The sequence below is a fragment of the Gymnodraco acuticeps genome, unplaced genomic scaffold (genome assembly GCF_902827175.1).
Source record: "Gymnodraco acuticeps unplaced genomic scaffold, fGymAcu1.1, whole genome shotgun sequence".
Taxonomy (NCBI): domain Eukaryota; kingdom Metazoa; phylum Chordata; class Actinopteri; order Perciformes; family Bathydraconidae; genus Gymnodraco; species Gymnodraco acuticeps.
Genome location: NW_022989985.1, coordinates 2034091 through 2159757, shown reverse-complemented (window position 1 = coordinate 2159757; position 125667 = coordinate 2034091). Strand labels below are relative to the sequence as shown.

Here is a 125667-nt window from a genome sequence, read left to right as displayed (position 1 = left end):
GGACTGAGAGACAGACCGAAGGGGAGTACTCCGTATTCATAACAGATCCCCTGAAATGCGAATCTCAGATATTTCCTGTGTGGGTAATATACTGGGATGTGAAAATACGCATCTTTCAGGTCGACTGATGTGAACCAGTCGTCTTGTCGCACGAGCCGCAGCAGAGATGTGTGAGTGAGCATTCTGAACTTATATCTTCTTAGATATTTGTTCAGAGCCCTCAAATCAAGTATTGGCCAAATTCCGTTCCCTCCCCGTTTGGGAACGAGGAAGTACTTGGAATAGAAGCCGCCCTGACTCTGCTCGGCGGGTACAATAGATATAGCCCTCTTTTCTAGGAGAGAGAGAATCTCTTTCTCCAGAATATGGGCTGACTCTCCTCGGGCCTGCGAATGCAGAATGCCCGAGAAGCGAGGGGGGGTGACAGCGAATTGGAGTCTGTAGCCCCGTGTTACTGTCTTGAAAACCCAAGCAGATGATGTGAGCATCTTCCACTGCATGCTCCTTAGAGCCAGTGGAGATGTCACATCTCTTCCCCTCTGAGTCTCTATTTGTTGTGTTATGGGGCCCTCTAGTGTCTGAACACAGTGGTGCCCCCTTTCGACAATCCCCACCGACACTGCGCATGCGCATGACGGTGGTGCCTTCACAACCCCAGCCGGCACTGCGCATGCGCGTGGCGGTGGTGCTTTTAAAAACCCCAGCCGGCACTGCGCATGCGCGTGACGGTGGTGCCTTCACAGACCCGCCTGTAATCCGCCTTTTGAGAGATGCCGTAGCTGCTCTCAGAAGGGGAACAGTTGACGGGCTGTTTATTGTTTTTCTTTTCATTTTTCCGAGCTGCGCCCTTGGCTCGAAGCCTGGATGCGTCAGCGGAAAATGATTTGTGACAGAAAAATCAATAAGTGTGTGACATGTATTTATACGGACTTGAGGATGGTGTTGAGGCATCTCTCGAGGCGGCGGGAACACATTTAGAGCTGGGGAACCGTAGACTTCCAGCTCTGTCACAGAGGGGAGAAGGAGGGGCTGTCACGCCGCTCGCTTCTTCTTCCTCGACTGCTGCCCGAAATTCTGGGTTGGCTGTGCCTGAGCTGCAGCCGGAACCGGAGATTTTCTAGGCCAGCTCGCCCTCGTCTCCAGCCTGGGCTGGGGACTCGGGGCGGGCTTTTCTTCACGACCCCAGCCGGCACTGCGCATGCGCGTGACGGTGGTGCCTTTACAGCCCCAGCCGGCACTGCGCATGCGCGTGACGGTGGTGCCTTCATAGACCCGTCAATTGTCCGCCCTTTGAGAGAGGCCGTAGCTGCTCTCAGAAGGGGAACAGTTGATGGACTGTTTATTGTTTTTATTGTTTTTCTTTTCATTTTCGAGCTGCGCCCTTGGCTCGAAGCCTGGATGCGTCAGCGGAAAATGTTTTATGACAGAAAAATCAATAAGTGTGTGACATGTGTTTACGCGGACTTGAGGATGGTGTTGAGGCATCTCTCGAGGCGGCGGGAACACATTTAGAGCTGGGGAACCGTAGACTTCCAGCTCTGTCACAGAGGGGAGAAGGAGGGGCTGTCACGCCGCTCGCTTCTTCCTCGACTGCTGGCCGAAATTCTGGGTTGGCTGCGCCTGGGCTGCAGCCGGAACCGGAGATTTTCTAGGCCAGCTCGCCCTCGTCCCCTGCCTGGGCTGGGGACTCGGGGCGGACTGCGACCTCTGCGTTTTCGGTATTTTGAACCGAGCAGGGTTCGGAGTAGCTTGGACGAAGGGCTGCCGCTGCGAAGGCAGCGGCTGGGCCCTTCGAGGGAGGCAGAGGTGGAGGGCCTCGTCCTCCTTCTTTTTCAACTCGCATCTCCTCTGCATGGAGGCAAGAGCGGAGCCGAAAATCCCCTCGGGAACGATGGGCATGTCAAGCACATCCTGAACAACGTTCAGAGCCCTGGCGGACAACGCTGCGGCTCTGTAGGACCGTTCAGTCATGGTCGACTGGAAACGGTCCACCTTCGCTGGCAGCGTGGGGTTCCTGCTTGGTGACCCATCCTCGGTGGGAGGTGGGCTGCCACCAGCAGTTCCATCGGCGGTATGCGGAGCAGGCCGAGCCTCTGCGGGCGAGACCATGGTGAGGTCTCGCCGGGAGCTCCCGCCTGGTGAGGCGTGGGGCTCCGTTCCCGCGTCTCTTGCCGCCACCGGGTCCCGGCCTGAACGGCGTGGGATCCCGGTTCCGCAGCTGCGGCTGTTAGTGAGCCCCAGACCGACACAGTGAGGGGCTCAGTCTCTGCGGCGGACGCCCCCGTGTCTTGATTGCCAAACGGCGAATCAGTGGACATGAGGGAGTCCTGTGGTCCTCGGTGGAGGCTCTTTCGGCTGAAAAGGGCACAATGCCCGCACGAGCCGGGGTTGTCGATAGCCTCCTGGGCGTGTTCCAGCCCGAGGCAGGACGAGCAGACCTGGTGTGAGTCTGTGCCTGCTATCTTCAACCCGCAGCCGCATGACCGAGCCTCCGAGTCCCTGACTCCTCTGGTGTGAGGGGGAGAGGCGTCCATCTTGTTCGCCTCGTGGCATGGAGAGGACCCGCTCGTAACAGGTACGTCGTTGAGAGAAAAAGTGTTACCAACCCGTCCTTAATCCGGAGAAAAAGGGACGGTGTGGGTCCTTTGTTCTCAAAGAATATTGACTGGTGTGTCAATATACTTCTAATCCTTTTCTCCTCCGTGAGAGAGAAAAAAAAAAGCGTCCTCGCTACCGTGGTGTCGGTAGTAAGAGGAAGCTAGCTAGCAACAGGTGCGTAGCTAGCTTGAGAAAAATCAAAACCTTACCTTACTTTCCGGGGAAAGAAACGGCGAGGTCGATTTTAATACTAACTGGCGTTAGTATTACCGTCTTCTTGCGAAGCAGAAGGAGTAGCCGGCGAGCGCCCGTCGACCGAAATGGTTATATTTGGGTTCAGTCTGTGGACCGTTAAGCTTGTCCGGCTACTATAGAGATGTGCTCTGAAGCGAGAAGAGGTGTTTGAATGACGCATGCGTCGTGGCGCAAGCTACTTATAGGGGGTGATTTCCCTGACGCTGACGTCAAGATCTCCAGCCAATCAGGATTGGCGTAATGAGATTGATGCTTCTGTTTGCTCCGCGATGAGGCGCATCCCATAGTGAGACATCGAATGGAGTGTTATGAATGAGAACTAAAAAGCTGGCGGCAATGTTTGATGAATTACATTTCTCTTCAAATTGATGGTCATATTACCTTGAAAACGTATTTAAGGTTATGAGGTATGTAATCAGTTGTTTCTGTTGCAGACCAGGAGGGCTGAGGTGAAGGTTGCTGTTGCAATGGTGCAGCACAATGTTCCATTTGCCGTTGCTGACCATTTCAGCCCCTTGTACAAAGAATGTTTTAGAGACTCCCCTACAGCTCAGGGCTTTAAGAGGGCAAGCACAAAAACAACGTGCCTCATAAATGAAGCAGTGGCACCTCATTTTAAGAAGGAACTGGTGATGAAGATGAGAGAGAATCCCTTCACACTTGTCACAGATGGCTGGAATGATACTGGTATGTGCTTAACAACTTCTATCAGTAATTAGTACTTATTTTTTATCCATTTCTACATGCACTCATACAATTTGAACAACATATTGTTTTAGTTATGGTCCTTATTGTTACAGGTCTAGAGAAGATGAATCCTCTCACTGTCAGAATTTTTGACACCAACAAAGTTGTGCACAGGTTCCTTGATATGTGCACCACCAGTGGGAGGAGCTGTGGCACCGCTGAAGTGATCTACACAAAAATCAATGACACCTTGCAGGAAAATGACATCCCTTGGAGAAATTGTGTAGGTCTCTCTATTGACAATGCCCCTGTAAATACAGGTGCCAGAAATTCAATCTCAGCCAGAATGTTGAAGGAAAATGGCAGTATTTACATCCATGGATGCCCCTGTCATATCATCCACAACACTGCCAAACATGCGGGGCAGAAGTTTATGGAAGTAAGTTCAAACATGTACACTCTATATTACCAATCTGTTAAGCCCAATGCCATGTAAAACAGTTTGCTGATAGTGTTGCAATAGATACTTGAATTCATGTATTGCAGATATCCGGATTTGATCCAGAGGATCTGACCGTGGATGTTGGGTACTGGTTTAAAGGAAGCACCAACCGTAAAGGTTACCTGGCAGGTTTGTGATTCAACCAGCTCTACTGTTATAGAACAAAATGCAGACATTTTTAATTTGTTTACTGTTGATGTTATGTTTTATATTTTCCAGAATTTTATGAATTCCATGAGAGCGAGTACATGGAAATGCTGCTGCACATTTCAGTGCGATGGTTAAGCCTGGAGAGGTGCATCACACGAATTCTGCGACAGTATGGGCCACTTACCAGCTATTTTAAGTCTTTAAGTATGTTGTTTGTTTCATTGACAGTAATACAGGTGCATTACACCAGACTAAATGTGTACTTTTAAGCACTGACTGTGTTTATTTACAGATGAGAAACAACCAAGATTTAGAAGGCTGGTGGATGCATTTTCCAACGCCCTGACTGAAGTCTACCTACTCTTCTATCAAGCGACGCTGCCAGTGTTCACTCTACTGAACCTCCTCTTCCAGAGAGAAAGGTCTTCCATCTTTCAGCTCCACGGAGAGGTAAAATGCAAGGGTTAGGCCATCCTGCTGCCAAATACAGTATGTCTGCTTGAATTGGCTGATATGTCCTTTTTCAAGTAATACATGGAAATGTTTTATGAACTACAAATTTGCAGATGACAAAGTTCATCAAGAAACTGTGTGCGAGGTTCATGAAGCCGTCAGCACTACAGGGCCGACGAGTCCATGACATCCTCTACAAGGACCCACTAAACCAACTGCCAGGTAAAAGTTTCATATAAGGAGATACACCTGTATTCTCATTGACCTCAAATATACTTTTTGGGAAGATTGTTGTTATTGGGCAAGTTGGGTGATATCTCTGTTATGGCTGTTAAAAAGCATGTGTGTAGGCATACCATGCTTGTGTAGTTTATGGGTAAAATTGTATGCTTACATAGAGGAATACCTTCAACCACTTGCACTTATTGTGCACATAGTGCTCAAAACTAGACAGACTGAATCTATACACTGACTGTTTGTCTAGTTTTGAGTTAAATTGCCAAGTGAAATCCCTGTCTCTACCTGATGCATATTGTTGAAACTACCTGGACTTAATTTGCTTCTCTATCTCTTTCTGTTCTCTGTCTGGTAGGAGAAAATCTAAATGTTGGCTTCACCACCAGAGCTACCCTCAATAGGCTCCTTGAGGCTGGAGACATCACACCTCAGGAGGTGAAGCTAAAGTATGGAAGTCTGCTTATGTCTTGCCTTTACTGAAAGGAGGGGAGGCAACTATTTTAAATAACTATAGGCCAATCTCGAAATTGTCAGTTCTGGCTAAAGTGCTTGAACGACTAGTGAGTGAGCAAGTAAAGGACTTTTTATGTATAAATGATATCCTGTCGAAACATCAGTCGGGCTTCAGGAAAAAACATAGCACCATCACTGCCACAATGAAAGTTGTAAATGACATCACTAGTTTTTTAGATAATAAGCAGAGTTGTGCAGCTCTGTTTATTGATCTCTCTAAAGCGTTTGACACCGTTGATCATCGCATTTTAAAACAGAGGCTACTCAGCATTGGCTTGTCCAGCCTTGCAGTGGGGTGGTTTGTGAACTACCTCTCTGAAAGGTCCCAATGTGTACACTTTGATGGGCTCACTTCTGAGTGGTTGAGCATTTCTAATGGTGTACCTCAGGGTTCTGTTCTAGGTCCACTTTTATTCTCCATTTATATTAATAGCTTGGGTGATAATGTGGAGGAAGCTACCTTACATTTTTATGCGGATGATACTGTGATGTATTGTGCAGGTACCTCAGTTAAGGAGGCTGTTGTTAAATTACAGACTGTTTTTAACACTGTTCAGACTCAGCTCTCAGCGCTTAAGCTTCTTTTAAATGTGGATAAAACCAAGTTAATGCTCTTTTCAAAAGCTAAAAAGTCACCAGAGCCTGTTTTAGATATTGTAACCATGCAAGGAAAAAAACTTGAAGTGGTAACCTCTTACAAATACCTTGGTATCTGGCTTGATGACTGTCTTTCTTTTAAACTGCATGTAAATAACCTGCTTAAAAAACTGAGGGTTAGGCTAGGTTTTTTTTATAGAAACAAGTCCTGTTTCTCTCTTGAGGCCAGGAAAAGGCTAGTCACTGTGACCTTTTTACCTGTGCTGGACTATGGTGATCTATTTTATATGAATGCGCCGGCCAATTACCTCACCAAGATAGATGCCGCCTATCATAGTGCACTAAGGTTTGTGACAGACTGTAAGACTTTGACTCATCATTGTACCCTGTATACAAGGGCAGGGTTGCTTTCACTTACTGTACGGCGGCTAAATCACTGGTATCTTTTTATTTATAAAGCAATGTTAGGGAAACTTCCGTCTTACATCTGTTCCCTGATCTCACAGCGTATTGTAAATGGCTACTGCCTGAGATCTAAAGCTGTGGTTGTATTACATGTGCCAACTGCTAGGACTGTATTAGGAAATACAGCTTTTAGATGCGCAGCGCCGCTAGCATGGAACAGTCTACAAAAGGAATGGAAGCTAAGCAGTTTGATTCCATTTCATGTTTTTAAAGCTAGGATAGACGCTATACAATCAGAAAATATTGGTGTCTGTAAATGCTACTAGTATACAAACTGTAGTATCATATAATGTCCTTTGTTTTCTGTCATGTTTGTATTAATGTTTGGAACTAATTGAAGCAGGTCACCATTGTAAAAGAGGTCTATGATCTCAATGGGTTTTATCTGTATAAATAAAGGTTTTGAATTGAATTGAATTGAAGCTATTCCAACAGGCAGCACTGGCATTTCTGGTCAGGGCTGTGGAGTATGGCATCAATAAACTCCCTCTGAAGGAGGCTCTTCTGAGGCATACAAGATTTGTGGATGTGCAGCAGAGTGAGTGTGGGGTGGAAGATGCCCTATACTTTATAGACAGGTAAGGGTTTCCACATTTTCCAGGATTTCAATACTTTGATTGAATACATTAATCAGTTCTTTACACATGGTGCTCTTCTTAGATTTCAGGAACTACTACCTTTCCATGGGCCGGAGGAACAGGACAAGGTGTGTGAGCAGTTCCTGGAATATCAGCTGATGGATATCCCCATGCCCCAAGATCCCACCACCTTTAATGTTGAGGAGTTTTGGGGGAGTATGTCCTCAATCAAGTGCAAGGTAAGAAATATGTGGCACCACATGACATACACATAATCAATTGAAATCAAAAGCAAAGCATTTGAGTAATAGAGTCTCTTGGTTCCTTTTTTTTTTAAAGGTGACCGGTTTGAGCCAGTTTGGGAGGCTCACTAAAATAGCTCAACTTGTTCTAGTGCTCCCTCACTCTAATGCCGACGCGGAGAGGGTTTTCTCGATGGTTGGACTGAACAAGACAAAAACTAGGAACAGCTTGGCCCTAGATGGAACACTGTCCTCCATCATGACAGTGAAGATGGCAGGCCTGGAACCAAACTGTTTCAGATGGGAGCCACCAACCCCAGTGCTGAAGGCCTCAAAAACTGCCACCAACACCTACAACAAAAAACACTGACACACACACACACACACACACACACACACACACACACACACACACACACACACACACACACACACACACACACACACACACACACACACACACACACACACACACACACACACACACACACACACACACACACACACACACACACACACACACACACACACACACACACACACACACACATCCCTTCACTAAGAATGAAATAAATATGTTTTTATTTGTATGAATTTATGTGTCATTTATCAGATAAGACCACCGTCCCCACCCAAAGCCCCGCCGCTGCCAAAATCTCACTCTGAACTCTGTTCAAAACTTGAGAGCCCTGCTTTTGTGATTACAACCTGGTACAAAGCACACAGGCATCTGTGAACCAACCACTTGGAGCATTATCGCCTGTGACATCACTTACGCGACCCAGAATGGGATTTGGGATTTGTAGTCTTTGGTTAGAGCGTTGGTCATCAAATCAAGGGGCGTTTGTGAACTCCAGTTCGAATCCCGCCTCGGCCGCCACTGAATCCATAAACAGGCCGTTGTGTCCTTGGGCAAGACACTTTACCCGCATTTGCTCCTGTGGGTAATGTCCGCAGACTCTTACATGTCTAATATGTGTAATGTGTACTTGTAAAGCACTTTGAGCACCTGTAACAGCGCTCTAATAAAAAATGTAATGCATTATTATTATTATTATTATTATTAGTATTAAAGGAAATTAAAACAAATGCTAGGTAAAACATCAACCCTTAAAAACTGAAGTGTTTTGACTTTTTATTAAAATCATTTTTTTGCATTTGAATGTTGTTTGTGAAGTCGGAATTATGGGCTCTCCACTTAAATCAGCAACGCAATAAAATAAAATGCATTTAGGCGATTCTTCATCAAGTCCACGTGGAAGTTTGTGAAAATTGAAGAAATTCCCTTTTTTCCTATTTCTGTGATAACGAGTTATATACAGCTCAATAAGTTTAAATCAAAGTTTTCACAACAAATAAAATAAGGTACAAGACAAAATAAGAAAAAGAAAATGAACACTTAAAATGAAACAACATGTAAAATTAAATCAAAAGGAAACTTATCCTCCTCAATCTGAGGTTCGACAATCTGACCCTCCTTTCAGGCCGATTGTCGAACCTCAGATTGAGGAGGAACAATGCGGATTCCGTACTGGTCGTGGAACGACGGATCAGCTTTTTACTCTCGCAAGGATCCTGGAGGGGGCCTGGGAGTACGCTTATCCGGTCTACATGTGTTTTGTAGACTTGGAGAAGGCGTATGACCGAGTTCCCAGGGAGTTACTGTGGGAGGTGCTGCGGGAGTATGGGGTGAGGGGGTCTCTACTCAGGGCCATCCAATCTCTGTACTCCCAAAGCGAGAGCTGTGTCCGGGTCCTCGGCAGTAAGTCGGACCCATTTCCGGTGAGGGTTGGCCTCCGCCAGGGCTGCGCTTTGTCACCAATCCTGTTTGTAATATACATGGATCGGATTTCGAGGCGTAGTCATGGGGGAGGGGGTCTGCAGTTCGGTGGACTAAGGATTGCACCACTGCTTTTTGCAGATGATGTGGTTCTAATGGCTTCATCGGTCTGTGACCTTCAGCACTCACTGGATCGCAACCGAGTGTGAAGCGGCTGGGATGAGGATCAGCACCTCCAAATCTGAGGCCATGGTTCTCAGCAGGAAACCGATGGACTGTCCACTCCAAGTAGGGAATGAGTCCTTACCCCAAGTGAAGGAGTTCAAGTATCTCAGGGTCTTGTTCTCGAGTGAGGGAACAATGGAGCGTGAGATGGGCCGGAGAATTGGAGCAGCGGGAGCGGTACTGCAGTCGCTTTACCGCACCGTTGTGACGAAAAGGGAGCTGAGCCAGAAGGCAAAGCTCTCTGTCTTCCGGGCTATTTTCGTTCCTACCCTCACCTATGGTCATGAAGGATGGGTCATGACCGAAAGAACGAGATCGCGGATACAAGCGGCCGAGATGGGTTTTCTCCGCAGGGTGGCTGGTGTCTCCCTTAGGGATAAGGTGAAAAGTTCGGTCATCAGGGAGGGACTCGGAGTTGAGCCGCTCCTCCTTCGCGTCGAAAGGAGCCAGTTGAGGTGGTTCGGGCACCTAGTTAGGATGCCACCTGGGCGCCTCCCTAGGGAGGTGTTCCAGGCACGTCCAGCTGGGAAGAGACCAAGGGGTAGACCTAGGACCAGGTGGAGGGATTATATATCTTCGCTGGCCTGGGAGCGCCTTGGGATCCCCCAGTCAGAGCTGGTTGATGTCGCCAGGGAAAAGAAAGTTTGGGGCTCTCTGCTGGAACTGCTACCCCCGCGACCTGACCACGGATAAGCGGGAGAAGATGGATGGAAACTTATCAAAATTCAAGATACAAATCCTATCAAATGTTCACCTTCTGTAGCCCTGCCCCTTTTCCCACTTCTAGTTCGAACACTTATGTATTAGTTCTTCTGGTTTAGCACCAGCAGCAGGTCGGACTGAATACTAAAGCTCATGAGGACAGTTTATAGTAACTCTTATTGCCAGAAGGGAAGATAAAAGATCCAGTGATAACATTCATAAAAACAAGTTAACCTAGGGAACAAACTCAATTAACCTGTCTGTGTGCTATTTAAATGGCGCACGTTAACCATTTAGATAGCGAACATCAGCTATTTATCAAGCAAACCTATCCATCTATCTATCTATAGATATATCTATCTATATATCTGTAAATCAAGCTAACTATTTATCCCTATCTATCTAACTAGTTAGCTAGCTTTCCTAAGCTTAACATCTACCAAGCTATCAAGCGAATGATAGCTATGTTAGAATGATAGCTATCTAGCTAGCTATCTCCAAATTGAAGGCTCTCGTAATTTAAATATGAATAATTATTTATTGCCCTATGGTTAGACTTGCAGTGCGGACCTGTGTTTACTGTACTCGCAGTAAAAGTCATTATAAGAACTTTAAGCAGTCTAGAACTAGCAATTAAGCTCTAACCTGAAGTGCCAATACATCATACAAAAATGTGGAAGCGCCCTAAAGGCGGCGGAGCATAAGGTTGAATTATATACACTACCTGTGACAAAATGTTATAAATACAGTACCAGAAAATGCATGAAGTCAGTTCATCCACGAGTCCAAATAAAAGTTTGTGCCAAATTTGAAGAAATACTGCTACGTGTTCCTGGGAAAAATGCGATATATAAAGCTTGACAAATTCAATCAAATGGTGCACAACACCCGCAACGCAAGGAAATAAATCAGATTAAATGCATTTAGTCGGTTCGTCCTCAAGTCCAAGAAGAAGTTTGTGAAAATTGAAGAAATTCCCGTTTTACGTTTCTCTGATAACGCGTTAAATACAGCTCAATAAATTAAAATCAAAGTTTTCACAATAAATAAAATAAGGTAAGAAAAACAAGAAAATTAAAATAAACACTTAAAATTAAAACAAAATTGAAAATGTAAAATTAAATCCAAAGGAAACTTCTCAAAAGTATTCAACAGTGTACTTCAAGATACAAATCCTATAAAATGTTCACCTTCTGTAGCCCTGCCCCTTTTCCCACTTCTAGTTCGAACACTTATGTATTAGTTCTTCTGGTTTAGCACCAGCAGCAGGTCGGACTGAATACTAAAGCTCATGAGGACAGTTTATAGTAACTCTTATTGCCAGAAGGGAAGATAAAAGATCCAGTGATAACATTCATAAAAACAAGTTAACCTAGGGAACAAACTCAATTAACCTGTCTGTGTGCTATTTAAATGGCGCACGTTAACCATTTAGATAGCGAACATCAGCTATTTATCAAGCAAACCTATCCATCTATCTATCTATAGATATATCTATCTATATATCTGTAAATCAAGCTAACTATTTATCCCTATCTATCTAACTAGTTAGCTAGCTTTCCTAAGCTTAACATCTACCAAGCTATCAAGCGAATGATAGCTATGTTAGAATGATAGCTATCTAGCTAGCTATCTCCAAATTGAAGGCTCTCGTAATTTAAATATGAATAATTATTTATTGCCCTATGGTTAGACTTGCAGTGCGGACCTGTGTTTACTGTACTCGCAGTAAAAGTCATTATAAGAACTTTAAGCAGTCTAGAACTAGCAATTAAGCTCTAACCTGAAGTGCCAATACATCATACAAAAATGTGGAAGCGCCCTAAAGGCGGCGGAGCATAAGGTTGAATTAAATAATATACACTACCTGTGACAAAATGTTATAAATACAGTACCAGAAAATGCATGAAGTCAGTTCATCCACGAGTCCAAATAAAAGTTTGTGCCAAATTTGAAGAAATACTGCTACGTGTTCCTGGGAAAAATGCGATATATAAAGCTTGACAAATTCAATCAAATGGTGCACAACACCCGCAACGCAAGGAAATAAATCAGATTAAATGCATTTAGTCGGTTCGTCCTCAAGTCCAAGAAGAAGTTTGTGAAAATTGAAGAAATTCCCGTTTTACATGTTTCTCTGATAACGCGTTAAATACAGCTCAATAAATTAAAATCAAAGTTTTCACAATAAATAAAATAAGGTAAGAAAAACAAGAAAATTAAAATAAACACTTAAAATTAAAACAAAATTGAAAATGTAAAATTAAATCCAAAGGAAACTTCTCAAAAGTATTCAACAGTGTACTTCAAGATACAAATCCTATAAAATGTTCACCTTCTGTAGCCCTGCCCCTTTTCCCACTTCTAGTACGAACACTTATGTATTAGTTCTTCTGGTTTAGCACCAGCAGCAGGTCGGACTGAATACTAAAGCTCATGAGGACAGTTTATAGTAACTCTTATTGCCAGAAGGGAAGATAAAAGATCCAGTGATAACATTCATAAAAACAAGTTAACCTCGGGAACAAACTCAATTAACCTGTCTGTGTGCTATTTAAATGGCGCACGTTAACCATTTAGATAGCGAACATCAGCTATTTATCAAGCAAACCTATCCATCTATCTATCTATAGATATATCTATCTATATATCTGTAAATCAAGCTAACTATTTATCCCTATCTATCTAACTAGTTAGCTAGCTTTCCTAAGCTTAACATCTACCAAGCTATCAAGCGAATGATAGCTATGTTAGAATGATAGCTATCTAGCTAGCTATCTCCAAATTGAAGGCTCTCGTAATTTAAATATGAATAATTATTTATTGCCCTATGGTTAGACTTGCAGTGCGGACCTGTGTTTACTGTACTCGCAGTAAAAGTCATTATAAGAACTTTAAGCAGTCTAGAACTAGCAATTAAGCTCTAACCTGAAGTGCCAATACATCATACAAAAATGTGGAAGCGCCCTAAAGGCGGCGGAGCATAAGGTTGAATTAAATAATATACACTACCTGTGACAAAATGTTATAAATACAGTACCAGAAAATGCATGAAGTCAGTTCATCCACGAGTCCAAATAAAAGTTTGTGCCAAATTTGAAGAAATACTGCTACGTGTTCCTGGGAAAAATGCGATATATAAAGCTTGACAAATTCAATCAAATGGTGCACAACACCCGCAACGCAAGAAAAATAAATCAGATTAAATGCATTTAGTCGGTTCGTCCTCAAGTCCAAGAAGAAGTTTGTGAAAATTGAAGAAATTCCCGTTTTACGTTTCTCTGATAACGCGTTAAATACAGCTCAATAAATTAAAATCAAAGTTTTCACAATAAATAAAATAAGGTAAGAAAAACAAGAAAATTAAAATAAACACTTAAAATTAAAACAAAATTGAAAATGTAAAATTAAATCCAAAGGAAACTTCTCAAAAGTATTCAACAGTGTACTTCAAGATACAAATCCTATAAAATGTTCACCTTCTGTAGCCCTGCCCCTTTCTAAATGTAAAATTAAATCCAAAGGAAACTTCTCAAAAGTATTCAACAGTGTACTTCAAGATACAAATCCTATAAAATGTTCACCTTCTGTAGCCCTGCCCCTTTTCCCACTTCTAGTTCGAACACTTATGTATTAGTTCTTCTGGTTTAGCACCAGCAGCAGGTCGGACTGAATACTAAAGCTCATGAGGACAGTTTATAGTAACTCTTATTGCCAGAAGGGAAGATAAAAGATCCAGTGATAACATTCATAAAAACAAGTTAACCTAGGGAACAAACTCAATTAACCTGTCTGTGTGCTATTTAAATGGCGCACGTTAACCATTTAGATAGCGAACATCAGCTATTTATCAAGCAAACCTATCCATCTATCTATCTATAGATATATCTATCTATATATCTGTAAATCAAGCTAACTATTTATCCCTATCTATCTAACTAGTTAGCTAGCTTTCCTAAGCTTAACATCTATCAAGCTATCAAGCGAATGATAGCTATGTTAGAATGATAGCTATCTAGCTAGCTATCTCCAAATTGAAGGCTCTCGTAATTTAAATATGAATAATTATGTATTGCCCTATGGTTAGACTTGCAGTGCGGACCTGTGTTTACCGTACTCGCAGTAAAAGTCATTATAAGAACTTTAAGCAGTCTAGAACTAGCAGTTACGCTCTAATCTGAAGTGCCAATACATCATACAAAAATGTGGAAGCGCCCTAGAGGCGGCAGAGCATAAGGTGAATGGAATAAAACACCCGTGACGCAATCAAATAAACAAAATGACAGGAAGTGCTTGAAGAAATACCCCCACGTGTTCCTGGGAAAATGCGGTATAGCTCGAAAAAATAAATAAAATGCATCAAGTCAAGTAAAAGATTGAGAAATGTCCTCTACCTGTTCCTGGGATACCTCGTTAAATACAGCGCAATAAATTCAATTTAAAGTTTTCACAATAAATAAATTACAATCAAAATGAAGACATAAAGTAACAAATTAAAATGAATTTCTAAACGAAACTCAACAAAAATTATAAAACAGTGTACTTCAAAAATCGATATATTGATATTGTCCACTATGGACAAAATAAAATTAGTACATAAAATGCATGAAGTCAGTTCTTCCTGAAGTCCAAGTAGAATTCTGTGCCAAATGTTGACGAGGCACGTAAGGTCTCAGTAAGCTTGACCTTTGACCTCCAAAAATCCAATCACTTCATCTCTGAGTCCTGGTGGAAGTTTGTGAACATTTCAAGAAATTCCTGCAACGTGTTTCTGTGACAATACGTTAATTAAAGTGCAATAAATTCAATTAAAAGTGTTCACAATAAGTACAATAAGGTACAAACAAAACAACACAAAAATGAAATAAACGATTGAAATTAAAACAAAAATAAAATGTAAAATTCATTGGGGATGAATATTATCAAGAATGTTTAAAAAGTGTACTTAAATACAATGAAATAATATATATATATAATATGAATATAATAGCATACATGACCATTTATGTTATTACTCATATAAAAGAACACAAAAGGCATTTAGTCAGCACTTCCTCAAGTCCAAATTGAAGTTAGTGCCACATTTTGAAGATATTTCACTACATGTTCCTTGGAAAATGTGTTAGATACAGCTTGAGAAATTCAATTAAATGGCAAATAACAAGGAAATAAATACAATTAATTAAAATCCTTGATGTAAGTTAATCCTAATGTATATCAAAATGTGACATGAAAAACAAAACAGTTCAAACATTTTGAAAATCAAACAAAAATAAATATCAAATTGAAAACAAAGTTAAGTCAAATCAATTTAAAGTTTAAAGAATTTGAATAACATATATATAGATTTACTCAAGTAATGTACTCAAGCACAATTATGAGATACTTGTACTTTACTTGAGCATTTCAATGTGTTGCTATTTTGTACTTCTACTCCACTACAATTCAGAGGTAAATGGTGTACTTTTACTCAGCTACATTTATTTCATATCTTTAGTAACTTTGCAGAATTGGATTAATGAGTTGAAATATAATCAATACTTAAATAGTTACACCTGGAGTAAATTCAAAAGCTACCGTGCAGCATACAAATTAATTCAAACTAGCTGCACCTTTACCAGCTTTGATAAACACATTCATGCATCAATAATTGTAAGAAAAACATATAATTGATATCAATCTAAAATGTGCCAATCTCCATGAGTAGTTTTACTTTTGGTATTTTAGTTTATTTTGCTAGTTTGATTTTTGTACTTTTACTTGAGTAACAATTTGATTGCAGGAATTTTACTTACAGAGTATACCTACACTCTGCATAAACAATATTGACATGTTATATTGAAACCTTAACTGCCTTACACTTTGTTCCCCAACCTTTATCTGAGAGCTTCAAATACTAGTAACATTCAGATTAAGATTGCTTTATGATCCGTTATTTTTACAGCAGGCATCTGCCATACATTTTAAAACCTACTTGACTTAACTTTGATTAACTGCTTGATGTCTTTCTTATATGTAATATAAAGGAGATGCATGCAAAGAGCAGTGTAGGAGCCATTTTGTGGGTGATGTTGGTGTGTCAGTTTATTTAAGTTATATGTATAGTGCAATATTATTTATGAACACTGGGTGGCGGGGTTTAGCTGCACCGGGTGTATATAAGGAGGTCATAGGTGACAGGAGAGGAGGGGACACAGTAGGAGAAGATCATACCGATTCCACCAGCCCGGCAGATGCTCATAGAATCACTAGAACGCTAAATTAACCCTGGTATGTAAAGACGAATAAACATCATCATAAACCACAACTAAGGACCGGAAAATCATCTGTTTGTGTCTGCGTCTGGATCACTTTTCAACCCTTCTGTGAAAGTAACGGCAAAAATATATAGGACATAGGAAAAGGAAATTGCCATTACATTAAGTGGAATCGTACTTTTGAGTGAAACTGGACAATTGGATTCACTTCAAATTGGATTAAGGATCGTTTTCGGGGAAAACAAATAATTGGATTATTGCACCATCGACTTCTCATCACGGATCAGCTGCACACGCCACACTCAGCTGGAGATTGTTCCCACCTGCGAGAACCGAAGAGGCTGAGAGAGGACTGGGAAAGCGGCCGGGTATGTGCACCGTGCAGCATGATAAGTAGATTGTAAAAGAGATATTAAGCTGTATTGGACAATGGCTTAGTAAATGGATGTGGTGCTGCAACATTGTCAGCTGTTTGAAACAGCGCGCTGTCAGCTAACGGACAATTCCTGAGAACGAAACTTAAAGGGACAGTGAACATTAATCATGTCTGTGACATCTGACGTCACGTCACAAGATGGCGCTGTTGGACTGCAATCTGTGAGAGAAAAAAGGATTATCACTCACACTGCCAAAGGATTGGAATTGTTTATTGCAAACTGCCAAAAAGCAAGAAACTTCAGTTACAAACAAGTAAAGAAGTTAATGGAAGTACTGAAAGAGCTTATGAGCTCAGAAGACAATGCAAAGGAAATACAGTTGAAACTGGTTGAATTTAAGAAGTTGTGTGATGAACTAAAAGAAAATCACAAATCATTAACTGACCTTCAACTGCCTGAAGAAGAAATGGGAAAGCAAAGGCAGTGGCTGCAAGAAAAGATGCATATATTTGATGGATTTATACAAGATGCAAATGTGTGGTTATCTGAGAGTGGACAGGCAATTAGACACTCTATTGTGGGAAGTGCAATAGAACAAAGTGTCAGCTCAGATGACATCGGACCTGATGACAGCATTTCAAATGCATCACACCCTCAGTCAAAATACAAACCTGGTTCATCACACGCATCATCTACCTCTTCTGCTCGAATTAAAGCCCAGGCAGAAAGGGCGGCTTTAATCGAAAGGGCGGCAGCACTGAACAAACAACATGAGCTTGATGTAGAAGGGGAACAATTAAAACACCAGAAACAACAGTTGGAACACCAGAAACAACAACAGAAACAACAGTTGGAACAACAGAAACAACAACAGAAACAACAGTTGGAACAACAGGAAGAACAGGTGAAACGGAAAAAGGAACAACTGGATATACAAACTAAGCTGGCAGAAGCCAATGCCAGGCTAAACGTGCTCAGCATGGGATCAAGACACACCTCTAGAGCAGGGGTGCCCAACCTTTTTTGAACCGAGAGCTACTTTTAAAGTTGCCAGTCTGCCGAGATCTACCAGTCCAAATAGAGAGGCGTAGCCATTACTGACAACCTACTACCCTACTACACACTTCTACTTGTATAAAACTGACCTTTGTACGATTAATACTTCATAAAATACTGCAGATCCTTTATCTTACCTCTTTCTAATCTACACACATACAAGTATTTAACTGAAGTTACACAACAGTGTTGTTGATACAGAGTTGGAGTTTATTTACACGTCACTACAGTGGGTAATGTTTTCAAGAAACATTGAACAGTGCTGCCACATATGACACAGGAAGAAAATAAAAGACTCTGAATCCTTTCTTTGCCATTATATAAAAATAGTGTTGTTACAAAAGTATAAATTCGGTTTACTAATAAGACAACTCAGATCTGAAGCTACACAGGAATCTGCTGCAACAGTGCAATAACAAAGACACAATTAATAGAATCAAACTATTTTTTTGTTGCATTTTAGTAGAATATAAAAATAAATGCCTTTAAAATAGGATGCAAGCAACACTAGTTTCTTAACCTGAATTGATAATAGACTATAATCAATTTAAGTTTGCATTCTTATACCATTTTGTACAATAATTATAATGAATAAGTTCAAACAAACTCAAACTTACAGCTGATTAATAACGGTATCTAACTTGAGTTTTTATTATATCAAAAACCTGTTGAAATGCTTCTGTTATTTGTACTGTCCCCAAAAAGCGCGTCGGCAGCCTCCAGGAATGTTTCTTTCACAACTTCGCCGTCTTTGAAAGACTTCATGTGTTTCTCAAGAACGTGACTGACACGATAAGATGCTATGGTAGCAGCCTTGCTCTTGTTGCTGGGCCTGGTGAAAATGGACTGCTGTGCATTTAGCTGTCCTTTCAGGCCCCTCCCCTTTTGGGAGCGTAGGGCAGAATTAGTAGGGGATTCCGTCTCGTAGCGTTTGTGCACTGTTTTGAAATGCCGCTCCTAAATTACCCTTCTTCGATAAAGCCACGCTCGCATTGCAGATGAGACAGATGGACTTTGAATTGGAATAGATACAAAAATAATCATCCTCCCACTCGGGAGCTTTTTTGCTTCTGCCATAATTGCTGTCTTGTGTGTGTGCGGACTGTCACTCCTGTTGAAACGGTCGGACAACAACGTCAGTGAAATAGTGCCCACTGCCCACCAGCCACGCCCCGACACATGGGTTCACGCCGGCCAATCACAAAGCTTTGATGCGTTCAAGTGCATTATTCTGGCACATTATGTTACAGGACATTAACGATAACACAGAATGTTGTTGTTCTATTTTTAGACACATCTCGCGATCGACTGGGAATCTCCTCGCGATCGACCGGTCGATCGCGATCGACTAGTTGGGCACCCCTGCTCTAGAGCATCAGATGGGATGAGCTCTTACTACAGAAACCCTACAGCAAGATTTAACGTACAGGCCACTGAATTCTTGCCTCATCAAGCCCAAACCTCTATTCCCAGACAAAGTATACAGACACATGTGCAGGGACATGTTGACATCACACCACCTGTAATCAACAATGGTAATCAAGGTGACATCTATAACCTAATCCAGAGGCAAAATGACAACACTGCTATGCTGGCTCAACAACATCTCACTTCTACTTTACCTCCAAGAGACATTCCTGTTTATGACGGTGACCCATTGCAGTTTGAAGCTTTCATCCGTGCATTTGAAAGAGGAGTAGAGCGGAAAACTAATGATGAAAGTGACTGCCTGCATTACCTAGAGCAATACACTAGAGGGCAACCACAGGACCTAGTGCGCAGCTGCCAACATCTGCCTCCAGCTCAAGGTTATCAAAGGGCAAAACAGCTGCTTAAAGAGTACTTTGGTAATGAACATAAGATCGCCACTGCATACATGAACAAAGCATTTACCTGGACAATGATCAAAGCCGAAGATGTGAAAGCACTGCAAGCCTTCTCTTTGTTCCCAAGAGGTTGTTGCAATGCAATGGAACATCTCACCTATATGGATGAAATGAATGTTGTTTCAAACATGAAACACATACTTCAGAAACTACCCTACAAATTCAGAGACAAGTGGAGGAATAGAGCATGTCAGCTACAGGAAGAGCGTGGGCATCGAGCTACATTTCCTGACCTTGTTAGCTTCATAGAGAGGCAAGTGAAGATACTGTCAGATCCTCTGTTTGGAAGCATCCAGGATGATAAACCAACTGCAGCTATCAAAACTGTTATCTCTACCTTTTCAAAGGGAAAACCAAGCCTAAGAGCAAGTAGTTTTGCAACAATTATTACCTGCCCAAGAACACCAGTGCTAGAACATGTAACAACGAATGGAATGAAAATACCTCCATCAAGCCACAACTCCCTACATTTGTGTTTGTTCTGCAGAAGAAGTGGTCACTCATTGGAGCAGTGTCCACACATCCTGAAGAAAACACACAGAGAAAGAATGGACTTCTTGAGAGGAAAAGGGGTGTGTTTTGGATGCCTAAAAATAGGACACATGAGCAAACACTGCCACAGTCGTTTGACATGTTATGTGTGCAATCAAAGTCATCCTGAAATACTCCACATTGAACAAAAAGGCAAAAGAGAGGAAGCAGAACACACAAAACAGAATGGGAAGCCAATGGAAAGTAATAGTGTCATCTCACCTCATACATGTGGTCACATTGGGGCCGGTGATGAAAACTCCATCTTCTCCATTGTACCAGTACAAGTAAAGAGGCCACAAAGGGGACAAAGTGTTACAAACTTATGCATTTCTGGACCATGGAAGTTCATCCACCTTTTGCACAGAAAGTTTAATGAGGAGGCTAAACCTTACAGGACAAAGGACTAACATTCTCCTAAAGACAATGAATCAGAGAAAGATTGTGTCTAGTCATCATATCTCAGGTTTGGAAATATCGAGTCTGGACGAAAACAATTTCCTTCAACTATCCGATGTGTTTACACATAAAACCATGCCTGTTTCCAAGCACAATATTCCTCTACAAGAAGATCTGGAAAAATGGCCTTACTTAAAGGACATCAAAATTAATGAAATTGCTTCTGGCATTGACCTACTCATTGGGACAAATTCTCCTAAGGTATTGGAACCTTGGGAGCTGATCAATAGCCAAGGAGAAGGACCGTACGCTGCAAAGACCCTACTGGGGTGGGTCTTCTATGGTCCCCTAAAAGGAAGCAACGACAGCAGAGATGCTAATGGCCACCCTGCTGCTGCTGTTAATCGGATAGCCATGGTACACCTAGAGGAGCTATTGGTCAAACAATACAAGCATGATTTCAAGGAAAATACAAGCAAGGAAACAGAGGAAATGTCCAGAGAAGACAAACAATTCCTGAACATTATGAATCACTCTGCAAACATGTCAGACGCCAAAGAGGATGGCGATGTTGTAGCGGACGCCAAAGAGGATGGAGATGTTGTAGCAGACGCCAAAGAGGATGGCGATGTTGTAGCAGATGCCAAAGGAGACAGTGATAGGGATGTTGAAGGCAAAACTGAGGCCCCCCAAGAAGAAGAAGATGAGGGTCGGGATTCAGGTGATTACTATGAAGAGGCAGAAGACGAGCCTTTTGAAAGCCAGCCGACTTCAGACTCCTGTCACAGCATGCCTGACTTCACAGCAGATGTCGAGTTACACCAATCTGACGCAGTGCCTGAGGAAGAAGCCAAGCCTGTGGCCGAGAAAGTGAAAATGTCAGATGGACAATACTGCCTAGACTTGCCATTCAGACAAGAAAATCCCAGCTTGCCTAACAACAAACACGTTACCGAGCAGCTCATCTGCGATTTTGCTGCTATGGTAGCAGGGCACCGGCTGAACCCAAGTGACAGACCTGAAGAAGTGACTAACTCATCAATGCAGGAGCCCTATAAGGAGAGGCTTGGAATTGGATGAAAATATAACCCACAGGTTCTCTCGGCGCTGGACGGGATGGCAACACTACTGCTTCAACCTAAGAACAGCAAAGACTGATGACCCTTAAAATAAGGGAGAAGAAAATAAACTAAAAATTATTTAAGAATTACATGCTAACACATACACACCATTTGTATAGCTCCTTTATTATTTATTGGTAATTGTTTTTGTTTTCATACTAAAGCCAATTAGGGGCCGGTGTGTAGGAGCCATTTTGTGGGTGATGTTGGTGTGTCAGTTTATTTAAGTTATATGTATAGTGCAATATTATTTATGAACACTGGGTGGCGGGGTTTAGCTGCACCGGGTGTATATAAGGAGGTCATAGGTGACAGGAGAGGAGGGGACACAGTAGGAGAAGAGCATACCGATTCCACCAGCCCGGCAGATGCTCATAGAATCACTAGAACGCTAAATTAACCCTGGTATGTAAAGACGAATAAACATCATCATAAACCACAACTAAGGACCGGAAAATCATCTGTTTGTGTCTGCGTCTGGATCACTTTTCAACCCTTCTGTGAAAGTAACAGCAAAAATATATAGGACATAGGAAAAGGAAATTGCCATTACAAGCAGCATGGTCAAATACCAAAGCCTTAAAATATAAATAAAACGTATTAAATTCGATACAATTATAACAAAACATAATTGTATTTAAGTTATTTCTGTAAAAGTGCACCGTGTGCTTGTTTATCTGTCTGTTCATCTTTGTAATTAGTGTCCAGTTCACTTTAGTTTTTGTTTAATACTTGCCAGCTGTGTTTACTCGCATCATTCAATAAAGACGCGCTCGGGAGCTACAACTAAAACAAAATTCATAATTGGTTAATTGGTTAATTTTGACTTTTTTGGCTATCCCTCATGAGAGTAAGTTAGGTTTTGAAAAAATCATGGGTAGGCCTACTTACCAGTCCAATATGGATTTAAAAAGCAGTTATACTCACTCCCTCCGTCATGGTCGCACCTGGCCTCTGTCAGTGGGTCGTCTGTGGATGTCTTGATGAAAAAGGGCATGGGTGGGGGTCTCTGTCTCAGAGGTGTGGTCGTCTGAAGAGCTGCAAAGTGTTGATCTGATAGGTGTTTCAAAGCCAGTAACCCGCGACGTTCTGTTCTGGATCGACGGAATTTTGAAGACAGAGAAAAAAGATGTTCTCAATTCCATGAGCTCTGCGTTCCATCGCATGACGCAATATATCTATATTTCGATGTACATTTGACCATACATAGACTGTCATTGTTTATAAGATAATAAAGCTTATATTCAGTGGCAGAGAACAACAAAAAAAGTCACAAGATTGGCACTTACCAAATCAAAACTTTCCCCTCATATCTGCTGCAGTTTCGCTCTAAAATAAAATGTCTAATGCTTTTTGGTGGGTTTGCTTCTTTAAGATCTTTCTGTTATTTACTCAGGTAAATAAACAATTAGTCAGTTTGGCTTTTTTTAGTTTCTGGAGTTTACAGAGGTAGGCTAAAGTTTAGCTTAGTTTGACATAGCATAATAATCGACCTAACCTACTCTGCTATGCAGAATGGACGATTTCAGGTTAATAACCAGGGGTGCACATAACTTTCTCAGTGAGGTACTCAGATGAATAGCCTACCTGGAGTCAGTGTACTCCAACTTCTGGCTCCACTCAAAGTTATTTGATGAAGCCCTCTGTATCGCGAACGTCAAAGGGGGGGATGCTAGTGGAGTACTTCACGACCCCAGAGCGTGAACGTTGTGATCAGCTGTTTTAGCACAGTTCTCCAGTGAAGGTGGCGTACGTAGTTTTGGCACAATTCCGTTGTACAGACCGACGTTAACAGCAGCCCTGTCTGTGCACACGGAGACCGACTCTGTCGTCCGGTGAGCTAACCGCCTTCTGGAAAAGCTTCACAAGTACGTCGGTACGCAAATGCGCTTTGTGACACAAGTGAAGGTACGCATTTCAGATTGTTGCCGCCCATGCGTACCTGCGTACCAGTTATGTGCACCCCTGTTAATAACTATATTATTACAATATAATTATTAAAAAATTAGAATAAGGCCTGTAATGTAAAACGACTTTTTTTACTGGCCGATAGCTTAATAATCAATTATAATAAATCATTAGTTGATGGTTGTTGAATAAAGTCATATTTTTGAGATAATATGAATCTGTAAAAAGTGAACAGCACCTAATAGCTGTCAAATAAATGTTGTAGTAAATAAATTATAATGTTGAAACGTGGAGAGAAAACGATTTCCTGTAGAAGATGTAATGATTACAAAACGCCACACGATGGTGCCCTACTTCAAATAAATAATGATGTTTGCAATGTTTGAAGAAGATTTGTCTTGTTCCTCTATTTTCTTTCAGATGAGCTTCAAGAGTATGCCTATATGTCTTTGACCAACCTACATGGCAGATTTAGCCTCTGTCGTGTGAATAGTTGAAGAAACGATATTATTTTTGAAAGAAAATCAATCACACAAAACAAACAAAATGCATAAAGCATATTTTAGATGTTCTGCAGGGATGTGATAATTGCTTAATCAAAATACCTCAATAATCCCAGGGGGAAATTAGGCTTCATGACAGTTGCACCGTATTATAATTAAAATAGGCTAAATAAATATTTACATAAACATAAAATGAATACAAAATGTGCATTAAAAGGAAATAGCGTTTTAGGTACAGAAACAAGGCAGGTCCTCCACCGCACAGGATCCTCAGAATACTCAGGTTCATGGTTATAAGTCATACATTGTTGATGTAGTTTTCTTTCAAACCTCAATATCACAATGCTTTCATTGAAGTCCCTATTGTAGTATGGTCACAATTTCACAAATCATAGTAATGCTTCTGAAGTAAGTTATTTCATCTAAGCTATCCCCATCATCCATAGGTTTTAGTGTTATTTTGCAACAGGTTAATTTGCACTGATTTCAAGTAGTAGAGTCTATGCCTCAGAAGGCCCAGAGATGAGTCAATACTACCAATGAATGCTTTGGGTTTTCATACAATGTACTATTGGGAAAGATACATCAAAACCAACAAGACATTTGAGTTTATAAACATAATAGACAAAAATGTATATGCAGAGTAGCAGATGTCTACCTGATTGATTTCATAGGATGCATATTCCAAAAATAATAAATAAATAAAAGCGTTTCAAATCGCAAATACCTTTTACGTGAGTAGGTTTTGTAATTGCACTTAGGCTACTAAGTATATGTTGCATGCAGCATTCATACATTTGGGGTATATTTCTTCTTCTGCTCTTAATATTGCCCTTTACACTTACCTTATTGCCCAGTCATCTGTTGTACAAAGGATTGTGGGTCAGAAAATACAGAAAATCAAGCTGTTTTACAAATCAAAGTTTTTCTATTACTTTTATGTATAGCCTACTGCATCTAGTCTTGCAACGTAAACACTGTTGCATGCAGGCATATGGCATACTAAATATGGTATGGTACAGTATGTTTATTTATTTTCTTCTTGTTTATGTTAGCAGTGTAGCGTAACCAGTAAGTTATTATCATAGAGGTTATTATCTAGTAAACAGGGGTTTTATTTTGAAACCAGATACCGGAAGTTGTATAATTTTGTTTTGATGTTATGACACTTTGAATGATTTTCAACGGATATCCATACAGGTGCGCCAGGATATTTTTTGCGTAATTTGCGGGCGGCATAAAATGCGTGTTTACTATTTGCACGCATGCTGTCTCTAGTTAGTGGCAGTCATGCGCGTCCAAGGCGAAATGGCTCTGCACCTCACACACTGAAAACCGTGCAACTGGGGCATGCATTCACTTTGACAGAGCGGACCAACAAGCTGCTGTAGTCTGTAGCAGATCCACGGGAATAAAACGACGTCTTGGCTTTCTGCAATAACAGTGGATTACTGGAGCTGTAGGAGGTGGGTTTGAAGGAAGATTTCAGTTTAAATGATACGGGGAAACGTACAAATCACAGATGTGAAAAAGCAGGTGCGTTTCGAGATTTTGCACCTCGGTTTTTTTTATTTTGCAATCTGAATTTCCGCCGGAGTCTGTGAAATGCAGCCTCTACCTGAGAGATGTGTGGCACCACAACTGCAGCCTACAGGTCTGTATCGCCAGAATCAAATCCTGAAACAATTTGCATGCCATGAAAACATTCAGTATGATGAGTTATAGTAGTGAGAAGCAACAGACCAGGCTTTGCATTTACTGCACATGAAAAGCTTGTGTTGAAAACGTCTGAGTGAGATTCTGTCTGCTACGATCATGACAGCCTCTTGCTATTTTTGCACACTGCTTTGTCCCCTCTACACAAATCTGATGACAGTCACTATTATTTTGCTGCTGAAAAAGCTCGTATACATTTTTTTGTTACCGCACTGTATGTAAACAGTGTTGCCTAGAGGCGACTAATGGGACTATGTTACAGAACTGTTTCAGTTTTGTGTTATCTCCTATAAAGCAGTGACTGACTGTTAAGACATAACTCATGGGATTGATCACAGCATTTGTTTACCAGTGTGTTTCTGCTCCTTGTCTCTTGTTTAGAGAACTTCTCCTGTCTACCTGCTGCTGATCTGCTGTGGTCGGCTGTGGAGGACTAAGACTGTCACCAATGCAAATCTCATAATCATAACCATCATCATCACCATCATCCACGTCTGCCACTTCAAACACCAAGACACAAGAGGCCAGAGGCTGCTTTTGGCTGATCAAAGAGCCAGCAGTCACAAAGCACCTGTAGACCATGACTCCTGCAGAGCTGCCTGCGTGAGAGCAGCATGAGATAATCGAGGAGTACCATACTAATAGCTGATTCAAGCCTTATCTGTTTGGCGTGATGAAAATGTTCCAGTGTGTCAGTTGACTGACAGTTGCAGTGCTGTTCTAGCGTGGGACATAGCCAGTAGCTGAAGCGCAGACACCACAAAGGAGATGGCTCGTCCAGGATCAGGGCTGCTGGTACCTGTCAATGGTCTGGGATACCCTCCTCAGAACCTTGCCAGGGTGGTGGTCTGGGAGTGGATGAACGAACATGGCCGCTGGAGGCCCTACAGTGCCGTGGTTTGCCACCATATTGAGAATGTACTGAAGGGGGATGCTCGGGGAACTGTAGTCCTGGGGCAGGTGGATGCCCAGCTCACTGCCTACATCATCGACCTGCAGTCCATGCACCAGTTTCGACAGGACACGGGTAAGAGATGTGGCATTTACAAGTCAATGTACATGGATGTCGCTAAAAGGGCTTTCAAACAAAGTACAGATAATAAACACAATAGTCATCAATACATTTTTGGCCCGTTCACCCAGCAGATCAAATATAAAATAGGTAAATACATTTATTTTATTTCTGTGTGCTCACCACAAGTGATATAATATACTGTTAACATTGGAACTGATTGAAACAGAGCAACCCTTGTTTTGGTTGCTACACAGATCTTATGTAACTTTCAGGGGAATTAATGAGTCCTGAATGTCCCGTCTGATTTGGTGCTCTCGTGGATAAAGCCACTGGTTGTGATTTAGATGCGTTTCAACAAACTGGACACAAAAATGACAAATGTAGCAGTGATTTACTCATCCAGGAGTGTCTTTATGCGGCTGCTCTAATGACCTTCCCAAAGGTCACAATGTTGAAGGAGCTGTGCATCATTCATCAGGCAAATGAGCGCTGTTGCTCGGTGCGACACTCCTCACTCTTTCTGCTGATTGTATTCATGAAACGTGTTGTCATTCAGATCTAAGTGTGGCAATCACAATAGTGGTTAGTGATAAAGGGACTGTGCTCTTCAATCATCGATTCACCTCAATTTATTTCCCTCCACATAATGGAAAGAATATGCAGTTTATGGAAAAATCTAGATATATATTAGATAGTGAACCCCTTCCACTACGCTATACTGAGTGGCGATTCAAAAGGGTTTTATGCCGAATATGGGTTCTGTAGTAGAGCATGGGACCAACATTATCTTGAGTGAGGGAACAATTACTTCTGGTAACGGTAGTATATTAAAAGTTATAATACCATGTCACTTTGGAATAAAATTCTCCCAGCACAGCCTTTATTTGGTGGACTATAATTCTCTGTGATGACTGCTACCTTTTTAAAACTAGACCAGATGTTTTTTTTGCCGTGCTCCACTAAAGCTAAACACACTCTCTGTTCGTCTTTGTGTCTGTATTAACCTCCCTGCTGTCTCAGTGTTTGAAGCAGAAGTATGGAGGGGGTTTAGACATCTGGAGGAAGCAGCATTGGACAAATCTCAGCTGCCTGAATTATTCTTCTATGTCTGATTCAGTATACATCACTGTGTAAGAGTCAGTTATAAATCAAGCTAATGATTATTATTTCTGTTAGAGGCTTGATGAACAGGTGGGGTCTTCAACTAAAAAAACAATGTCTTTTCACCTCATTGATTAAATCCACAATAATTGAGTCAAACTCTCTCTGTAAGTCAGATACAAGTCTATGTTTTTGAAGGCGTTCTGTAACATTAGAGCGTTACAAGAGGCACAGGGTCATACACATAGGATATACAAAAGGTGACCTCACTATGCATTAATCTGCATTATCATCGTCACATTTGATTATTTTGTATTGCATCATTTACATTTGCATTTGTGATTTGTGAAATAACGGTCAAAATGTAATACATTGTTAAAATCAGCAAAAATCCCTACAAATGTAATAAGTTGTAGTCATCTATTTGCCTAGTTGTTACACTGCGTGTGTTTTTTATATTAGCCCAGCTACAGATGGGCGTTGCAAACTAGCTCACGCTATACATTCTGTGGTATGTGGCTTTGGGCGAAGCCATATACTTGCTCCTTTTTTAAATAAATATGAACAAAAATTAATGGTCAGACTGTTTTATTAAAAAAAAAAAACATGACATTATTCAGTTCTCATGTAAGTTGGATTGCATTGCTGTTGAATTCATGCTGTAGAAAGAGAAAAACAGACTGAATAAATGGGACATCTTAATTATACATTATCAGAACAATCCCAACATGTAGAAAGTATTTTGTGTTATCCGATGCCTACAATATTTATATATAACAGAAATGCTACATTAAAAAAATCGTAACGTGTGAAGGCAAATAAAGGCATTGGAAAGGCTTTGAACCCATATGTCAAGTACATTGATTGAGCACTTAATGAATGGGCTACAGACAGCATACAGTATAGCAATAGATATATTAGCGTTTTCAAGACATTTTTTTCCTTTAATGTTTGAAATGCATGACTGTCAGGAGAGCTATAGGTGTTTTCCCGTCTGATAGAACAAAATACAAAGCTTCAGTATGTCTGTGTTTGACTGGCTGTGAGATGAGCCACTGAGCCGTTTGTCAGTCATTACCACGGCGCTGAGGCTAGGCCTGACGTTTATCGGTCCTCATTGTGCCGTTCGGTGTGTAACATTCCCCCTCGGCTGGGATAAACCTGTCACAGCATTGCCTGACGGACAACAGCCCGGACACCTGCTGCCACCTCTTCATCCTTTTTCCTGTCCCCCAAATATGGGCTGACCTCTACCAGGCCATACCATAGACCATACCATAGGCCTTACCATAGGCCATACCTCTACCAGGCCTCTACCAGCCATCAATCCAAACTAGCCTAGCTTTTAGGCTCTAGGGATGTTTACCGCCTGTTTACACAAAGGGCATCAGTGAGGTTGTTTAAACATGGATTGTGATGCATCTGTTTCACTTTGGATGTTTGTCGCTCACCATGTCACACTCTCTGTTGAAGGCCCATGGAGTGTCCCTGCAGGGAAACCCCATTTTGTTTCTGTGCCACTTATATTGTCCTCTGAGGCTGTTTATTGCTGGAAAGAGGGTTGAGTGTGCTTGCTGTCCCCTGAGTGTGGGTATCTGTCCTTTTTTGTGTACATCTGTGAGTTTGCTGATGACGGTGCTGTGGCAGCTGTGGTGTTTGTGTCCTGTCCCTGCAGGCTGTGTTGAGGTGCCCTGTTCCTCGTGTGGGTTTGGGAGGAGCTCCTGTGGGTGGGAAGCTCGCAGACTAATGAGAACGGAGCAGTTACAGTTTATCTCCATTGCTCCCTCTAATCAAAGTATCATGACGACAACGCATGCACCACAAGGCGATGCGGCAGGGTTCTCTGTGAAAAGCCACCTAAACAAATCTTTATTTAGTTGGCTCATAAACACAGGGCATGGGTTTCATAATACAGCTACTGGTGAAACACAAAAGTATATGGCGAAATCCTGTACCCCAGTGCTTTATATATACAGTATGACTGAAGGCTTAGAGGCTTATATATAGTGTGGATGAATTTCTGGCTGAAGGCAGGGAGAGGATTGGCTCAGAGCCATGCAGGATCGATCCGTTCTCCTCCCCAGAGGGGCGTTTGAACCTCTAAACACTGCTGTGGACTGATCCCCTTTCACTACACCCACTCCCATAGCTAAACACATGGGCTTATCTGCCATCTCCATCATATACGGGCGGTGGTGGCGAAGTCGATAGGGTCTTGGCTTGGCAACTGGAAGGTCAGCAGTTCAAGTCCCGGCAAGACCAAGTGCTACCGAGGTGTCCCTGAGCAAGGCACCGTTCCCCACACTGCTCCCCGGGCGCCATTCAAAATGGCAGCACACTGCTCCTAACACTAGGATGGGTCAAATGCAGAGAAATATATCTTATATACCAACACTTGTGGCCTGTCTGATGGATTCCACACTGCAGCTATTGCTTTTGGTGCTTTGCTTTTAAGCATTTACCTCTTGCGTATTGTCTCTCATGATGGAGAGGTGGCACAAAGCAGGGGGACCAGCAAGTAAGCATTCATGACGGATACCGAACAGCTGCATCATTCAAAACACGAGTATTATTCTTAAATGAAGACAGGTTCTGTTTGCTACTAATGTAGTTCTATAGTTATGTTATTGCTAGAAGGATATACTTTATAGCAGGCTTGTTATTAAAGCACAGTAAAGACAGTCAAAAGAGACAATCGAATAGAAGTGACATTAACTTACAGCGTAATGTGAACATACATGTGTAATTTGTGAATTGATTGACAGGTGAAAGAGACCAAATTTAGTTTTTTAATTGACCCTTTAATCGTTGCAAATGTGTGCATTGATGTTATATTAACTTAAAACTTAAACCTTTAATGTTTGACTGAAATGAAGATGTATCTTTGTTAAGAAATCTGGGTAAGTCCTTGTCTGTTGTTACTCATAAACGGATTTGGCTAATAATTTTGATAGCAAAAAAGGAGTGTTTTTGGTACCAACAAACAATATTGGTTCTGTAATTTGATTGGTTCAATACTTGCGTGGGCGGGTACTAACAACATCAATTAAGTTTCAAACGCCAACATTATTATCTATTTTCAAAGTCCTACCTTATATATGTGTTTTGCTTTTAATTACATGCGATGAATGTGAGTTTTAAAAAAAATAAATCAGGAGGAGTTTCAGTTTTGACAGACGGGTTTTTGCCTTTACCACAACTGGAGCCATCATGGAGAGAAAGCAGGTCATCGGCAGCTTCTACACCAAATGTAATGTTGTTGCAAGTTAGGCTAAATGGCTTCCATTCGGCATAGCTTGTAAGCTTCTAATCGGGAATAGACTACACATTTAAGATAATTGGTCCTCTTAAATGTTTATTGTTGTAAACAGACTGTGAGATTACTTCATTAAAAAAGTCCTGACTGCACGCTACATGCTCGGCGCCATACAGCAGACACAGCGTCATGAAGTATCAGTTATTGCAGGATTCAATTATTTGTGGTTAAGAGTAAATGCAAGGTGGGCTTTATTTCCAGAGAACAACACCTCTTTGATCAATGTTAGTTAACTACAGAAGGTTTACTTAATGTTTTTGAGTAACGTTTGTTAGTAGATCTCAGTTTACTGCTGCCAAGGGAAACAACATCCCGAAATGTATGGATGATTTGATTTCAGAAAACTATTTCATCCTTATTTGAAAAATGGAAAAGATATAGTAGCAGTCTCATAACATTTTCTTACAGGAGACAATGGTACAGTTTAACTTAAAATCACAGAAACAGCATGTACTGTAGTGTGTCTTATACTTTCTTGTGTTTGTGTTCCTAAAGTTGCAGGGGCCATTACAGTTGCTCGGTGCTCAGTGTTGTGAAATGGCCCATGAGTGACTGCACAGATAACCCCTATCAGCGGCTGTTTGCTGCTGTGTTACCGGAGCAGGGCTTTGTTTGTTTTGGTTCCACAGTGTGTGAGCGTGAGAACCTCCTCTCCTCTGGCCCATTTCCCTCGGCTAACAGCCTTCCCTGACTAATTACATTGAAAAACCCCAGAAAGCATAGAGGAGATGGTCATGTTCTCACGTCTGTTTTGTGTTAAGCTGAAAAACAACAGTCGCTGTGGTTGTGGTTTGCATACTGCCTGGAAACTTGCAGAGCATAGAGACTGAAATGCTGCACATTGTTGAAGAGGGGGGTGCTTTAGGTGTACTTGTTTAATGTAGTTGAGTATGTAGTAAATGCGTGTGGGAACTGTTTTGGTGGTCTGTGGGAGGAAGCTGTAACAAGGATTCCCGCTATGTACGTGCTAGAGGTCAGGTGCTGTATGCATCAGCCCTCAATGTGAAATCCCACTTGCGTCAGAAGAAAGCAGAATGAGCAAAGAGTGTAGCCCGAAGGCTCTAAAGTGTAGATTTAGAATAGAAACGAGAAGGAATTCAAACGAGACGGAACCAGCCGTTTGATATATGTCTACAAGTGAAGCACATGTGCTCACATCAGCAGCACTGTGATGTTTGCTGACACACTGAGCAGTTATATGTTCTTTATTACTGGCTTAGATATTGTAGGACTGCTGTTTGTGATCAATATTTATATAGATTCAGAGGGGTAACTTTTTCTGTATACTGTATATAGACATTTAGAAGTACAAAGGATGTTATGAGATCCAATTGGTTGGTACCTAGTAAGTGGCAAATTCTAAAAATATGACTGTACTGGACCTACAAGTGTTTTAGACTGCTGTTAAAGGCCAGAGGAGGAAGAAGAAGAACAGCTGCCAGCACAGAAAAACATCAACACTTTAAATGGGTGCACATTTTGTTGTCATAATTGTATTTTGTGCCTCTACTAAGACATGTTTACACCTCTTTTCGCCCTCTGTCTGAAACCAGCCTCTTCCAATTGGTTAGCTGGTCAGCTCTGTTGTGATTTGTCAACCGCTTAGAGATATCCCGCCCCTTAGCCTATCACATACAATGTGTTGGAGCTCTTGGAGTGGATTATGAGAGGTTAATAATACATTCACATGAATCCAGATTGCAGTTTAAATTGAAGTACATATTATTTGCTGTTTTTTGTCTTTTACAATGGTTTGTATTGAGTATTGAGAATCATGGAATTTCCCCCTATTTGTTACATCGTAAATGTATTGTCTTTCCTAAGTTCACATCCAGACCTTATCCTCAGTCACATGTTACAATGATAAACAGACATGACGTATAATGACCAAGTCATTTTTCTCTTCTCTAGTCATTAGCATAATTAGTTAGTGAAGGACAAACAGAATGACAGTGGTGCTGAACCGAGGCGGTGCTAAGGTGTCACTGTTCACAGGGGTCCATTATAGCCACAAGCAGCTGGCTGGATTCCACTTGTCGGCAGGAAAGGGATTGGAGAGGTGCTGTGGAGAGGGAGGAGGGGGGGAGCTGACAGAGGTGAGGAGAGAAGGGGAACAGAGGGAGAGGTGGAGCATTGTCCTGATGGAAAGTGACAGTCAGGGTGGAGGGAGGGATAATAACACTGAAAAGACCCTCAGCTGTGCACATTCCCCTGCACCAACAGCTTTTGGCTTTGTGCTGTGAAGCATCCCATCCAAGGCCTTAAAGTGTGCTTATTTAATTGTCTCTGGACATATTTGTGTCAATTATCTGACTAAATATATACATATAGTGAATTTCACAAGCTACCAGAATAATAAGTCATTTAAATGGTCTGACCAGCAGCCAATGCAATACCAGATTTCTACATTTCTATGCAATTTAGCAAGACAATAACATTTTACTCAAACAATGACTTAAATGTCTTGAGCTAAAAAAGAAAAAGCAGCATAATGACACATTTCAAAAGTATATTTTTACCTATTTTGGTCATTTTCATCATTGTTCAACCTGTACATTCTTTCGGAGACAAACGGCACAAAAACCAAACACTATTCGATTAATCAAACAGTCAAAAGGGGCAAATCGTAACATTTCAGAATCCGGTTAGAGCAGATTTGGCAAAAACGTTAAACATAATTCAGTTTTGCAAATGTATCTTCTATGCATTCATTCATTAATCAAGTAATTCTTTTTAGCACTAAATACGTAATTTGATCCTTTTTAATCATCAATGGCTGCGACATTTTTTCTTATAGGGTTGCAGTGCTTTGGTCTGCTCTGTGCACATCCTTATTGCTTTACAGTGATCAGCAGGCTTCTGGCAGCCTCCGGCGTTGTTAACAGAAGCGTCTCTCCACATTTCCTTTTAACTTCTGATCCAGCGAGTCACCACTTTTAACTTCTAAAGTGGATATCATACTCTTTTATCAGTAAAGCGGCTTTAAAGCTGCTCTCTGCGCCACTTCCTTATCAGGCCGGTCTGGGAGGTCAGTGAGATCGTAAGCTGTCGTCTGCCTCAGCCGGCTGCTGCTGCTCGGATAGGAATGAGGCATCATCCCTCAACTGTTTGAGTAAACTATCTTTCGCCTCCTGGTTACTTGTATTCAAATGTATCTCACTATCTAGGATCAAATTGTCAAAGTATTCTCATACTTCTCTCCTGCTAATGTGATTTACTTGGGTTAGAACAAATAAGCTTTATAGTGCACAGGCTTTTCGGTATACAAACCAGATGTAGCTGTCATTTTGAAATGGTACAAACTGTTCCCGCTGTAACAAATGGGGTGTATTTGATCTGCAGGAGTGTGTGGTCTAACATTTACAGAAAGCATGGTTTGACAGAGACCAGAGCTGCACTGACGCAACTCGGCTGCCAGCGGTTGCATCAACCAACATCTCCCTTGATCAGGCTCAGCGAAACACAGAAACACAGCGCAAGACTTTCTGTTATGGTGTCAGCATTTTTTACTCATTTTATTAAAATAAATCCCCATAGCCCACTTTAGACCCATAGCAGCATGATAAATCGCTAAAGCCGAAACTTGGATATCTTTTTCAAAAGTGTCTTTGTGCTAAGACAGTCTTCATTGTTCCAGTGTAACACGCTGTGGTAAAAAATATCTTCATAAAGTCTGAAGACACAGGCAGGAGTCACACCTCTGCTATGAGCCAGTTACTGAAACACTCCAACAACCAAAACACAACTTTATTTATTGGCCCATTTATACAAACTTTATTATATTACATGCAAAACAAATACTCAATTAGCTTGGGAAACAAATGTTTCAGCTTGAAAGACCTTTACTGCTTACTATGCAACGTTTTTAGCCGGCATGCTAGTGTAACGGCTCAACAAAAAATCAACAACTACTTAAAGTCTGATACCTATGGGCATGGGGAGCTACAATGCAACAGACGGCAGTAATATCGCCATACACCTCCTCACTAAGTGAAGTGATATCGTTACTTAATAAAACGTTTTATTTATTAATTTGTAATCTCAATCTTAGAGTTTTTTGCAAGTTCAATAGTTCATATGGATTACTTGATCATATCTAATTTTTGTTCTCAAAATCTCTTGAAGTTTATTTTTGGAATAGTTCCCCCGTTGACAGCTCTATTTTGTATTTATCTTACCTACAGTAAGCATCTGTCGCAGCCCTAGCATCAACTGCATTGTCATGGTTTATGGTTGGTTGCAGTTGTCAGATTGGCTTCTTGTGTTGAATTCATTGCGTTCCGAGTGCCAGGTTACAGGCTATTTGGTAAAAAAAAGAGGAGAAATGGGACAACGCATGCATGTAACACTGGTGCACATTCCCTCACACACTCTGACTTTTAAGAACAATCACTTATTTTGATTGTTTTCTGCCTAAGCGCTCAGCAGAATATCAATATGAGTCTCTCACCATCTTGTTCCTTTCTCTGTGTAACCTGTAAGTGCTTCTAAATCACAGCTCCTGGTGAGAGTCCAAGTCCTGTTACGGGTCAGCGTAAGGAACGTCCTGCAGTAGCCTGTGAGGTGAAAAATATTAAACAGATGCTCCTGGCAGACGCCCCTCTGTTGCTCTCAGAGGAGCTGCTGACACACACCATCACTCTCAGATTCTTCTTTATTAATAAGTGCTCGCAAACTCCCCCAGGATTTAAAACACTTGTGTGTCAAGGTGGATTTTTATCAGACTTCAATGGTAATTACTTCTACTCTGTTCTGTCCTTCGTATGGCTGCATTGAGTTAAATATTATCAATACGAAATATAATACAGTGAATGTCACCTCAACAATGTCTTTAAGGTTAAACTGTACATTGTTCGGTGGTTGGAAGTATGAATCAATTAATAAAGAAAATCTTTAAACTTACCAGTGACATGTCACCAGGGAGCGTGATACCATTGTTATAATTCCAGAAAAGCGCTCAACAAGAAGTAATTGTAGGAGAAAAATGTGTTTCATCATAAGCAATAAAGCACACTTGAGCAAAGTACTCTCATATGAGGTGAATAAAGTAACCTTCCCATCACCAGGACAGCGTGTGTCCTCCTCACCACAGACTGTGGTCTTTGCTTGTTCTCATACCTCAGCTGCTGTCATGTGAGAAACAATGCAGGACTGATAACTGTCAGATCAGATGCAGACTTTAGTGTTTCAAAATATAAATAAAAAGAAAACCAAAAGATCCCCTACATGCATACAAGGTTTCCAGATAAGACAAGTTGTTTGTTTGGCTACAATTGCCTGTAACGTGTCTCATACAGTACGTCCATGTGTTAAAGTAGCACACTTTTCCTCCTTCTACAGATAAATGTGAAAACAAACAACAGCCCAGAGAAGCTGAAACATTCAAGAAAGGTGAAAATAAGGACTTTAAAGAAGCAATACTATAGTGTAAAAATAGTCAGTTACAGTTAATAATCTAAATCTGCAAAGTAACTTGGAACAACGTTTCTAAAATAATTGTAGGGCACTATAAGTATCTAGTAGCACAATGTAAAAATACAAAGTAAAGTACAATTACCTTAATTTTCTACTCAAGTAAAGTACTTGGGTAAATGTACTCAGGCCCGGCCCTCGGCATAGGCAGCATAGGCGAATGCTAAGGGTGCATCAACCCATCGGGGGTGCCGGAAATTGGGGAGAAAAAGAAAATTTAGAAATGAAAAAATATTTTTTTGGGGAATTTCATAAGAACACAATTTCCCGATTTTGGATCAACAAAGTACATCTTATTATCTTATACTAATAGAACTACGCCTATATTGCGTACAGCGCCCATAAACTATGGCGCACCCCCCCCCCCAAATCAAATCAAGTTGAACTGCCCCAGCCCCAGTAAAAACCAGAGGTTTTTGTGAAATAGTTCTTTTTTTTGAAATAATGGTTTTAGTGTGCAATTATAGGTTTTAATTTTGTATTTGTGTTAATTTAAAATAAATCAAACTCCCAAAAAACCTATACAGCTTCTGTGTGCTTTTATTAACATTGGAATTTACTGTGTAAGCGGCCGCGGGGGGAGAGCTTTAGAGAGCTCTCTCCTGAAAGACTGAGAGGCTCTGATAACCTCAGCTCAGTGAGGTAAAGGCAGGAGGTTAGGTCCACCCCCCACTTAAATCATGTTCAAATGGATAGGATACTAAATACAGTTGCACACATCTTGTGTCCATATCTTTCTGTTTTGGTGGTCATGTCACAACCGTGCATGCGCGAGTCATAGTGAGTGTCTGCATTTTTTTAGCCACCAGCTAAAATCTTGCCTAGGGCAGCAAATTGGTCAGGGCCGGCCCTGAATGTACTTAGTAACATTCCACCACTGCTTTAAAGTCGCATATGGTTTACAATGGTTCCCAAGTGTGTACAGATTTAACAGCACATAACAGAAGAAGCACTACTTAAAATCCTTAATCTACTGCATTACGATCTACTTCCCTATATTCCAGTTCCATGGAGAAAATGTTCCACACTCTGATTGTTTCTTGAAAATATGGTTTGATACGCTGCCTCGGGCTGAGCTTTAGATCTTTGAGGCAGTCTTTTGGGTGGTGTTTCACTTTAGCACCAATAAGCCCATCCTCCCCCTGATGACTGCAACATAAATTGAATTTCAAAGTTGACCCTCCTCTGTTCTTCAGTAATTAAGCCTTCCCTGAAAGTTATTAATGATGTATTCACCATAGTTGCATATGCATTATGTATGTTTCTTGCAGCTATAATAGCCTCGAGAGCATGAAGTAATCCGCTTGAACTGATTCTACGACATAAACAACCCGCAATTATGATTCATTATCAGTGACAAAAAGTAGAGGTGCATGGTTTCGCGTGACAATATCATTCACATTTCAGCAGCTCTCTTTCACAGAACTGACGACGTCTGAAAAAAGGATTTGTGAAATTAGTTTCTCTACAGGCTTTGACCCCCAAAGTCAATGTACCGCTGCTATACCTCTGCAGGCTTTGATAAAGCTCATTGGACTCATGTTCAGGCTTTAAGCTCAATAAAAGCTTTTAGCGATCCAACATCAACTTTCCAACAAGGACATGCCCCTGATTTTATTCCAGCCTCTGACATTTAGCCTCAACAAGCACGGTTTCATGAATATTCTCTGTTCCTCTTAATAGATTCCATAGTCAAACTTACATCAAACGAATACATCATTCATAAACAATTGAATGTTGAGCTGTTAAGTGGTCCTAATATTCTCATTCTCATTTTCAGGTTCATATTTGTATTATGTGCCTCTACTGTGACGTGTTTTCATGCTTTAATGTTCAAAAAAGGTCTTTATTTTTCTCATAATGCCTGTGCTGCAGCACCTCTTTTCACCCTCTGTCTCTGAAACCAGAGTCCAGTCTGCTCTGATTGGTTATCCGGCCAGCTCTGTTGTGATTGGTCATCCATGTAGAGATGTCTCGCCCCTTATTCTATCACGCACAATGTGTTGGGGCGCTAGAGTGTTACATAGTCATGTCTCTATTTTGTGTGTGGGAGAGAAACTCTCTTGTCGGGAACTACAGGGATTTTAGCCTTTGCAGACCATTTACATGCACACAAACCTATATCACACACTACAGGAAATGGAATACTCCCACGAAGCATAATAGGCCCGGCTAACACAAAATAAAATGAATGTCTCTGAGTCTGTATGCATTTTGTAGTTTGGGAAAAAAGAAGAAGAATGATTACACTTGCAGGAAAAAGGTCTGGCCCTAATAATAAAAAACATCTACGGAAAGTAGAACACACTTCAGGAGAAGCAGGTTTTTGGTACAATATAAAAATAAAATACATTACTCTGGTGTCCTCTGACCTCTCTCACATCCAGTCCACTTATTGCTGATCAAAGCTGACCAGTGTAGTCTGGCCCAGAGTCAGTTTACTGTAATGTAGCCAGACGTTTCCTCTGATAAGACCTGACTGCGTCTGACAGCTATGAATTGGGTACTGCAATCTCATGTACTGCATGCTGTTCATCTCAATGAGTCGGTCTGCTTTTAATTGTCAAATGTAATATTTTTCCTTCTCTGTGCCACACACAAACAGCCTTGACATTGTGTTGTAAATTAATCGACATTTGTAACATTGATTTTAACTAATTATTCTGTTTTATTCAGAATATTCTTTAATACCTAATCCACATATGTTGTGTATGATTAGTATACAATATCCACCAAATCAGAATAAGAATTGGTTTTATTACCAAGTAGGTTTACACATACAGTATGAGGAATTTGCTTTGCTATATGTGGTGCATACAAAGACACAGAAAGAAGAATACATAGCTTCTAGGCCTAGAGCTTGTATGGCCGTGAGTCAGAAATGAATGATGTCAAACCTCACAGTAAGAGTTTGGGATGGGGGGGGTTCAAGCATAAAACCGTCCTCTTTATAGAATTGACCTCGTAACACAACACATTATGTAATATCACCGGAATAAAGGTATCTAATGGAATTTGGAAAATACATCTTATGGATGCTATATGTTACACTTTCCCTGGCATTTTTAAATGAGATAAGAATAAGATAAGAACTTTATTTAACTGGACTCCACCCCTTTTCCCTTCAACAACCAGAATCCATTACTGTCTTAACACTATATATTTCATTTCATATGCTATTTCTCGCACACTTAACCTAATTAATATCCTACTTTAAAAAACATATAGCTGTAAATTGGCCCTTGTTTACATGCTGCTGTGACAAAAAAACCTCCCAAATTGGGATCAATAAAGTAAATCTTATCTTACCTTATAAACCCTCACTGGGGAAAGATATATATTACACATTGCAGTGGTTCTTAAAAAATGTGGGCGTTGCAATTTTTTTAGGATGTCGTTTTGGCTAATGAAAGATACTAGTAATCAACTTAATTCATCGTTTGTCTTGGATTAATTGGGTGTCAGAATTATTTATCACATGATTCATAAAACAATAATTGTGGTTAAAATGGAAGGATTTTTTCTGATTGAAGACATCAATTTTGGCTGGATTTATTAAATATTGCGTTCAGGCTGTGTATAACAAAATGCAACAGATTATTACATACATAAGTGCTATTACATTATACTACTATACATATATAACATGTTGTCTAGTTATCACATAATTAAACCTTAGTCTGTCGTCATTTGATAAATGTAGTTTGTGTTCAGTCATGGTGCATTAAACACACACTTGACCGTGATTGATTCATGATTCAGTCATGTAGCGGTTAGCGTTACATGTATGTGTGGTAGAGGTCATCTCATGAAGAACGCGTGAGCTATTCCTCTCCTCTGACGGCCATCAATCTGCTTTCCGCTGAGCCGGCAAAATGGTTTCAATGATGTTCTGTCATGTGACGTCTGACAAGGTGTGTGTGTGTGTGTGTGTGTGTGTGTGTGTGTGTGTGTGTGTGTGTGTGTGTGTGTGTGTGTGTGTGTGTGTGTGTGTGTGTGTGTGTGTGTGTTGTGTGTGTGTGTGTGTGTGTGTGTGTGTTGTGTGTGTGTGTGTGTGTGTGTGTGTGTGGTGTGTGTGTGTGTGTGTGTGTGTGTGTGTGTGTGTGTGTGTTGTGTGTGTGTGTGTGTGTGGTGTGTGTCGGTCGGTCGGTCGGTCGGTCGGTAGGTCGGTAGGTAGGTAGGTCGGTAGGTAGGTAGGTAGGTAGGTAGGTAGGTAGGTAGGTAGGTAGGTAGGTAGGTAGGTAGGTAGGTAGGTAGGTAGGAAGGAGCAAGGTCAGCTGTAGTGCTAAGTGATGTGTTGGGAATCATTTGGAAACATCACAATAACAATATTGATTTTACATTAATGTCATACACTCATCATCTGCAACAGACTAATGAAAAGGTCAAGTAATACAAAATCATTACTTTGTCTCCTTGTAGAAGTAAAGGCCAATTGTAAAACGGAAACATTTTGCCACAACAATTTCAGAAAGAATAATGTATCTAAGTAAATACTCGAGCTCTGTAAAAAAAATGGATGTTAGTGTACTTTACTCTAGTACTTTCAAATGATGCTGCTTTTACTCAACTACATTTTGTTGGCAAATTGCTTGCTTACTTTTGGTACTTAAATATATTTTTATGGTATAATTTGTTCTCTTTCACTTAAGTACAATTTTTAATGCACTTCTTTTACTCATAACTGAGTATTTTTAAGACTAAATTAATACATATTTTTAAAAAACAGCAATCAGAACTCTTATTCACTTTAGGATTTCATATCAGATTTCCATGTTTCAGTCTTAATGTGGTCAAAGTCTGAAGAAAGGCACCGAACTGTAGCAAGTGTAATTATTGTTAAAAAAAAATCCAGTAATGAAAACGAGTCAAAGCTTTCTTCCTAAAGAAACAATATTGTTTGTACCAACCACATTCTGCTTCCTGTAATGTATAACACAAGTGTGATCATAGCAGTTATTTACCTTAATAACATTGGTACTTATTACCCTCTCTACCTCTATAGTGAAAATGTGTTTTAAATTATTGATACATCATTCATACATCATTCATCATCACATACATCAATTCTGTAGTGCATGCATCTTATTTTTACATTTTCAAATCCAGGGATAATTCTTTTTAGTTTTTATATGTTGTGCATTACATGTTCTGCAGTATTTATTGGCAGCGCTGTGTTCGAACTGGACTGCTGCCAGGATAAGAAACTCTGTAGCACCCAGGCATAAGAAGTCATCTCTTGGCAGCTGTCTGAAATTGGAAGAAATGTTGTGATAAAATAAAAAGCCTCTGTAGTGGGAAATCGGGCAAGAATCCCAGGGAATTAGCAAATGTTATACCTCAGCAGGAAACGTTAAACATGTTGTCAAAGGCGGCGGCATCAACCAAATAAGGTGTCAGTGATTTTAGCTTTGTCCGACAGCAACCCATATCTGCTGTCTTCAAGGCAAAAATTAACCTTGCAGGGTTTAGTTTTTCCATGTGTGAAAGTGAATCCTCTGCTAACAAGAAACCTGTTTCCTTGTAACCCTGACACCTCTCCTTGGCAGAGCTGCCCTGTGGCATGTGAAGCCAAGGCGTGTGTGTGTTTGCATGTGTGTTTATGCCACCTACTCCCTTGCCCTGATGACAGCCCTGCATGGTGCTGACACACTAACGAGGCATACCTGCTGCACTTTATGAAGCTGAAGTGGTGTGAAGTGGATGCAATTGTGCGGTGAAACACGCAGAGGCAGACTCACCTATTCAGCCACTTCTGGTGTTCTCACACATATACTCGTACACAAACACACACACACACACACACACACACACAAAGTGAGTCAGAAAGCAACCCTTGGCAGAACTGCAGCTCCTCAGCTGAGCGCGGACACGACACCCAGCAGCGAGTCAGAAGGTTGTTTCAGGGTCTGTTGCTTCACTGCAGTGCAGGAGTTGGCAGGTGGACAGGACTAAAACTTCATTTTCTCAAGATTTCTTCCACTCTGACTTTTCTTTGTGACCCAAGTAACTGCATACTCTGCATAAGTGCACAGTGACTGGCCAGCTCCTATGTCCTGGGTGTGGGAGAGTTGTGTAGAGTTGAAGGGGCTGGGGGTGAGGACGGTTGCTGTGGAAGTTGAGCCACTTTCCCTCACCACCACTTTGTCTTGCTGGCAGCAAAACTGTATTAGCGGTGCTTGTTTTACTGCAGTGTTCACTTTTAAGCTCGGGCAGAAGTGAGACATCCTCTTTTTTTATTGTTATTTGGCAGAAAACCTCCACTCATCACATGCCTCCTTCAGTACTCCCTCCCTCCTTACTCTTGTACTCATCCCTGTCTTTCTCCTTGATCCACTTCACTTATACTTTCCTTTCCTCAATCAGTGTCCCCCTGCCTCCCTACCTGCACAACCCCCCCCCCCCCCCCCCCCCCCCCCCCCCCGCTTTTCTTCATCCATCACAGATGCCGATAAAGAGATCTAAGACTTAAGGGAATCCAAGTCGCTATTCACTTGTGTAGCTCATTATAAAAACTGCATTCTGGGAAAACCAGTCTCATCACAGTATAGAAAATGAGCTTTAATGTGTTGTTTTTTGGAGTGGAGCAGGGGGGCCGCAATATTGTTATGTATAATGCTGTTAAACCAGCTTAATGCCAACCTGTCATCCTCATTATTAGGGTCTGTGATCTCTGGGTATCTGTTAATGAGGAGATAATGCTCTTACAGATCTCTCCGACTTTGATGTTCAGGTATGACAATGCCTTTTTTCACATCTAAAGCCTCAGTGGTACAAGCGTTAAAACGAAAATATTTCTGGAGCCAGATGTGTTCTCCGAGTCTGTGATGCATTTTTAAACCGCTCTGCAGTATTCTGTCTCTTCATCATCTCTAATAGCCAGCTTGGGTGCATTGTTTGTGAAGGCCTTTTTGAGAGATGAAAGTCCTTTTTTCAAGCTGTCCTCTGGGGTTTATGTGAAACATCAAACGCGCTTCAATTATTACATACTGTAGAATGTATTAGCATATCCATCATGTGTTCACTATTCATTTGTAGCATATTGTGAAAGCTGTATGATGATCATTTATAGCCTGTGCCTTCTCTGATGCTGTGCTGCTTGGAGCTTTGTAGGTCTTTTGTCTGAACAAAAGTTGATCAACGTCAAAAAAAGGCATGTTGTCACAGAATTGCTTGTTGGAAAGCCTGTTTTTTTTTTAATGAATTATGAAGCTTGGCAGGAGTTGAGCCAAGATGTATGCATAATACTAAGAAATTATTTGACAATAATTAGAGGGGACCCTGAATTAAAACGGATCAAGGACATGCATTTGAGGAGAAGCTTGTTTTAGGTACAGAGACAACAAGGTCCTGTTTTGATAACAGATTCATTCATTTCTTTATTTGTTTTAAGCACAACAGTTTGTAGTACTCAGATACTGAATAACAACTCTGGAAAGTTATCATTGCAATGAGGTAAATTAATAAGCCTTCAAAAAATGTTTGCCTGCATGTTTATGACTGGCCTACGTAGCTCCTTGGGAACAGCAATGTTTGAATGCAGTACTTAAGGAGTCTGCTAGCCTGCTCAGAATTACATACTGTAGCTGCATGATTTTGCTAAGCATTTATAAAGTTTACGGCGCTCACCATCTCAGTTTAACTTGTTAGCACGGTAATTGTGTATAGGTCTGTCAAAAATGAAGTTCTAAAATGCAAAACTTGGTTTGATGTCATTCAGAAACAGTGACTCCTTTTAGATTACAGGCAAGTTGATTGTTACATATTAAAATGTCCTGCTCAGTTTGAATATTTGGCACAATTTCAAATCACTATTGTTTCTTTGTCATCGTTTCATTTTTAAAAAACAATATAATCCTCTTTAACAGGGGAGGAGGAGGACCTCTCTGCTTATGTTACTTGAGTCACAATAATAAAGTTATGAAAGTGAGAGTGAGAACAATGCTGTGGGTATACTGTGCCGTGTTGTTTAAATAACAGAGCCACTGAATCTGTGTCTGATTCTCCTGGGCTATAACTCAAGCAGGAATTGATGTTCCTGTCTCTGCTGTTATGAATCTCTCTTTGTTTGAATGGGTAAGAATTATTTATCATCAGTGAGTCTAGAAAGAAGCCCTTCACTTCAATCAAAATGTACTAGACATTCATATCTAAAAATGACTGTTCTCGTATACTGAGAGTCAAATTCTCAAAAACATTGCTTAGGTTTTATGGCCATGAGAAAACTGCACAAATGGAACAAACAGAATCTCTCGCAAATGGTGAGTTGTATTTAGCCTCTCGGTTCTCAGGGCTACTTGCACATGTTTAAAATAGGTAATATGCATATATTTAGTTTGTTTGATAGCTAAATAGATACATTGCATCCCCCTTAACTGCACTGTTGCAGTTCCAATTACAGCCGGTAACATCATTTGCATGTTTAGCCACTATGTCTCCACATATCCTCCCTCATCAAAATCAAACTATCCACTAACAGTGATGCACCATTCATGATTTCAATAGCCGCAATTAATAAAGTGTGCGTTGCAGCCAGTGCTGAAGTGACTGAACATTGCACTTCCAATATTTGGGGCAATAGAGTGGTGCAGTGACGTGTCCTAAAACCCGGAAGTATGTTAGCATTTTACCACTTCCGGTTCCCTCGACAAAAAAGCAATGCAAGGATTTTGGAAAATAGCTCGAAATAAGGTCTGTGGTTGACACACATTAAAGACACGGATCACGTTTTGTTCTACGACATTAAATACATTAGCAGTGACCCCACTGGTGATTTCTGAAGAGTTTACGTGTCTGAAAAACTATGGTTGTTAACAAGTGGCTGAATAGGAATACAGAAGTTGTCGAGGACGTTTTGATTGATTGATTGAAAAGTTTATTAACAGCTTGTATATTGGGTACAGTACAGTACAGCTCAAAAGATACAATTGTTAAGGGGATGCAGACCAGAGAAAGACTTTCGTCTTGTTTACATCAGGGTCCCCCATTTCCAATTCATCATATCATATAAGACATATTTGACATACAGATGGCTTATTTACAATTTACATACAGGTGGTTTTTTTACATACAGATTGCTTATTTACAATTTTCATTTTAGATTTCGTTCTAATACATCCTAACCGGACATTTAAGACATACCAAGTCTACAGATATACAGTTAGTAACAGAGTCTAAAATGCGAGTATATACATAGATGGGGGGGGGGGGGGGGAGCTGTCCATTGAACGACAGGTTGAGATTTGTACCATTACCGGGGCCAGTTTTGCAATGCTCTCCCCCGAAGGTGCTCTTTAAGAGAGGTTTTGAAGGTAAGTATAGTTTTACTTTCCTTTACAGTTGTGGGAAGAGCGTTCCACCTTGATGTGGCATAATTGCGAAACGTGTATTCCCCCTTTTTTGTGCCAAATCTGGGTTTCACATGATTTGTGGTACGTTGTACGTCAGAACACTGAAACACTCCCGCTAAGTTTGTTTTTCCCCGTGTTCTGCTTGAAAGCAAGTGCCTCCTGCAAACTGTTAAAACAAACGCTTCAACTTGTACAATTTTGAATCTGTATTTTTTAATATGGATCTTAAGTTGGCGTGACGTTGAAGCAGCGACCCTGCTGTAGTTCGTTTAGCATAACGTTAGCATTTTGCTTCTGGCGATTAGATTTACGATTATACATTTATAAAAGTAGGGTAGACATGTGGAGATTATCCGACTGAACAAAAAGTGATCAGTCTCTTAAATGTGTGTCAACCACAGACCTTATTTCGAGCTATTTTCCAAAATCCTATGGAGAAATTGCATTGCTTTTTTGTCGAGGGAACCGGAGGGACGGAGGGAACCATGGATGTATAATAAGAACTGGATACAGCGTGGGAGGCGGGGCCTCATTCATTCCTATGAGAGTTGCTCATTAGCACATGATGATAAAATGGCCCAACTTTTGAGAGTTGACGTCACAGATTACCCGGCATGCCTGATAAATACCCGTATGTGCGCTCATAGCGCATAAGCAACTTTAACCAATATGCTCGTTCACATCAAGTACGTAAATTTGCATACACGTAACAGCACCGCGCATTCATGACAGCATGGTAATGATTTGTTATTATGATGGATTAACGAGGCGGCAGTTAGCAGCTAGCGGCTAGCTAGTAATTATGCTAATGTGACATCAATCGTTATGTACTTATATTACGCTGTAACAGGATCTAGTGATATCCAAGCAACAGAGCTTCATTTAGCATGAAAGAATGATTGCACTGTATATATATATATATATAATATTGCTTGTTATTATAAGTAGGCTATATATATATATATATATATATATTAGGGCTGTCAAACGATTACAAATTGTAATCAGATTAATCACAGCTTAAAAATTAATTAATCATGATTAATCACCATTCGAACTATGTCCAAAATATGTCATTTCTTTATGTATATTGTTGTGGGAATGGAAAGATAAATGAAAGAATGCGGATATATCCATTTAACATGTTTATTGTAACATTTTTCTGTGTGTCAAAATGAAAGAGAGCACCTATCAAACCGTGGGGTCTTAATTAATTACGTGTTGATTTCTATCAACGGGGGAGTACTTCAGGAAAGTCGACAGGGGGGGCTAGTGGAGTACTACGTGACCACAGAGTGTGAACGTTGTGATCAGCTGTTTTAGCGCAGTTCTCCAGTGAAGGGGGGGGAGTCTCCCTCCGCAACCGGTTGGCGTAGTTTTGGCACAATTCCGTTGTACAGACCGACGTTAACAGCAGCCCTGTCTGTGCACACGGAGACCGACTCTGTCGTCCGGTGATCTAATCGCCTTCTGGAAAAGCTTCACTAGTACGTCGGTACGCAAATGCGCTTTGTGACACAAGTGACGGTACGCATTTCAGATTACGCACATAATCTGCTGCGTACCAGTTATGTGTTACCTGTACTACAGCAAAAGTATTCTCCGTCGGGACTTCCTGCAACAACACCACGCCGTTATCTTGATTCTGATTGGCCAGAAGACATTATCAAAGATGTTCTATTGAGAAGACGATCACTACGTGACAAAAGTTTTCAAAACCGTTTCTGGTCTTCGGTATTTCAAGACAAGTGGTGGGGTTAAGCTATTTCTTGATATGGGTGTAGCCTACCCCAGCCATACCCTGGCGCTGCCACTGGTGGGATGTATGGGGCGGGCCATTCTGCACATGCGTTAAATATTTTTAATGCAATTAATTCAAAAAATTAATTACCGCCGTTAACGCGATAATTTTAACAGCATTAATATATATATGTAACCCAAATGTCCCGTAGCCTCTCTGAACACCATGGGACTCTGCGTTGTGTTTGTTATTGGTGATGGGATGTTATGCAGAGGGGTGGAAAACAGGACACAGCAGATCGGATTGCGGTGGAGATGCTGAGTAGCGATTTATTCTTCACAATGGCAGCTCTTCTGACACACCTTTTGCGGAGTGAATGCAAACATTCGCGCATTAGCTACATGCTAACCAATACAATAACCAAATGAACAGACAAAACATAAACATCTCACTCCCAAACATACACAAACGGGTAAATAAACATTTAAACTAACCCATTAATTAAATAAATTGAATGTTTGGACGTTTTTAACATAATAATGTGTACAATTATTTGCCGCCATTAACACTGCTCACCTTTTGCAGAGTGAATGCAAACATTAGCGCCAAGATGGCGGCCGCACCCAGAACAACAGGAGAAATACGGTGTCCCACAATGGACACAAAACAACAATTTGCTGCGCAACAGCAACACTTAGTGGCCTGTCAAGGCTGTTACCTTACATATATATATATTATATATATGTATGTATATACTTATAATAATAAGTAATATTAACTTTATTTAATACAACATTTACGGTACAAGATTTAATCATACCCCATGTAGTATGATAATTAATTACAGCAAACATGTGCAATATATCCATTATTACAGCTCCGTCGGATGGCAGTAAGACGATATGGGTCCGTTCTTATTGTGCATCCATGGGTAAAGATAAACGCAACTCACATTGGTTTCTCAAACAGCATCTCTGTAAACCAGAGCCATATAATAGAAGAGTTATGACATCTCCGTTCACTCCAATGGACCACTTTTTTACAGCAATGGCGGATCGTGGAGCCTCTCATTCGTTCCCCGGAAGTTAGCGCCAAGGCTAGCAGAGCTGTAGAGTTGCAGCATAATAGACCGTTCGTGACGGACTTTTAAAGGTAAGAAGAAGTTTAAAGATTTATATTGCGGATATTATCAGTACATCTGATTCAAATTAACATGTGTATTAAAGGATGTCAGTGGATTATCCCTAAATTAGTAGATTTAGGGAACGTTTACAGATAACAGATCAAGCTAGGATACCGAAGCAAGTTAGCAACACACGTTGAACAGCCTTTTAATTGTAAATTCCGTTCTCTTAATGTCATTTGGTCCAACGTTGTTGAATTAGAGAAGAGGGGCTTCTAAACGGGATTGTATGCGGGGGTGGAGGGAGTTAAATATTAGATGAATATAACTTTGGTGCGTGTAAGAGTGAGTGTTTTTAGCAGAGCCATATTGTGTCCTTGTGTATAATGTTGCAGCTCAGCTGATTTTGGATTGATGGCAAAGGGAGAGGAACTTAAGTGAGAGTGAACACACAAGGTAAGTTTAATACTACTGTTTTATATAAGTAAGCATACTAAACATGTATTATATCACTGTATTATATAAGTAATCTTGTTAGTAACCTACTGTATGGCAGGTGGAGGGGCAGTGATGTTACAGGTGGAGGAGCAAAACTGCAAGACTGCAAACTCACAATACAGAGAAATCGAAGTTTGTTCTCCAGAGAAGAGGTTGATTTCACTTCAATTTTTTCATATTTTCTAAAGATGTGGAAATGGCACAAAAAAACACGTGAGAGCTGTAACCAAGACAACTGTAACAACATGAGTAGAGAGCCACCAAGGTTTTTCAAGTCCCTCTCTTACTCCATTTTGCCAACCCAAACTTCCAGGTACATGACGGGACACCTTGCTTGTTTTTGTTGTTTGCGCTCCTCTGGCAGGTGGAGGGCAGTGATCCCTTCCCTTCTTCCCTCAATCTTTGAGACTAATGTAAGTAGAAGACATGGCACTGTAAATGTTCGAACATTTAAAATATTATACCACTTAAAAATAAGAAATATTACTTTTGTTACTAAGAGTTCATACTTATTATACCTGTGTCACCTTTCACACTATCGCTGTGATCATGAGCTATGGGCTTTGTAGATACAGGTCCCGGGGTGAATCGTGGTGCAGGGGCCCTTCTCTTTTTGACCACAGGGCGATGCACGAAGATGGTGGGTATAGCCTCTGCTCTCAGCCTAGTCTTGCCCTTTTTTGTCTTGACAAACTGGTCTGCATCAAAATGTGCCTGCAGAGTGACTTGAGGTTACTTCACACACAGAACAACTCAGTTTTGTCTGCCCACATACATATTCCATAGTGGTTGAATACACAGTATTAGGAAACACTTTATACTTACTGGACATGTTATACTCATTACATACTGTATATACAATATGACCAAGAATGTGAGACAACTTTATAGAAATTCATATCACATATGTTACTGATGCCATTTGTCATACTTTGTTAAACTCACAATAATACAGTTCCATAACTTCAGTTGGGAACAAAGACCACACCTTATCTCCCCAAGGCAATTTCCCATCCAATAGGTGTGCTATATAGGTGTGTATAACCCTTTCTCCTGTCTGTTTATCCCTCTTTCAGCACAAGAACCAGAGGGGGATTCAATGGAGCCTGAATACCTGCACTGAGACCCTCACCCTGCACCCTGAGTCTCAACTCTGTGTTTTTCAAGCCTTTCCCTGTTTTTTGTATTAAACAAAACATTAAGCTTTCCCAATGGTGTGGTTTTCGTTTTGTGAAAAAGTGCAAATGCAGTGTTTGTATATAAATCACATATTTGTTTGCTGTTGGTTGTGAAATTGCTCCTGCTTCCTCCGCTCTGTGTCAGTGGGGAAGCCGTACATTCATACTCCTTTCTCTGAGCGATTGGAGCATCCCCAGGCAGCACAGCAACCATGGTGGCGACTAGGAGGCAGCACAGCAAACCAGGACAACACGGAGGAAAAGGCACAGACAAACTGCATGATATGCTATTCAATGTTTATTGAATTCCATGTATTTGCAATGGATGTTCCTAAAACAACACATTTAACATCATCATCATGCTGCTGCTGCTAGTCCTTTGATAGTCACCTGTCGGTCTCCTGTCCTTTCTGAAGGCCATAAAGATGACATTAGTCATTTAGATAACTTGTGTCCTCAATTACCATGGTTACTGAAACTACCATGAATTTAAGAAAATGGTAGACATTAATGTAATCTGAATTTTAAAGCATTACTTTAGATCCCCTCCCTCTAAATATATCAATAAACATTAGAAAGTGATGCTCCTGACCACCATACAAGTTTAAGAAGATAATATTGGTTTTAAAGAATTCAAAGCTATAAATAAACAGCAACAGGCTCTTTAACCAAGGCACTGTTAGCCTAACATGTAAACTAGTTGTTCACACTAATCCTAATATTATCACTTAATATTAGCAAATTCTATTTTATTTTTTAAAACATATTTATGTAAATACATACACATATCGATTTGTTGTATAAATATTGCAAATCAAAACCTTTATTCACTAATAATTACCAAAAATCGTAGTTCTATCTCCTGTTATCAATGCATTCACATTGCCCGCCATGAACTTCCGGGGAACGATCCTCTTCTACATGAACCACGTGACGATAACCGTTTTTGGACTTCCGTTGTCATAACTCTTCTATTATATGGCTCTGCTGTAAACTACGTGTATTCACTGAATTTCACTCTCTGCCTTTAACGGCTCGTTGTAGCTCCAATAGCTCCAGCCCCCACCCTCCCTGTGAGCACAGTGTGCTCTGATTGGTCGGGACCCGTAACATGAACGTGCCGGGCGGCGCGGTCCCGTGGGTTAGATGCGCTTCATAATGCACAGGGAAATAACTCTCAGAATAACGTTATTAGCTCATTATTACAACTTGAGGAACGAATGTTTTTAATAAGGGCTATACAAATGTTCATACTGGGTAGTTTATTTAGTTTAAAACAAATTATCCAACGATTTACAGACCACTCTTTCCCCATGTAAGTCAATGGGAAAAAGTGTTTCCGGGCCTGGCAACCAAACGGAAGTGTAGTACCGCCGTTTGGCCAGCACGAATATTTTCATCTGAGTCCGGCACACTTCCTGGGGGCTTGGAGGGAACCATAGACTGTATATATAAGGAGGGAACCCATGCGCAGCTTACTTCCGCGTTTTAGGAAGCGTCACTGTGCCAGAGGCGAAGTCCCTCCCCTTCCGGTTGAGCTCCATGGGACCTTGGCCTATTCCCAAACCGCCCCCTACACCCTACCCCTCCGTTTGCGCGTTCACGCGGAGGGTCCGCCATATTAAGGGCTGTTCCAAAGCAACGAGTGTGGAGCGGTGTGGAGGGGGAGTGGGCTATCAAGCCCTCAAACAGCGAGTCTGCAGTGGTGCTGACTTGAGACCGGTCTCTACCTGACAGGTCTCAACGCTGTGTGTGTCCGTCAGGAAACAAGCTGTTAACAAGTAGTTCCAGCAAACATCCACTGATAAACTGCAATGTTAACAACCTCATGATAGCCTCATATGTTTTTAACTTAGGATCATACCTGTGTTTAGTCTAGAAAAAGGTAAATGTGTGCATTTTATTATAAAGTTGTGTATATTTACAGACTGTTGCAAAAACTAAGAAGCTTATAAACATCAGGTGTAAAACTAAAAGAGTTTTACAAAAAAGTAACACAATGAAAGATGTTTGGAGTTTTATTTGAGTTATTAATTTACATTTTTTGTCAAAGAGATGCTGATTTGAAACCGTTGTTACATACAGTTACGGCATTTCCTGTTTCTGCCGGAGAGAGGGGAGGCCGTCCCAAAGCTTGCTGCTGTATTTACTCCCTCCATCTGACAGGAGGGAGCCTCGTTGAGCTGCGAGTGTGGCTACAGACGGAGTTCTCTCCGTCACGGAGGGGTAGGGTCGAGGGAGTGGTTTGGGATTGGGACCTTATTTCTGAAAAGTTATGCATTGAAGTCAATGGAGAGAGAAAGATTATCTTTCGATCCCGTTTGAATTGTGCCACGAATTACACATATGATGTTTGTCAAAGTCAAACAAATACAAATGTGTCGTAAATCTGTGAAGTAACACTTTTTTTGTGTGAAACCGCTCAATGAACTACATCTCCCGTCTCGCACCACACACCAAGACGGCCGTCACGTTGGCACATTTCACTTCTTTCTTTCAGAATGAGGCGGAAAGTATTAAAAGAGGTGAAAATCACTACAAGTCTGGGCATGTTGAGAGCTGTACATACACAAAAGGGGAGTTAGTCGGGACCGGGATTCTGGGATTTGTAGTCTTTCTAGTTGCGGAGATGACTTCAAAGCCTGGGGACAATTATCACTCTGGAGGCTCTGACATGTGGACAGACGCCTCTCGCTACTTGCTCTTAGAGAATTATGTTAACTGTGGTAAAACTTGTGTGATTAGTAGTGTCTAGAGTAGCTTAGTTAGTGTCTTCGATTAGTTTAGGATTTTGTGACTGTTGCCTTTAGTTTAGCTGTGTTTTTGTACAGACTCTTTTTGTTAGTTGTACCACTTTTAAAATGAGGTTTTGTTTCATTTCTTATTTAGTGTAATAGTGTTTATTTCTTTGTATATAAACAGGCTCCCTTTTAGAGTCCTCCCTTTGTTTGGTTGTTTATGTAAACTTGCGCCCTTGTGGCCACTTTGTTTGTTTCAGGCTGCCTGCCTGCCATTTTGTTTCACCCTGGTATAATAAAGCCATTTATAATTATTATTACCAATTCCAATCTGGTGTATGTTGCTTTCCTCTTCCCCTAGTCGGGACGTAACAGTACGTTTTAAAGCAATAATGTTAAGTATTCATATTCAAGCAGCTTCTTATGTTTTATTGCAGCCTTAAAGGTCACCTATTGTGCAAAATCCACTTTTTCCTGTCTTTTATACATAAACATACAGTGGGGCAAAAAAGTATTTAGTCAGCCACCAATTGTGCAAGTTCTCCCACTTAAAAAGATGAGAGAGGCCTGTAATTTTCATCCTAGGTACACTTCAACTATGAGAGACAGAATGGGGGGAAAGAATCCAGGAAATCACATTGTAGGATTTTTAATGAATTAATTGGTAAATTCCTCGGTAAAATAAGTATTTGGTCACCTACAAACAAACAAGATTTCTGGCTCTCACAGACCTGTAACTTCTTCTTTAAGAGCCTCCTCTGTCCTCCACTCGTTAACTGTATTAATGGCACCTGTTTGAACTCGTTATCAGTATAAAAGACACCTGTCCACAACCTCAAACAGTCACACTCCAAACTCCACTATGGCCTAGACCAGGGGTGGCCAACCCGCGGCTCTTTGCCTAGTTTCATGCGGCTCTTCAGTTCATATCGAATTTTATATGTGTGAGTTTGGGGGAGAGACACTGACTCCTGAATAGTGTTGCACGGTGTACCGATACTTGAAAGGTACCGCGATACCCTGCCGTTAAAAACGTTACGATTCCTCCGTTTCATTAGTATCGGTACTTTAAGAATAACGGGGAAAAGTACTCCGGTGAGAAAGCGCCGTTTTAATAAGAGCCGTGTGTGTTCAGCGCTCTGCTTCCACTCCCTGCACTGCAGCCGTGCCTGCAGTCCCTCCCCTCTCAAGCACGCTCTAAGTCCCTCCCCTCTCAAGCACACTCTAAGTCCCTCCCCTCTCAAGCACGCTCTAAGTGCCTCCCCTCTCTCGTGCACGCGCTAGCTGCCAGAGCATGTGAGAAAACGAGAAGCATGGCTGCAAGTGGGAGTGCAACTGCCGCTGCGCCTCGGCTTGTTGACAAAAAAGACGCCAGAAGCGAAATTTGGAAGTATTTTAGCTATATCTCTGACAGTGAGGGCAAGCCTACGGACACCATGAGGCCTGTCTGTAAGACATTTATTAATTTTATTTAATACGAATTATTGTCATTTATTGTATTTATTGTTCTCATTGTTTAAAAGTGTGTGTTATGGCTATGGTTCTGGTGTGAAATAAAGCACAATAATTACATTTAAGACCGTTTCCCTTTTTTAAAGAAAATAATCGGAATCGCAATTCTTGACTTGGTATCAAAACCAAAATGTTGATATCGTGACAACACTAGCTACTCCTGACAGTTAAACCTGATATTTAGTAGGTCTGTTAAGTATTGAATGCTGATAATTCTGACGTAATTTGGCCGGTCAAAGTTGTTTGGGCTCGGATAAAATCGCTCCGTTACTTTCGTCCCGTGTTATGTATGTTGTGTATGTGTGGTGTCAGTATGAGAGGATGACAGCGCGTATAATTTTTATGTGGCCCAACAGCCAATCACAATAATACCTGCGATGCAGTGAACCAATCACCTTTGAGGGGGGGAAAACCTATCGTTGATTAAACATTATCCAGTGTTTCCCCTACCATTGTCTTGGAGGGGCGCTGCGCCCCGCCAACGGAGCCCCGCGCACCCCCTGAAATTCAAGGTGTTTAAAAAAAAAATATATATAATTAAAAATATATATATATATATAGCACCAAATTGCAAATAATCTATAACTACTGTCACTTTTCACATTGAACATGTGCTCTTTTATTAAATAAACTAAACGCTTTCATTTTAAGTTGTGGGTTTAGTGTTTTTGACCCTAAGAAACACTGATGCATTAATCAATAACAATAATCCACAGCTCCTCTCTCTGCTCCAGAGGATTTAAAAAATATATATCCCAATGCCACAAAAATGCATCAGTGACGTGGTTGAAATCTTGTCTCCAGTAAACAAAAAACTGAAACAAGCGGTATCAGTGACTGTGTGTTTGATGTGGCTCTTTGAAGTAACATAGAAAAAATGTGGCTCTTAACCTCTGACTGGTTGGCCACCCCTGGCCTAGACCAAAGAGCTGTCAAAGGACACCAGAAACAAAATTGTAGACCTGCACCAGGCTGGGAAGACTGAATCTGCAATAGGTAAGCAGCTTGGTGTGAAGAAATCAACTGTGGGAGCAATTATTAGAAAATGGAAGACAAATCCTGCAGTGCCAGACGTGTCCCCCTGCTTAAGCCAGTACATGTCCAGGCCCATCTGAAGTTAGCTAGAGAGCATTTAGATTATCCAGAAGAGGATTGGGAGAATGTCATATGGTCAGATGAAACCAAAATAGAACTTTTTGGTAAAAACTCAACTAGACGTGTTTGGAGGAGAAAGAATGCTGAGTTGCAAAGGGACACGACTGATCCGTGTAAAGGAAAGAATGAATGGGGCCATGTATCGTGAGATTTTGAGTGACAACCTCCTTCCATCAGCAAGGGCATTGAAGATGAAACGTGGCTTGGTCTTTCAGCATGACAATGATCCCAAACACACCGCCCGGGCAACGAAGGAGTGGCTTCGTAAGAAGCATTTCAAGGTCCTGGAGTGGCCTAGCCAGTCTCCAGATCTCAACCCCATAGAAAATCTTTGGAGGGAGTTGAAAGTCCGTGTTGCCCAGCGACAGCCCCAAAACATCACTGCTCTAGAGGAGATCTGCATGGAGGAATGGGCCAAAATACCAGCAACAGTGTGTGAAAACCTTGTGAAGACTTACAGAAAACGTGTGACCTCTGTCATTGCCAACAAAGGGTATATAACAAAGTATTGAGATGAACTTTTGTTATTGACCAAATACTTATTTTCCACCATAATTTGCAAATAAATTCTTTAAAAATCAGACAATGTGATTTTCTTTTCTCATTTTGTCTCTTATAGTTGAGGTATACCTAGGATGAAAATTACAGGCCTCTCTCATCTTTTAAGTGGGAGAACTTGCACAATTGGTGGCTGACTAAATACTGTTTTGCCCCACTGTATGTCCCCTCTGTGTAAAGAGATTCGCTCACTTTTTGTCCTGATCCATTTATATAAAAACCTGTCCTGGCCACTTTATGATGTCATAACGTTTTTTTTTGGCTTGTGTAACCATTAGTAACCCTCCCCCCCCCCCCCCCCCCCCCTCCCCCCTTATCACCTGAATCTCCTCCTAGAGCACCGACAGAGAATCGGCAGTTTTGAAACAGAAGGTTTTTTGGGATGCTACAATGATCTGTTTGATATTTCGAGGCAAACACTTCGGAGACATGTTTTGTATATATATGAGACCTATAATAAAGTAATGAAAGACAGTATAATAGGGGACCTTTTAAAGTATTCACTCTTCAAACATCAAGTCTTTTTTTTGTTTCTGTATATGCAGCATCATGTCAGACGTCTGCCCCTTCTCCATCAGAGACCACAGATTAGCTAGTTTGAAATACTGCTCAGACAGCATTGAGCCGTATAATGCCGGACCTGTTACTGGCCTCTCTTGTTCTGTAACAAAAAATGCAACACTAAGTTTTAATAACCTGAACGCATCCCAGGAAATAGATAAGTCTTGTTAATTATAAGGATATATTACAGATCTTGATGTGTCATTCTCCTCCTTCCTTTAGTGCAAGGTGATGTGGACCTCTTATTCAATGACGCAGTTTTCTGCTCTCTGTCCAAGTGTTGAGTGTTTTGTGAGCGAAGGATGGGGACCAGTGAGTGACAGAGTGGAAAATGTGAAGAATAGCTCAGAGAGACAGTGCTGGTGAGGAGCCAGGAGACTGTGGAGAGTGAGGGGAAAGCTGGTGTCAGCAGCAGATGAGATGAGCGAGCGGAGGAGGAGTTGACTCTGATGGTGCTGTGCTCAGGGAAAGGAATAGTAGGAGCGTTCACATACAGTCAACACCCCCCCCCCCCTCTCTTCTACCCACCACCCTCCTCTCACTACTTCCAGCCCCAGGGACAGCTTCCATGACAACAAAACCTCCCCCTGGCGTTTCTGTGACAAACAAAGGCTGTCTCTCACGCATTAGCAGTGGCTCAGGTATTACCTGTGGTGCACACACTACGCCGTATTCGACACTTTCCATTACGGGGGTTTCCATCACATTTTTCTGTGTGACCACAGAGGTGTTGGTGCAAGAGAAACACGCACATCGATAACCTCAGATTCAGACATGATTTACTGCTCACTGTGTGAAGCAGCTTCACTCCAAATATGAGTTTTAGCTAGAGAGAAGTGGATTTATTCCCTAAATGTTGATGCCACAGTTTGATTTCTATTTTCAAATCAGTTATTTTATTATTTAAATGTGAATACAAGAGAAGATAATATTACTCATGTGTAAAAAGAAGAGTGGCGTTCTTTTTTTTTTTTAAAGGTAAATTACTGATTTGAGATGTTGCCAATTAGACACAACATTTCAAAAATGTTAAAACTATTCCTTTATCCTATTTTAGACAAATTGGCTGAGCTTTTAACAAACCAACCGTTTATCTTACTTTATTTTGGGAGTGTTGTTTTGTTCTCAGATCTAAGCACGTGTTTTAGTGGATTTTAATATATACTGTAACGATAGAAATGAAATTCTCAAAAAATGCACAATTTTATTTCTATTTTCCTATCAGTTATTTTATTATTGTAATGCAACATAAAAATGAAGAGAAGATATTATAACTCATGTATATGAAAGATGTGTCTAGAGTTCCTTTTTTAAAGTTAAATTACTTGGTCAGGTCAGGAAACGCTTTGTATCTTTTTGAAAAAAATACAATATACTCTTTTATTGCCCCTTGTTAACAGTTCTTAGAAAAACTTTCACCAGAATGAACTACAAAGCATCCATTTGTCAATCTGCTATCTTTCCCTGCAGCAGTCCTCTGAGGGCAGTCAAGGATGTTACAAGTTAATGTTGCATGTCCTTCCATTTAACAGAGTGATTCAGACAGAGGAAAACAAAACTATCAAGGTTGGAGACTAGCACGGCCTCATGTGGAGAGCCGGCAGCAGGAAGTTTTACCCCCAGCTAAGATGGGAGAGGGCAGCCATGCTCACCCTGACCCCACCTGGCCCTGTGCGACAGCGGGGTCAGAGTCCCACTATGAGGCTGGAGACAGCTGGAGGACATTGTGGGATAGAGAAGACAAGGGAAATGAGGGGAGGGCAGGAAAGATGGCTGCTGAAGGCACACGGGGTCTGACAGGAAGTGGCCACTCTTGCTAAGTTTCCTGCTAGGAAGAGCGTTAAGGGTCACAGGGGGAACATGAACCACTCTGCTTTTTTGGCTGTGGCAGTATACAGCAGTAAATTACAGCAGAATGAGAGGCAGTGTGCAGCGTTTTAGGCTGAATGTTTTGAATATGACTTCCCACATGAGGCCCGAGGACACATGTGTTGTTGTAGCCTTTGCCTTTTCCTCTCAAGGACCCTGATCCGCAACCTGTACACTCCCTGCAGAAGAATGCAAGTGTTTAGAGAATAACTGTAGTTTGTTTGAATGTGGGTTTTACTTTGGACATAATTTCAATTGGTTACAATAGTTGTGTACTTATGTGTTGAGATGTTGGAAACCAGCAACACCCAAGTTAGCCAAAACATATTTCGAAGATGAAAACAAAGACCATGGCATTACTACCAAAACTGTACAATGTTAACATCCAGCTTATTTGGATGATAATAGGTGGGTTTGTTTGGTTTAATTTTAAAGGAATAGCTTGACTTGTAGGAATTGTGATGGGAGATGCTTAGCTTAGAATAAGGAGTGTGTGTGGGGGAGAAACTCCCTTTGGATAACAGAAACCTGTAAAACACACTACAGGAAAACCCCAAAATCATGATAGTGCCCCTTTTTAAGAATTAGTTTGCTAGCACCTATCAACATGTTTATCTCATTTGTTTATTTGATACAAATACATTCATGTAACAGACATTTAGCAGATTAAACAAGACACAAAATCAAACTATTCCTTTAACCTACTTCTGCAATGTCCATTTGTCTTACTTTATAGTAGGAAGTCACCTTGTTATCCGATCTCAACAATTGTTTTAGTTAGTTTGAATTTATAAAAATATACTAAACTAAAATTGTCGTTAACAAATACATTGCATTGTTGAGATATATCATATGAGCATTTACCTTTTATGCTTAGTCCTTGAAAGCCTCAGTTTGTGCCCTACGTGTATTATGAGCTAGAAAGCTGTGGATATTTGTCGATCTTTGAAAAGCCCTAGAAAGCATTGTTGGTTTCTCGCACAACAGATGTATTTTTAATCCAGATGGTCAGTGGAGTGTTCGAGGATTCTAGAAATATTTTTATAACGGCAGTAATTCATAAAATGACCTTCTAGGTTTTAAAAAAATTGCCGGGTATTTATTTTTTGGTGGAAAATTGGGTGCTTAGCTCTGTGACTCGAATTGAATAAGTAATATAGGGGAGTCACAAACCAGGTTCTTTCTGTGAATGCTGAGCAAAGCCCTGTTCTCGCCTCACTTTAACTACAGCAGAGAAATCTGGCTGCCAAACACCCATCCCTCCGAGCCCACTGAAAATCTTTCAGCTGAGCACATTTCATGCGTCAGGCTCCATCAGCACTCTCATGAACAATTACCAGTACTAATAGGCTTTCAAAGATAGAAACTGTTTATTTCTCACCACCGAAGTTAAGATGTATAAATTGACGCCTGGGAAAAACACATCTTCACATGTTGAAACATTTATGAAGCTTGTGTTAAACCTATTAGCAAGACTTTGTATGGCTGTGCCACCATTGACCACGTGGTCACAGAAACATGCAGCCATTCGGAAAGTGTCGCATCTAATGCATCCCTCAGGAGCTGCAGGGATAAAGTGTTCAGATGTGTGGCTAGCTCTCCAACGCTACGCTAAAAGCACAGACCAAATCATTGACTATCAGGAAATCAATGAGTATTTTATTCTGAAATCCATTTAGGGAAATCATTATCATTTTCATTATCATCCTCCAAGAAATCATGCAAGCAAGTCGTGAACAGGCACGAATGCAACTGGCAGAAAAGTTGGGCATGGCTCAGTGAGCAAAGACGTGAGAGACACAGGCAGCTGGCTCACTGTGTGTGTGTGTGTGTGTGTGTGTGTGTGGTGTGTGTGTGTGTGTGTGTGTGTGTGTGTGTGTGTGTGTGTGTGTGTGTGTGGTGTGTGTGTGTGTGTGTGTGTGTGTGTGTGTGTGTGTGTGTGTGTGTGGGTGTGTGTGTGTGTGTGTGTGTGTGTGTGTGTGTGTGTGTGTGTGTGTGTGTGTGTGTGTGTGTGTGTGTGTGTGTGGTGTGTGTGTGTGTGTGTGGTGTGTGTGTGTGTGTGTGTGTGTGTGTGTGTGTGTGTGTGTGGTGTGTGTGTGTGTGTGTGTGTGTGTGTGTGTGTGTGTGTGTGTGTGTGTGCTTAGTCGTCAAGCCGAGTCCTTTAGCAGCAGTCTGCAGCACAGCCTCAAGGTCAGACTTACTGATTCTACTGATGCATTTTATTCTCCAGAGCAAGCAGCATGAGGGGTTACCGCTGCCCACAGACCCCTCTACTCTTTCCAACATCCATTCACACACTCCCATCACCCTGGTCCTCCCTGGCAGGAGAGTGTGCATTTACCCGTTAAATTAGGTGGGGGAAGGTGAGAGTCGGGGTGCCTGGATACCCTTGCGGACTTGCTGCGGGGAGATGGATAGGCGAAGGTGTCCTGATTTCCCATGTGACTACGTTAATTGTGTTATAATGGAGGTGGGAGCTGAGTGGCCGTCAGCAGAGGGACAAAGGTACAACCCACTCTTTCCCGTCACCATACAGAACAGTTGACTGCAGACTGAGGCAGAAGGGGATTGTGGGTATGATGTGTGTGGCCATCGCATGCAGCTTAATAGACACTCGGAGCGATTTTCCTAGCGTGTGCACACCAGCTTGTTGCTATGTATTTCTCTTCTTTTTTTTGAGCCACTGACTTACTGCTACAGTTTGCAACTACATTCCCTCCAGCAGGTAGAGAAATGTTACACCTCGACTTCATCAGCTGGTCAATCTGCTGTCTCAACACTTGTTGGCTCAGTCATTGAGCAATAAACCGAAGCAGCATTAAAACTGCATTGTGCCTCTGGCTAATATCAACAGAGTTTAATCTAATGATGCCTTTTTCCTAGTGATCATTTACACAATTATTAATTTACACAATTATTTGTCAAGTATAATGAAAAATTCTAAGCACGTTTACATTTGTTAGAGTTTTATGTTTTTTCATAGTTTCTTGTCCATGGATGTCTAAAGGGAACTGGATACAGCATCGGAGGCGGGACTCATTCATTCCTATGAAAGTTGCTCAGTGGCACATGAAGCCTAAAATGGAACGACTGTAGATTCAAACCCAAATCATCCGGGGACTTTTGCCCATATGCGTGCGTACTTGAGCTTTCCTTAAGCCCGCCTCCAATCTCCCGCTCTCAGCTCAAGTCAAATGAATGGAGAGTGAAAATAACTCTGGTAAACTTGTAAAACCTAATGATAAAGCGGCTCTAAAATTGTTCATACTGGGTGGTTGACAATGTTAGTCAATGGGAAAACGTTTTTTTTGGGCCAAAATGACGTAATGTGCTAGAATGGGACTGTAGAAACACCATTTGGCAACTACGACAATTTGCTTCAACGGCTGGCGCTCTTCTTTGGGGCTTGATTTTGACTCATCAAATTAGAGTCATCTCATTTGCAACCAATAGAGAAATCAATACAATAAATTAAATGGGCATTACGCTTATCTTACACGTGAAGTTACACTTACTATTTCAGCTTGAGCTTGAGACTTTTCATTTTACATTTTAAACAGATTTACAAACTGGAGGTTTGTCCAGTACCTTGAGTTGTTGTAGCTTGACCCACATAAGAGACTCAAAGTTAATTTACTTTTTTAGTCTGTCTCTTGAAAGTCCTCAGACTTTATGAACGACAAACTAAATGGTTTAATTTAGCTTATAATGAAACTCATAATGAACTTTCAAAATTAGAACCATTTCCTGTGGACGGATTAGTTAATTGACCTGAATCTGTAAAGCCAGCAGAGGTGTCAAAAGATGCAGAATAAAGAAAATCTGGTCTAAAAAATGATGTTTATTCCTCCTCACATTTATCATTTGTGATCTTCTGTCCTTGCAAAGTAGCTGACCATAACAAAAGCTTCTTTTTTTTGTCCTCATTTTTCACTCTCTCCCCTGTCTTTTGTTTTAGGCACGATGAGACCAGCGCAGAGAAACTTCTATGAGCCGTCGTCCGCCCCGGGGAAAGGCGTGGTGTGGGAGTGGGAGAACGACAGCGGCTCGTGGACGCCGTATGACATGGAGATCTGTGTGACCATCCAGAATGCCTACGAGAAGCAGCACCCCTGGCTGGACCTCACCTCTCTGGGCTTCAGCTACCTCATCGACTTCAACAGCATGTGTCAGACCAACAGGCAGAGTCAGCGTAAGAGACGCCTGCGGAGACGCATGGACCTGGCCTACCCGCTCATCATGGGCTCCATCCCCAAGTCCCAGTCGTGGCCCGTGGGAGCAAACTCCGGCCAGCCCTGCTCCTGCCAGCAGTGCATCCTGGTCAACAGCACGAGAGCCGCCTCCAATGCAATTCTGGCCTCTCAACGGCGTAAGCACTACGGCGGGACAACAGGAAACACAGGCGCTACAGGAACTCTCACTGCAGTGCGGCAGAGCAACACCTTTGCTGGAACCTCTCTCTGGTCCCCGACATCCGCCTCCTCGGGCCCCAACAACAATAACATAAGTATGGGAGGTGGGCATGCCAAAGCTGAACAGGTGCTGTTGCCACTGTCCTCTGCCAATTTCCCCTGTTCCCCCGTGATGCCCACTCTTTCATCCGCCCATGGCCACCACGCTCTCACCATCAACGGACAGAACAACCTGAACCGGCCGGGCACACAGCGCATTTCCATGAGCACTGCCAGAGGAGCCGTCCCACCAGGGTAATGACAAACAGAAGCATTCATACCCCTTATCTTCCACTTTGAATGGAGTATGCAGTGGCCTGTTACTTGTTATAGCACAGGCATAATGCTCGGATTTGGTTGAATTTCCAGTTGAGCTGAGGCAATAGGAGGATATAAAAAGCAAAGACAATCTCCGTTTCTGCTTCACAAAGCTTTAGTATCTTTGTGTCAGGAGTATTGTTCTCTGTCGTTTTCTACCTCTCTCTGCTGGTTTATGATACATTTCGTTAACATATGGATCATTACAGCTGCAGAAAAAGCCTTGGGTCCAGTTGATTTTACAGAGGAAGAACCCTTCTTTTCACATGTTCGTCTGCAATGGCGACTGCTCCATAATGAGCTTATGTTGGCCCCAATAGGCGTGAAATACTGCAGCTCTTCTATATTATTCTGTGGCCTCTGCTTACACATTTCTTATTATGACACCATGCTGTGGTGGTCATGAAGAAAATGACATTGTAGGTTGAATATCTGGATCTTTGTGTGTGTAACCGTGTCTTTTGTTGTATGGTGTTCATGCACGGGCAGGCTCTGGTGTAGCTGTGGAAAGCTATTTGCCATGGAGGCACTGGGAAAGAATGAATAATGGATCAAGGAAAAATGGGAGCTTCAGCTGAGCGCTGTGACCTCAGAGCGATTCAGCGAAAGGAGGAAAAGAAGTGTGTGTAGAGTTGTAACCGATACTTCAGTCCTTTATCCTGCTTTCTTTTACTAAAATAAACCACTCCTGATCTAATTTGATTCAATTTTGCTCGCACTGCTCATGGGGAGAGACACACTTACTGCGTGTTTGAATAATGCCGTCCTTCACCCAGGCACACATCCTTTTACTTTCTGTGGCCTCATTCTGCGACACTGAATGGAAACGTATAAGATTTTGCTCTTCGTAGCAGGCCATGACCTTGTTTTATACAGCAAGCAGGTGGAAAATGATGCAACTGTGTGCATAAAGAAAACCAGCATGGGAGGTATATACATTTTCTTCTTTATTGTAAGAAATCAGTGAAAGCTTGAATGTCACTTTTTCACACAAAATGTTTTTTGTGGACACAGAAAAAGCGAGGGAGAGGAATAGACTGGGGGTGAGGTGGAGTGTGTCAGTTCCCAGGCGAGTGGTTCGACATACAGGATGAGTGTGGTTAACATTCACACACACAACAGAACATGAGCTCACACACACAAAATGAAATGAGAAAAAAAAAAACACAAGCGTGCTCAGGGCCGATAACAGAGGAACCCACACAAAATGCAAAACATCAGATCTGTTTTTCACACACCAGAATAAAACGGGTGCTGGGTGCGAGAAAGGTAATTGGCATCTATGGCTTGTTTACAGGAGTTGATGTCACTGCTTTAGATACACAAACCACCATAGCATTTACATTTCTTGCATAGGATTGATTTCATCTGCCCATAAGCACAATCCATATGTTGTTTTGACTTGTGTATCATTGGAGACTACAGTTCAAATATTGATGTTTTTATTGTGTGAAGGAACCAAAGGGTTTCGGGCTATTAATGGTGTTGTTTAATGCATCTGTCTTGCGTGAACTGATATTAGAAGTGGCACCATCTGCTGGTTTGTGTAAACACATCAGTTTATCTTAATAATGGGTTTGACACAGCCCACTATATAACACCTGCTTCTACAGGATGCCTGCCATAAACCGAGGACCTGTGAAACAAGGTCATGTGTAGTAACGACAGATACAGGCTGCTATAGATTATTTTTGAATGATTCAGTTTACACTCTATTAACACTTGTGTGAAACAAAGGCTATGTTTAGTAGGGCTGCAACTTCAGATGTTTTTCAAAAAGCAGAAGATTCTCACTTTTTAAAAGCTGTAAGAGTTGATGATAACATTGAGTGATGAGGAGTTATTATATTTATTTATAAGACTGTTTGAAAGATAAAGAAGCATATTATGAGGGTGGATTGAACAGAAATAATGTAACAAGATCTCTGAGCTGAGACGCGCTGTCTTCAGGCAACAGGGCACGAATGTGTGTATGAATGTGCACGCTGTCATTGGCTGTGTTTACGAGCTTCACTCTGCTTGTTTGAATACAGCTCGCCTGAGTGTTGGCTGGAGGGCTGTGTGTGAAGTTCATTATCTCTCAGTGGGCAGCTCTGGGGCTTACCACCAGATAACGTTTATATAAAAAATGAATTCATCAATCATGTCAGCTCATCAGGACCAAACTGATGTAATTTAGAATCATTGGTGTCATTATTGCTTAATTCTCAGGACATTTCAGGAGGTGAAAGTGCATTGGTTGTAAACCCCCCACAGTGCAGCACGTACAGGGCTTTCCTCTGCCTCCTGATACTCGCAGCAATATGCAATTAAGCCCTCCTTGAGTTCTCTCTCTCCATCCCCCCTCTTACTGTCTTTATGGTGCATAATAAACAGATGAGGAGATATAAGACCTCCGTCAGCACATTCCTAACTAGGCCTAATGTAGTCTCTATTTGGGGAATCACATCCCTCCCGGTCTGATTAATTGCTCAAGGCAGGCTGGAGGTTCCCTCAGGATAGGAAGGAGGAAAAAACTGAAAAAGGACGGCAACCCTCGTGCCCTGACCTAGCATGGGCCACAATTAAGGTGGTTTTAATGAGTTAGGTGTGAAGGGGTTGGATTCAACACTTAATTTGCATTGGTTTTAGGTCAGAAATTGCAGTGTTTGACCTACAAAAAAGCGCCATAGCAAATGGTAATTCCTCAGAAGCACACTACTGTCCACTTTTATAGGTTTGATTGTGGCCAGGCTCGGAGAAGGAGATACAGTGGGGCAAAAAAGTATTTAGTCAGCCACCAATTGTGCAAGTTCTCCCACTTAAAAAGATGAGAGAGGCCTGTAATTTTCATCCAGAAAATCACATTTATTTGCAAATTATGGTGGAAAATAAGTATTTGGTCAATAACAAAAGTTCATCTCAATACTTTGTTATATACCCTTTGTTGGCAATGACAGAGGTCAAACGTTTTCTGTAAGTCTTCACAAGGTTTTCACACACTGTTGCTGGTATTTTTGGCCCATTCCTCCATGCAGATCTCCTCTAGAGCAGTGATGTTTTGGGGCTGTCGCTGGGAAACACAGACTTTCAACTCCCTCCAAAGATTTTCTATGGGGTTGAGATCTGGAGACTGGCTAGGCCACTCCAGGACCTTGACATGCTTCTTACGAAGCCACTCCTTCGTTGCCCGGGCAGTGTGTTTGGGATCATTGTCATGCTGAAAGACCCAGCCATGTTTCATCTTCAATGCCCTTGCTGATGGAAGGAGGTTGTCACTCAAAATCTCACGATACATGGCCCCATTCATTCTTTCCTTTACACGGATCAGTCGTCCTGGTCCCTTTGCAGAAAAACAGCCCCAAAGCATGATGTTTCCACCCCCATGTTTCACAGTAGGTATGGTGTTCTTTGGATGCAACTCAGCATTCTTTCTCCTCCAAACACGTCTAGTTGAGTTTTTACCAAAAAGTTCTATTTTGGTTTCATCTGACCATATGACATTCTCCCAATCCTCTTCTGGATCATCTAAATGCTCTCTAGCAAACTTCAGACGGGCCTGGACATGTACTGGCTTAAGCAGGGTAACACGTCTGGCACTGCAGGATTTGAGTCCCTGGTGGCGTAGTGTGTTACTGATGGTAGCCTTTGTTACTTTGGTCCCAGCTCTCTGCAGGTCATTGACTAGGTCCCCCCGTGTGGTTCTGGGATTTTTGCTCACCGTTCTTGTGATCATTTTGACCCCACGGGGTGAGATCTTGCATGGAGCCCCAGATCGAGGGAGATTATCAGTGGTCTTGTATGTCTTCCATTTTCAAATAATTGCTCCCACAGTTGATTTCTTCACACCAAGCTGCTTACCTATTGCAGATTCAGTCTTCCCAGCCTGGTACAGGTCTACAATTTTGTTTCTGGTGTCCTTTGACAGCTCTTTGGTCTTGGCCATAGTGGAGTTTGGAGTGTGACTTTTTGAGGTTGTGGACAGGTGTCTTTTATACTGATAACGAGTTCAAAGAGGTGCCATTAATACAGTTAACAAGTGGAGGACAGAGGAGGCTCTTAAAGAAGAAGTTACAGGTCTGTGAGAGCCAGAAATCTTGTTTGTTTGTAGGTGACCAAATACTTATTTTACTGAGGAATTTACCAATTAATTCATTAAAAATCCTACAATGTGATTTCCTGGATTATTTCCCCCATTCTGTCTCTCATAGTTGAAGTGTACCTATGATGAAAATTACAGGCCTCTCTCATCTTTTTAAGTGGGAGAACTTGCATAATTGGTGGCTGACTAAATACTTTTTTGCCCCACTGTACATTTGAGTTGGCAGAGCAAAATAAATGCAGAGGGGATCTTTTCCAAAGGAGCCTTGTCAAAGCTTGGATACTGGAAAAGAAGGGTTGCAGTGTAAAGGCCAAAGGTCTGCTCTTGTTTGCACTGACGTTTTGGTATAATTACTCATGAGCTAACGCAGCCTGTTGTTTATGATCAGTGGAGACCTCCGGCAGCACACTTTTAGGAACTAGATGATAAGTAATGACAAAGGATTTTGATGCACTCCCGGTAATTATGACGGTATTTTTAGACAAGAATTATGTGCGGCAGAGAGCGGAATAAGCAACAAGGGGGAGGAGTTTAACCGTTGAAATAATCCAGCATTAGGATTGTCAGTGTCAGAGTGTGTGAAGCTGCTTCAGGCACAGCCATGATGGAGAGGGTCATACCTCCAGGTGCACATTTCTAAAAGCAAATTAAGAGAAAAGGGTGCGCAGAATTAGATGGAGTGGAAGCTGCTTACAGGTTACAGGTCGACTGGCTGGTAAAGGATGCAGTCATGTGTTTACAAATAATTCTGCACTGTAATGATAGGTAATCACGCTCTTTACAGAAGTAATGAAGTACAGCCAAAAAGCAATTGCCTGCAAGATGGGGATGTATTTGTCTTCGTATTAAAATACACCATAAAAACAGAGTAGATAAGTATGTTAGCTTTTGCTTTTTTGGTGGATGTGTAATCAAACAGTGTGTAGCTGTTTCATTAACATTGCATATTTATTATGCGATACACTTGCCGGCTCATGCCAAGATCTTTGCCAGAATCTGAAGGCAATAAAGATGAAAAGCATTTTCCTAATTAATGTAATGTTATGGATCTTTGACAAATCCTCTGTGCTGTGTGCCTATAGGAGTGTGTAGTTTGTGCAGTGTGCACATGGCACACAATGAGATGGTGTTAAGGGCTCTCATGGTGTGCTGTCTCATTTCTTCTCCTAATGAAAATTATTTGTTTGATCACAGCGCTCTCACTGAACAAGCTTAATTATACATGCGTTCATAGAGGGAGGCGTCATGTGTTTTGATTTGATTTAGGCCTAAGTGCATGTTTAAATGGAGGAGAGACTCTCCCACTGGGCTGTACCTAATTTGGTTTTAATGAGTATCAGATGCCGCTTTGGCCAATCCCATTCTACTTCTGATATTCAGGTTTGAAAAGGTGTTTGGCACTTGCTCTGCCTTAAAGGAGCCCTATTACGCTCATTTTCAGGTTCATATTGTGTGCCTCTAGTGTGACATGTTTACACGCTTTAATGTTGAAATAGGTTTTTATTTATCATACTGCCTGTGCTGCAGCTCTTTTCACCCTCTGTCTGAAACCAGAGCCCAGTCTGCTCTGATTGGTTAGCTGGCCGTCTGTGTTGTTATTGGTCAACCACTTAGGCTAAGGGGCAGAACATCTCGATCACGTACAATGTGTTGGAGCGCTAGCCAATAGAAGCGAGAGCGTACGTAGTGATGTCACTATGTTACTGAAGTAAACAAAGGAGTCCAATGGAGGCGTTTCAGGCAGGAAGGGGAAATGTGTGTGAGAGATATAGATTGGTAAATAGATATATTATATGCTTTATTTATCTATCTTATATTGGTTTGTGTGCACACACCAGGAAAGGAAAATCCCCAAACAGCATAATCGGGTCCAGTGTAAAAAATGTCCTCTACTTTTAAAACCAATAAAAAAGGCAAAACTGTTTGTTTAACTTAGTAATGTATCGACTAGTTGGTTTGAGCTGTAAGCAGTGACTGCAGTGGGGGAGTTCACAAGTGAATTCCTCTGCTGCGGTTGAGGGTGTGAAATCACTTGCTTTTGTCACTAAAAATCAAACCTGTCTCAGTTTCACATCTTGAATTCAACATTTTGACATTAGGTGTTGGAAACAACAACACATCACCAGCTTTCTTTTGTTTCCAGTCTGACACACAACAGGAGTCAGCTGATCCTGCTCTCTGGTCCTCTGGTGTGAGAAACAAAGTGCAGCGAGTCCCTACCAAAGGGACGATGGGACACATCAGCCTCAGCCAGGCCTCGCGTCCCTTTCCCTTATTGCTTGCACTCAGCTAATTGAAGGGCTTCCCCTGGCGCAGGAACAGAGGCTCTGGCTAATATCAAAGCAGTCTCTTGATGCGGATCTGTGAAACGCCTGAGCGCTGCAGGGCCAAAGATCTCAGTCCCTTCATGGTCAGAGAGCAGAGAGATGTAGAAGTATATGTGGAGATTAGTTAGTGTGTGTGAGTGTGTGATATACTGAGATAAATTGCTCAGTGAGCAGTGCCCCATTTACACAGATAATTTCATGTAACTTTGTTCAAGTTATGTTTAAAAAATGTCTCAGATCATCTACGTAAAGGGATTGTTTGGATGTTTTAAAGAGTGGTTGTATGAGGTACTTATCCATAGCCAGTGTATTCCCTACAGAAGATGGTGGTCTGCATGCCAGATCTTAGTTTGTGATATGTTGTGACTTTGAGGAGGTCGAGATAACACTCTAAAACAGCAAAGTCACACAATAACACAAAATAATTGACTTGTAGTAGACCAGCAAGTTGTGGTTTCGTTTTCTTATACATAATATATGTTTTTTAGATATTTACTTTATTAACCCCAACCCAACAGCTAATAAAGACTCATGAGAAAAGTGTATTGTTCTGATTAGCAGCCGAATGCTTCACTGTATTTACGAGACTTGATTTTGTGGGCCTTTTTTTACAACCAACTCGCATCTGGTGCAATTACGTGTTCAATTCCGGTTCTTTACGTGTTGCTTCTTTGCTGTGATTTAAAGTAATGCTGTCAAAATTATCGCGTTAACGGCGGTAATTAATTTTTTGAATTAATTGCATTAAAATATTTAACGCATTTAACGCATGTGCAGAATGGCCCGCCCCATACATCCCACCAGTGGCAGCGCCAGGGTATGGCTGGGGTAGGCTACACCCATACCAAGAAATGGCTTAGCCCCACCATGAAAAATGATGTTAAAGTAAGCAAAATAAAGTCTGCCAACTCGCGCGGAGTAAATTGCAGACAGCAGTTGGTAAGATTGATTTCAGTAGCCACTTGTCTGGAAATACCGAAGACCAGAAACGGTTTTGAAAACTTTTGTCACTTAGTGATCGTTTTCTCAATAGAACATCTTTGATCATGTCTTCTGGCCAATCAGAATCAAGATAACGGCGTGGTGTTGTTGCAGGAAGTCCCGACGGAGAATATTTTTGCTCATGCTTTTGCAGGTTATGTGCGTAATCTGAAATGCGTACCGTCACTTGTGTCACAAAGCGCATTTGCGTACCGACGTACTTGTGAAGCTTTTCCAGAAGGCGGTTAGATCACCGGACGACAGAGTCGGTCTCCGTGTGCACAGACAGGGCTGCTGTTAACGTCGGTCTGTACAACGGAATTGTGCCAAAACTACGCCAACCGGCTGCGGAGGGAGACTCCCCCTCTTCACTGGAGAACTGCGCTAAAACAGCTGATCACAACGGTCACACTCTGTGGTCACGAGGTACTCCACTAGCCCCCCCCCCCAGTCGACTTTCCTGAAGTACTCCCCCGTTGATAGAAATCAACACGTAATGAATTAAGACCCCACGGTTTGATGATTGATAGGTGCTCTCTTTCATTTTGACACACAGAAAAATGTTATAATAAACATACATACTGTATGTTAAATGGATATATCCGCCTTCTTTCATTTATCTTTCCATTCCCACAACAATATACATAAATAAATGACATATTTTGGACATAGTTCGAATGGTGATTTAATCATGATTAATACATTTTTAAGCTGTGATTAATCTGATTAAAGATTTTAATCGTTTGACAGCCCTAATTTAAAGCAAGATATTGATTGCAAATGCATAACTTGAGTTGGCTTGTCATGACACTGGGGCGTTCTCTTTACCTGAGGAAAGAATAATGGTCTGAAAACTCTGAATGCTTTTCAGTAAACCACGGCCCTCTATAGCGACTCACTGATTGTGTGCCCATAATAATGCCTGAAGTGCTTTTGTCGGCTAGCTCCACAGATCTGTGAGAATGCGCAAGTCAACTGTCTTTGTCGTCTGTTTTCACCATGAACTCCAGCCTCTCCAAATGTCATCCTGAATCAGACTCTGCTGCAGTGCTTTGTACATGAGTCAAGCTGTCTCATCCCATTGCAGTTGTCTCTGTCTCTGTGGTGAAGCACATGTGACATTTTAACAGTTTTTTGTGGCATGTGGGGCAGAACGGGCTGCTGTTCTCACTTTTCTCAACTGTGGCATTACAGGCAATGATGCATGATCAGGACATTTTAAATGTGTTTTTTGGTTTTGAGAAAAGAACAAGAATGGACTGCCGCACAGAGAAGATGATTTGTGTTTACTGTGGATCTTGATGTCTCCTAATGGCCACTAGAGGTGGTAGTATGACCCTGAATGAATGTATGATGCAAGCTCGACACTTTCTGTGGCCATGATGTACTTTTAAAAAATGTTATTCTTTGCTTTTTTTAGGGTTCCTGCTCTCCCAGTAAAAAACCTGACTGGAACTGGACCAGTGCACCCAGCCCTAGCAGGTTAGTCAACATTCAGGCTACTGGGCAATATGTCCAAATACCTTAATCCTTGAATGTCATATCATGGCTTTACAGTATACATGTTTTTTGTCAATTCAATAAATAAATATATATATTTATGAAAAAACTATGTTGTGAAATATATTTTGGATACACCTGTGTTAATTAATTACCTCACAAATGAGGTAATATATATATATATATATATATATATATATATATATATATATATATATATATGAAGTAGTATTTCCTCATTTTATAAGAAACTTATAAGGTGAGATTATAAAGACAAAATACATATATATATTTCAAGCTACACGCTGACTACATTTACATTGATGCACACACATACAGAATAGTCAGAGGAATTTTAGTTAGTTCGTTTTTCTATTGATTAATTTCGTCATGTCAATATAAAAGACGCAAAATTGTCATATTTATTTATCGCCTAGCTCTTATTCATTGTATAGCATCTGCTAAAAATTGATTTGATTTGAGTGCTGAAACTCTTATTGATCTTGAAAGACATTTACAATTAGTGTTTTTTTCCATTCTTCTTTGTGTCTATTTTTGTGTGTATGTGTGTGTGCTGTCCTTATGCTTCAGGTATGACAGGTATCCTGATGTGCGCTGCAGGTCTGCCGGTTTGCCTGACCCGGGCCCCCAAGCCCATTCTGCACCCGCCCCCCATCAATAAGAGCGACATGAAGCCTGTTCCAGGGATCAATGGCATGCGCCGCAAAACCAAGAAAAAGCACCTGAGGAGAGGTAAGATGGAGCAAGTCAATGCGAAGAGAGGAGGAAGTGAATTGAGAACAAAGTGTAAATGCTACCATGATATTTTTATATGGTTTTGGAACATTGGAAATGCACTGAGAAGAGAAACCACTGACTGTCAGCAGACTCTCTCTTTCCTTCCAAGCTTTGCAGGATGTTTCCCCATCAGCTGTTCCTTTGTCTGTTGTTTACCATGCAAACAAAATCAAAGCTGTTTACAAAATGATCCTTTAAATGCTTCCAATTTCAGCTGCATGAAGGTTTACAATAAATCCACACTCACCATGGTCACTGATGATTAGTGACGCGAGAATGCCTTTACCTTTTTTCAAAAGCTCCTATAAAATGTAATGATGATTGCTTGTTCAGATTAATGAGAAAACGCAGCGAAAGTGTTACTGTAACCATTTTATTTGTGTTACACTACATGCAGATTGATAGAGGCAGTTGTAAGGAAAGTAATTAACAGGGGAAATGTTGTACGGAGCTGGTTTGAGAGGGGATCTGGTGTTCAGTTGGACGGCTTTGTGCTTGAATAAGTGCTGGTCGATGGAAGCCTTGGAAACCGCCCGCCTCCCACGGGAGTCTTTGTCCTAATTGATCAGTGAGGCTGTTGGGCTTCGGTTTCTGCACCGTGGTCGTCCTCTTCTACCCTTAAGAGCAGATGATGCAGTGGGACATAATTTAACGGGTCCCACAGTTTAATCTAATTTACTCGGAAGGATCCTGATATGTCGCTGTAAATGTATAGGAAAGTTCCTACTAGGGGAGACTATAATTCTAAATGAACGATGATTAAACATTTCTGGGGTAATAAATGGAGGAATGAGGCAGCTGCCAAATGAGCAACCTGTATGTGCCGAGTTTAAACTCTGATACTGGAGAGCTGTGAGGGGAATACAAAAGTGTTTTTTTTCTTAAGCAGGGAGATATGGGCTTATGGGCTTCTCTGCTTTCTGTACAGAAAAAGGTCAGACAGCTCTTGATCCAGGCTAATGAAGCCATCAAGTAGGCATTGCGTACAAATTATTTTTCCTGTTCTCACTCCTCCTTCTCTTCACAGCTCTCTGCCTCTTCCCTCTCTCCGCCTTTATACCTTTTTTTTGCTCAGTCTTCCTCTCTCCACTGCTCTCCCTCCCTCTGTTTTCGCTGGCTGTCCCTCAAATGAACAAACAAAGGCTCCCGGGGGAGAAGAGGTTGCCTGTAAGCGTATTAGGGGTGTAAGCTGTGGGTGTACTCTCAGCCATGCTAGCCTGGTTGCACACAGGGATTATGAGAGTGTGGGGATGGCTGGGTTATGTTTGAGTTTGAAGGTGACCTCCTCCTTAACACCACAGACATGTGAACTACATTCACATGGGAAAACACTCTTTCATCAGAAAAAAAAAGCTGTCAGCGTGACGGCTGAAACTCATAAAAGTGTGTCATCCGTCAAGATCTTACTGTTATTATTCTCTTGTGTTTAAATGACAAACAAATGCCATTCAGTGGTCTATCTTGCCCTTTTTCATATTTACTTGTGGTGTGTGTAAGCAAGTGGCTGGATTGTCTTTTCTTCACCGGTCAACTCAAGGTTCAAGGGTCTTTATTGTCAAACTAACATAGCTACAGAGTAATTATGTCGTTGAAAATCTTAGGTCACAGGCTTCTCCAACAATGCAACACAATAATACAGATAAGCAGACAATATTAACCAATATTAAAATATACTATATTAAAAGTAATACAAAAAGAAAAATTGTTTTTCTTTAAAAAAAAAGTGAGAGAAAAAAAAGTGGAATAGTGCAATACGAGTCTATATACAAGTTATTGGAATGATATATTAGATAATAGATAAATAATTACTAAGTAGCAGATGAATGTTATGAAATTGTTTCAGCAGTTCAGTTGTTTAACAGTCTTATTGCTACTACTCATTTCTCTTATGCTTTATTTTATGACAAGGCAAAAACCCAGAGGATGTGGTGCGAAGATACACAGAGAAGATTAAAGTGGTGCCAGATGAGGTAAGAAAAACACAAGCATGCACAGAAGATTGCTCACCACCAAGAGATGCTCCCTGCGACCGTTAGATGTCCTAACCATGTGTGAAAGTCTCATGATTACACAGTCACTTAGAATGACAGCTGAAGTATTTTGCTTGTCTATTCCAGGACTGTACCATCTGCATGGAGAGGCTGGTCATGGCGTCAGGCTATGAAGGCATCCTGCAGCACAAAGGCATCAAGCCAGAGCTGGTGGGCAAACTTGGCAAGTGTGGCCACATGTACCATCTGCTGTGCCTGGTGGCCATGTACAACAATGGCAATAAGGTGGGTAAAAGCTTGGGAGCCAGACGTTGTTATGATGTCACTCTAGTTGATCAAATTATAAACTTGTGAGGCCCTGATGGATTGTATGGCATTGGCAGATGATCAGGATTCAATATCATTGCACACCGATGGGAATGTTATGAAGTCCCATCAGATAAGTCATACAAGTATTAATAGAAAAATACTTTAAAAAATGTAAACATATGGCTCACTTCGGTTCAGTTTACTTGCATTAATATGCTGTTCGTTAATGCAAATGTTAGCAGCTTTAATTAGCAGCCATCAGTGTTACATTACCAATAATTGGTATAATCATGTGATATATATGTATCAATTACTATTAAAAGGCCGGATTAGACAAATTTAATTTATTTTGTCACTTAGCTCTGGTGGTATCTAAAAGAGTAAAACGTTTTGGTTTTGTTTCTCTGAGTTCTTTTACATATCCTTCTTTGAGATTTCTGTTTTCATCCTGTTGTGATGGTCGTAACATTTCAAACTACAATCAAATATTTTAACACAGTTTTACTGGAGAGACATGTTGCAGTTAAATATTTGTCAAAGCTGTATTCAAAGACTTTTTGGCCACTTGACATTAACCATGAAAAAATTCCATTAATGACCATTAACATATTAGCAAACAGTTACTATTTAAAAATCCAGATGTAGATCTACCTTCAGCATTCATTTTGAGTTGTGTTTCTAGTGAACCAATACATCTATTAGTTAACTGATTTAGTGCTTGTTGAATATCTTTCCTAATTGCTTCGTAGATCTAAGGGGAACTGCTAATTCTCTATGGGTTTCTCATCGCAAGGGTACCCTTTCAAATGATAGATTATCATTTCATCATGTTGAAGAGAAATGTTGAGAGGCTTTAAATATAAGTTTACTTCCAGCATTACGAACTAAATGGCATTCATGTAATTGTTTGGGAGACCAAGCTGAAATATCAGAGACAAATATCTCAAAACGCAAATAAAATCCAAAATATCTACATGACTACAATCACAGGAGGTGAAGTAAAAAATGTCTTTAATTTGGGTTAATTTACCACTTACCCTGCCAATATTTATATTTTGTTATCAAACAGGATGGCAGTCTTCAGTGCCCAACATGTAAAACCATCTATGGGGAGAAAACGGGCACCCAGCCTCCTGGGAAGATGGAGTATCACGTCATCCCCCACTGCCTGCCCGGCTACCCAGACTCCAAGAGCATCCGCATCGTCTACGACATTCCTGCTGGGATCCAGGTCAGAACCGTGCCACTTCACTAAATCCACCATGCGTCTTTTGTGCCCTGATCCTTTGTTTCATATCTCTACATCTGTGTGCTTTTCTACAACTGCTACCTATCTGCTTGAGTCTGAAAGACGGTTATAAGTGCAGGAACATGAGGTGTTGCCGCTATGCATGTCCCACGGTGATCCCCCATAGAAGATGGATGTTTCTTCCATTGGTTTTCAGGGTTTTTCAGCATTTAATTTATCATTTAAAATGAAATATAAATATATTTTAGAGATGAGAATAAACGGATCCAATAAAGGTCATTTGGATTTTTCATTGCATTTGCCGTGGAGAGGAGAGCATGTTTTTGCAGCCTGGTTCTGTGTCGGTGAGATGAAAAGGTTGCGTATTTCATCCTGACTGCTTAAAGGAGCTTTAATAGTCAATAAACTGACCTTTTCCCACCAGAGGAACAGGCTTTGTGTCCCGGGGGACAGAGAATACTGGGGGTGACCTGACCGCTCAGGGAACATTTCTGTAGGTCTCCTGCTTCTCTTCTTTCTCCTCGGTCCACTATGTAACTCTGTAATGGAGCTAATGAACAACGGCTAAATAATATTACAGTTAAAATCAATTAATTAATTAAAACTATCACAGGAATAAACAAAAGATAAAACGTATATCTCTAAAGGTGTACACTGTATTTCTTCTGCTTTGCAATCAGATTGATGTCTGTGATGATAGGTCTGTCTCATTGGTCTACATGTACTGAGGAGACAAGGAGACAAAAAGAGGTGAAGGGACTCTCGACACACAAAAAAGGCCCGATATAACAAATGTTCAAACCTCGCTGGAAATAGGAAACATTATGTGACCAATTTACCATGACAAGACAGCTGTAACTACAAATTCCTTTATTAATAAGTGTGGGTGGGAAAATGATTTAATCAAGTTTTTTTCATATTGGAGCTATGAGAGCACAATTCTTAAATATATCTACAAAAACAAAATGCTAAGGTTACTGAAACAAAACCATTTCCTCAAATTCTATAACTTCTTATTTTACTCTGATGCACGCTTGATATATAACAATTATTCATAACCTTGCACCCCCCTCCTCTTTACTAGGTGTGTGCTGTCCCTGGAAAAATAAACAATAGATAAAATAAATAATTGGATATTCACAATAGCATATCTCTTTTTTCTTTTTTTTACATTGTTATCTACTTATTGCTGTTGACATCACCTACACAATAAAGTCGTAATTGGGAGAGGAGTTGTAACGTGTTTTTGCTTGACTTTTTTTTCACCAGACCAATGAGCACCCCAGCCCCGGGAAAAAATTCAGTGCCAGAGGGTTTCCTCGACACTGCTACCTCCCTGACAATGACAAAGGCAGGAAGGTAAGCACTGATGGTCCATGAAAACAATCAGACACAGACAACAACAGCTCAGAAGCATTAAATCCTTGCAAGTGTGCTTAACTGCACATTATTTCTTTCTTAAGAAGGGGAAAGCATCTCTGCTCCTTATCTTGCTTGTATATTATATATAAAGATCTTTCTTCACTAAAACTTGAAGTTACTTATTGTTTGGAAAATACTGAATGTACTCTTTCAGAGTAGCAGATGATAACAAAGGCCCAACTGTAACTGTGTACGTAACAGGATGTAAGATTACCTGGAAGAGCGTCAGGATACACTGTTAGGCATATGATAGCTATGTGACAACGATTAACATTATGATTCAGCCTTTATGGAGATAGACATTATGACAAGCATGATCATTTCTGACGTGGGTCTTAACTAATCTAAAACTAAACATTGTATACTGCTTTGAACCGGTATTCTGCATCTTGTGACTGTGTTACACCCTCTCTTGTACTAGTTGTACCATATGCTCTGTATGTGATGACTACTTCCATTCTTGCAAGGATAATAAATACATGTATCCTGATATTGAAGCTCAAGCCGGTGACAAGTGATATTTTTTCTAACACTTATGTATACCTGGTTATCTGAGTAGTATATGAAAGCTAAAAAATATTTTTGAAAGAGGGATAACATCATAGTTACTTTCTTCTTGCTAAAGCAGGATAATGACATCCTTCTTTCTTCTCTCCAGGTCCTGAAGCTGCTGATCATGGCCTGGGACCGACGCCTCATCTTCACCATCGGCACGTCCAGCACCACGGGAGAGTCGGAAACGGTGGTGTGGAACGAGATTCACCACAAGACAGAATTTGGTTCCAACCTGACTGGTCACGGCTACCCGGACCACAAATACCTGGACAACGTCCTGACAGAGCTGTCGGCCCAGGGGGTCGGCGAGGACAACCTGAAGGACTGATAGTTGCCTGAGATGGTACACAGGAACAGCGCACACCATGCCTCACCGTCTCCCAGGCAACAGGAAGCTTCATGATGCGCCAAAAAGCAGCCGACAACTCTTTACTCCCCACAAACGAAAATACCCTGCAGAAGCAGTGGCACAAGAGCAACGCAAGCAAAAATAAATGACGTGGTTATGGTCGATATCTTGATTTGTATAACCTAAGATTTCCCCCCTGCTGCCTCTTGATCCATGCCTTGAGCAAGTTCTCAGAGGGTAACAAACGTAAAGACAAGGTTAGGATTGTGGCTTGGTGAATGGTATTTAACCCCTTTTAGATTAAACTGAAGCTGTTCCTCTGCACTTGATGAGGGGACAAACCTGGCATATTTTAAAATGCTAAACTCCAGAATGCATGGCCCAGACTAACGCTGCATAATGAAGGTTGGGCGATAACCTGCAATCTGATGAAATGTTGATAGATCAGCTGTTGCTTGATGTTGTCAAGATTATATTTAAGAGAATTTCAGCATATTGTATTCATCCAAAGGAATTAATTAATTGCATCCCCCGGTTTTTCATATATTTGATTATTGTCCTGTATCAAGTGGTGGTTTCGTGATTTTGAAAGAGAGGATTGTGGCGTGTTTTTGGTGACTGTACAGTTGCATATGGGCATTTCGGATATTTTCCACTTCAGATACTTTAAGTCAATTGTTTTCGACTATGAAAGTGTGTCCTGTAGTGCATGAAATAAATTCCAGAGGCTATAAAACATCAATGTTTGATATTGTGTTGTATGAGCGGAGACATGAAAGATAGATAAAACAAGCATCTTACCAGACAGTTTGATGCCCGTTATGAGATGTTGAAAGGCTGTGGTTGTGAAGCGGTTTTTGCTACGCTCCAAGGTTAAACTCATTTGTTTTGTTGACACACTGATGACGCTGACCTCTGTTTGTATAAAGCCTGCGCTATTTTTTTCCATGTTGGAGGCAACACGGGCGTCGGCACCATCCATCATGCTGACCATACATGAGGGTCGAGTGTGTGGTTGCGTGCTCTTAGGCAATAATATGCTGGCTTGAGGTCCTTTAGGAGAAAAGCTGAACACACTCCTGGCAGATGGACGTTCGTCTTTCAGCACCAACAGTTCTCTCTGTTGGAGATCCATCTTTGGCTCCTGCTCGCCTGCGATCCACAAGTCTCTTGTGAGCTTGTTAGCGAGCAATGAAACATCTCTTGTCCTGCGTGAGCTCACTCAGAGTTGTTAGGCAAGATGCTAATGTATGGCCTCTTTCCTCCTCAGCAGCAGCAGAGTACTTGCAAATGTTGGTCTAGTATTTAGTTCTGCACTCTCCATTTCCCCCTCAGATGTTATGCCCGTGAGGTAAAGAGTTTTTCTGTAGATCCTTGGTGGAGTTGTGCTGTTTCTCTACTCGGAGATTAAAGATAACCCAGTGCTGCATAATTCTCCATAATTATATCTGATCAATTTTAATGAGTGGGGGTGTAGATGCATGGTTTATCGTGTGGGCACCCAGCTGTGAGCTTAATTTTGGAGTGAATCATAGTCTTCCATAGCACTTTGAGGCAACGGTTTAGTTTGATCAGTCCTTTTAGTTTTTAGGAAAATGTCTTTAAATTGTGTTTTTTTTATTTTATTGATGTTTATAAACCGGCTTGCGATGCTTTGAAAAATATATACGATATACATTTGCAGATGTGATATAGGCTACCTTTAAATTCAAGCTCAATTTGAGTCGGTGGTGTTGGTTTAATTTATTTTTATACTCTTCTATATAGAATATATAAAATGACCATCTGGCTCACATATCTATACACAGGCACATCTTAACATGAATACAGAAAATCTGGCAAAGATGAATTTGTCAGTATGTCAGGGACTGTTGAAAATGTACTACATGTTATGGACGTCTTATATTACAAGTAGTTTTAGCGTATGCTGCTGTCGTTACCTTAATGTAGAATCTGTGTAGTCGATCCTGTGGGACTCCAATAAATACAGTAAGTGTATCTTTATTATTGGTGGGGGAGCTTTAGCAGCATGAAGATGTCCGTTCCCCCCATAGACCCCTCAATGGGCCATTTCTCTTTTTCTACTTTGACATGGGAATGGTTGCAGTCGGCAATCTCTGTTCAGTTTGGAGGTGAAAACGGCGCGCCTGGGTGAAATAAAAGACACAAATAATTGTTAGGGTCTTTGCTTTAGTTACATAGAGCAACAGATTGGTGCAATTTGACCTCCTGTCAGTTGTCAATAGATATAACCTACTTTATTGAAAATTATAAAGACCCTGAAAACCCATTTTCTCAATCATCTTCTTACTTTATCGTACACAAACACACCAATACATGATCTGCCATTTCTTCGTATTCATGTCTTGGCATGTTAATACAAAAAGCCTCTTTTTGCCTGGCAATATACTAAGTAATTCAACAACTGGACAGTTTGACCACTCTTGTTTTTATTTGTCTTAAAAAACATACAGTGTAACAAGCCAAGGCCTCAAGTTCCCTCACAGCTACTAGCTATAGCTACAAAGGTTAGCTGTTAACTAGATTTGTTATTGTTAAGCTAGGCACATTAGCTTTAAATTGCCGCTTTCTCATGAGTGTTTTATGTTACAGAGAAACCTTCTTTTTTTTTTTAAAGAGAAAAAACGTTTTCAGGGGCTTTGAACTACTTTTGTGTGTTTACAGTGATACCTGCACATGCTAAACAAACCACTAAAGTTATTTGTGAGTTTGATATTTGACCCAGGTGTTGAAAACATATCCTTTTGGCCTGTTCTCTTTTTTTCCTTCACAACCTTTTTGACTCCCTTTATATTACGGGACAGCAAAAGAGAATGCATCCAACCTTTCAGGGAATGTTTTCCATGTTGATTGAAGTTTCATTAACCAGAGAAATTCAAATGTTTGCTTCTTCTTTGACTTTTCCTTTCCATGTGTCGGCCTTGTAGTACGGCCCTTTAGACTTTTCAGGTGTGTACAGACTTATATGGCAATGATGAACACAACATGGTTTGGTATATTATGTGTCTGATTAAGAAAGAGAGAGATGGTGTTTATGCAATTTACTATTTTTAAGATCTATTACATGATTTATGTGTAGCAAGAAGGCAGATCTTTTTGGTTTTAAATGACAATGGATGTTTTCTTTATGGGGTGCCACTGCCTACCTCCAGGAACAAAGGGGTTGCGATCCGAAGATATTCACATGCTATGTACTAGAACACGTATATTTTTGATGTCTTTTTTTTAATTATGATTGTCTCTAAAAGAACTATAACATAACATTGTTGTATTACTCTTAAGATTCATTCCATGCTATGTTCACTTTGATTAGAGGTGGTAGTCACTTTTATCAGGCCTATATGAAGTATTTGCAGTTGTACCCTCTTATAACTGTACTTCTCTCTAAATGATATCTTAACATTTTTCAGTGGATATACTGTGTGTTTGTATCTGATTGTTTGTGCGAGTGTGTGTGAATGTATGCCGAGTTTGCGTCTAGTAAACAGAAATTAGGTTCATGTCCTTTAAAGATACAGTAATGTTCTCCGAGAGGTGCATGTTAACCAAACTGTGAGCAAGTTTATTGACAATGCATAGCTTTTGCGTATGAAAACATCATAGCTTCTTTAGAGATATCCCCCAGGTCTTCTGGGGATTTAGCACTGTGGTTTTGCATCTTACTCCAGTTAGATAAAAGTTGATTTCCTCTACCGGGTTTGATTTCCGCAGATGGGGACGACTCAGCGTTTGGCTGCTCTCCTCAGTCTTTTAACATCTCAAACATCCGAATGTGTTGCATTGAAGTGCCCATTTTAATTGACATTTTGCGAATCATGATTTTTGTAGTTTGATTTCTCAGAAGCAGTGTCTACATTTTGCTATTTAAAATGCTTCACAAAGATGAACAGAGATCAATTCAAAGCAAGATATAAAGATACATTGATTCAACTATAAAGGGCTTCTTAATCTATCGGTCTTTATTGAATTGTGATGACATTGTTGCATGTTTGAGTGTTTCTTGTGGAAAAATAAACGTGCCCTGGATAAGGGTAGTTTGTTTGAACTTTTGTCACCTTGACTCCCCCCTCGTTATTTTCTCCACTCGGTGGCATGTCATTTAGCTCCACCATGTCCTTCTCTTCAGGCTACTCCCTGCTCTACACCTCTTTATATGGTTATTATAAATGAGCTTTGCTGGAGCTGAGGAGTGCAGCGGAAACGGTTTTCACTGGCAGTAAATTTGCTTTATGGTCCTTTTCTGTCACTGACTGCTGTATGTTGGTGCTGTGGTTGATGCATACTAAAGCAGGCCTGTGGGAGATCAGCTTCCCCTTCAACACACACCCTCTTCCTCCCATACAATGACCCTGCAGATCAGAGATCAGTCTCCTCCTAACAGATCCTAACCTCCTCTAGGGGGGTCCGGGGGGGATGCTCCACCCGGAAGATTTTTTTTAAATGTTGAAGTTAAAAGCATAAATCTGGTGCACTTTGAGAGCAACATTAGGAGCTCTATGGATACATCTCTCAACACCCATATGAAACAGAACTGGAAGCAGATTTCTTTTTCTTTATGGATATTTTACAAATCACTTCCCTTTCAAACTGTATTATTGTTTATTAATAACAACTTTTGTTTACTGTCATATAGTATGTTATACCTGTTTACTTTATTCTCTTGTTTTTTATAACTATAATGATCATATAAAGATGTGCCTTTACCTCACTGGTTGGAGAAAAAGCTTCTTATATTTGTTAGCATAGCGAGCTAACCAGATGCTAACAACAACAAAGTTATTGACTGTATGATCAGTATGACAGATCGCCACTGGGCTTTCAACTAAAGAAACAGTATGGGCATAGATATGTCCCATAATTATTTGTGTGAACATAAAAATAATGTGTGTGTAAATATGTAATTTGTAAATGTAAAACAACATCCACAAATGCATTTAAAAGATTTGCAAACTCACAAATACATTTGCAAGTGTAAAACGGATCTGCAAATACGCTAAATATGTTCACAAATTAAAAAAAGATCTGTGAATATCTCTTTAACATTTACACCTTTCGATCAGGCATTTGTGAATCCATTTTGTATTTGTGGCCCAAAAATGCGCTTGCGGGTCTCAAATCTCTGTTCACGGATCTCAAATCTCTGTTCGCGGATCGTCTTTTTTTCGGAAACCACGTGATGAACAGCGGAACGTTAGATGCATTCTTCATCATCATCATCATCATCATGTTATAGTGATACAGTTAGTTTGGTTCAATGGTTCAATATAGCATATAGCCTATCGAGCACTTTCGTTGATGTTGAAGTGCAGGCTATACGCCACTTTCGGGTCCCGGGGGAGCAGCTGGCAGCGAAACAGCCCAGATAAAACTCTTTCTTCATTGTTTGTTGTGTATTCAGTCAAGCGGGTCGAAGTTACAAAGCACTTCACATCTTATTAATCGGCCTAATTTTACCTTACCAGTGCAGTAATAAAGTAATCTGTAGAAAAGCACCGTATTTAGGTCAGGTTTATGGTGATGAAGAATGCATCTAACGTTCCGCTGTTCATTATAATACAAAAACAGAGCATTAAACAAACCATCATGCTCTTACTTTGAAATCATGCGGAAATGTCGTCATCAGCAGGCCATCACGTGGTTTCCGAAAATAACCGAGTGACACGAGTAGATTTTAGCCGAGACCGGCGGAAAATATGTCTCAAAATTCCGTGTGTGTAAAAAGACGATCCGCGAACAGAGATTTGAGATCCGTGAACAGAGATTAGAGATCCGCAAGCGCATTTTTGGTCCACAAATACAAAATGGATTCACAAATGCCTGATCGAAAGGTGTAAATGTTAAAGAGATATTCACAGATCTTTTTTTTATTTGTGAACATATTTAGCGTATTTGCAGATCCGTTTTACACTTGCAAATGTATTTGTGAGTTTGCAAATCTTTTAAATGCATTTGTGGATGTTGTTTTACATTTACAAATCACATATTTACACACAAATTATTTTTATGTTCACACAAATAATTATGAGACATATCTATGCCCATAAAACAGTCACGCAAAAAATGGGTAGGCCCTACTGCAATTGTTGGCCGGAGCGACGTTCTGGTGCTCTCCGTCAGAACTGCACCCCTGTCAGACAAGACATATACCACGTGATGACACGTTAGGCTCGTGTTGTGTTCAAGGACCCTGACCTTGGCCAGGAAAAACAGGCACTCGCTTGTTTAATTTTTTTGCGGTCTAGATTTCTTTATTTTTTTAATTTTTTGCGTGTTTATAAATTACCTCGAGGGCCGTACCAAATGGTCTCGCGGGCCGTATACGGCCCGGGGGCCGGAGGTTCCCCAACCCTGCTCTACGGCATCACTGCAGGTAAGTCTGCTCTCATTAGCATTCAAACAAGGCCAGGAGGAGGAACGGCTGCAAACACTGTTTGTGTGGCATCATTTAACATTCGATTCTGAGTCCTGTTGGATTGTGAGTCTGTGGTTGGGAAGGCTTGATTGAATATTTTTATTTAAAAGGGGCAGTGTAGTGGCTATTATACTGTGAAGCCGCCCTAGGAACGTAAAAAGTCCAGGCTTGCCGTTAGACATGAACATAAGATAAAACATTAGATAATAAAAGAGGCCTCATTATGCTTTTGAGGGTTTTCCCTTTCCTGTAATGTGTTATATAGGTTTGTGTGCATGTAAATGATCTGCAAAGGCTAAAATCCCAAAGTTTCTCTCCCTAACCAATCAGAGCAGACTGGGCTCTGGTTTCAGACAGAGGGTGAAAAGAGGTGCTGCGGTACAGGCAGTATGAGAAAATGTACTTTTTTGAACACTAAAGCATGTAAATATGTCACAGTTTAGGCATAAAAAAATACAAATATGAACCTGAAAATTACAATAATGTTTTCTTTTAAAATGAACAATTTCTGCCCTTAATTTTAACCCAAGTAAACCTTTTTTGTTTTGGGGTACAAATTTGACACTAGACGTATTAGCTGAAATAATAGTTTACTTAATAATACAGTTGTGTTTAATTCACAGTAACAATCCACTTGGAACAAACCATCATTTACAAAAATAAAGTACAAGCAGTAATGTTTTTCAGAATAAAAGCCCTCATTCAGGGAATACCAAGTTCACAAGCGACATCTGATGTTCCTCTGGTTTAGTCTAGATAAAGAATATTGATTGTCATGTCTGGCATGAGTACTAAAATGTCACATTTAATGTTTACTCCACAAGTAAATATTGCACTGTCCCTCCATAAAAGAAAGACAGACACTACAGTAGCTGGACTACCAGAATATAATGTAAACAGCTCCAGGGGCAGGGTGGCCTGTTTATGACTCTCTGGTAGATCACAGATATGATCTTCATTATACTCACAGACCTCTGTCCCTCTACGGGAAATGGCTTTACAACTCACAGACATTCTAAGACAATTACGTTATTTGAGTAGTTCAAATATTAATATTTTACAAATTTGGCATCTCAGCGAATCCTGACAGATGTGAGCCATTTATAGTGGCGCCAACATCTCAAGAAATGTAAACTTATCAAATGGTATCATATCACTTAATTGTTATTTCTTTCGTCTCAGTCATATGTATGGACATTTTAAATATGCAATGTAAGTCTGACCATAGCACCAAACAGAAGCACATTGTTTTGTGTAAAGGGACCACAGCAACAATTGAAATATTATTTTGTACAGGCAGTGTACTCTGAAATGTGCACCGGCATTTCATATACTCAAGGTGGGATTAGATAAATGTCACTGCTATTGAAGTGAGAAATTGCCTCAATATAATACAAAACGTTGACAAAAGCAATATCAAAACACATTACATTCAGGTACTGTAGATAACAAAACAACAAGCTTTTTGCATAAAAATGTGCGACCCTGACTGAGGTCCTGTACAGTATCTCAAAATATAAAACCTTCTTTTCACATTTTCACAAGTGGATGCAGGCAGGCCATGCAAGAGATTGCTTGTTATCTACATACAAATCAGATCATGCTCAAATCCCCCCTCCCTCCCCTTTATTGTCAAGTATCATAATCTCTCCCCGGCGCTGTTATGGTTGGTGGCACTCAGAAAACTAAAAAGATTAAAAGTGGCTGAATTCCCTCTGCTTTTTCCTGCAGGACAAGTACTACAAATCTGGAAGAGGTTGCAGCCTCTGGCCACTTTTACTCCCTGACAAACAAGGGGGAATATTTTATATTTTATGTTTTTTTACAGGACGCTGTAAAAATACCCCCCCCCATTTCAAAGATTAGTAGTAGATCCCAATGTTTGTTGAGTCTAGGAATTCAGAATGACACTGGTGCTGTCCTCTGTCTCTCTGCGCTGGAAGGTGGCGTGAGCCTGCTCCAGGTCGTCTATCACCGCCAACAGCCGAGCGGCGGCGCTCTGACCTGGCTTCATCAGCTGCACGTTGCACTCTGCACCATCTGTGAGGCAGAGAGGTACGATGCTCATGATGATAACACAAGGACATAGACATTTATACAAATCCTTTCACCACGGCAGAATAATGTAAGGTTTTGATGCAGCCTCACCTGGGTGAATGTCAGGGCTGATGTTTTCTTTACTGCTGGACGTCTGATGAGAGTCTGGCATCTCCAAATATTTTTTCCTGCAGAATTCCAAACCAAAGATGATATAAGCTGAAGCTGATTAGTGTTTTCATAGAGTTACAGTAAAGCATTTGAATGTTTTGTTAAGCAGCAGCAGGGCACTCTTGTGCAACATTGACCTCTAGTGTACAGTAAGGGAACTGTACCCAGGCTAAGGATGTTTCCAGAGTGTTTTCTGCACCGACCTGAGTTTGTCTCTGCCCTGCAGCAGCTGCTTGTATATGGTCTGCGTCTCTACGTCTGGATCCAGCGGGTCACTCCAGTCCCCCAGAGTCACAGCGGAGTGGGTTTTACTGCAGCCTGTAACTGAGAGCCAGCATTTTATTCAACAGTGATGCACTACATATGAACTCCCCTTAGTACATCATTTATATTACTTTTATTATTTATAATCATATTGCTTGCTATGGACACTGATCCTACAAAGCAAGTCAATGTATAATTTTTTTAAGCATCATTTTTGTTTTACCTTGATTTTGAAATTGGCAAGTTTAGATAAAGATAGATAAATAGAGAATTGTATTTGAATCGAATGTCCCGAAGAATCAAAATTGAGATACCAAAAGATTGACATCCCATGTGTCACAGTACAACAAGTTTGTACATTTGTAATGTTAATAGCCTTTGTCAAAAACATGGCAGCTACAAATTGAGGGTTTACTCATTAAAACTAGATCACCAGGAGCTCATTGGACTCTGAAACCAGATGCAAAACAGGAATCATGTGTGAAGCTCCTTGGTGCATATTGATGGCCTGCACTGAGATGATGTTAATTCCTGAAAATCCTTTTGGGGGCGTCTTGGGTATTATTCATAAATGGGTTAGATAGTTACACTCCATCCTAAATCCTACAGTAAGGATTAAAAAGTGTGTGCAGCTTTAAGAAGTAATGAAAGCAGGATTACCAGCGCGGTCCGCCTGCAGGCAGCAGGTCCACTTGCCGCTGCGATGAGCCCCCGGGTGGAAGGAGGGCAGCATGCGCTCGTTGTAGATGCTGACCTTCCTGATGGCCGACAGCCACTGGTTCAGCTCATTCACATTCTACACAGACACAAATACACCATTAACTTGGTGGTCTATTAAAGTCATACTGAAATCAAAGCAGGAAAAGGTGGCTATCCAAAAGTAATTAACTTATAATCCTTAAACAACTACAGTAAATTGTCAATAAATAAATGTTCATGATTATACCTTAAACTATCAATTAAAGAGCAAGATTATTCAATTTTTTTTACAGCAAATACATTATTAGCAACATTGTATTTGATCTGAAGGGTTGCTGTGACACAGCCACATGCTAACAAAGTATGGCCCTATTATGCTTTCTAGGGATTCCCCTTTCCTGTAGTGTGCTATTTAGGTTTGTGTGCATGTACAGTAAATGGTCTGCAAAGGCTAAAGTTCCAAAGTTCACACCAGAGGGAGTTTCTCTCCCACACACTCCTGCCTGAAATGCCTCCATTGGACTCCTTTGATTACTTCTGTGAAATAGTGATGTCACTATGTTACAGAAGTAATCAAAGGAGTCAAATTACACTTTCGCTTTTATTGGCTAGTGCTCCAACACATCACAACAGGGCCGGCCATTTAACCAATCAGAGCAGATTGGGCTCTGGTTTCAGGCAGAGGGTGAAAAGAGAGACCTTTTTGTCACAGAAGAGGCACAAACTAGAAATATGAAGCATAATAGGGCCCCTTTAAATCTGTGCCAAATCTTTAAAAAAATAAAAACATTTTCACAAACAACTGAGAATGGTCAAGAACTTTGTTGTCGTCTGACTTGTGTCAGTACCAATACACCTTGCTCTGGATGTACATGGTGTGAAGCTGTCCCTCGTTGTCCTGGGTGATGACCTGCATTACATTCTGCTGCTGAAAGGCATTTTCATCCACCCTCTCCACGGCACACACGCACTGAATAGGGATTGAAGAGCGCACCTGCAACAATTCAGCCACAAACCACCACACCAATTAACGTAAGTATGCAGCAGGGTATGGATGAATCTTGCTTTCGCCTTGTGGTGTACACGTGAAATAAAAGTGACATTTGATCAAAGGGCAGTGTCTAATAAAGGGGATTTTTTTGCACACATTACACTAAGGGAAACAGAGTGATACGAGGAGGAAGATGAGATGAGCTTCGCAGGAAAGGCCACTTTAAAGTGTAAATCAGCCACTTCCAATGGGAGCTTGTTTCACTGAGACTGGAGTGCTCCAACATTGAGGAAAGGGGCCAGGACATTGTCCTCAATCTGATTTGCAATGTTAGCATGAATATCCACAGCCTTCAATTACCCCTCGCCTTTATTCTGGTCACACAAAGCCGAGACTGGCTCAAAGAGAGAGCTTTTTACTGGGCTAGAGAGAGCCTGCTCCCTCTCTGGCTGGTGAATAAGAGGAGATCATTATCACAAGGTTAGGCCCTATACGGTAATAGCACTAATGATGTTCTCACAAGGAGATGAACACAAATACAATAAAGCAACCCGGGGATGTTTCCTCTTTTTCTATGAGCCTTGTTGATAAACATCCTTCAAAAAGGGAAGACACGGGGACGAATACATCATCAGAGTGCATATTAGTCTCTAATAATGGATGGGCCACTTTCACATGACTTTAACTCAAAGTTGACTTTATCTTTGTTCAGCTTATGTCTCAGACAAGAAGAATAAATAGGCATTCATTTGGCAGACTTCACTTGTGTTTTGATCCAGAAGTAGACACATTTAAGAACACTACTTAGCCAAATTATTTTAAATACTTTTTGCTGTGGCTGTTTGCCAAAATATCTAATGAAGTTTATACAAACACAATATAATGCTATACTGGCTTAGTACCTACCTGCCACTCGGGCGTCTTGGCGTAGGACAGCGTCTCACTGGTTAACCAGAAGTAGCGTTTCTTATAAGCAAAGCGGGACAGCAGTTGAGGTCCCTCTGCCTTGTGTTTGTGGAGGAACCCCTCTTTAACTGTGACCGAGGGCATGAATACAGCCCTCTGTGGCACCTCAGACACTGTGGGATCAAGTAAACAGTGTTATAAATGCAGAGGAACACTTTGCAATGTAATAGCCTGTTCATCCACACAAGGTGGTGCTGCGTCAATAAACAAACAGAGCCTGTTTCATTGTTAAACTACAAGACTTCATTTTGTTCTGAAGTCGCCTCCTGCTCCTTCATCGCCACATGAAAGAGGGCTTCAAAGAGGCGTGACAAGCGTCTACTTCTGTCCAACAAATCCAGCTGAAGAGCATTAAATGTCAAACTGGCCTTTAAGAGAAAAGAGTGGGTGTGATGTGCCGGAGGCGGCTGAAACATGATACATCAGAGGGGGAAGAAGTTTCACAACAACAGCTTGACTGACAGAAGAAAGCCACCCAGACATGTCGGGTAACCAGTGTGGCGTGTACAAACACCTGCCGGCGTCTCCCTCCAGCTCCCTGCCAGCTCACTAACCATGTCATCTCTTGTCTAGTCTTCCAGCTAGTTATGAATATTTCACCACTACAGTATTGTTTTTCTTAATCTTAATATCAGCTGTGAGCGGCTACGCTAGCAGCTGGCCTGCGGCTGATCAGCATAACAGCATGACATGCTTTCCTTTTAGGTTTAGTGGTGTGTTCACTATCGTCAGCCTTACCGATGTCATGATCTATGTCGATCAACTTGTCGAGGAAGTCTTTGACGGAGGCCACACTGCGGAGGATTATGGGATGTAGAGGCGCCATCCACTGCTCCTTTCCGTGACCCAGCTGAAGGCCCAAGTTCCCGACACTTTGCAATGCCTGGCGACCACAGAGACAGTCAACACTCGCATCTTCAGCACATCAAATCCGTACTAACCGTCAGAACTCAGTATGAGTGACTGCATTTCTCAAAGTGGGAGATCAAAAGGGTGCCTGGGGGCCAAGCATGCTGTGAGGCTCTTTGTCCGGCCCACACCTGGCCCCGGGCGAAGAGGAGGTTCCTCTCTGATGCTGGGCTTTGAACCGCAGACTGGTTGTAGCACACACAGAGGTAAAAATAGCCTGTTCCCTTTTTACTGTAGAGGACCCATGGCAACAGCACTTCAGCACCATGGACAGCAACCACAGAACCCACACATGTGAGGATTATGGAAAAGGAACAAGAAAATTATAATTTTTTGTAATTTGATCTATTTCAACATGAAACGGGATTTTTGAGCGGGGCATAATGTGAGAAGCTATTGTTCAACGTTTTCTGTCACTCAACGACACTGAAACACGCCGCACACTTAGTGTAGTAATGAAGCAATGTGTAAGATGTGCTGTGTTTTATATTGAGTTGTCACAAATCTAATTCTGTGTACAATAAAAATCAATTGCATCCTCTGGGATACTTGAACAATGTTATAGGAATAGAAAACAGGGTATTTTTAGAGCATTCTTGCCTCTATATGTTCATAGTTCACCAATTCAATCTCCAGGAAGTACAGTTTTTATATTAAACTAAAAGTAACTGATGAATAACTGTGTGATGTAATTAGCTCACAAGATAAACAATAGTTCAGTGCTTTATCTCCTGTTTTTGGCATGCTGACTGCACACACAGTACAAACATCTTTTGCATTCCTGCTTCATATTTATTTGTTTAACACTTGCAAATCTAAATCCCTCACTGTTCGCTGACAGCATGTGGCCTCGCTTCCAGTGCATCCACCACTTTACGACTTGTTTTTTTCAGTGATTAAGTGCGAAGTTTGGAATAAATGATTCATAGCCATGTTTGTGAGTATGTCTGCGTTGTGAATCATACCTTGGCCAGCAGTAGCAGCGTTCTGCTTGTACGCGTATCAGCGTGCTGATCCCTCAGCTGGAACAGTTTAGGTGTGAGGATTGCAGGGGCAAAAAATCGCAGGAAAAAGAACCCACTGATGGCCAGATACTTCACATCCTGTTAGAAAATAAAGTTAACAGCTGTGTCTGAAAACAAAACATGAAATAGTCATTTAAAGAGGCCCTGTTACAGCCCTGTGTTATATAGATATTTGTGCATAAAGTGACATCACTATGTAACACTCTCGCTTCTATTGTGTAGCGCTCCAACAAATTGTACGTGCTAAGAGGCGGGACATCTCTAAGCGATTGACCAATCACAAGAGATCTAACCAATCAGAGCAGACTGGGCTCTGGTTTCAGACAGAGGGTGAGAAGGGGTGCTGCAGCACAGGCAGGATGAGAAAAATAAAGACCTTTTTAAACATTAAATGTAAACATGTCACATTAGGGGCACAATAACGAAACCTGAATATGAGCTTAATAGAGTGCCGCGTCCTAAAACCCGGAAGTAAACTCCATCCGGTTCCATCGACAAAAACCAATGCAATTTCTCCATAGGATTTTGGAAAATAGCTCGAAATAAGGTCTGTGGTTGACACAAATTGAAGAGACGGATCACGTTTTGTTCAGCCGGATAATATCCACATGTCTACCCTACTTTTATCATTTTCGAATCATAAATGTATCGATCATAAATGTATCAATCATAAATCTATCGATTAGATTTATGATAAAAAAATTATAAAAGTACCCTTACTTCCGGGTTTTAGGATGCGTCACTGTGGCACTCTATAGGGCCCCTTTCAATGTTTAGATGGCAAATACATAAACAATGCAGATACATTAAAATACCAACAGCTGTTTTTATTCTTGTTTTGTTTTGCTTCAAACTGACCTCGTTCTCAGGTTCAGCAAATTGCTCCTCCACTCTCTTGTGTAGCTGTTTGAAGGCCACTCTCATCACAGGAGGACACTGATCGACTGAGCCCACTATTGATTCAATGATGCTGGTTAAGTAGCTCTGAAGCATCTCCACACTGCTGTCCCGCACCTCTGCCTCTGACACTGCACCCTTAAATGAGATCCGTCTTCAGGGAGAAAGAAAGATAGTGTAAATGACTGAAACCCTGTGTCACAAAATGATAGAGTAGGATCAATCAAACACCTTGTTTTGTGTATAGCTATGGCTAGATAACAATGCCTATAACTGTTATCCCCTGTTCCTGATGATGTCATTATAGTGAGAGCTTGCTGTGAGATTAAGCGCTGAATTGAATATGTACGGGGAGATATATAAACATGGAGTGGAAAAACAAACAAGGTGATGGCAGGCAGGTCCACTGCAGACAAGGAGCACATTGGATCCTCGATCTCCCTCCATGTCGGAGATAGACATCTCAGGGGGCTCGAAGCAGTTGCCAAGCAACAGCCTTCCCCCCTTTTTACATTCCTCTCTTTTCCAATTTCTCACATTGATGTCTTCCTCCCTGGGGAGAAGTGTAAAGTAGTGGGCAGTCTCCTGTGGCAGCTTTTCTATTTGACCATTTTAACACGTAGATTGTAAACTACACGCATTTGTGGCTTAAAACAAGCCCATGTGAAGCAGATCTGGAGTATGTTTAGGTCTTTCTTACCTCGTGCGGTTCAGGTCGATCTTACATGGGTCCAGCTCAATGTACTTCTTCTCGTCAAAGATGCGGTTGATGATGGGCTTCAGCACCTCGTGCAGATACAGCATGCCAACAGCCTGACAGCAGAAACATACCATATGTCGAGTAACATCTCATCTGCATCTGTGCAAATGTGCATCGTACAAAGAGTAAACAAGGTACAGTGTGATGCAGCAAGGGGACCATTAGAGATGTAACTACTCAGTGTACATGTTAAAGGATAGGGAATGTTGAGGAAGGAAATAGCAAAGATGTATTAAAAGGTTAGAAATAATTAACAGCCAGATTATGATTGCACTCACATAAGAGACAGAATAAATCAATCACGTAAAGGTCCTGAATTAAATAGAATATAAAAAAGTGATATGTTAAAACAATTTGATGAGAGATACACACCTTCATGAACTGTTCCATGGCTTTGGAGGAAAGTGAGTTGGAGCGAAATAAAGTGTTTGGATCACCTAAAAGAACCAAACAGAAAAATAGATAATAAAAAAACAATTAACCATTGATTTTGTTGCTGCTACTACATTCCTTTTTATGCAAATTAAATCAGTGCACTGCCATTAGTACTGTTGTTTTGTTCTGGGTAGCATAAATGGACTAATATACAACAACAACATTGCTTTGTGTAAGCCTGTGTTGCAGACTGTCAATACATGATCCTTAATTCTCTCTTTTGTTGGCTGTCTAATAGCCTAATGCTTGATGTATATTTAGAAACAGAAAGAAGGATCCCACCACTGTATTTATGGCTCCTAGTGAGTGCAATGAAACAACTTGTAAGCTTTCACGGAGATACTCATTAGGGACATAATCATGCTTGATTGAAATCACTAGCAGTGCTTCATTTAATTCACTAAAAACTATAAATACATTGCGTGGATCAATTCGCTATCAGGCTTTTAATGAGGCATGTTCATGCTTTCTTTCTTTGTGTACGTTACCAGGAATTCATCTAGTTTAGAAACAGAGAGCCCACTTATATCCTTTCAAGAGGCCTTATTATGCTTAGGGGGTTTTCCTTTTCCTGTAGTGTGTTATATAGTTTTTTTGTTTAAGGGGCGGGACATCTAACCAATCAGAGCAGACTGGGTTGCAGCACAGGCAGTATGAGAAAAATAAAGTGCTTTTTGAGTATTATTTTTCTTTACCCCAGAGCCAAACTTTAATGTCTGGCTGCGTGCACCATCTATTCCTGATCAAGCAGTTACCAACCGGATCATGTGGAGTTGCTATGGAAACGTGGGCACTGTGCTTATTACCTCAAACTACAAAAACTAAGCAGAACCCCAAAGACTGGAGAACAAATCTGTGAGAATTAGCGACAGGGATTTGGTGCGGAGGCAAAAACATGACTAATACAGACCACACAGAGAAGCCATGAAAAGACTGTAGGGTGGGTAAATAATTGGCTTCAGGGTAGTAAATACAGTGCTGGTAGACATGACCTGCCCACACACACAACATGAATGTTCTGAGACCTTAATGTCAATTCAGAGTTTAAATAGAAGCAGCCCTCAGAAGGTCGTTGGAGAGCGCAGCAATAACTCTGACTAACACAAATACTGACTAATAGAGATAAACTTCTTACACACACTGGGTATTATCTAATCAATTTTCTGACATGAGAAAGGATTTGAACAAATATTTGCAGGCATTACAAATGTTTTATCTTTGTGATAAGAGTACTTTACAGTTTACACACTGGAACCATTAGGGCTGCCACCTCTCAGTTGAATAGTCGTCTAATTGGTCGTTTTGGTCTTAGTCGACTAAGACTAAGAAATGTTTTATGCTTTCTTCACACTGAATTAATTATTTTTTAAAAGTACATATCTCTGGGAAACACAACATTTGAAGTGGAGCTTTTGCATGATTCTTTTGGGAGGATTTCAATTTACAAATCTGTCAATTAAATCTACTATATACCTATTAACGGCTCTGATAAGTGCAGTCACAATACCAGACTTTAACTACACAACAATCGTGGCCAAAGGATAACCATAGTGTCGCGATATCTATAAAAAGTAAAAAGATATATTATGTATTGTGGTTAAATCCATCTTTAACTTTCATTTGTGTGCATTTTGTCTCTTATTTGGCAAATTAATTTCACATTTCTTTGTGGTGTGTTGGGGTAGGGAGACAAAGCAAGAACAGAAAGAAACAGAAGTAGTTCAACAGCTACCTGTTGATTATTTACATAATATTCACATGTGTAGCATTAGTTTATATTGCAAAATCCTTAGTTCTGACCGTCAATAACCTAACATTTTCAATAGTTCTGATGTTGTGCCTTTAATCTTACTGGTGTTGTTGACCTCCCGGGTGTTGAGGTAATCCAGGAATGGCACCACCAGGCCCTGGCCCAGGTAGATCTTCACCAGAGTCATCGCCACATCCTGACGGCTTTCCACCGTGTTCACCTCCTCCAGCATGGTCAGAGCGCTGCTGTCCTCCACCTGCAGAGAGAGGACTCAGGTCACGATACTACTGACATCAACCAACAGTCTGAAAGCCAACACTGATTTAGGTGGAGTAAAATGCATATCAGAATAAATGTTACAGAAGCAGCAAATGGACAGTGCAGATAAAAAGGCAAACATAAGTATGCTAACATATTCAATAATAGAGCCAAGCACACACGATAGAAAGCCAAATAAGTGTAAGGAGCAGCCTTATAAAAGTGAACTAGCAGTGGGTAGTTACAATAATAAATGGTAAAAGATATTTGTAGAAACATGGCGACGTTGACCTCTGTAGGGGAAATGACTGACTCCACCAGAAGGTCAATCAGGGGCTGGTAGTACACAGACGGCAGGATCCGATCCTCCACCAGACGCACCTTCAGACGCAGCGCTCCCAGCTTGCCACTGGCAACAGAGCATAGAGACCACAGAATTAAAAAAAGATATTTCCTGCACGCGCTGATCTTATCATGAAGTAAGCTAAATATATTCTCAAAAAGAATGTGCTATGTCAGATGAAGGGTGAAAACCACAGATTTGAGTATAATTTCATATAATTCCTTTGTAATTGTAGTTATTATTGTAGGTTAAAGCACTGATATAATAAAATAAATAGTTAATAGTGATACTGACGGTGTGGTAAATGTCTGGTACAATCTTTTAACATTGTTACCGATGTAAGAAACAATATTAAGGAGTTAAAGAACACTTTTAAAAAGGTATAGCTTTAACAGATAATGCCAGGGAATAGCTCTTGCATTGACATTACTTATTTAACTGCTGTGAAAGTAAATCTATATCCATCTTCTACTCAGCAGTGTTCTCCACTCAATAAAAACCCTCTAACTCTGAGTCATTTTCAAATGAACCTCTCTGACAGTTTGGCAGTTCACTCAGCTTTCTTTGTTCTAAAATTATCTCAAAGGACAAATGCTGTCAGAGTCCTGGCTCTACACCTGTGAAAGCTCATTTAAAATGCATGAAAGAAAGCACAGAGGGGGAACCAAGACTTTCCTTGAGTGCATTTTAAAAAACGTATTGTTGCTCAGTTCGAGTCTCAGTTATACAAAGATACAATGTAAACCACATTGGACAAACAAACACACCCATATTTCTCACCCATCATCAACCTCATTGTTTCCCAAGGGAAGCAATCGAAACCAGCCCTCTAATGGAGGTGTTTTGTGCAAACAAGCAAAAGGAATTTCCACCTGGGGAAAGAAGGGAAAACAAGGATAAAATATCAGACGGAATAATAATATGGGAAAGACGATGAAGTTATCATAATATGAAATCTATGACTATGCAATACTATGATAATAACAGCAGTCTCACCTTTCCTAGGAAGTCATTCCTGCCCACCATGTCCCAGTCCCAGACCTCCACAGTGACCATCCCCTCCTCCCTCAGCTCCTCCGGATCCAACTCCAGCTCCAGGGTCTCCCCCCAGTGAGGGAAACGGGTCTTCTTGATAATCTAAATCCCAGCAGGTTGTGATGTTAGAGAACCTTTCAACCTTACATGTGAATACCAGTTTGAAATCAAATGGCAATGACAATCAAATAACCATCAATTACAATAGCAGATAATGTGGCTCCATTAAAACCAATACATTATAAACACACAAACATGTAGAACTCACCGAGGTCTCTGCACTGTGGTTGTTGAAAATAACTCTTGTAAATGGATCCGAGGTTCCAGAAATGTCTCTTGGAGCCAAGTCTCTGCGGAAAAAAACAGACCAATTACAACAGAGCAGGACAATACACTCAGATAACATGTTCTGCCACATAAATGACTGACTAAAGAAAAAGAAACAGCTTTCCCACTTGACCTTATTCCTTCAAACTATTCACATTCATCTGACCATGTTTGATTAACACAGTGTCGGGCTCTGATTGACATGTTCATTAGCACCCGGCCTGAGAGGAGGAGATTGTAGCCGGGGACACACAGATGGGGCAGTGAGGGGTGTGATAGTGGCAGTATGACTCAGGAGGGGAGTGTGGAGGCCTGCGGGGTGATCGTGATAAGATTTCAGCACAAAAGCAGCGATGACAGTAACAGGTTTCAGCTCCAGTAATGTAACTTCTGATTGATGACCAGTTTATTCATCAACATTAAACTACATTAGCTCTTGCTCAGAGTCTTTCCTTCTGGTCAAACGCATGCTACTCTGATGTTTAGCCTGTCGCTTGTTTTCATCACAGCAGTGGCATTATTTTACAGTTACCGGGCTTCAATGACTTGACATCGCAGGCTGATCTTCTCCGTATCTTTCAGGAGCTCCAGACTCAGATGGATCTCTCCCTGGACTTCTTCATCAGGGTCCACCCTCGTCAGGTTCAGCCAGCAATCTAGTCCTGAGCAAGGAGAATGATTTCATTAATACAACACTTCCCACAACATGAAGAGAGCATCATAAACACAGAAACTAAGGATGCAAGTGTATGCAAGTCGTTTTGGATATAAGTGTCTTAAGGACATGTAAAATGCACATTTTTATTAACAAATAATAGTTTTTTTCTGTTCTGAAAAATGTATTGATCAACCATTGCTTTAGAGCCAAGTCAAAATAGTGAATAACATCATTTTACTATGCTTTCAAATCCCCTGATGTGGCTGATTTTGTATCTTTCTTTTGATTATGCAATACTAAAGTGAGCATTTTAAAGACTCAGGAGTGTTGATGGAGGGAACGACTTGAACTGAACTGAATGCACAAGGAAACCATAAAAATATATAGATTCTTACATTTTAAAGAGCATTTTGCGGTCCTTGATGGTCTGTAAATTATTTGATATTGTTTTGTCAGTCCTGTCACTTTCAATGTTCTTTTTTATTATTTCAGAAATATCTCACATACGGGATGGAACAATGTCAAGGCCGGACAGTGAGAGCATTGCTGTGAGGGAGTATCTGACTCAGTGTAGCAGTGAATCACACGAGTGATGGCCGCGCCAGGTGGCTCTCAGGAGGACGCATCAGTATGCAGCACACGTACCATGGTAAACACTTCGAGCTATTTCATACAAAAACAACAACATCTCGACATACCATATTTTAAATGCTGTATGTCTTTAAGAAAGTGCTAGGGTTCATGCTGAGGTAAACACTGACTAATTCCTTGAATGCAAGAGCCTCTGTGAGAGAGCACATTAAAGTGTTTGAAGTCATTTGAAATGCTTTGGCTGTTTTCCTCATTTCACAGCGCTGCAGGCTTTTGCACAAAAGGATGGTTTGTAATTCACAATTTAAAAAAAAAAACAGAGTTCATGTGGACAAGCACCTGGAGAGCCATTAAAATATTGTATGCATCAATTTGAATGCTGATTTTATTGCCTGCAAGTTTACACAACTCCACTCTCATATAAATGTAAGCAAATCACATTAAATGTGTGAGAAAGCACTGAGACACCGATTCCCAGAGTCTCCGTTTTAAAATGTCTCCTCAATCACTCTGACCTCTGATCAGGTCATGTGAAGCTGTGTGTGTTTAACCTACGAGCTTGGGTCATGCACCCATCCATATACAGATCTGTTAAGTCATACCTTTAGCTTGAGATCCAATGGCTTCTTTGCTCAACGTTATTTTTCCAATAACATCATCGTGGCTGTAGGGAAAACAAGAGCTTATCAGATAGAAGATATTGGAAATACTATCAAAGTTGTATGAGGTGAATTTGAGGACAGACTGTAGAGTACTGACAGTCATAAGAGGAGAAGAGAAAAAAACAACCTTTAATCACTCAATCTGGACGGCCATCTGCCTGATGATGTTTGTTTATGCAAAGCTTAGGAGTTTTTTTCCCAAAACATTACGCTGTACATGAGGTTAATGCTGGCTCATTCATGCCAAGTTAAGCAAACAGACATGGCTTGGAGGATCATAAATCTCCTCGCAAACTGAAGAGTAACGGTTAAATATGGGAACATTTTGATAAAGCTTTGGATGGCAGTGTTACCCAATCGTGTCCTCGTCCATGACATGAAAGGAGAGCGAGTGGAAGCCCATGGGGAGGTGCAGCGTGTACTCCTCCCCCCAGAAAGGACTGAGGTTCTTCCACACTGTGGCGGTCCTGAAAAGAGAGGTTCCACATGCTTGTTAACCAGACCCTAAGGCAGAAAATATCACATGAATGTATGCAAAAATAGAAAGCAGTAAATACAGGAGAAAATAAATGGTGGCAGCATCATAAGCCCTAGTTTATGACTTCATAAATAACCTGAGAACAAACAGTTGTGCTTTCAAGTAATAAGAAAATACTGGGATTTGAAGATGATAAAACTGCAAGGAGAAAAATGAATAACATGTCTGCCTTTTATGTATCGGTCAACATTTTCCATTTTTTATGATATACTTTATATAATATATATATATATATATATATATATATATGATATAAGTAAAATAAAAAGTCTGCTTGATCTGCTCACAATTTAGTGATACATGCTTTGTGCAAACAGGCATTGCTCGTCTTTGAGGGATTTTAGAGTAAAAAGGTTAGAATTCCCTGCATCAAGCTTCATATTTTGTTGATGGGCTCCAGGTAGGATTCAGTAAGCGTTCTGGGTAGCTCTTTATGTTTTTTTACAAGGGCTCTTAAAGCAACGATTCTCCTATGAAGACAAAGCAGGGCTTTGTTAAACTTGAATACAGTTTGATTTCAATTTAAATGTGTCCATAACACGAAGTATCAAAAAAGGTTCATTACTGAAGGTTTGAATAGTTACAATTTAAGATTATGATTGGATTTATTTATTTTTTCCAATTAGTAAAACAGGCTTCATTACACTTAGGAAAGGGATCAAAAAGGTAACGCTTTAGTATTGTACCATTCATACATCTTATTGTTAATAGTTTCGAAAGATTTGAAAGAATACTCCTTAGGAGAATTTCCTTATAATAAACCTTTCTGTCTCTAAGCGTGAAGTGAACCCATTATTTCCCACCACAATTTCCCAGCTACGTCAGCCATGGACATCACACTGGAAGAGTCAGTTGGCCAGTAACACTACAAGTACCAGATAATTAGTGAGAGTGTCTGCAGTGAATCATTGTGCCGTTCTCCCTAACATACCAGATGGAACAATAGCCACTGAATTCCGACTCACCATTAGTCACCACTGGGTCACCAGTACCACCGTTCACCCACACACTAACCTCCTTTTCCCCTCTCTCTCCAAGTGAGTTTCTTACCCTCATTACCACCTGTCCTCTGGACCCTATCCCCTCAAACCGCCTTCAGACTATCGCTCCTGATATTCTACCGTTTCTCACCCATCTCGATACTTCTCTAACTTCTGGTCACTTTCCAAACAGTCTCAAGGAGGCAAGAGTAAACCCTCTCCTAAAGAGCCCCACTCTCAACCCGTCCGATGTTATAAACTACAGGCCTGTCTCTCTGCTCCCATTCCTGTCTAAAACACTTGAATGCGCTGTCTTTAAACAACTCTCCTGTTATCTCCATCAGAACAACCTTCTCGATCCGTACCAGTCTGGTTTCAAGGCAGGTCACTCAACAGAAAATGCCCTCCTTGCTGTCTCTGAGGAACTGCACACGGCTAAAGCAGCCTCCCTCTCCTCTGTCATCATCCTTCTGGACCTGTCTGCTGCATTAGACAGGGTGAACCATCAGATCCTACTTCGCACTCTCCAAGAACTTGGAGTTTCAGGCTCTGCACTTTCCCTCCTTACCTCCTACCTCAAAGACCGCACCTACAGGGTAACTTGGAGAAGGTCTGAGTCTGACCCTTATCAATTATCTACAGGGGTACCTCAGGGCTCTGTCTTCGGTCCCCTCCTCTTCTCCCTGTACACAAACTCGCTCGGATCTGTCATTAGCCTGCATGGTTTTTCATACCATTGCTACGCTGACGACACCCAATTAATTTAGTCTTTTCCCCGTTCTGAAACCCAGGTTGTCGCACGCATCTCTGCTTGTCTAGCAAACATCTCTCAGTGGATGTCTGCTCACCACCTCAAGCTCAACCTTGACAAGACTGAACTGCTTTTTCTTCCGGGAAAAAGATTGTCCCACTCTTGACCTAACAATCAACATCGGCCCCTCTGTTTCTGTTTTCTGTTTCACCGACTGAGACTGCAAGGAATCTGGGTGTGATCCTAGATAACAACCTGTCCTTCACTGCAAACATCGCTGCTACAACCCGCTGCTGCAGAAACACTCTTTGCAACATCAGGAAGATACGTCCCCTCCTGACCCAGAAAACGACGCAGCTTCTGGTCCAGGCTCTCGTCATCTCACGCCTAGACTACTGCAACTCCCTCCTGGCTGGTCTATCTGCATGTGCCATCCGACCTCTGCAGCTCATCCAGAATGCAGCGGGTCGTCTGGTCTTCAACCTTCCTAAATTCTCCCACACCACGCCGCTCCTCCACTCCCTTCACTGGCTTCCGGTAACTGCTAGAATCCACTTCAAGACACTGGTACTTGCGTACCATGCTGTGAATGGATCTGGCCCTTCCTATATCCAGGACATGGTTAAACTGTACACCCCAGCATGTGCACTCCGCTATGCATCAGCCAAACGACTCGCTGCACCCGTACTGCGAGGGGGACCCAAGTTCCCATCAGCAAAAACACGTGGGTTTGCTATCCTGGCTCCAAGATGGTGGAATGAGCTCCCCATTGACATCAGGACAGCAGAAAGCTTACACACCTTCCGGCGCAGACTGAAAACTCATCTCTTTCGACTCCACTTCGAGCGATAACATTTAAAAAATAAAAAGAATAATTAACTTAGATACTAACGAAGCACTTACATACTAACAAAGCACTTATATACTAACAAAGGACTGGCTTATCGAAAGCCTGTTGAGTAGCACTTGAAATTGTTTGGCTCTATGAAACCTGATGTACTTATATGATTCTGTTTTCTTCAAGTTTGTATCTTCTTGGTCGAATGCACTTATTGTAAGTCACTTTGGATAAAAGCGTCAGCTAAATAAAATGTAATGTAATGAATTCATCCCATGTTCTTGCACACAGCAAACATTTAAAAAAAAAAAAAAAGTCAAATAGCACCAGTTGGAAATATTCTACTGTACTATAAAACAGGCAATAATAATCATTTTTCTCTACTTTGGAGGATTAAATCAACTGTATTTTTGCGCTCACACTGAGGATCACCTCTGAACCAGCTCCCACTATTTTCCTTGCTTACAGGAGCTCCCTGCAATAATTGATGCAGCCTCTCCATGGTTACCTGCGGGTGTTTTAAAGGCCACACCAGTATCAGGTTCTCTGTGGTGGAGGAGTCACGCTGTGGGCACCACCACCCTGATCATACACACTGCACCCGGGTTTACATATGCAGAGTAGCAGGAGACCAGCCAAAAATTAACAACTGCACATATCCCAACTGTGATGAAAGATATTCAAATATGGACACATAGACTGTAGGTAATATATTTCCTCCAGCTGTGGCTCTGTATCAAAGTGTATTTCTCATGCACATCATTTTATAATCAGAGAGAACTCACCTGGCCACAACTTCATTATCTACTTTTACAATGCAGTATGGATCACTGGTTCCGGAGCTTAAAATGACAAGAAAAAGATTATGACAACATGAGATAATTTACTTTACTTCCTTCAATGTATCTAATTTACAGCAGACAATAACAGAAACTGGCAATTTAGATCTAGGCTGAACTTTTTTCTTGTCCAATTAAAATGATACGTTTCTGTTAGACAATGTTAAAGCTGTATATTGTGAGAGATAAGACTTGACCACAGAAGTACATGCCATTCAGAAATTACTTACACGTCTTTGGCCGGGAGGTTCCTGCCCTCGACAATTCTAAAATAGAGAGATGTGTTTCTGGCCATTTTCAGTCGAGTGGTCTAATGGTCCAATCTCCCCTATGTTCCCATACGAGCTCTTATAAATACTGCTCTTCCCCTCGGCAAGTGAGTTTTCTTCATTTCACGGCACCTTCGGCGCGTGACAGCGCACAGCCCACCAGTAGCGCGCGACCCAGGCGCGCATGCAGCAACCATTCAGTCAGTCAGTCAGTGAGTGAGCACAGCAGGTTGGACAGTCTGTGGTTGAACCCTAGTCTGTGGTTGAACACAGTGGCCACAGTGTGGGCAGCTGGACTGTTTTCCTACTGGTTGCCTTTCAAACCAGCCACATGTTTGAATCGTCGGAAATGTCAATTCTGAAATAAACATGAAAGAATAAACTGCAGCTCTAGAAATTACGTTTTCATACCTCACCTCGTTCACGATCATATTTTAATTGAGGTCATTGCATTTAAAGATACGCTGTCGTGCTAATTTATCATATCTGTAAACGTATGGTCTTACCTTGGAGGTGTCTGTCCTCATGAGCGTCCCTTCTGTGATACAATGAGCCACCTGGTGGACACATTGAGCTACTGCAGGCGTCTTTACAGACAGGCATCTTGACAGACAGCAATTGGGGTCCTCTTCTAAATTTGAAAGGAAGCTACATGAGCTACATCCATGCTAATACAAACACTCACTTTTCCTATTTTTTGGCTAACTTTAACCGATTTTTGTTAACGTACGAACATAGTGATATGTACGTTAGTCTCCTAAAGACAACTTACATACCGGTTTCTGTGCTAAAATAGTTAAATTAACCAAAACTGGTAGGATAAATTCAGCCGGCTTTTACATTAGCTGAATGTGTTTATATGTTCATCCATGATGATGGATCAGATGGATGTTTATCCCGGAGTCACTGACGGCGATCCTGCAAAACACCAAGAAAGACATTACTACCTGTTATCTGAACTGCAAACCTTAGTTAAAGATTTACCAAGGTAATTTCTTTCAACCAAATCAGATGTCACTTTCAGTCTGAGGGGCGATATACAACTACATCTTGATGTTTGTATTTGTTTTTATCCTTGGCTAGCTCCTTCCAGCAGCGGCTGTCCTACAGCACGCTGGGTGACCTGGCTCTGGCTCTCATCGATGGGACGGTCTATGAGATTGTTCAGGGGCTGCTGGATATTCAGCACCTTACAGAGAAAAATCTGTACACCCAGAGGCAAAAGCTGCACAGTGAACGCCAAGGTGAGTGCTCTACCTTTCTCTCTAGGAAAACATGCTGTTACTGATGAGGCCTGCTCTAAGAAGCAAGTGTATGCCTGTACCCTGGATAATAAAATGTATACAAAACCCTGTTCTCCAAATGTAGCTTTATATAATAACAAACATATTTCAGGCTAAAATAATAATCTTATTTTTTTTCATCCAGGCAATTTGATTCTTTAAAAGCAGTTTAAGCATTGATTTGTAAATCCTTGATAAAGTTATCATGGGGAGAAGTGTGCTCTTATTTTGAAATAAAGGCGAAATGACTGAAGTGTTGTAAGCATGATTGGCCTAGTAATGTTGGTGCGTGATTGGTGAGGTTGAGCCAAACACTTTTTAATAAACCAGCTTTGAAATTGAAATCTTGCTTGTATCTCCTTTTTAAGATATTCTTCAATTGCATAAACACATTTCATGAGTTCTGCAGTTGTTCAATTTAGTGACAGCTTCTTATTTTTTCTAGGTTGACTAAAGGACAAACAGTATGTTCTTGCTCCATTGGTATTTTTAACAGCTGATCTTTGTTTGAGTTTTTGCCTTTTTAGGTCCTTTTGCAGGTTTTGGTTAAAGGACTAGTTTTTTTACAGATATATAAATTAATATCGAGATTAAACCAGCTTGGAATTTAGTGAAAATCACGAGATGCATGTCAAATTGTGTACCCTCAAATCAAGAACTATGTCAAGTACAAACATGCTTCAATGAACTGGTCCTAAGTGTACCATTTTAATAGTAAATGTTAGTTGTTGTTTTTTTTCGTTTGTAGCATTCAAACAAGACCTTCTACGCAAACACAAGGATGCTCTGCAGACATGCAAGTCTCACAACCTCACGCTTCTGAAATCTAACCAGCAAGCAGAGCTAGAGGTAAGGCATTAGATTCCTCTGGGTACTGAAAAGACTATGATATTTGCTATTTTATGATTGTTTTACTTAGTTTTGTGTTTTGTTATCAGGCTCTGGAAATTCGGGTGCGAGAGGAACAACGGGTGATGGATAAAAAGATTGTAGCAGAAATGGATCAGAAAGTGATAGACCAGCAGAACACCTTGGAGAAGGCGGGAGTCCCTGGATTTTTTATCACCACCAATCCTCAGGTTAATGTCTATACTCAATGCAGATAAAAAGCATACTACGGTAGTGTAGCATTGAAAACGTTATGATGCAGCAAATGTCCGGCAGATGGTGATATATGTCCTGACTTACTCTTTTCAACTCTTATGTGTTATTTCAGGAGCTGACAATGCAGATGAATCTACTTGAATTGATCCTCAAGCTTCAACAAAAGGAGTCACAATATTGAATCCCTTGAAAAAGAGGCCTAATTTTGCCAAAAGAGGTGGCTGAAAATGTCATGCAAAGGCCACTGACTACATATGCTCACAGTCCAGTAATTGTGAGATTTAACAATGGTCGACAAATTGCATGTTTATCACTTGTTGTTATAAGGGTTGTAATCACCATCAGGACCTGTAGAAGACGACTGGTTCTCGAGGGTGAGATGATTGCAGACCTGGGAAGAGAGCAGTAGCAGGTGGTGAAGAACATCAAATTGTTAAGCACTTATCTGCCATGTCACACATTGTGAAATTAGGAAGTTGGTGTGTTGCAATTCCTTTACAGACCTAGTGTATACATATTCAAGCCAAATGTTGATGAAGCAGACAGCCAGAAATGATATAGTTGAGCATCAATGTGTAACTTAAGGACACAGAAATGGCGGCACCTGGGATAATTAATTTGACCTTTCAACAGTGAAACGCTCCATAAGGGGCCGGCTGATACCTTTGTATCAAGTGACAGTGTTTTGAACACTTTATTGTTTATTTATTTGAACAGTATTGTAATACAGTTCCTTCATTTTGTTCTGATATTTTTGCGATTTTGCTACCTTATTTCACATAATATATTTGTTTTAATGTTTGTCCAGTTGCGTTGTTACTAGGGTGAGTTAACCCCCTTCTTATTTATATAGATTTTTTTAAGGTCAGTGTTGGCTAATGTTTCCAACAATGAACAATTGAATTAATGATATATGTTTATGAACAAGAACAGTATGGATGGTATCAGTATGGTATTTGTCCTTACTTAAGTATGTTTTCATAAAACAAATATTTTAAAAGTCTTTGTCTTCTTCTGTAAACATTTCAACAGTCGAAGTCTGTTATAGTCAATCTCTTTCAGTAATTTGTGTACAACTGGGTTCCAAATTATTTAACTGGCACCCTGCCACTGCTCACTAATTAATGTAGAGACAATTAAAACGTGCACCTGTTCACCTGGGGAGAAACAGAAAAAAACTGACACAAAACAAGGCCCGGTCTGTCCAACTAAGATGGATTCAATCAAATGTGTTGATTTCATCCCACCTGGACTATAATGTCTTCATTATATCCATTAACATCATATGTGAACCATAGGAGGCCCTGCTTGCTGCTGCTAAGGTGACCAGGTCCAACAGCAGGACTCCATTTATATCCTAATGTTCATTTTCTTTATTCTAGTACCAAATTGAAGATACTTATGATCCCATATACAGGCTCCTTTTTTGGTTAAAATATGTTTCTATTCTATAATAATGTGTCTTTATTGTAGGGCTCTGATTTTAATTTGTGTAAATAATCTTTCTTATTATGTTTATGTTATGTAATGCTTGTATATCAGAATCAGAAACAGGTTTATTACCAGGTAGGTTTACACATACGAGGAATTTGACTTGATGTTGTGGTGCATACATAAAAGTAAAACAAGAATTAAAAGCACAGGTAGAGAACTAGAAAAATATTTAAAATAGTAAAAAATATAGTGAAATATAAAATAGTATTTACATTGTAATGAAATGGAATAAAAAGGAATGCAATATGGAATAAAAATCATGAACATAAAAACCTACTTGGCAATAAACCTGATTCCTGGTCACTTAAAGTAGGTCAATACAGTTAACAGTTATTACCTATGCTGCCTGACCGTTACATAATTACAGCATAGGATAAACATGTTTAATATATCCACTGCACATTAGTAGTCAGGGTCCGGGAACCCCCTCTGGGCGGATGTGCTCCCATGCTGCTGTAACACGGGTGGGGCGCAGTGGGGAAGCCCTGTCAGTATAAAGGTGACTGTGCCTTTAAGAAGAGCCCAGGCGGTGCATGTTGGGTTTACTCGGTTTATTCCTCGTCGCACCTTCTGCTCCATCATCAGGCGATGCACCCCGGCAACTTCTCACAGCTCCGGACCTGCAGCACAGATGACAGAGCCTGAACAACAACGGTAAAGTGATGAAAGCATTTCCTATGTTATTAATGACTGTTTTCTTCTTGTAAATGAAATAATTAAGATAATGACACCTGCTCATGGGTGAATTCAGAGTGCGATGTCCCATATCTAAAGCATCCAGGATAGAGGAAGTCTACCGATCCTCTTTAGCGTCCGTTTCCATTTTGTTTTAAATTATTAATTTGGCTTTATAACGACGCCTATTATATTCGTCTGCTATTCTCTCCACAGTACAGAATGTGGTCATGGATATACTGCAGAGTGTAGACGATTATTGTTGTTTATGACGGGGGGGGATTTATTTCTAGTGGGGAATAAAGCGTTACGTAATTGTAGAGGAGGCGTCCTGTTGTCGCCATATGCCTATCCAGGGCAGGAGTCGGATGATGCACCGCCCAAGAGGATGAATGTGTGGACTCACTGATAAAAATACAACCCAAAGACATTGTTGGCAGTCAAACAAGAACCAAACATTACCTGCATCTTCTATTGTTTCAGTATTTTAGGCTGTGTTTTTACACATCAGCTCACGGGAAGATGACGTGGACTGGCCTCAGTGATGGCCCTTGCCACGCATGCACCTGCAGGCCACAGTGCCAACATCTAGTTAAGATCGATCAAAGTGTGGTGAACAGCCTGATAGACTAGCATATGTATTGGGTTGTAGGATTTGTTTCCTTTTACTTTATTTCATAGCAAAGCAATAAACTTCATATGTGAATGAAACAGTGTGTTCAATATACCTAAAGTGGAAGGATTATATTTCTGTGTTTCCTTAAGTGATCTCAAATGTGTAGAATGCACAGTAGTATATAGGTTAACACAAACACCTGCAGATGTTTTTCCTGTTCTTATACAAACCTTTGTGCTTTGTGTTGCAGGTACGCTTGATGGACAGGTCCCAGATCTAATCTGACTGTTTCAAAACCTTCCCGCCCAACTGGCCTCCCTAACTCTGTAGCTATGGCAACTTTTCCGAGAGGCTGCTCCCCAGCGGTGCGCTTTTGTCAGAAACTGAACCGACTCAAGACACTGGATGATGACATGATGGCCACGTCGCTGAAACGCTGCCTCTCCACCCTGGACCTGACTCTGTTGGGAGTCGGGGGCATGGTGGGCTCTGGGCTGTATGTCCTGACAGGAACTGTGGCTAAAGACATGGTTGGGCCCGCTGTCGTCATATCCTTCATTTTTGCAGGTTTTGCTTCACTGCTGGCCGCATTTTGCTACGCAGAGTTTGGAGCACGCATTCCCAAAACAGGATCTGCCTACATGTTTACCTATGTGTCCGTGGGAGAGATCTGGGCCTTTCTCATTGGTTGGAATGTGATTTTGGAGAACATGATTGGTGGTGCTGCTGTAGCACGTGCCTGGAGTGGCTATCTGGACTCCATTTTTAACCACTCCATCCAGAACTTCACAGAGACACACATCATGCAGTGGAACGTGCCCTTCCTGGCCCATTACCCGGACCTCCTTGCAGCAGGGATTCTCATACTTGCCTCGTTCTTCATTTCCTTTGGAGTTAAAGTGTCCTCTTACTTAAACCATATATTTTCCGTTATTAGCATGGCTGTCATCATTTTCATCCTGGTATTTGGCTTTATGCTGGCTGAACCAGCCAATTGGAGCGCGAAAGAAGGAGGGTTTGCACCTTTCGGGCTATCTGGAATACTGGCAGGCTCGGCTACGTGCTTCTACGCATTTGTGGGCTTCGATGTAATTGCATCTTCAAGTGAGGAGGCCAAGAACCCACAGAAAGCAGTTCCCATTGCCACTGCCATCTCCCTGGGACTGGCAGCAGCAGCTTACATCCTGGTCTCCACAGTGCTCACACTAATGGTACCCTGGCATTCACTGGACCCAAACTCAGCTCTGGCAGATGCCTTCTTCCGCCGGGGTTACAGTTGGGCTGGAATTATCGTGGCAATTGGTTCCATCTGCGGTGAGTGTCAACTTTTAACGGAGAGGTTAAATTGCTGTTTGATTAGGTGTAATAACACAAAGAGGGCTCAAGTCTTACTTTTAAAAGTGCAACCAGGCCTTAGCTAGTGGTCGGAAATGAATGAATGGTTGCCATTTTAGTCAACTCTTATATTGAGTAACAGTTTACAGTTTGAGTCACAGTTCCTGGTATACAAGAGTAGAGCAGTTTAGCCGTGTCATTTTCAGTGAAGCTTCAACATGCCGGGATACTTTCTTTCCCAAGACTTCACATATTTCCTTTTTTTTTGTATTCACTTGAATCTGGTTGTGCTTGAGTTTAACTTATTTACACATTACCTAGTTAGACATTTCATCCCACAACAGACAACAACATTTTCTTTGCCATTGTCGCTCAAACAAATGCCTGTGCACAAACGAGTGAATTCAGCATGAAGCATTGTCTGGTATAAGGTCTCACTGGGTTGCATGTTTTGCTGTTGGCTGTCCCTATTTCTACCCTTACCATTAAGACCTGATACAAATGATGATTCATTTCTGGAAGTAGTATAGCCTGAACAGTGCTATATTTTGACTACAGTTCTGATATTGACTCTCTCTTTCTATTTCTAGCCATGAACACTGTGCTGCTCTGTAATCTCTTCTCCCTCCCTCGGATTGTGTACGCCATGGCAGACGACGGGTTGTTCTTCTCCTTCTTCGCACGGGTCAATCCTGTCACCAAAGTCCCAGTCAATGCTATCCTGGTGTTCGGGATCCTCATGTCCACCATGGCTCTCATCTTTGACTTGGAGGCCTTGGTTCAGTTCCTGTCCATCGGCACCCTCCTAGCATACACCTTTGTGGCAGCGAGTGTTATTGTACTGCGCTTCCAGCCCGACAGAATCAGCTCTAAAGGAACCGCTTCCACGTCTCCCAACCCAAATTCTGAGACCTCCCCTGCCCCCACAGAGTCTCAGACCATCAGGGAGGACAGCGGGGAGCTGAAGCAGTACGAGTCCTTCTCTGACAAACTGCAGCTGGTGGAGAGAGAGGTGTCAAGTGAGAAGCGTGGACCGGGTCAGCTGAAGGCTTACTGGGAACCGTACCTCGGCAAGCTGCTGGGGGACTGTGAGCCGGGCGAGGTGGTGGCCTTTTGCGTCCTCACACTGATCGTGAGCTCAGTCTCCCTCTGTATTGTGTTAGAGTTTGGAACCAATCAGCTGCAGCTGCCAATCTGGAGCTTCTCAATGCTGCTGGTGGTTTTTATTTTAGCGTATGTTCTCAGCCTGACGCTCATCTGGCTTCACGAGCCACAAAGCAAGAGCAAAACATTCCAGGTGAGCTAAGTTGTGATTAAATACTGTTTTCTTACACTCTGTTTGGTCACAGATAGATTGTATTCAAAGCCAAATGTTATGAAAACTACATAATTAATAATTGGATTATTAATGGTGCTCATTGTTGCACAGGTACCTTTGGTTCCATTGACTCCAGCTGCCAGTATCCTCATCAATGTGTTCCTCATGATGAAGCTCAGCTATCTGACCTGGATACGATTCACAGTATGGATCGCTGTAGGTAAGAAAACACAAAAAATCAGGCAGTGAACGTAGCGGCTGAAGAGAAACATACTCACCTCAATTGCTTTTGTCTCTCAAACACATCCCGCAAAACAAGTATATTTTTTTCTGAACTGAGAACATGATGGATTTATTTAACACTCTATAAACAACATCCTATTTACACAAGCACTGCCTTGCATGTTGCTTACTTAAGGGCCTTAGCCTATTACGTACAATGTGTTGGATCGCTAGCCAATAGAAGCGATGTCACTATGTTACAGAAGTTAACAAAGGAGTCCAACGGATGGTGTTACAGGCAGGGGGGGAGTGTGTGGTGGGGAAACTCCCTCTGGAGTCAAAGATCCTCTGATGTAGATGGTGGTCAGGCAGTGTTAATGCCCTGCTGTCAGTAAGGGGGATCACTGGGGAAACATGATCAGCTGCATTAGCTTAAGCCTTCTCTGGATCAGTAAACCATTTAAAGACTATTGTCAGAAGTTGCAGCAAGTTAATGAGATGCACACACATGCAAAAGTACACTTGACAGGGTCTCAGGCTATGCTCCATCTCTCACAGCGTTTCCCTGGAGAAAGTTGTGGCCACTGAAAGAAAACAAAACTTGGGATTTCTTAATTTGACTTTCGGTAGGGTTAAAAACAAATCATCAATATTTCACTAAAGAGTAAATACAAATTGATATATGTACTGGGTTTTATTGGCTAAAGTAAACATAAAGCCTTTGACAAACATTGAGGGCTCCAAATACTTGTTTTTATCGTGGGGTGGTTATGGATGAACTGTTTTAACATTTGTGATGGTATGACTTTTTACATAGGGACTTCTTCTGTTCAGAATCATTGTCTAATACTTTGTTTATGACAACAAGAAAAAAAACTGGTATATTCCCTTCAGCCTCATTCATTTTTTTACTTTTTTTATTAGAAAAGCAATGTGTTGTATTTAAGCAGTATACTGGAAGCAGCAGTAAAGCAGACTTTTGTGTTCACTTTACTATCTACTGATGAATCACAAGTAATATAATTATTGAATTGCATTTTTCCTCAGATCGTACAGCCCTAATTGTGACATTAAAGTTCTGTTAAAATCTGTTTTTTATTACACCAATATATATATTTTTGCACAATTTAAATATGAAAGTCATCAACATTTCATAAACCAAATCTTGTATCTCAAGTGGCATAACTTGTTCTCCCTTCTCACCTGTGTACAGTATTCCCTGGTTACTCATTATGTTTCCTGCTGTTCTTTCCACAGGTCTGTTTGTGTATTTTGGCTATGGGATCTGGCACAGTAAGGAGGGCAAGCGGGAGCTGCAGCCCGAAGACATGGCCGCCCGGTACGTGGTGCTTCCCAGCGGCAGCCTAGTAGAGACGGTGGAGCCTGTCCAGCCCGAAGGACAAATGGACACCTCTGCACACGACTTCCGCAGCCCCACTGCCTCCACAGCTGAGGAGAACGCAGGGAAGAGATGATGTGTGACCAAAACCAAGTCATTAGTGCTGCCTGGTATTTTCCGTTCGACTCATACGCTTTACTATACTCGTGTCCTCTCTGTATCTCACTCCCGTGTGACTGGCCCGCCACAGTCTGTACTCGTTGCTTTGCAAGTGTAAGCACAACACCGGATGGGATGCACGCTCTCCATGTCTTTGTGAAGCCTATTTGTATATCTTGTAATACTGGAATTTAGAGCTTTATTATTTCTGTAAACTATTGGCATCAAATTTGTGTTATATACATATATCCTTTAAGATCAGCTGTATTCTAGCAACCATGCCAGTTTGTCAGAATCCACACAGTAATAGGTTATGGTGCTTTCTTTGTGACAAACTTTTAGTTAAGTATACTCAGTGGACGATTTTTACAAATGCTAACACGGATCTGAAGCTGGAAAATCAACACACAACAAAACTGTAATTTAGATATCATTTGAAGCATATTAAGAGTTCATGTGTTGCATGATTTTTTTTTTAAAGTTAAGCAGAGGAATGCACAGACTTGTGAGATTACATTTTTGCCTTTTTACTCACACTCTAATCTCCAAAGCCTCAGAGAAATGACATGCTCTTGTGTTTTGGATCCTCTCTGTCCATCTCCTCCTTTTGGTACTCATTAAGTTTTAACTCCCCTTTGTATAGTGATTTATTTTAGATCATTTAATCCTATACCCTCAAATATGTCTTTATTTTTCTATTATTACTATTCTATTATTGCTTTTTTTACAAATCTTATTCTGAGTTTTCCTCTTTCTGTGTTTGTTCTATATGTTTTGCATGTACCCCTATTAGTTTCCATCAGTAAAGTGTGCTCGACTCTAAGTGGCTGACAACACTTCAATGCTTCACTTAATCTCCTAAATCTCGTCCCATGACCCTGCTCGTTCTTGTGTCACTGATATTGTGCAGTCTTTTCTCACACACTTTTGGTTAGCATACCTTTTCCTGACTTTCTCCCATTGGTATGAGATTAGAATTCAAAGCACATATTTATTGAGGTTTGTCTTTTTAGATTTTATAACGATTTGCTGAAATAACCTGAAAGATAATAAGATTATTGGATATACAAGGCAAGCACAAACCTACTGAATGGGAATCTTCACAAACAGGGTATAATATTGGTGATCGGGCAGATATTGGTTGTTATGTTATGGGATGGGCTTCTTGTGTCTGAGGCCTGAGTAATCCCAGCAGATGTGCATTAGTCCCTGTTGCCAGTCTGCAGTTTGACCTAGATTAGAGAAAGGCATGTGAGGACAATATACAGAAAACATTCCCACAGCGTACACTGTCGACATGTGAACGTGAGGCTCTCTTCTTTATCACATAGGTAAAAGTACCTTAAAAGATCCCTAGCAGATGCTATGTTTCTATTCATTCTAGTTTGTGTTTGCATGTGTTGCATAAGAAACCAATGGCCTTAAATGTGTTGTAACCAATGCAGACTGATTTCCAAAGTTAAAGCAATCCGTTGCACTGATTTATTTATTACATTTTTTTTGGATAAAAACTCTTAAACATGACTTCATACTTTTTATTAAACCAAAACACAAACTTGGAAGAGAATGTAAAGCAGAAGGCATTTTGACATCATTTCAAAGAGTTTTGTACAACTTTGCACACTGAAAACTATTGTCTATTAATTTTAGGTTTTACATTTGCTTTCAATGTTGGGGCCAGTGACAGATATTGATACTGTGGTGCTTCTTTGAGCTTAACGTTCCCTCACCTCTTTTCTCTGTCTTTTTTGTGTCTGTATAAAAATGCAAACAAATAAATGTTTTGAAGCAGCATTTACAAAAAATCAGTATTGTGGAATAATCTCACTGCAGTATCACCTCAAGGAATCGCATTATACAAATGAATACAGACAATTCATTCCGTAAAACTATAAGGAGAGAATGAAACTAAAAGTTTAGTCGAATGTATTTTAGAATAGACATGATTCTTATCAAAGTCAATCAAAGTGTTGTTAGTGCAAATGTTCAGCTCTTGATTGACCCTTAAGTGGTTTCTGTATCATTGGGGAGACAGTCATTTGACAGACTGTCCATGTGTAAAATGGGTGCAATAACAATTAGGATGTAATATGGGTGTAATATAGGTCAGGGGTTCCCAACCCCCGGTCCGCGGACCGGTACCGGGCCGCGGAGGTGTTACTGCCGGGCCGCGAAATAGCTGAGTTTATCGTAATATTTGCAGAATTATAAATATATAAAAATATTTTATCATAATGTTTTTTTCAAAAAGTGTTTAATGTTCGCACCTATACCAGTCATATTATTTCATCCAGTAGCCTAGTTAATCTTTCACCAGATAACCGTTGAAAATGGCTTTTATGATGTTCCGAGGGATTCGGCGGCTCAGCCTGGTCTCAGCCTCTTGTGCGCACGAGAAAGTTACCGGTGCGCCAAGTCAACACATCCTCACTCCCAGGTCGGCCTATGTTGACGTTATGTCAAGTCCCCTGTCGGCTTTTTCCAACGCAAGGGGGGGCCTTAGCGTCCATTTTCAACGCAAGGGGGGGACCCTTAGCGTCCATTTTCAGCTTTCCGGGATGTCCATATGCTTCTATGGACGCTCATGGAAGCACGGCATTCGTTTGTGTCGGCTGCCCTTAAAGGCAATGTGAGCGTCCATTCTCATTGGATAACGGAGAATTGTACACCCGGAAGTAAGTATTCCCCTTACTGTCGATTGATTTTACAGGGATATCTGCACTACTCATCGACTAAAAAACACCAGATTATCCTTGTTATTTACACAACATTGATTGGTTTAAATTGTGTGCAATGCTTTTGTATTTTTCCCCTTCGATTCGGAGAAACAAATATTTTTTCGGAGTAAAGGATGGCAGAAGACACTACACTACCCAGAATCCCCAGCTATCATTTGGACTACACCATGTGCTCTGTTTGACAAACCCCGTGATAGTCCTCAAGCTCTGTGATTGGAGAGTGTGCTCCGAGGGTTACGCCGAGTCTCGAACAGCACTTGAAATGGGATGGAACCACGCAGACTGTCCAAAACTGGATTTGAACGGGTCCACCGCGTCCCCCCTCCCCCACCCTGTCCCCAGAACTACAAATGCTGGCTATTCTGTTTCGCAACATGTTCTGTAACTATGGCACGTCTCTACTGGGAGTTGTAGTTTTAAAAGACGTTTTCGTATTTCCCATAATAAGAAGTTGCCAGTATTAAACTGTGTACATCCCTGGAGGTTTAGGGGATAGGAAACACTCACATTTAAAACATATAATTAATAAATGGGTGAAAATTGCTTGTGCCCATAATGGGCAGCATTAATATATATATACACACATGCCAGCTAAGGTCAGAAGAGCTTTATTTAACAGCTGGTCTTATGTTTGTGACCCCTGTTGTTAATTGATAACATTACATTACATTAATTGATAAGCCTGAAACATGCACTTGTTAAGGTTCAGAGGCACATTTTGCAAATATGGCAGTATAGCCATCGATCAGCTTAAGATAATATATACTTTATTGATCTCAAGTTGGAACATTTGCGTTACATCAGCATGTGTAACAGTTAAATATGCAGTGGTGTTTATTTGTAAATCATTTAGTATAATCACACAAATTCTGTGTTTTATATTCAACAATTCTGTGTTCTTTATTTATTAATAATAATAATAATAATTCCTTACATTTATTATAGCGCTTTATCAATGACTCAAAGCGCTTTACATATACACACACATTACACATATATGATACATGCAATGGTCAGATACTGTGGACAATACCCACAGGAGCAAGTTCAGGTGAAGTGTCTTGCCCAAGGACACACCGGCTTTACAGACGCAGCAGCGGCGGGTTTCACCCCTTGATCTGATGATCATTGCACAGCGCACTGCGCCACACCGTCCATCTTCACGCCTCGAGGTCATCGAGGCGCTTTTACAGGTACACATTAGTATTATACATGTACTGTGGACAATACCATTGATTGTTCAATACCTGACAAGGTCGGAGATGAAATATTTACATACATCTTATAAGAGTATAATACATTATGTATAATATCAGTTAAAATAAGTGCTTCAACATAGTTAACATTGCTGGAGGTACGCACAAATATTGATAGATGTCTTGAAATGCACTATTGAGGAACCTGCGACCCAAGTTTTTCATTCAATGCAGAACTACACCATAGTTGTGTAGGCCTATATGATATGTCAATAAACCTTAGAAAATCTTGAAATCTTGAAAGGGATGTGCAAAATAGTCATTATATACAGTCTTTAATGAACTATTAGTAGAGAATAACGAGTAATTAATATACTTTATAGGGATCCTATTAATATCTAATGATAAAAATAATGAAATTCAATAACATGCTTTAACCACTAGGTGTCCCTTTATATTAGGTGTGCACCTTTATGGTGTAAATACAGCCTATCTACCAATTGGATCAAATATAAAAGTCAGCCGAATTAGTGTTGATACTGCAAGGAGACGTATTGTGTGAAAAGAAATGTAAGATGTTGTTTAATGGCTGATATATTTATGATCCACGTCACGTTTTCAGTTCCTCATGTTTGTCTAGAAGTCTTCTCATCAGGGCTCTATAAATACAGAACTACGGCAGATATGTAATATTTAATGCAGCCGAACCGTGTATTACAATGCCGTTATGTGATGACTTCCAAAGAGAAAAGCAAGCACACTCGGAATAAAGTATTATTGTATATTTTTTCAATGTTTTCGGTCTGTTTCCGTTATTTGTTAATGACGATGTGCTGTGAGATGTGAGACTGGAATTGCACAGGGGAAAATAACGTAGGCTATCTTTAGATGCGGATTTTGTTAAACTAATATGTTTTCGCTGTGGACCAACACTATACCTTGACGGGGAAGGGGGTAGCAATAAAGATAACACCATTAAACAGTTACACAACATAACATAAATAATATCGATAGCAGCGTCCCTAGCAACCACCTTGGTAACAATGAAAACGTTATGGACGCAATTTCCTGAAGTAATCTTCGTAATAACTAGCAAACTAAAGATCATGTACATCCACTGCACACATAATCTGAAATAACAACTCATATTTCTCGCATCAAATTACATCAAAACGCATTTTAATGGCCAAACTAACTTTAAAATAGGCATTTTCCATCGAGAATAAAACGAAGTTCGGCCATGTTTTTTTTTTCTTCAGGGAGAAATTTGAAGATCACGTGACGTCAAACAGAGCACATGGTGTAGTCCAAACGATAGCTGGGGATTCTGGGTAGTGTAGTGTCTTCTGCCATCCTTTACTCCGAAAACATATTTGTTTCTCCGAATCGAAGGGGAAAAATACAAAAGCATTGCACACAATTTAAACCAATCAATGTTGTGTAATTAACAAGGATAATCTGGTGTTTTTTAGTCGATGAGTAGTGCAGATATCACTGTAAAACCAATCGACAGTAAGGGGAATACTTACTTCCGGGTGTACAATTCTCCGTTATCCAATGAGAATGGACGCTCACATTGCCTTTAAGGGCAGCCGACACAAACGAATGCCGTGCTTCCATGAGCGTCCATAGAAGCATATGGACATCCCGGAAAGCTGAAAATGGACGCTAAGGGCCCCCCCTTGCGTTGAAAATGGACGCTAAGGCCCCCCCCTTGCGTTGGAAAAAGCCGACAGGGGACTTGACATAACGTCAACATAGGCCGACCTGGGAGTGAGGATGTGTTGAATCAAGCAATCTGATCAAAGAGGTCAGTAAAAACACTATCGGCCAATCAGATTGCTTGATTTGACTTGTCAGTTTTATAAATATATTTACATTTCTTCCGTTACGGAACAAACTTACAAAGCATATAGAAACATTTAAGATTAACTTCGAACTTCGGTCTTACTATGGAGGAGTGCATTGAGGAGTGCCTATCTCCAGGGGAAAAAAGCACCTAAAGGACGACATGCAGAGCTACGTGAAGAGCAGGTAGACCAACTGGAAAAGTACCACCATTCAAAAGCTTTCTGATGGGGTCTTGAACCAAAGCAGAGTCATGATGACCGTTAGTGGCCACAGGTGCGAAAGCTCTCTCCAGAGCTGCTGGAAGCAGAATCTCGGGGACCGGAGAAAGTGGAGCAATATTCTGACCACGCCGAGCAACAGCCAGAACAACTTCAACCGATACAAGTGACCTCGTAAGCCATGCTACTGATGCTGGACAGGTTTTCAGTGGCTGCACAATAAACGATAACATACACATGAATGTGAATTAACAGCCAGATAATGGATCAACGCTCTCTGTCTAATATGTTCGCTAACTGTTAGTGTTGTTGCCTAGCAACCACCTCGCACTATGTTTCGCGCAGAAGGCAACGGAGGGACTATTTTATTATGAACATCATTATTTACTAATAAAAACTAATTAAATTAGAGTGTATTTTTATTTCATATTGCCACATTTGGTAACCGTTTTATAAAAGCAATAGCTCACTTCAGGCCGTGATATATGCTCATTATATCACAGCTAAGGGGGTTGTCGACCCTCCGCTTCGCGTCGGGCCGAACCATGCCCCTTAGCTGTGATATAATGAGCATATACCACGGCCTGAGCTATTGCTTAAGTATAACTGTGTTAATATCAGTGCAGTAATTGACTGCGGTCAACTCAGCCGTCTCTCAAATTTGCTTGGTCAAATGAGCAGTTCTTCATTTCTGAGTGCGCGATTTATAGCGCCTTTACGGTAATCGCTGAGAAGCGGCACCAACGCAAGAGTAAAATAATGCTTTTTTTTTCTGCTTCATGCGATACAAATTATTTTTACCATGAGTTCTTAAAAAAACTAACACTGTTTGACTCAGTCCTAGTTTGACTGCTACCAACAATAAAATGAAGTACTTTTACTGTCTTTTTTCTGGGTAATACTCTCAAATTCCCCTCCTGAGAACAAAATCATGCAACTTCTGCTATATTTGATGAGATACAATGATTTTTATCGATGCATCCTTAATAAAAGTCATACTGTTGAACTCAGTACTACTTGGACTAGTAGCACAAGTACAATCAAGTACTTTTACTGTGTACTTTTGAGTAATCCCCTGTCAAACTCCCCTCCAGAGTACAATAATGCATGTTTTCTGCTATCTTTGATGAGAGATAAAATGATTTTGTGCAATAAGTTCTTAATGTAATTGGAACTGTTGGATTCAGTACTACTTGGACTACTACTAAAAGTACAATCAAGTACTTTTACTGTGTACTTTTTGAGTAATCCCCTGTCAAACTCCCCTCCAGAGTACAATAATGCATGTTTCCCTGCCATCTTTGATGAGAGATAAAATGATTTTGTGCAATAAGTTCTTAATGAAATTGGTACTGTTGGATTCAGTACTACTTGGACTACTACTAAAAGTACAATCAAGTACTTTTACTGTGTACTTTTTTAGTAATCCCCTGTCAAACTCCCCTCCAGAGTACAATAATGCATGTTTTCTGCCATCTTTGATGAGAGATAAAATGATTTTGTGCAATAAGTTCTTAATGAAATTGATACTGTTGGATTCAGTACTACTTGGACTAGTAGCACAAGTACAATCAAGTATTTTTACTGTGTACTTTTTGAGTAATCCTTTGTCAAACTCCACCCCTGAGTACAATAATGCATGTTTTCTGCCATCTTTGATGAGAGATAAAATGATTTTGTGCAATAAGTTCTTAATGTAATTGGTACTGTTGGATTCAGTACTACTTGGACTACTACCAAAACTACAATCAAGTATTTTTACTGTGTACTTTTTGAGTAATCCTTTGTCAAACTCCACCCCTGAGTACAATAATGCATGTTTTCTGCCATCTTTGATGAGAGATAAAATGATTTTGTGCAATAAGTTCTTAATGAAATTGGTACTGTTGGATTCAGTACTACTTGGACTACTACTAAAAGTACAATCAAGTACTTTTACTGTGTACTTTTTGAGTAATCCCCTGTCAAACTCCCCTCCAGAGTACAATAATGCATGTTTTCTGCCATCTTTGATGAGAGATAAAATGATTTTTTGCAATAAGTTCTTAGTGAAATTGGTACTGTTGGATTCAGTACTACTTGGACTACTAGCACAAGTACAATCAAGTATTTTTACTGTGTACTTTTTGAGTAATCCTTTGTCAAACTCCACCCCTGAGTACAATAATGCATGTTTTCTGCCATCTTTGATGAGAGATTAAATGATTTTGTGCAATAAGTTCTTAATGAAATTGATACTGTTGGATTCAGTACTACTTGGACTAGTAACACAAGTACAATCAAGTATTTTTACTGTGTACTTTTTGAGTAATCCTTTGTCAAACTCCACCCCTGAGTACAATAATGCATGTTTTCTGCCATCTTTGATGAGAGATAAAATGATTTTGTGCAATAAGTTCTTAATGTAATTGGTACTGTTGGATTCAGTACTACTTGGACTACTACCAAAACGACAATCAAGTATTTTTACTGTGTACTTTTTGAGTAATCCTTTGTCAAACTCCACCCCTGAGTACAATAATGCATGTTTTCTGCCATCTTTGATGAGAGATAAAATGATTTTGTGCAATAAGTTCTTAATGTAATTGGTACTGTTGGATTCAGTACTACTTGGACTACTACCAAAACTACAATCAAGTATTTTTACTGTGTACTTTTTGAGTAATCCTTTGTCAAACTCCACCCCTGAGTACAATAATGCATGTTTTCTGCCATCTTTGATGAGAGATAAAATGATTTTGTGCAATAAGTTCTTAATGTAATTGGTACTGTTGGATTCAGTACTACTTGGACTACTACCAAAACTACAATCAAGTATTTTTACTGTGTACTTTTTGAGTAATCCTTTGTCAAACTCCACCCCTGAGTACAATAATGCATGTTTTCTGCCATCTTTGATGAGAGATAAAATGATTTTGTGCAATAAGTTCTTAATGTAATTGGTACTGTTGGATTCAGTACTACTTGGACTACTACCAAAAGTACAATCAAGTACTTTTACTGTGTACTTTTTGAGTCTTGTAATGCGCTGTTGAGGAACCTGCGACCCAAGTTGTGTATATGATCAATACACCTTAGAAAATCTTGAAATCTTGAAAGGGATGTGCAAAAGAACCATTATACAGTTTTGAATTAACTATTAGTAGAGAATAACGAGTAATGAATATACTTTATAGAGATCTGCAGATAAATGTTTAGTCTTCTCAAGCACCAACTATCAAATATCTCTCCTGATTGTTGGCACTTGACAATCACCTTCCCTGAATTTCACTCAGGTGTAACTAAAGTCTGCTTTAAGGGTTGTTTATATTTCACATCATTAATCAGAATCTGCAAAGTAACTAAACTAAATGTAGTGGAGTAAAAATACCAGGTTAACCTCTGATTTGTAGTGGAGAATTACAAAGTAACAATGAGCTGTCATGTGGGTATATATTAATGCTGCACATTATGGATACAAGCGATTTTCACCCATTTAGTAATTACATGTTTTAAATGTGTACACACCAATGTGTTTCCTATCGCCTAAACCTCCAGGGCTGTACACAGTTTAATACTGGCAACTTCTAATTTTTGGAAAAACGTCTTTTAAAACTACAATTCCCAGTAGATACGTGCCATAGAGAACATGTTGCGAAACACAATAGCCAGCATGTGTATTTCTCGGGGGGCGTTCGAGTCCAGTTTTGAATAGTCTGCCGTGGTTTCGTTCCATTTCAAAGAGCTTGACGCTCGGCGTAACCTTGGCGCACTGCCACTCCAACATCACAGGGTTTGTCAACGGGACTGTAGTCCCAAACGATAGCTGGGGATTATGGGTAGTGTAGTATCTTTGGCCATCCTAAATCTCGAAATGTCCCGTCTGTTTCTGGTGACTTTATTTACGGCTAAAAAGCATGCTAAAATGCCCAAGATTATAGAATTAAACGAATAAATAAAAACAAGGATAATTGTGTGTTATTGTTGAGTAAATAACAGTGTGTTATTTAGAAAAGAATAACAAATTAGAAGGAAAAGATTAAAAAAATACAGATTTCAGTATTTTGAGGCTCTAAGCCCCATTTATTTTCCTCACAGACGACAAAAAAAGTCCGACATTATACGATTTAAAATAAAAACAAATAAATAAAAAGATAAAAGACTGGCATGCAATTTACGTTAGAATAAATAGAATGGTTTTGAATAATAGATGATAGTAAAATCTACGTCACTTTACAGCCCCGCCCACTTTTGGGGAAACCAACGCTGTCATTTGAACGGCGATCAAGCCTGAAGCCACAGAGATCTTCTTTTACTGTCTTTTCTTCTTAGAGGAAGTACAGAAACACGTAACTCTAGATTTGTTTTAATGTTTGAGGTGCAATAAATGACACAGCAGCTTTTTGTCATGTTAAAACTATTATTTTCTGCCTCGCTCATGAGTGTAACAGCTGGCGAAATTACAGCCTCGCCTACTGATTTTAATGTAACCATATATCGAGCCCGATTGTCGATTTCAAAGGTGTGCTCTAAAATGATATTTATAAATGACTAGTATCATTATTATAAGCAAGACAATAAATGGCAAATATATGTAGAAAATAAACGTATTTAAGATACGTTCATAACGAACGTAACGTGGGAGAAAATACGTTTCTAGAAGATATGTAGAAAATAAACGTATTTTAAATAGGTTCATAACGAACGTAACGTGGGAGTAAATCAGTTTCTAGCTAAACGTAATTGAGAATGCAGTTTAGTTCTGTGGGAACGTAATTTTTAGGAGACATGGTTGCAAAAATTATACATGTGTTATACATCCAGAAATATCGAAATATCGTTTCCCACAGTGTGACATGTATACATAAAACAAAAAGGGCCTAGATAAACGTGGTATAAATTAAACAAAACAAAAAGGGCCTAGATAACCGGGGTATACCGTTTAAAATGTTAATATATTTAAAGTGTTCAAAGTGCAGTTTCAGTGCAAGTCAGTTGAAACGATCTTAAGTTGGCGTGACGTTGAAGTCGTGCGACCCTGCTGCTGTACTGGCTTGTAGTTCGTTTATAGCATAACGTTAGCATTTCGCTTTTGGCGACTAGATTTATGATTCAAATTATAAAAGTAGGGTAGACATGTGGAGATTATCCGGCTGAACAAAACGTGATCCCTCTCTTAAATGTGTGTCAACCACAGACCTTATTTCGAGCTATTTTCCAAAATCCTATGGAGAATTTGCATTGGTTTTTCACGAAGGAACCGGAAGAAGTTTACTTCCGGGTTTTACCACGCGTCACTGCGGTTCTCTATACCTGTCAATTAGTGCTTCCATGGACCTCATCTGTAATGGAAGCTCGTCGAGGGTACGTATATTTGTATTTCAACAGAAAAGTAGTTATATACATAATTGTGTTCGAAAATAAAACACAAATGTTTATATGAATTGTTTATAGTTCT

The 125667-nt window shown here is 40.8% G+C and overlaps 4 protein-coding genes and 2 long non-coding RNA genes across 10 annotated transcripts; 5 read left to right on the top strand and 1 right to left on the bottom strand.

Annotated features, from left to right (window-relative positions):
- The first annotated feature begins 3689 nt into the window (after positions 1 to 3689).
- On the top strand, positions 3690 to 4812 carry LOC117543998. The gene is made up of 3 exons (XR_004568627.1): positions 3690 to 3979; positions 4087 to 4171; positions 4485 to 4812. It is a non-coding gene; the product is annotated as an uncharacterized LOC117543998 (long non-coding RNA).
- A 2102-nt stretch (positions 4813 to 6914) lies between these two features.
- LOC117543997 lies at positions 6915 to 7688 on the top strand. The gene is made up of 3 exons (XR_004568626.1): positions 6915 to 7035; positions 7118 to 7274; positions 7375 to 7688. It is a non-coding gene; the product is annotated as an uncharacterized LOC117543997 (long non-coding RNA).
- A 17518-nt stretch (positions 7689 to 25206) lies between these two features.
- Positions 25207 to 83322, top strand: dtx1 (deltex 1, E3 ubiquitin ligase). 3 transcript variants are annotated; one of them, XM_034212633.1, is made up of 10 exons: positions 25207 to 25488; positions 26120 to 26765; positions 62884 to 63631; positions 72504 to 72565; positions 73175 to 73336; positions 75290 to 75351; positions 75499 to 75657; positions 76751 to 76912; positions 78200 to 78289; positions 79011 to 83322. In XM_034212633.1, exons 2-10 carry the CDS (start codon positions 26507 to 26509, stop codon positions 79233 to 79235), a joined length of 1929 nt encoding a protein of 642 aa, XP_034068524.1. In that variant the 5' UTR covers positions 25207 to 25488; positions 26120 to 26506; the 3' UTR covers positions 79236 to 83322. The 3 variants fall into 3 exon arrangements, with proteins under 3 accessions (XP_034068524.1, XP_034068526.1, XP_034068523.1); XM_034212635.1 differs by having other exon boundaries at positions 25207 to 25676; positions 73205 to 73336; XM_034212632.1 differs by having other exon boundaries at positions 25207 to 25676.
- Positions 83323 to 86262: 2940 nt separating this feature from the next.
- Positions 86263 to 105313, bottom strand: LOC117543873 (rasGAP-activating-like protein 1). 3 transcript variants are annotated; one of them, XM_034212468.1, is made up of 22 exons: positions 105189 to 105313; positions 104644 to 105040; positions 104360 to 104416; positions 100821 to 100934; positions 100408 to 100469; positions 99089 to 99218; positions 98498 to 98579; positions 98191 to 98331; positions 97975 to 98066; positions 97143 to 97260; positions 96696 to 96849; positions 94781 to 94845; positions 94349 to 94461; positions 93610 to 93802; positions 92692 to 92829; positions 91556 to 91700; positions 90758 to 90930; positions 89717 to 89854; positions 88822 to 88957; positions 88101 to 88221; positions 87838 to 87914; positions 86263 to 87729 (listed from the first exon to the last, which is right to left on the bottom strand). In XM_034212468.1, exons 2-22 carry the CDS (start codon positions 104706 to 104708, stop codon positions 87581 to 87583), a joined length of 2463 nt encoding a protein of 820 aa, XP_034068359.1. In that variant the 5' UTR covers positions 104709 to 105040; positions 105189 to 105313; the 3' UTR covers positions 86263 to 87580. The 3 variants fall into 3 exon arrangements, with proteins under 3 accessions (XP_034068359.1, XP_034068360.1, XP_034068361.1); XM_034212469.1 differs by having other exon boundaries at positions 89717 to 89830; XM_034212470.1 differs by lacking the exons at positions 86263 to 87729; positions 87838 to 87914; positions 88101 to 88221 and having other exon boundaries at positions 88829 to 88957; positions 89709 to 89854.
- A 6-nt stretch (positions 105314 to 105319) lies between these two features.
- dgcr6 (DiGeorge syndrome critical region gene 6) lies at positions 105320 to 108069 on the top strand. Its single transcript, XM_034212472.1, has 5 exons — positions 105320 to 105670; positions 105766 to 105926; positions 106714 to 106814; positions 106904 to 107044; positions 107182 to 108069. Exons 1-5 carry the CDS (start codon positions 105552 to 105554, stop codon positions 107248 to 107250), a joined length of 591 nt encoding a protein of 196 aa, XP_034068363.1. The 5' UTR covers positions 105320 to 105551; the 3' UTR covers positions 107251 to 108069.
- A 995-nt stretch (positions 108070 to 109064) lies between these two features.
- On the top strand, positions 109065 to 116032 carry slc7a4 (solute carrier family 7 member 4). The gene is made up of 5 exons (XM_034212471.1): positions 109065 to 109217; positions 110105 to 111168; positions 111780 to 112486; positions 112619 to 112727; positions 113987 to 116032. Exons 2-5 carry the CDS (start codon positions 110187 to 110189, stop codon positions 114202 to 114204), a joined length of 2016 nt encoding a protein of 671 aa, XP_034068362.1. The 5' UTR covers positions 109065 to 109217; positions 110105 to 110186; the 3' UTR covers positions 114205 to 116032.
- Positions 116033 to 125667: the final 9635 nt, after the last annotated feature.

Excerpts from the sequence above, each read along its gene's own strand:
- LOC117543873 (XM_034212468.1), bottom strand. The coding sequence starts at position 104,708 with ATGGCCAGAAACACATCTCTCTATTTTAGAATTGTCGAGGGCAGGAAC. Across the intron at positions 98,580-99,088 it reads TGTCAAGTCATTGAAGCCCG|AGACTTGGCTCCAAGAGACA; the intron begins GTAACTGTAAAA and ends TTTTTTCCGCAG. Across the intron at positions 92,830-93,609 it reads TTGCTGAACCTGAGAACGAG|GATGTGAAGTATCTGGCCAT; the intron begins GTCAGTTTGAAG and ends ATTTTCTAACAG.
- dtx1 (XM_034212633.1), top strand. The coding sequence starts at position 26,507 with ATGGCTCGTCCAGGATCAGGGCTGCTGGTACCTGTCAATGGTCTGGGA. Across the intron at positions 26,766-62,883 it reads CCAGTTTCGACAGGACACGG|GCACGATGAGACCAGCGCAG; the intron begins GTAAGAGATGTG and ends CTTTTGTTTTAG. Across the intron at positions 75,352-75,498 it reads TTAAAGTGGTGCCAGATGAG|GACTGTACCATCTGCATGGA; the intron begins GTAAGAAAAACA and ends TGTCTATTCCAG.
- dgcr6 (XM_034212472.1), top strand. The coding sequence starts at position 105,552 with ATGATGATGGATCAGATGGATGTTTATCCCGGAGTCACTGACGGCGAT. Across the intron at positions 105,671-105,765 it reads TTAGTTAAAGATTTACCAAG|CTCCTTCCAGCAGCGGCTGT; the intron begins GTAATTTCTTTC and ends ATCCTTGGCTAG. Across the intron at positions 105,927-106,713 it reads GCTGCACAGTGAACGCCAAG|CATTCAAACAAGACCTTCTA; the intron begins GTGAGTGCTCTA and ends TTTCGTTTGTAG.
- slc7a4 (XM_034212471.1), top strand. The coding sequence starts at position 110,187 with ATGGCAACTTTTCCGAGAGGCTGCTCCCCAGCGGTGCGCTTTTGTCAG. Across the intron at positions 111,169-111,779 it reads GGCAATTGGTTCCATCTGCG|CCATGAACACTGTGCTGCTC; the intron begins GTGAGTGTCAAC and ends TTCTATTTCTAG. Across the intron at positions 112,728-113,986 it reads CACAGTATGGATCGCTGTAG|GTCTGTTTGTGTATTTTGGC; the intron begins GTAAGAAAACAC and ends TTCTTTCCACAG.